A 121,896-nucleotide genomic window follows, 5' to 3' on the forward strand; every position below is an offset into this window, starting at 1 on the left:
TGCGGGGCGCAGCGCGGTGGGAGCGCGCTCAGGCCGGCCGGCGCGCAGACGTCTCCCACCGCAGCCGTGAGCTGCCTCTGGCCTCCGACCAGCCAGCGCAGCGTGCAGTCGCAGCGCAGAGGGTTCCGGCGCAGGTCCAGCCGCTGCACGGAGTCGGGCACGGCGGCCGGGTGCAGCGTCAGCAGACCGTTCCCGGAGAGATCCAGGTGGCGCAGTCGGGGCACCCGCCGGGCCATCTCCGGCTGGACAAAGTCGAGCCGCGGATTGTCGGAGAGCGTCAGTCGCTCCAGCAGTGGACAGTCGTCCACCGCGTGACGCGCCACGCGCCGCAGTGGGGCCGCCCGGCTGAGCTGCACCTGACGCGCGCTCACCTTGTGAAGAGCGCGGGTGCCGAGCCGCTCCACCGGGTTACCGCTCAGCTCCAGCACCCCGGCAAATTTCACCGCCTTCAGCGCCTCAGTCGGCAGATTCCGGAACATATTATCGGACAGATCCAGTGTCTGCACGTGCAGTCCACGGAGCGCAGCCACGTGCAGCCGACTCAGCCGGTTGGAGGACAGGTCCAGACGAGAGAAGTTGCGGGCGCCGGCGAACGCGCCGCCCGCCACCCTCAGCAGCAGGTTGTGTGAGAGATCCACCGACTGCAGCTCGGTGAGGTCGATCAGCGTGTACCGGGTGAGCGCCGTGAGCAGGTTGTGCGACAGATCGAGCTCGGTGAGCCGCGGCAGCACCAGGCCGGCGTCGGCCACGCTGCCGATCCGGTTCCGCGACAGGTCCAGCTGGCGCAGCGCCGTGAAACTGCGGAACGTGTTGGCCGAGACGGCGGAGAGCAGGTTCCCGCTGAGGTCGAGCCGCTGCAGACTGGGCAGGCCGGCGCCGCTGCCGCTGATGGCTCTCAGGCCGGACCCGCTGCAGTTGAGCAGCTCCAGCCGCTGCAGCAGGCCGAGCCGGCCAAAGTCGAGCCGCCCCAGCCGGTTGTGCTGCAGCAGCAGCTCGGTGGTGTTCTGGGACAGACCGGACGGAGGGGAGGTGAGGTTCCGAGCGGCGCAGTCGGCCACCGAGCCGCTGTACGGACACACGCCGCCCGACCGACCCACCCCGGAGACCAGAGATAGAGTCAGAGCAGGCAGCAGCACCGGCAGCAGCGCCGGCGACCGCATAATAGACGGCAACATTTCGAGCGCTCCTTTATCACAGCACGACACCTGTGCCGGCACGGTAACACTGCTCTGCTCCTCTCTTCCTCTTCTCCTCTCCTCCTCAACCTCTCCTCCTCGATCACTCCTCTTCTCCTTCTCGACTGGGCGTTTCTCCGATGTCGTAACGAACTGCTCGTCCTCTTGAAGTACAGCTGTTCTTTCTAGGCGATGTAACTGTGTGCTGCTCTCTCTCTCTACCAAAATCTCTCATCGCGACGAGCCATTACCTACTGCTGTCGCGGTATAACTGCTGCTCTCGTCGTGGCACAACTGCTCCTCTCGTCGCTCCTCCAGCCGCGGTGGAGCGCCCTCGGCTCGTCACGGTCAATCACCGCCTCCGGCCGGCCCTGCGGACACAAACAAGAGTCGATAGAGAGTCGGTAATGAAGCGGAAAGCCGTGGCCGCGCCGCTAACTCGCCGGGAAGCCCGCCACTGTTCGTCGGCGCATACAACGTCCAATGCGCCGGATAGGGGGATTCGGCAGCACATTGCACTGGTTACACTGATGATCTGGAAACATGTCAATAACTTGGTTTGTCAAAGGGTGCAGGCAAAATTGCTCAACCATGGCAAAATGAAATGTATTCTTGATCGAAGGTATCATGATTGTCATACAAGGATCAGGGATCGCATGGTACGCCTCACCGTGTAATTTTGTGTCAACATATGACTTTAATAGTCATACATAGTCCGCTGTTAAATTATGCGTCGGCTGGTCTGATTGGTCAGCGGTGCCTCTCCGCTGACTCTCATCATTACCATCGGCCGACACTCCGGTAATCTAATCCCGGGACGAGGCACGCAGCCACGCAGCGTCGATGAGGGCGGAAGCTCCTCAGACCAACGATAATCCCCTTATCGAGGGTCGGCAGAGATGCGGCCGACACGAAAATAAATGTGTTAGATGCTGATTTACGTTACAAAGGATCGCAAAAAGTGAAACTTGTCACCTCTTTTGTAAACAAATGCGTAGAAAGTTGATTATACGAACAGAGCAGATGTTGCTGCATTCTCTCAGCTTTGTTCAGTCTTCTCTTATTTATTTTATTTTACTCGTTGCCCAAATTAAGCATACGTATGTTTTGCTCGTTTGATTTAATTTACAGCGATGGATTTATCACATCCAGCGGCACCGATGCTTTGCGGTCTGAACTAAATGGAAACGCTCATCGAGAGTTCATTGGATCTGCAGGCAGCACCGGTTCGTGTCATTCGCCGGCAAATTTAGATAAGCGGAAAGTCTGGTCGGCACTCGTCACAGGCGGAGCCTATCGAGTGGTTTGATCGTCGCTGACAGATCGGCGTTCAGCGGCATTCGCTGATATCAGCCAGCCAGCCACCGGGCTGCGGTAGCGGCGCGATGTGAAACGGAGGCGTTTCAATTTGACCAGAACATTAGATTACAGAGCGCCACGCCGCTGCAGGCTGTATGGAAAGGCGGTGTTGTGGCTGACAGAATGGAACGCATCAGGTGCAGAAACGGGCCGAATTAGGCACATCAGAGAAATAATTTTGATTGAACCGTTACCGATGTTGATGACAACAATCATTTAGGTATTCTACAGTCGGCCATGCTGAAATTCTTTATCATCATTTCATTTGCCGCTGTTTCCATTACTCAAAAATGTTTGCTGGAAGTGTTTAGGAACTGGTGTGCAATATTATAAGTGTTTAATAGGTTTAACGGAGTTATAAGTGTCATAAGTGTTTTTAGGTTTCATGGAGGCAATTTATTGACATATTTCAGCATCATTCACGAATCGAAATTTGAAAAGTTTGAGTGGCGGGCTACCTTGCCCGGTTTATGACTCCAAGAGTTGCGTAGTAAAATATCACTTTGCACCGGATCCATTTACGAGAACACTTTGAAGGTCAGCCAAATATAAAATGGACTCGCACGCCATATGTCAGAAAGGTTGTGAATTATGTTTACGAACAGCTTCAAAATTTCAGGTTTACTCATAGTTACGCCACTTTGTATCTTCTTTTCGAATAATTGGAATATTTCGGCAATTATTTGCGACGATTCTTCTAAAGATATCTTTTAGGTATTTGTCTCTACTACCAGACAGAGCTCCCAGCCCTGACTGACGGAACTTCGCCCCTCATTTAGACCCAGCCTCACACCTGACAGAGCTCCCGCCCCGGAGGTGCCAGGCGCTGCCCCGGCTGTAAACACGCCTCTACATCGCAGTGGCCGCAGGCGTTTAATCTCGCGCCCATTATAATTAGTTGGCCGGATTGGGAGCGTTTGGAGCGTTGCTACGATACACGGGTATGATACCCACACACAGAAAAATATTGACACCGTTAGCGGTGTAATTGCACAGTACATATCTGAGCACTTGAGGAAAGTTAATTTAGTCCCTTCCCCGCTTAACCCTCGCCGGACCTATTGGTTTTCTACATACGCGCCGGCCGAGGGGGGGGGGGGCGGGTACGACCCCCCCCTCGCCGTTTCGCCCCTTGTGGAGCTAGCGCGTCGCGGAAAAAACGAGCGTGTGCGCCGTTACGAGACGCAGAGATTGGTACCCGATTTTAAGGTCCTAGGTCAACCGGTGACCTCTGAGGTCAGGTCAAGTGCCCCAGGGTACGGTTCAGTTTTTGGTGAATAACTTCGTAAAAAACGGCCGCAGAGCGCCGATTTTGGCAGCATCGTGTTCGCCTCGCTCAGGCGCGTCGAATGATATACTTTTTGTCCGGGTCAGGTCAACTTGGGGTGTTGACCTCAGGTCAAGGTCAGGTCAGCACCCCCAGGTCACGAAGTTGGTCGAAAGAGGTCATGTCGCATATCATTCGATTCGGCAGACCTTCCTGAGTCCATTGGTGCCTTTTCCGACTCGCTAGCTCAATTTGATCAAGAGTTATTGACGAAAAACTAATTTGACCTTGATGACGTCATAAATGACGTCACGCAAGGTCAACATTGCAAAAGTGACGCATCTAACCTTGCAAGGAGTGCATCAAATCACGATTCTGTGTGCTTGAGATAGTTGGAGATCGTTCCCGGCGCCAGAATCGCAGTTTGAATTTTTCCCCATTGACTTATAATGGTGAGGTCACGAAAATGACCTGACCTCATATGACCTTTAGGAAAAATCCGAGATATACAAGTTGTGGGACTCATAATGGATACTAGATCCTGCAAGTTTCATTTCCCTGTGACATCTCCTCTGGCAGTGAGGGCGTTGCGAAGTTGCGACATCTGAAGACCGTGCAGAGGTTCACTTATGACGTCATAGGTCAGTGACCTGACCTGACCCAAAAATGCGGTTGGTGTCAAAAGATGCGGCTTGGATCAAAGGTCAGGTATGCCAAGTTTCAGCTCTCTATCGCTAGCGTGTTCGGAGCTATCGCGAAAAAACCCTATGGGGGGGCGGCACCCGCCCCCCCCCCCTCGGCCGGCGAGGGTTAAATTACTCGCGCTTCTAAATGAACACCAGGAAGAAGGTAATAGAACACTGTTAGGAGGGTTGGGTGTTTTACTACATGTAGCAAAACACCCAACCCTCCTAACAGTGTTCTATTACCTTCTTCCTGGTGTTCATTTAGAAGCGCGAGTAATTTAAGCGGGGAAGGGACTAAATTAACTTTCCTCAAGTGCTCAGATATGCACTGTGCAATTACACCGCTAACGGTGTTAATATTTTTCTGTGTGCAGCTGCTCGAATCGGCCTCGTTATGCATAAATACATAAACGGCTGTGGTAATAGGCCATAATGCTTCGCTACACGGCTGCTGATGCGCCGCACGGCTGTGCTATACCGCTGCACTGTGCGGCCAGTCGCCCGTTCCCGACCGGCAGACTCCCCGATACGGCCGCCTCTCCCTGTGTGCTCCGGTAATATCCCCCGAGACCGGGCTCCCATCGCGGCAGACACCGGCGCTCCGTTAGCCGGTCGCTCCGTTACCTGCAAATGAGCTCACCGCCGTGTATCCCGTCTAATTTTATCAAACAGCCCGGCCGACGAGCCGTTACCGAAGCCCATAGCTAGGTAATGGAGAGCTAACGCTATTCCTTCCGGCTTCCCCGTCCGAACAGCCTAAATTTGTCATGACATAAGGAGCATTGATTTAATGTGCGCTGCAGCGTCGCATCCGTGAAAATTAACATAGTTACCTAAACATATTTATGAAATATCCCTTCGGATGCGTTATTGCTCCATTTAATTTTTCTATTTCAGAAAAATATACACTAAACCGCTTATAGTCAAGCATATTAGTTACTAGCATAGAGTCAAATAGAGTAGCTCCGTCATTCCGAGTTAATATTCTATGACGACAGATATGCCTACATACTGATGACCTGTCAACATCAGCATAAGGATGCCTCCCTTGAAACAGGAGCACGTAAATGCGTATTACAGTCGGACCATATATCGACCGTCGACTGCCTGTCTGATTGTTCTCTGATGCTGTCAGTTTTATAGTCTGCCAGCCGCGGAGCCGGGGGCCGCCTGTTATACCGGCCGCGCTGTCTGTCGCTGTTAACGCTCTGTCTGCCAGTGTATCGTCCGTCATCGCTCATTAGTATCTCCGCCGTGGTGCCGTTTCTCTGTACGTGACAGAAGTCGGTGGACGGCGCTATTGTATTCTTGTCTTGGGAAATGCCTCTGTGGCGCACAGAGCCTCATATGTCTATCTTATTTTCATCTGCATGTCTGTAATGTCTTCGCCGTGGGAAATTTATCTGTCATGAACCCGTCTCTCTGCAATAATCCCTTGTCTCTGTCATGCATCTGCTACGTCTTTGTTGTATTTCTGCCATGTATCTGTCATGTTTCTTTCATGTCTCTGCCATCTCTGACGTGTCTCTGTCATGAGCAGTGTCTCTGTCATAATGTCGTAGCTCTTTCATAACATCGTCTCTTTTCCGTTTCTATGTCATGTCTCTGTCGTCTCTCTGACGCTGTCTCTGTCGTGGACAGTGTCTCAGCTACTACACCTTTTTTCATTGCGAGTCGGCATCTGTGCAGGTCATATAGACTTCTTTCATTTAAGCCGGCAACAGGCGTGGTCTTTCGACATTTGCGCGCCTCTCATCGACACAACGCGCCTTCACGATAAGGGGCATTGAAAATAGGCAGTGTACACAACTTCGACACTGTTCAGTGGATTTAGACATAGCGCACTGAATATGACAACGTCCATCTGATATAGACCGGCGTGAATCATGTGGTGTCGTGATACCGCCCCCCCCCCCCCCGGAAGCGGAGCTGAGCGCGCCCTTGCGGCGGCCAGCCGCCGCCGATCAGCCAGCTGGCCTTGAAAGGCAGTCGCCGGCCGCCGGCCGCGGAAGCAGGTGTGCGTGTACGACCGCGCGTTGATAGAATACAGACTGCCCGTTGAGTCCCTAGTGTCGCACCGGGTTCGCGAGCGGACGACCGAGGCCGCCACTGAAACGAAGGGGCGGCGCTAGAACAAACTTGGCGACGAGGATGAGATGGGAGGCTGGAAGCGAAGTGTGGATTTCAAGACCGGAAAATGGCGGCGGCTCGGGGAGTTCTACGGGCCGGAGTTCGCGGTGAGTCGGCAGCGCTCGGGTAAACGAGTGGCGGTGATCCGGCAAGCGAACTGGACAGTCAGTGACGGAGCCGAGGCGTGTGGTGTAAGCACGGGGATGCCGGCGGTCACGGTGATTGATGGGCGCCGGGCTGGTCGGCGGCGGCCATGTTGTAACGTTATGTACGTCGCGGGGGCGTGCTAACGGAGCCGGAGGGAAGTGTTTTGTAACGGAGTGCTTAGTGCTTAGTGTAGTAGCTAGTACTTTTTGTTTCTGCCTGCATTGCATTTCGCTCGCCAGTAGGGCCGTTATTTTTATTTCTCCCGATTTTGTGCGGCGCATTCGGCGCGGAAGTGAGCCTGGCGATAGCGGCTGACACTGAAGCCTCTGATTGGTCGACCGGATCAGCTGGCTGTGTCGGGCCCGCTGATTGGCTCAGGTGAGCGGAAGTAAGCCGTCCGGAGGTGCTGGCTGCGACGAGTCCGCTGGTTGGCCGGGGAAGCGCGCGGTAACCGCTCAGGCTCGGTTCGTTGGGCCTGGTCCGGCGGCCGCGGCGGACGATCAGCTGTTCGGCACCCGGCAGCGGGATGGAGCTGCTGGGAATGCAGCCGATGGCGGCGGCACCGTACCAGCCGGGCAGCGATTTTGAAAAATGGTTGCGAGGGCTGGAACGTTACATGGTGGCTGTCAACGTACAAGGAACGGCACGACAATGCGCAATGTTGCTGCATCTGGTTGGCCCAGATATAGCGGACATAAGCGAGTCCCTGCCCGACGAGACGGAGGATGGTCAGGTCGACGAGTTCGTCCGTCTGAAAGGGAAACTGACTCGATACCTGGTTCCGGTAAGAAATGTTGTGGCAGAGCGGGGAAAATTTGAGAAAATGACAATGGAGGCTGATGAGAACCTGGAGGGTTTCCTGGGCAGGCTGCGCACTCAGGTGATGCGTTGTGGATATACGACAGCGGAAATCGACCAGCAGCTGCGAGACCGCTGCGTTCTGGGCAGCAGTGGCGAGCTGCAGCGGAGGCTGGTCCGGGAGGCAGCTCTGAAGGGAACCGACCTGACCCTTCAGGACATCAGGAAGACGGCTCGCGCGCATCAGGACGTGCTGGATTTGACGGCTCAGCTGGGGGGAGTGCCAGCGCCGGCAGCGATGGCCGCGGACACAGTTCAGGCGCTGCGGCTGTCGCAGCGACCGGAGACCGGCCGGCCGGCTGGGCACCCAGGCGCCTGTTTCCGGTGCGGGTCGACCGGACATTGGCAGCGCGACTGTCCAGCGGCCGGAGCCGTGCCGCGTGCACGCGACAGCCACCGTGCGCGCGACAGCCACCGTCCAGCTGGCCAAGCGGTCAGCGGCGGGCGCGTGGGAACGACCGGCGCACGAGGTCAGGCTGGCGCGCCGGACAGGACGAGCAGTGACGGCCCGGTCAGGCAGCGGCGGTGCTTTAAGTGTGGCTCCACCGGGCACCTGAAGGCGGCATGTCCGCAGCGGCGGGTGCGGCTGGTGGCTGCGGAGGAGGAGCAGACGGACGGCGACGGCGACGCGTGGCTGGTGAACACAGTCGAAGCCAGCGCCGCGGAGCCGGAAATGAAGACGGTGACGGTGAACGGCCAGCAGCTGGCCATGGTCGTGGACACGGGGAGCCCGGTGTCGCTGGTGAGCGCGGAGACAGCGCGGCAGCGGGGGCTTCTGCAGCTGCTGGACCCGTGTGACCTACGCCTGACCTCGTTCACAGGTCAGGTCATTCCCTTGAGAGGGGAGGCGCTGGTCAGTGTCACGGCGTCGGACAGATCCGCGACCCGTCTGCGGCTGGTGGTGACCGGTTTTGGACCCCACCGCCCGCTGATGGGACGCGAGTGGCTGCAGGCGCTTGATCTAATGACGTCACCGGCTCGGGTATGCCGCGTGCAGCCGGCGCGGACGCTCGAAGGCGTGCTGGAGAGGCACTCGGCGGTCTTCAACGAGGAGCTGGGACGCATCCCGATCAAGGTGGGACTGCGGCTGAAGTCGGACGCCAAGCCGGTGTACCGACGGGCGCGTCCGGTGCCGTTCGCCCTGCAGGAGGCGGTGGACCGCGAACTGGACCGGTGGGAGGAGCAGGGCGTGGCAGAGAAGGTGCCACCAGGGAGCGGCTGGGGGACACCGCTGGTGGTCATCCCGACGCAGAATGGCGTCCGCATCTGCGCAGACTACAGGCTGACTGTCAACCCTCAGCTGGAGCAGACCAAGTACCCGATGCGGACGGCCGATGAGCTGTTCTCCGGCGTCCGGGGGAAACGGTTTGCAAAGCTGGACTGCAGGAGCGCCTATCTGCAGGTGGAATTGGACGAGAACAGCAAGAATGCGACCACGGTGACGACACACAGAGGTGATTACAGGATGAACAGACTGCCGTATGGCATCTCTGTCTGTGGGGCACTGTACCAGTCCGTGATGGATCAGATCACGGCGGGACTGCCCGGCACTGTCAGCTACATGGACGATGTGCTGGTGTGGGCTGACACGGAGGAGGAGCTGCTGGAACGGCTGGACGCGACCCTGACTAGGATGGAGGAGAACGGCATCCGCCTGAGGCGAGAGAAGTGCAGCTTCAATGTGCCGGAGGTGACCTACCTCGGGTGGCGTCTGTCGGCGGACGCGCTCCGTCCGCTGGCAGGGAAGACGGAGTCGATCCTGCAGGCGCCAGACCCGGTGAACCAGCAGGCGCTGAAGTCGCTGATCGGCACGGTGAGCTACTATCAGCGGATCCTGCCGGGACTGGCTACCGTACTAACACCTTTGTATGCGCTGCTAAAGAAAGGAGTGAAGTGGCAGTGGACGGAGCAGTGCGCGGCGGCAGTGAAGAAGGTGAAGACAATGCTGTCATCAGCCCCAGTGCTGGTGCGGTTCGATCCTGACCGACCGGTGCGGCTGGTGACGGACGCCAGTGAGACGGGACTCGGCGCGGTACTGATGCAGGTGACGGCTGATGGACTGGAGAAGCCGGTACAGTACGCGTCTCGTACTCTAACGCAGACTGAGCGGAAGTACGCGCAGGTAGAGAAGGAAGCTGCGGCCGTGTCATTCGGAATACGGCGCTTCCACCAGTACCTGATGGGCAGGCGGTTCACCCTGGTAGTGGACAACCGCACGCTGTCGCGGATCGTCAGCCCGGACAGGGATCTGCCCACCCTCGCGGCAGCTCGTATGCAGCGGTACGCGCTTCAACTGGCGGCGTATCAGTATGAAGTGGAGCTGCGGCGCTCCGGAGACATGAGAGCGGCGGACACGCTGTCCCGTCTGCCGGTGAGCAGTCCGGCGGAGGAGCGGGAGGCGGCGGAGGAAGAGGCTGAGTACGGCGGAGGAGGCGTCATGTTCGTCGTGCAGGAGCAGGGACCATGCCTCTCGGCCAGGGCTATCGCAGCGGCCACGCGCACGGATCCGGTGCTGGGTCGCGTACTGGCTGCGGTGCGGTCCGGCTGGCCGGGGATGATGGACGCCGAGCTGACGCCGTACAAGCATCGAGCGGACGAGCTGTCGACGGACGCAGACTGCGTGCTCTGGGGCGGCCGTGTGGTGGTGCCGAGGGCTTTGCAAGATCGTGTGAAGCAGCAGCTACACGAGGGACACAGCGGCTGCACGAAGATGAAGCAACTTGCTCGTCGGTTTGTCTGGTGGCCGGGGCTGGACGCTGAACTGGAGGCGCTCGCTCGGGGCTGTCCAGCCTGCGAGTCGAAGCGAGCGGCGCCGCCGCACGCGGAGCGGCACCCCTGGGAACCCGCTCAGGGACCCTGGCAGCGGGTGCATGCCGATTTTGCCGGACCTCTGAAGGGCACCTGGTTCCTGGTGATGGTGGATAGTTTCTCCAAGTGGGCTGAAATGATCCCAATGAAGACGACCACGTCCGAGCGGACCGTAGCGGTGATGAGGACGGTTTTTGCTCGTCTCGGACTACCGCTGGTGCTGGTAACGGACAATGGCCCACAGTTCACGAGCCAGGAATTCGCCCAGTTCGCCAGCTCTAACGGGATCCGACATGTCAGAGTGGCGCCCCATCACCCATCGTCTAATGGGATGGCGGAGCGAGCGGTCGGCTCGCTAAAAAACTCACTGAAGGCGACTCTGGCAGCAGACGACAGCGGAGGCATGGAACTGGCGCTCGCCCGAGTTCTGATGGCGTACAGGGCCACACCGCATGCCAGCACGGGACGGACCCCAGCGGAGGTGCTGTTGGGCCGCAACATCCGCACGCGGCTGAATCTGCTCGTTCCGACCGCCGAGGACGCGCTGCGGGACAGCGCGGAGCGACAGCAGACGGCAGCCGGCGGACGCGCCAGAGCGTTTGCGGTCGGCGCCGACGTCTGGGTTCGCTGCTACTCCGGGCCACAGAAGTGGGTGCGCGGTCGGATCGTCACACGCACTGGGCCCGTTTCCTACGAAGTCGACGTCGGTAGAGGCGGGTCGTGGTCACGGCACTGTGATCAGCTGTTGTCGGCCGCCGCTGACAGCACGGCGCCTGCCGAGGACCGCGGCAGAGCGGACGCGGCAGCACTCGCGTCCGATCGCTACTGGCCGCCCTCCGTCGGTCGAGACGGAGGGGAGGGCAGCGGCGTCAGCAGCAGCGGCGCGATCAGCCGGAGCAACGGTGCTTCTCAGCCGGAGCGGGCTCGCGTGATCGGCGCTGGAGCGGAGCGGCCTTCCGGCACAGCAGCCGAGAGGCCGGCGGGAGCCGCAGCGTCGGACTCACCTGAGGCCAGAGCTGCAGCGGGCACGGACGGCGCCGCAGCCGGGAGGTCAGCCGGCGCCGGGGCGGCACACTGGACCGGTGCTGCGCCCGCAGCGGACAGCGCCGGTGGGTCCCGGGACGGAACGGCGGCAGAGGAGCCCAGCCGCGGACCGACCCGAGATGGGACGACAGCAGAGCGCGCGGCGCTGAACGAGTCGGCCGCGGCGCGGCCTGGAGTGACGGCGGGACCAGCGGGTCGAGCGGATCGCCACGCTGAGTTAACTGTGCCGCGTCACTCGACGCGCCGAGCGGCTCCTCCGAGGCGCTACATTGAAGAACTATAGCGTGTGTTCGATTCGATTCGATTCGATTCTCGATTGTTCGATTCGCGTCTTTGTTCGATTCGCGTCTTTCTGTCCTGTCCTGTTAGACTGGAGATCGCCGGAGATCACGCGTTCATTGTGTTTATGTTTCACATCTTTGGCGGTTAGATCGGTGTTTGTGATCTAGTGACGGGGGGTGAGGTGTGGTGTCGTGATACCGCCCCCCCCCCCGGAAGCGGAGCTGAGCGCGCCCTTGCGGCGGCCAGCCGCCGCCGATCAGCCAGCTGGCCTTGAAAGGCAGTCGCCGGCCGCCGGCCGCGGAAGCAGGTGTGCGTGTACGACCGCGCGTTGATAGAATACAGACTGCCCGTTGAGTCCCTAGTGTCGCACCGGGTTCGCGAGCGGACGACCGAGGCCGCCACTGAAACGAAGGGGCGGCGCTAGAACAAATCAATTTTGACAAAGGTCTTTTAATTTCGTTTACGATTATATCAAACTTCATCGTATACATATAATCAATATGTATGAGTTGAGCGTTCATAATCGACATACCCATAACTGAATTTGGTTTGATTGTCCTCGCGGCCTGTCTCTACGAATATACGCAGATAATGGATTGTTATCACGTTCATAAAACACCATAGAATTGCTTTTTAGTCTCATTGCACGATACAACACAATTTGGTTTCAATACAAGTAGAACTTTATTTATGTGTGTGTACTTCAACATTTTAAAACAAATAAATACAAGCAGTTAACGAATCAATTTAATCCACAGTAATGGGTCATCAGCTTGAAATGCCTCTGGTAAAAAAGCAACATGATAAACAAACTTTCATTTGTGTATGGCCAATGGCCATGCCACATAAAAAACATTACGTGACACTGCAATAACAATGAACACAAGCAGCACAATCAGTGCACATAACCGACCACTCCGCCGCCGCCAGTTGTCGCCGCGCCGGTGCGGTCACTCGGCCCAGGTGTCCTCTCTGGCCAGACAGGCGCCGATGAACGCGCTGGCGTGTTGATAACCAGCTGCCACCTTCTCCTGGGTGATGGCAGCCATCGCTTGATCCGCCAGCTCCTCCAGGATGGCGCTCCTCCACGTTCCGATGCCACGGTGTCCTGCCGCCAGAGCCGTGCCGCGATCGTCCAGCGTATACCCTGCACCTGTCCAAGACGCTGCTTCAGGTCTGCTTTGTAGACAGAGAAACAGTTATCAATGGGGTTCAAGAACGGCGAATACGCATCCACTTTGCCACGATGGACCAGGCGGTCGTCCTCTTTACGCTCAACTGGCGGGCCACAGCGACGTAATCGTTGCCATCACGGTACGCTTGGATGATTCGCTCGCGGTCCGCGGCACAAACGGAATGGCGGCGTCTCGGCATCTTGATACCGAATGAAGCAAGCACACTGACCTGGCTTGAGGTCACCTAGCCTACCGGGAACCAGTAGAGGTTCAAGTGTAAATGATATAGATACGCCACGTGGTCAGTTTGCTACTTCAGCATAGTTTATCAACAAAACAAAACATGTTTCATATTTTCATTGTCCTACAAAAAAATCAAATGCAAATAAAAATCAAATTATCCATTAACGAAATCCATTTTGTATTGCCTAATTCAATCGAGAAGCGACTAAATTGAGTGAACTAAGACTAAATCTATTGTCAGTGTCGATATCAAATGCCCTTGTCGATATATACTGTGACACCGTTCGAAAATAAACAGCGGATAAACTAACGAAATGAAAACTGTCGTACAGTCCAAAGTAAGTCTAACACAATGCTCATTTACCGAACTGGGCCGCCTATAGTTACGGTCAATTGAATCTATGCCGACTCGCAATGAAAAAAGGTGTAGTAGTGTCTCTGTCGTGGACAGTGTCTCAGCTATTAGCAGGGTCTCTGTCGTGGACAGTCTCTCCGTCCGCGCCGGTGCTCAGTATTGACCGCCGCTGCCGCCCACCGGGGGCAGATGATATCGTAACTGTCGACACGGCCGCGGGACCGCCTCCATCTCTGTCACGATAACACGGAGCCAATGGACGCCGACCCGACTGACCCTCTGTCAGCCCACCCTCCCGTATATAACTACAGCCAGCCGCGCAGGACCCGAGCTCCGCTGAGAGACCACAGCCTGTTAGTACCGAAAACCTCGCCACCAACAGCCAATCAGTGCCGAAACTGGGCACCGAACCTCCCTATTAGCAGCAAATGGCCAGACTGGAGACCCCTATCAGACGGTTACACCAGACGTTTGGGAAGCTCAACGGTATTGAAAGGTCATGTTCCCGATCCAGTGTCAGATCCCGAAATACAGCCATTCAAAATCCTTTGATCAATAAAAATAAGAACAGGTCACATGCTGACATTTAATTGTCACCACGGTTCAGAGACTGTGACATTTGTCAGTCATTTGCAAATGTCAGGGCAAACGTCACAGGACACCATTGTGACCTTAGTTAATGACAACCATGTCAATTAGGCATATAATCACAAAAACGTCACTCTAACGGGTGCCGTTTAACATACAGTGATTAGTCTGCGTGTCCACGACTCGTTAATCTTAAAACACATTACCTGTTCTTCACCGTCGGCGGTTGGAAGATATCAGCAGTCCTCCTCCGACCGGCCGAGGCGCCACGCGGTCTGTCCTGCAGCTTCAGTCGCACCGCCACTGGAAACCTCAGTCCCAGCACGCATCCCGCCTGTCTCTGTCCTCTCACGCTCTCCCTGTCTCTGTCCTCTCACGGTCCCGTCTGCCCCTGGGTGGTGCTCCGTCCCCCAGAGTTGTCCGTGCTCTCCGGCGCGGCAGCGTTCGGACTGCTCCAGGCGGCGGCCCTGACCCCCTGCACAGGCAGCAGCGCTCTCCGACGCGCCGGACGGGCTCTGCGCGGCCGGCCGGCGGCGGTTCCGGCCAGCGAGTGAGGCCGCTTCCTGCGCGCCGGCCGACGGCACCGGTCCGACTGTCTCACCCCTGCCGGAGACACAGGGGGTGCCGGTCCGACTGTCTCACCCCTGCCGGAGACACAGGGGGTACCGGTCCGACTGTCTCCCCCCTGCTGGAGACACAGGGGGTGCCGGTCCGACTGTCTCCCCCCTGCTGGAGACACAGGGGGTGCCGGCACGACTGTCTCACCCCTGCCGGCGGAGACACAGGGGGTGCCGGTCCGGTCCGACTGTCTCACCCCTGCCGGAGACACAGGGGGTGCCGGTCCGACTGTCTCACCCCTGCCGGAGACACAGGGGGTGCCGGTCCGACTGTTTCACCCCTGCCGGAGACACAGGGGGTGCCGGCACGACTGTCTCACCCCTGCCGGCGGAGACACAGGGGGTGCCGGTCCGACTGTCTCACCCCTGCGGGAAGGACAGGGGTGCGACTACATAGTCGGGGGGGGGGGGTACCGGTACGGACTGTCTCACTCCTCCTATCAGTACAGACACAGGAGGTGCGACTATAAGCACATGGGTCCAGTCGTCAATCTATTCCCAGACTCAGGGGGTAACGGTAAATACCTACAGGCTGCCCTTATTCTTCCACAAACACACAAGGTACAGTGTACGGACCAAATACGCTACAATTGTCTAACACCTTACCCAGTCATTAGGACATTGTCTTGTCGATGTCGAATAAGAAATGTGCCCATAACTTATTGTGCACTTTTATGCAAATTATCTTAAGCGTTTTACAGCGGCTGCATCAAATAAATTTGAATACGGAAATTTGTTTGCCGAAGGAAACTTTTCAATGCAGCAGCTTTGTCACCAAAATGGCTTTGTTCGGTGACAAAGGCGATGAATAAACGCCATCACCCGCCCGAGAGCATCAACATTCAGCATTCTCCGAATCTAATTCAGTATTCGCTGGATCCAATTCACGGAACGTTTTTGCCAGACATCAGCTTGTTGGGCCGAGGCTTTGATCCGGTAAGTCTTCATTGGCAAGTCAATTTCGGAACGACAGCTATGCCTGGCACGTTTCCACCCAATCGAATGAGAAAGCCCAGCCGACGCGTGACAGTGTCGCCGCTGAACGGTTAGATACGCTTGCTGGCCGCTGCTGAGTGGTTAGCTGCAGCCGCTGTCAGATATATCAGCACACGCCGACTGGACCGTTTAATGGAGGGAGGATACAACATGACACAACAGCAGGCTGCGACTCAATAGCACACAACGACTGGAGACTGAACAGGCTGAAACATATGAGGCTGAAAACAGGAACATCGGAGACACAGTGGACTGGTGGCTGGAAGGAAAGGGCAAATGATGCAAGCAGGTAAAATTACTGCCATTCGCAATGCTAAAATGAATAAGATATAGCACGTTGTGTCTGTAATCCAAACGTCGCGAAGGGAATGTTCCGTATAATTACATCGGCAACTCAAACACCGAAAGCTTGAATCTTCCCTCCTGTGCTAAGATAATACAATAAGCCTGAGTAAGAAGGCGTTTGAGGTTAATCGTTTGGGTATTGGTGCTTGGGTATCGACCATTAATTGTGTCGAATTGCCTACACAAATATGACACGCAAGACCAGACAGTCGAGAGCAGAATATAATGGTTCATTCAAACCACTGAACCGCCACCCAGCCCATTGGCGCCTATCCAGCGGATATTTGATCTCAGAGAATCAAATACCGGCGATTCCATTCAGTCGTCTGGTATGAGCTGCATTTCGATGAGCCTCTCGCCACCGAAGCCGCTTTTCCTGCCGCCTGAAAGAGTGCAGCTGTCGGCGACTGCGACCTCCGCCTCTATCTGGGCCAGTCTATGGACCGTCTCTCCGGCCAAATCTGCGGGCCGTGCATAATCCAGCACTCCCCTGGGAGGAAAGGCAGCCGGCCGGGCCCTCAGATGACGCAAGATGGCGTCCTCTGATGATGTCATCATGGCCGATTATGAATCCATCACGTCGATCATCTGGACATTACCATAAATTTCTCGGGCGGCCGAACAAGGCTAATTTGGAGCCGATAGCCCGTGCCAAATCGATTTGGCGATCCCATCAGGGCAAATATTGTCGCTATGGACGGCTATTTTTGGAGTTTTGGCATGCATGCAAGACATGAATGAACGACGAGAGAGAGAGAGAGAGAGAGAGAGAGAGAGAGAGAGAGAGAGAGAGAGAGAGAGAGAGAGAGAGAGAGAGAGAGAGAGAGAGAGAGAGAGAGAGAGAGAGAGAGAGAGAGAGAGAGAGAGAGAGAGAGAGAGAGAGAGAGAGGAATGAGAAAGAGAGAGAAAGAGGAAAAGAGAAAGATGTGGAGATGCAGTATCTTACTGTACTGTACTTCCAGTATCTACTGCATCCTACTCTCTCGATTCAAAATAACCGCTTAACTTCTTTTCTTCATTCCCCTGCAGATGGTTTAGAACAGTTTGCGCCCGCGGACAGAGAAAAGCTTTGCCGCTCACCACCGTTGGTCGCGCGCAGCAAATACATTTCTTCATTCTCCTGCAGATGGTTTAGAACATTTTGTTTCCCTTGCACACAACTTATAACTCTCCTGAGAGCCCCAGAAAGTGACATGTGTACTAAATGTCTCACCACAAACGCAGCTGTTGCCCGGAGCGATGAATTAAGCGGCCGCAGATTGATTCCATAAGGCCGACTATCTACTGCAGGCCGCCTGCGGCTGTGACAATGAGCCGTTTGTCCGTTCTATTGGCCGCTCAGATATCTCTGTCCCGGCAGTCGGCGCGCCTCTGTTCTCTAATACACGCGGAATGGACGCGCGGCCGGCGGTGCGGACGCAGATATTCCGCGCGTCGCGGCCGATACTGGCCCTCTATGCGGAACAGAGCGCCATCAGGGCCAAATTGGCCCGTCGGCGCGGCTCATAAATCATACCGCATTAGACGGACCGGCCGGCGACTAGATTGAATCGCCGCCGCGGCCGGTGGCCCGAACAGGTCCCCGGCCGTGTAGGTAGTAGACGCTCTTTGGGTATTGGAGATGGCTAGGGAAGGAGAGAGGGAGATTGAGAGAGGGGACACTGAGAGGGGTGAGAGCAACATCAATCAGCCGACGAACTGTTGGGGATGAACTAAAAAGATACCAGAGGCAACAGATGGCACTCACTTAGGCCATGCGTAGGCCATATTCACATACGTTTTCAATTTGTATTATGAAATGAACGAATAGCGCTTAGGAACAGTGAACACCATCCACCCTGCGTCATTCGTCAATCGTCTCCGCCGCGCCGGTGCAGTTATATATTTCCTTATCGTCGAACATCAGTGGGATTGTCTGTTGGAGAACGCTCTCCTCCCTTCTCCTTCTCCGATAATGGCGGGTCGCGGCGACAGATCGAGTCTCACATCAGGTATATCGACTCCCGCAATGGATGTCGTCTGCCCGCTCGGCGACACTCCCCCCCCCCGGTCTGCACTTTATAGACGTAATACATTAGACCGGGGACCCAATCGATGAAAAGATTAATGTTTGCGGCAGCGGTCTGGCGGGGTGAACGCTGGACGCCGGCGGCGGTCGCGGCCGGTTTCTCTCCCCGTGCCGAGCCATTTCGGCGCTCTCCGTCGCCTCTCGACCGGCGCGGAGATGGCCCTCGGGTGGCACTGCTGTGTCGTCTCTAACGACCGCCGCCAGCGTCAGGTATACCTGTGGAGCGTGCTGCCGACCGCCGCCGACCACTCAGAAATCCCACCCAGTGCCGCGCGAACCGGTCACGTCCCCCACCACGGCCCACGCGGCAGACGGAGAATGGAGGGCCGATACGGGTCGGCGGTGGACCCAGAGGAAGGATAATGGGGATGATCAGGGTCGGCAACCGTCCCAGAGGACAGATAATGGGGAATGGTCAGCGGGGAGGGCCGGTGTCTGGAGCGGTATCTATGACATTTTCGACGCGTTGCGCCAGGCCTGAGGAAAACGTGTGATGCGGTACAGCATATGCTCCAGGCGCGACGTGTGCTGCCATCTGTTGAGCGGAGCTGACGAATATGTAATGCGGTACAGCATACATTCCAGGCGTAGCGTGTGCTGCCATCTATTGAGCGGAACTGAAAGCTATGTATTGCGGTACAGTCTATGTTCCAGGCGTGACATGTGCTGCCATCTGTTGAGCGGAGATGGAAGGCTATGTGATGCACTACAGCCTTCGTTCCAGGCGCGACATTGCGGTGCAGCATGCATCACAGCCGTAGCGTATGCTGGCATCTGTTGAGCTGAATCGCAGCAATGCGGTGCGGCACAGCCTACATCACAGGCGTAACTTGTGCTTGTGCTGCCAATGCCTAGCTTGTGCTGCCAATAATAGTAAATGCCAATAATAAGCGCACATGAATATCATAAATGCTAGCGGATTCATTTCATATGTTATCAAATTCAATGGGTAGTCAATAGCCAGCGCCTAACCATCAAAAGCATAGGTATTAGGTAAGCCTGGCCAACGGATCGAAAGCTGTACGTACGTACAACTGAGAAGTCAATGACTCAAGACCATTATTTTCCAACAGAACAGAACAATTAATTTTACATAAATATACATCAACTCTATCGGCAAACAGATAAATCACTTTTGTTTACCGTAAATCAAATATGGATAATGCCGGTGATAAAACTTCTCAATCGGCTACTCGGCTGTTTGGCTCGAGCCTTTATCGTCCACATGAATGAAACGGTTTTATAGAATCGGGTGGTTTCAATTAAGAAAGTGTTGAGATAAACTCTCTAGATTTCAAGCGTACGCTGGATTAATTCTATCAACAAAGTTTTCTCAGCAAAGTAAGCTTTTACCTTCCAGCTAGGTAAATCAATTACCTCTTTGAAAAATTAGCTGTTGGATAAGGAAGCAGTTTCTTTTCTCCCTTTATCTGGCAAGAACGCTTTTTAATCAAAACCACTGAGTCACAAAAGCCATAACACTCAATATCGGCAAATGCGTTCATCGCTACAGTAAGATGCGATGCGGCTACATCGTCACTTGTCACCGTATTGAGGTCTGTGCGATCGCTGGTCAGTGCCGGAGCGAACACAGCGCCATCTGATCCATCTCCGTCCGTTCGCTCCACCTACACATGTCGCCAGAAGGGAGAGCTCGGGCGGCTCGGTCTGTCAAACGGACGGCGAGACGTGCAGTGATTTAAAATGGAGCGCAATTCGAAACATCGCAATGTCACAAAAATGAGATTTTGAGACATGTTCTGGAGCAGACCACAGACTCAACATAAAAATGGTGCTGTGGAACGATGCGATAAAAACAGATGCAAGCAGACCCAAAAATCCAGACTTTGAAGTTTGACTTTGTCGTCAAAAGTCTTAGTCTTCTTTCAACAATCAACAGCCAAGTATTTGCTGCAGTAGACATGGCGTCCATTTGTGAAATGAAGCGGCTATCTCACTATGCAGATATGCAATGCTGCAGTGGCAGTGACTGTCAAGCCGCCAGTTTACTCGATAATGCTTATGGGGGACCGCCTCTTTGTCATGCGACTCGCCTGAGATGGGTATGACCTCACAGCACCGTCCCGCCCCTTTGCCGCTCATGGGTCAGACCGGTCAGTAAACCGTCCCCCTTGTCCCTGGGCCAGACCGGTAAACTGTCCCCTTTGTCGCGGTCCCAGACTGGTCGGTTAACTGTGTTGTGTTATGGTCCAACCCCCGCACGGCTGCTGGCCGCGCCTGCGCGCGCCCCTGCCGCCGCCACCGCTGGCCGCCCCGGCTACATGCCTGTGAGCGCCTCTGCCGCCGCCAGCTGACTGCGCGCCGAGCGGCAGAGCTGGCGCGGGCGACTAGGCGCGGCGCTCGCCATACTTGTTATCTTCTCGGACATTTTTTCGGCCTGAACGTATCGCAGTAAATAAATCGCGTTTCCCATTAATTGTGTGCTCTTTCACTTGAAACGAACCAAAACATAACATGGCGCGGTCGGTTTTGTAATTACGTGACTGAGCAGCTTACAGCGCGATGAAGAAAATTTTGATTCAAGAACTGACGGCGCTGCTGGAGAGGCAGACGGAGAGAGCCGCCGAGGCCGACAAGCGCCTGGAGCGTTTGGAGAGGCTGCTGTACAGAGAGCCCTCCGCCGGGACCGGGACGGGCACGACGGCCGGAGTGTCAGAGTCGGGGGCTGAGCGAGGCGCTGATGGATCCGTTGGACCAGCTGCCGCCGCCCGCCGGACTGTCTGCCTGCCGGCGTCGGCGACTCCGGCCCCGCAAGCGAAGTCGGCCTCGACGTGCAAGGCCCGTGCCGAGTGCAGTGTGCGCGACAGTGAGACAGGAGCGGTGAGCAGGCTGGAGGACTCTGAGTCGACGCTCAGACACGCCGTGACAGTGGGGGCAACGTGGGGTGCCCGTGTCACGTGCCCAGACCTCTGCGGCACCAAGGGACATTTCGTGGCCCACCTGTCGGCCTACAAGAGGGACCGCAGTCGGCCGAGTGTCGCCCATGCCGCCGCCGCCACCAATCGTCAGTTTCTTGAGCGTTGCCCTACCTGTGGCCGTCGCCAGCACGCCGGCGGAGACACGTGTCGCGCCGCTGGCGCCATCTGTCGTGCGTGTGGCGAACCAGGACATTTTGAGGTAGTGTGCCACGAGAGGGCCACCGCCGCGGCCGATCGTCCAGTGGCGACCTCTGCAGTGACGAGAGTACGCGACTCGCCGGTGGTGGCGCCAGTAACGGTAGCCGCCGGCACCGCCGTGTTGCCGCCGCAGGCGGACACGGGCCGCACCGGGAGTACTGCAGCGCAGCCCACAGAGCCGGACGGAGCTACGGACGCCTACGGAGCCTCGCCGCCGCCGGCGGGAGGCATCCCAACTTGGAGCACGGACCGAGTGCACGGAGCCTCGCCGCCGCCGGCGGGAGGCCCATCGGTAGCCACCGGCGCCGCCGTGTCGGTGCCGCCGGCAGACACGGGCCGAGGAGCCGGCCGTACCGCGGCGCAGCCCACCGAGCCGGCTGGCGCGCGCGGAGCCTGCCCGCCGCCGGCGGGAGGCTGGCCGGCGCAGACCATGGAGGCAGCCCCCGGCGTGTCACCGCCGCAGGCGGACACGGACCGCACCGGCCGTACCGCGGCGCAGCCCACCGAGCCGGCTGGCGCGCGCGGAGCCTGCCCGCCGCCGGCGGGAGGCTGGCCGGCACAGACCATGGAGGCAGCCCCCGGCGTGTCACCGCCGCAGGCGGACACGGACCGAGCTGGATGTACCGCGGCGCAGCCTACAGAGCCGGCTGACGCCCACGGAGCTTCGCCGTCGCCGACGGGAAGCCTTCCAACGCGGACCAGCCACGGAAACGAAGCCGCTGGTGACGCCGTGTTGCCGCCGCCGGCGGACACGGGCCAACCCGGGGCCACTGCGGTGCAGCCTGCAGGCCCGGATGCAGCGGCTGTAGCTTACGGAGCCTCGCCGCCGCCGGCGGGAGGCCTACAAACGCTGAGCACGGGCCGAGGCGTAGCTGCCGGCACCGCTGTGTCGTCGCCGCCGGCGGACACCGTCCGGACCGGGTGTACCGCGGCGCAGCCTACCAGGCCGGCTGCAGCTTACGGAGCCTCGCCGCCGCCGGCGGGAGGCCTACCCATGCGGACCAGGGACGGAGGTACAGCCGCCGGCTACGCCGTGTCGCCGCTGCCGGGGGACACCAGCCAAGCCGACTGTTGTGCGGCACAGCCCATCGAGCTGAGTGAGACTACTGATGTCTACGGAGCCTCGCCGCCGCCGGCGGGAGGCATGCCAACTCGAAACACGGATGGAGGCCCAGCCGCCAGCACCGCCGAGTCGCCGCCGCCGGCGGGCACCGGCCAAGCCGGCTGTAGTCATGCGGCGCAGCCTACCGAGCTGGCTGACGCCTACGGAGCCTCGCCGCCGCCGGCGGGAGGCCTGCCAGTACGGAGTGGGGACGGAGACCCGCCCGCACAAATGGTGGCGGCTCACGCCGCCGCGCTCCTCCGTACGCCGCAGGGATGCGTGTCCGCCGGTGACAAGTCCGATCGGCGCGGTGACACGAACCTCGGTGACACCACCCTCCACTCGGTCGAGGTGGTGGATGAGGACCCGCTTCACGCAGCTGCCGTCGCAGCTATGCTCGCTGAGCGGGATACGGAGTGCGACTCGCGTCTGCCGCCGCTCGTGGCCCCGAGTCCAGGGGTGACCAGAGCCGCCGCTGACCGCGACCCGTGGCCGCCACCGACACCGGAGCGACGCCTGCCGCGGACCTCCCCGCGCGACGGCGGGCGCGTCCGCTGCAAGAAGCGCCCGAGACGCCGCGGAAGAGAGCGCAGGCGCCGCCGTTTGCACCGCGCTGCGGTGGCCTTGTGCGCCCGGACCCCGGAGGGTCCGCTGTGGCGCTTTGAAGTGAAGACGATGTGATCGTCTTGGGGGGGAGGTGTTGTGTTATGGTCCAACCCCCGCACGGCTGCTGGCCGCGCCTGCGCGCGCCCCTGCCGCCGCCACCGCTGGCCGCCCCGGCTACATGCCTGTGAGCGCCTCTGCCGCCGCCAGCTGACTGCGCGCCGAGCGGCAGAGCTGGCGCGGGCGACTAGGCGCGGCGCTCGCCATACTTGTTATCTTCTCGGACATTTTTTCGGCCTGAACGTATCGCAGTAAATAAATCGCCATTAATTGTGTGCTCTTTCACTTGAAACGAACCAAAACATAACAAACTGTCCCTTGGTCGTCGGTCGGTCAGTAAACCGTCCCCTTTATTGCGGTCCCAAACCGGTCAGTAATCTGTCCCCTTGGTTCTTGGGTCAGACCGGTAAACTGTCTCCTCTGTCGCCGGGTCAGACTGGTCAGTAAACTGTCCCCTTTGTCGCGGTCCCAGTCTGCGACTGACCGCCGCCCGGGTCGGAGCGCTGCCGCGGCCCCGCGCGAGGTCACGACCCCGACCGCTCAGTGCTGTGCTCCGCGCGGTGATAGTGGTCTGGCGAGAGCTGCCAGCCGTGGATAGCGAGTGATTGGTGGCGGGTGGTCAGTCGCATAGCTCGCTTATAGCTATGCATCAGGACGATATTAAAAACTCTGTCGCCCAGTGCTTTGAAGATGAGGGCTTTATTGCTCGTCTCCGCGAGAAGCTGCTGGCGCCGATCATCAGCCAGTGTGTGGCGGAGGCCCTCCAGACTCGTGACCGGGAGATCGAGCAGCTCCGAGCCCAGCTGTCTGCCGCTCAGAACGACGTCGACAGCCTCGAGCAGTATTCCCGGCGGAATTCGCTCATGATCACCGGCCTGCCCGAGTCTGCGCGGGAGAGCACCGACGATCTGGTGATTGACCTAGCCAAGGCCGCCGGGGTCACCGTGACAGTGGCGGATCTGGACCGCTCGCACAGGGTCGGTCCGCCGAGACAAGACAGACCGCGACAGATAATCGCCAAGTTTGTGGCGTTCAACAAGCGCCAGGAGCTGCTGGAGGCCAGGACGAACCTGAGGGCCGGGAGAGTGCAGCAGCACCCGATCCTGACGCAGCAAGTCCTGGCGAACACATACATCGCCGAGAACCTGACGAAGAGGAACCAGCTCATCCTCTTCGTAGCTCGTCAGCTGCGCAGAAAAGGCAAGCTGCACTCGGCTTGGACAAACAACTGTGTGATAAAGGTACGCACGAGGGAAGGTGGACCGACGACGAAGATCAACTCACTCACCGGCCTCCGAGATGTCGTCGGAGACGACCCAGACATCCGGAGCGCTCTTCAACAGACCGGAGTCGCCGCCGCACCTGCACCGGGAGCGGGGCGTGCCCCCATCGCGCGGGTGCCTGAACCCGCCGCTGCGCGCCGGCCGGCGGAGGGTGACGCGGCCGTGACCGGGTCAGTCAGCCCCGCGCCGGTGCCGGTGAGCGCGGCCGCTCGCTCGCCCGTGGCTGCAGCCGTCCGGCCGGACGTGCCAGTAGCCGGGGCTGGAGCCGCGACTGCCCCGGCCGCGAGTGAAATGATCGAGACGAGCGCGCAACCATCAGTGTCTGAGGTGTCTGCTGAGGCTGCACCGGCGACGGTAGGTGAGCCAGGAGCCGCGACTGACGCGGTCGAATCGAGTGAGGAGACGTCGACCGAGTCGCCCGAGCTGGAGGCATCACCTGCTTCGCCCGCTCCGGAGTCCATGGGGACGCCGTCGACTTCGCTGAGCGATGCCGCTGAGCCGTCCCAGCCGGTAACGGACGACGGTGAGACTGCCGCCGCTGGAGGTAAGCACGGGAAGCGGGTCGGTAAAACCCGCAAAACCCGAGCAGACAAAGTAAAGAAAAAGTAAACAATGAATGTTGTGAAGTGCCGCGGTACTTGAACTTGACTGTTGATGTCCACTGCTTTCACTGAGCGTCAGGTCGCCCGCTCAGGGCGCTTCTATATCAATATACTTACCCGGATGATATGTAGTTAGTAAGTTATTCCGAGTGCTGCGGCAAGTAACTCGCTTCGTGTCTGTTTTTCGGTCAGTTTGACCCAGTTAATTTCAGTTAACTCAGATGGTAGGTTGAAGAGTGTGTTTTTCCCTCTTATTTTGTGTCGAGGTGTCTGGTTTCGATGACAGGTCGATTGATTGGTTTAGTCATTGATTGATAACGACTGTGTCCGTTCGATGATTTTGATGTCCGTGATTGATAACGAGTGCGTTAAGTCCTCGACCGCTGTATTTTTGTTCCCCGTATATTTATTTATGATTTGGTTGTATCTGCATACTAGTTTATCATATATCTATTCCAACTACTTGCGAGCTTCGCGATTGGCCGCCCGCCCAACGACCCGGGCGCTCGGCCCGCCCCACCTGTGACTTTTGTCCCTGCGCCGGGCCACCGTCCGACTGCGGAACATCCCTCATCCCGGTCCTATTTTCCCTTTCTTTCTCTGAAACGTTGTTATACTACTTTGTTCTCCGTCAGCTTCATTGATCCCCTGACCCAATTGCATAGTGTATCTCTGTACGTTTGCTCCTCCTCTCTTTCGTCCGGACCGCGGTGGACGCCCCGCCGCCCTCTAGCACACGCTCAGGCCGCCTCTCCCCTCCTCTCCTCTCCCCCAACGCTTCCCAAAACCCGCTTCAACCTTACCCAATTCTCTCCCGATTCTGTGTCAAATCATGCATCATTTAAACTATTTAATTATCCTCCAGACATGCGTATTCTTTTGATTATCGGAGGAATTGAATCGAACCCTGGGCCAATAAATAACAAGAAATTATCGAATAATATTACGATAGCCCATGTAAATATAAACAGTATAACGGCCACTGGCAAGGTCCAAGAGCTAACAAATTTTGTCGACGTTAATAAAATCACAATTCTCGCACTCACTGAAACTAAATTGGACGACTCAATTAACCCGAACCTTTATACTATTGACAATTTTCATCCACCCATTACAAGACACAGAGACAGACACGGAGGAGGCACGGCAGTATACATTCACAGCTCACTTACATTTTCCAGGATTTCCTCACTCGAATTGCCTGGTGAAGAGTAGATTTGGATAAAAATAAAAACAAAAGACTCTACATTTTTACTGTGCTCAATCTATCTCCCACCCAATATTACAGCACATCGACAAGAAGAGTTTATAGACAGACTAACCGACAGTGTGACTCGTGCACATCTCTACTCCCAAAATGTATTATTGACAGGCGACTTAAATGTTGGCAACCTATTCCTCCCTCCAGATACCTATCAACATAGTGGACTGACAGCTTTCGACCGAAAATTAAGAGACGCAACTGACACCATTGGACTAACGCAACTCATCGACCAACCTACGCGCATTGAAAATGACACATACAACCTACGAGACCTCTTTTTTACATCCAATACTAAATTTATCATTGATAGCGGACTTCTCTCTTCATTTTCAACACTTGACCACTTTCCTGTATTTGTGACGCTATCAATCCAGGGAGAAAGGAATGATGACAAATATGTAACCGAGTACTGGGACTATGCAAATACAGACGCCGATAAATTAACACACATTTTACAACAAACAGACTGGACAACAATTCTTAACAAGGACACTGATGACGCAGCGACTGATTTTACTAACCGTATAATTGACGCAGCCAAAGAGTGCATACCGATAAAACAAAGCAAACGAAGACATGACAAACCTTGGGTGACACCAGAACTTTTGAAGGAAATTAGGAAACGTGAACGTTTATTTAATGCTGCCCGAAAACGAAAAACCGACAAACAAGCGTGGGTAAAATGGAAAACCCAACGCAACTTCGTGACAAATTTGAATAGACAACTTTACGACGAACATGTAAAAAATAAAGTATCACTTCTACTTCAGAACAAACACGACCCTCACAAATATCATAAAATTTTAAGAGACATAACAGGTCATAAACAAAACCATTCCATACCGACACTCATACAACACGATGGCACAACAGCGACAACTGACACTGACAAAGCCACCATGCTGAATACATACTTTGCCTCACAAACACAACTTGACATCACAAACGCACACATTGCACAGCTTCAAACATACACAGCAAGAAACACTGAACCAGTACCCACTCTCAGCAGCATTGACATCACCCCTGGTGAAGTCCTTCGAACCCTGAACAGCTTAGACGCTAATAAAGCTTGTGGTTCAGACAGATTGCCTACGAAAATTTTAAAAATGACAGCATTACTGATTTACGAACCTTTGACACAACTTTTTAACAAATCTCTCACCACCGGAATATACCCCACATCTTGGAAAAAGGCTAAAGTTCGACCAATATTTAAGCGAAAGGGAACTCCGTCTGAATTAAATAATTATCGCCCAATCAGTTTACTTCCGTGCATATCAAAAGTTTTTGAGAAAAATTATATTCGCTCATATATATCAACACATTACTGAATTTTCGCTTCTAACCGACAGACAAAGTGGATACCGACCAGGACACAACACTCAACTGCAACTTACATACATGACAGACTTACTGTACAAATCTCTCGACAACGGACGCGACTTCACCACAATATACTTAGACATTTCTCGATATTTTGAAAAGATTTGGCACAAGGGTCTTCTTATTAAGTGTAAAAAGGAGTTTGGAATAACGGACAACTTACTGACGTGGCTTGAATCTTATCTGACGGACCGACAGCAGACAGTTGACATTAATAATATTACATCACAGACACTGACACTTGACGCTGGGGTACCGCAAGGATCGGTTTTAGGGCCACTTCTGGCGATTTTATATTTAAACGGACTATGTGACAAAACCACAAACAAAATGCTTTTTTATGCCGATGACTGTTCTTTATACTCGTCTTACTCTCCAACTGACAACTTTCAGGACGCACAAACGACACTACAGAAAGACCTAGACATCATACACAACTACGGACAAACATGGGCTATAACATTCAATGCAACGAAAACCACACAACAAACTTTCTCACATCGACAACAAACTAATCGACCAACCCTTACTTTCGGCGGTAACCCCATTCCAATAGTAAATGACCATAAACATCTCGGCCTCACACTATCCACAGATCTACGCTTTCACACACACATTAATGACGTCCTTCTAAAATTTAATCGTTCTATGGGCCCTTTATACCCAATAGCAAAACACATACCTAAAGGAATGCTTCTATCTCTCTATATTACTTACGTTCAACCTTTCCTCGACTATTGTGACATCACTTACGACGGACACATCACAACGACTGACGGCATGCGACTAGAAAAAGCACAAAACAGAGCAGCACGACTGATCACTGGGACTGGACTTCGGACATCGACTAACGGACTGCGACGAGAACTAGGATGGACTTCTTTGACCGACAGACGGAAAATCCACAAACTTCAGTTTTATCACAAATTAATATTCAATCCTATAGTTCCCGAATTTATTAAGACCATTATTCCTAACACAAGACAGCAAAACACAACACGAACTTTACGAAATATTTCAGCTCAAACAATACCATTGGCCAGAACCACATCCTATCACCGATCCTTCGTCCCATCCTCTACATGCCTCTGGAACACATTGCCCGAACATCTACGCACAAACAATAACTACTTTACCTTTAAAAAAACACCTAAAAGAACTGATTACACAACCCCGTCCACCTCTGTATTATTTCCTAGGCACAAAAACAGGCAACATTTTACACACAAAACTACGACTGAATACTTCAAAACTTAATGCTCATCTTTTCTCCACACAACAAGCTAATTCACCCTCTTGCACTTGCGGCTATAATTCTGAGAACACAAAACATTTCCTACTTTCCTGTCCACTTTATCATACTCAGCGAAACATTCTTTACAACACCGTGTCGCCCGTCATCCGCACTGACTTTTCCACTCTCCCTTCCTCCAAACAACTCGACATCCTTATCCACGGTACAGACCTGAGTCGTGAGGAGAGCCGTGTGGTTGCCACCGCTGTCCAATCCTTCATCATCCATACCCATCGCTTATAAAATACAACATCCCAGTCCCAATCCTCACCACTACCGTGGTCGGACGAGTGGGCGCGGTGCGGGGCAGCCTTGCAGTGCCGCCGGGGTCGTGGAGCGTTACCGGGCTTGGGCGGTCCGGTCGATCGACGATCACTTTGACATGTTTTGCAACATAAATGTTTTTATTCCGTTCTTCTTGTTTCATTGTGTTTCATCATTATTATTGTTGCTAAATACGTTAAGTACTTCTCGTTTAGCAAGCGGCGCCATGATTTAAGTGCGTAGCACTTTTGCGCCAATTGCATACTTTATTTGTTATATTCATATGTTTGTTATTGAATAAATGGTCTCTCTCTCTCTCTCTCCCAGACTGGTCAGTAAACTGTCCCCTTTGTCGCCGGTCGGCCAGCCCAGCCGATGACCGAGCCATGACAGTGGCCGGCCGCTGCCGCCGGAGGGCTATTTTCGGGGTCGGGTGGGTCGGAGCGGCCGGGCGCGGTGCGGGCGGCGCCCTGTCAGACGCCGAGTGGCCGGGGCAGGGGCGAGCGGGCTCGGGACCGGGACTCACCTGAGGGGACAGAGAGCTGACAGAGGGTCACCCGCGCACCACCATGGGCGATACAGAGACCATCGTCTGCGGCAACTGGTGAGTGACTGTGGGCAGTGGAACGGCAGTGGATGCAGCTATACTTGGTCAATTTGCTCTAGCTTACGCTTATATTCATCAAAACCCTTTACTTTACATGTTTCCTGACTTAAGGACTTTGGAGCCACCATGCATTAGCAAGAATGTCACAAAATGTTGCCAAGAACCAAAAGGACGTAGCGAATAAAATTCATAAATGAATAACAAATCTTACAAGATTTATTCTGGTTTGTCAACGTTTATTGTGTCTTTCATACTTACTTATACTTATACTTATAAAATGCGGAATTTAGGAAGGCCTTTTGGCCTCTTGGATCCGGACGTGACGAGCTTTGTGTCAGTGTGTCACTGCATCAGTCGTTGGAATGTATGGTGTACTTGGCGTGAGCCCAGTGTTCGTCTTTCATCCAGTAAATGGCGTGCAGTTTTAAATGTTCTTCATTATACGCGCTTGTTATTCGAAACATTCATATGCGTTATCTGGACGGATCCCAAACAACCAGGAGCGCACCTGTTCCGTAACACCAGACCCGGAAGTGCATGTGTGTCTGTGTGTGTGCGTGTGCGTGCGTCAGTCGGACCGCTCTCATTGGCCGGCTGATGGGCCGCCGGTGGCTCTATGCGTGTGCCAAGTCTGAAGATAGCCGCGCCGGGTGCCGGAACTGTGCAGGTGGCTCACACAGCCCACCGAGGAGCGACCAGGGCAGCCGCCGCGCCAGGCCGGCAGTGCGGGTAAACGGATAGGGCTGGCTGGTGTAACGGACACTGGACAGGGACTGGCTGTGAGTACTGGCAGATACTTATTGTTATACGGGCAAGGGTGACTGTTGCGGGGTATGGGTGTCAAGCGAATGTGTTTGTGGCTATATTGAAGCATATGAGATGTAGTTAACTGAAGCATAGCAAATTGCTTCTCTTGGCTTATGCGTGCACAATCGAGGAAGCTTAGTAGTCGGACTTAACCAGAACCGGGCCATCCACTAAACCCTGGAGGTGTGCCAGCCAGCGACACCGTCCCGCCCGTCCACTGAGGCGCTGTTTAACACAAATTACTGTAATTATCACGCTACCAGATAGTCCAGAGCGCCCACGAGCCGGTAATTTAGAGGAACATGTTATAAGCCCTGAGAAAAATGTTAGCATTTTTAGCCAATTTTGGCTTATTGAATCGAATATAAATGTTCTTAAGGTGATTTAGCTTATTCTTATTTTTCTCACACTATCGTAATGGGCAATTAAGGCCAAAACAGTGTTGTCTATATTATCATCAGCTTGAGTTTGATTAAGAAACAGGTCAGTTGGTTAAATATTAGCACTAATCGCTGTGGTAACAGTGCTGTATATTATTGGTAACAGTCGCGGCTAGTAACAGTTTGGTAAATTATCGATGGTCGCCGCGGTAGCAACGGTGTCAGATGATGCAACACCCAGACGGGGAAGGGGGCGGGGTCCGGCGCCGGGTACGGGGGAGGGGCGGGGGTGGCTGTTCCTTCTCCCTGACAGGCGGGCGGCCGAGCCAACCGGGCGCCGACCGCCGCGCCTGTCTGTCGCCGAGTCTCCGGGACCGGACCGGCCGACCCGCCGCTCAGTAACAGCTGTTCGGTCTGCCTGTGTAGATTATGGGGCCCGTTGCTGTTTCTCCACTCGTACATACGTAGATGATTGAATAAAGTTTGGCACGTTTGACAAATAAGTCGGTTATATGTCCAGGGAAGCACGCGTTTCGTCCAGCATACTATTGATATAAAAGATATCATTGACAGATATAAATGGTGGATACCTATAAAAAAAAATGTTGTCTCTAAGCGTTGAGCCAAAGCTTACGAATTTGATTACCAAATGAGAGACAATAAAGCATAAATAGATAATTTGTTTAACATAACTAACTGTCACAGCCCAAGTCTACACAGTACACACACATTTACCGGCTCGCATGCAACACAAAATGGCTGCCGTGGGGGACTCACAAACTGTAGGTCAAGTCGGAGGTCTCCCAAATATACCCTGAGTCTGAAAGCCCTGACGCTGATCATGGGACCAGCACGCGTCCGATCTAGTCAGCGGAACTACCCGGTGCGTCGCATTTGTCGCCCGGTGGGTCACATTCGGCGCCGTCGCTGCGCTGACGTCACTGCAGGGGGCGTCACACATGTATACCGGTATGTGACGCCTGTGGATATGGTGTCGCCGTGACGTCACTGGCCCTGACCCAGCGCTGTTTGCGATGATAAACTGAGGAGGTCATGGTTTGAGATTTGCCGAATTTATTGTTTTTCCTTTCTTAGAAGAAATGCTAAAGAATGTATAAATTGATGTTTTGTGGCAAGAGTAGCGTAAAAACGTCTTTGCTAAAAAAGAAATAAAGCAATAACAAGCCACTCTCGAGTAAAACTGCAAATGTTGACAAGACGACGAAAGGATGACTTATACAGAATCAGACAAGCACGTCGCAGCACGTTCCTTACCTGTATAGCCTTGTGTCGGTGTAATTAGGAGCACCAGTGTCCGGTCAGCTGGTGACACTGGCACCGTGCCCGCTGTGGGAGGGGGGACTCTGGGGGACAGCCGAGTGGGCCAGCCCGTCCGCCTGCGCACCCCTCCAAGGCTGTCCTGTCAAGGCCGCCCCGACCTGCCGACGGCTGGATGGGCGCGTTCCGGGTCAGCGAGCCGTGTCAACTCACGTGTCGGAATGTATATCACTGGGTCAGCGGAGCAGCGCGCAATTAATTCCATCCGGGCCATCATAGCTCCATTTAATCAAATGCAGCTTCATTCTTCATAATCATATTCTGTTCTATCTGAAACAAAATAAATCATCTTCTTTGGAACGCACAGCCGTTATTCTTTGGGATAAACCGATGTAAGAATGAAACCGGAAGGTAAAAATGTTTTACATTTCAGTGCACCGATGTGCAGATTTGTAAAAATAATCCTTCTTCAAAAGACGAGTCTGTGTGTAGGCGGGCCTGCTCAACAGACGCATACATCGGACGGATGATAAATTAACCCCTCCAGCTGCGCAGAAGGTCCGTTTGTTCCGGATTTTAGGAGCACTTTGGCGTGTGTCCAGAGCGGCACTGGTCCTCGCGGCCCGTGCCGCCATCTGGTCTATACGGGCCAGGTCGGAGACATCCCTCCGGCCTCGACCTGAGCCGACCGAGACGCCGAGGCGGTCCCATTTAACCGTCTGTGACGTCACCGGGCAGCGGCGTCGGCTGTCGGTGACGTCATGTGAGGGTCTCTGTCTCGTGCGGCTGTCAGATTCTGCGAACTCGGCGCCGTGCCGGACCTAGGGTCGCCAATGTTTATCGACAGATCATTTACCGGCCAACAAAGAACAGTGAGACACACAAATGCCGCACAGAACTGGTAGTTATAATTACTCTGGCAAAAGCAATTGGTTTCCAGAAACGGTATCGTGTTGATTATCTAAGTAAACAGTTAAGAAGAAACCGACTTGTAAGGCCTAAGCATATGCTATACCTACAATTCTTTGGTGACTTTCGCGCACCTGAACTTCATTGCCCTCATCGAAAAAATAAGATCGTCGGACGATGTCGTAGATGGGGCCAGCCGACGGTTCCAGTACACTCTGCCAGCGGCTGCACCAGTCGGCCCCCGGAGCGGCCCGACAGGTGCGTCACTGCAGCGCTGGCCGCCCGGCCGACCGGTCTGTCCCTCAGCACCTCTAACCGTGTCCCGTCTATCCCTCAGCCAGCGGGCGATATCAGCCGCTAACCACACCGTGCACGTGAGCCACTGCCGGCGCCACCTCAGCGTGTGTGCCGAGTGCGGTGAGGCCGTGCCGCGGGACCGGCTGGAGGAGCACCGTGCCGCCGAGCACCGGCCCGTGCCGTGCCGCCTCTGCGGGCTGCAAGTGCCCGCCGGGCAGATGGAAACGCACCAGGTGAGGGACTGGGGGATAGAGACCGGGCGAGGGACATTCAACGGGTGGACGGATCTGGGGAAATTTGCAACATGTAGCTTTGCAAAGCTTGTTATTTATCCATGGATATATAACAAAAGGTACGTACATGGCCAGTGACTTTCTTTACGAAGATTTCCATATGCCCTCTCATGGACGATTCCCGGAAATCGGTCGTATGTCTGCGCTAGTGATAGGAGGAGATGACCATTCACTTTGTACACGGCTGTACGATAAGGGTACAGAATCAGGAGCATGAGCAGTTGCCTTTGGAACCTCATCAAACATCGGTTTCTACAGCACCTATACGGACCGACTCCTTCTATCATCACCTCGGGTCAGTCACGTGCTCCCGTCCCTTCCTGCCCCCACAGCATGGGCTCGGTCTTTGTCTGCCGCTGAGGCGCAGATGTCCGTCCCAGTTCCGACGCCACAGAGTCTGGCACGCTGGATGGGACACGTAGGCAGAGTTACAGAGCTACGACCCATGACCTGTCCGGGAAAAGGGCCACAGCTGAGGCGCCGCTCTGTGATTGCGGCACGCTGCACCGGGCGCTTTGTTTGCTCAACTATTCGTGGAAATAGTTGCTCTGTCTCGCTCCTGAGTAAACACCTTTCAAAGCATTCGGAACTATTATGAGATGTTTAGATGTAGGCCTCGAATTCGTATTTTAAATGTTTGCTCTTTTCCAATACTGCCGGTCGTATAATTATTCAAACTCCAAATAAATGCCATTTGAATCTTTTTACGTTTAAAAGAATGCCCGAACAGCGGACAAAACATCGACATTTTTTGCGCTGTGTGCCGTCAGGAGGAGCGGTGTTCGGGCCGCGCCGTCACCTGCCCCTACTGCGAGCTGAGTATGCCACACTCGTCTCTGGAGGAGCACGAGAGCTACTGCGGCTCGCGCACTGAGCTGTGTCCCACGTGTCAGGTGCGCGTCATGTACCGGCACTGGCCGCTGCACGTGGAGTCGGGCCACAGGCTGACCCGACCCGAGACGGACCCTGGACACACGCCCAAAGGTAAATACATTAGCCTTCCTCAATCCTCTCTGATGTTGGTTGACAGCTGCATGTAATGTAACCAGACAGGGACGACAGTGTTGTAAAACTTCGCGAGTGACGCAGATTGCTTACGAGCTGTTTCTTCCTTTCGTCTATCGCTATTGCAAAGTGTGTTGAATGCTAAGGCAGGGCATTTATTCCTGTAATCGCTCGCCTATTCAATACAACTGAAATTACGGTTGGACTACAACCCAACCCCCCACCCGGGAAGGTACGAATGTATTTAAAAAGACTGCTGCTTTGGCTTCCGACCGTTCGAGTTATATGTTGCACTTGGCTGCGCCTCAGTTTTGCAGACTGCTCTGAGAGATGAACTATTTTACGAGTGCGGGAAGTGGCTGGGACAGGTGCACGGCTCTGCTGTGGCCCATTAATGACACGACACGCGCCCTGTGGCAGCGCGCGGAGGTCGGCGCCCCGCCGCTCCCCTCGATGACGCGCTGGACGACGGCGGCGCGCTCGACGATAAAATCGCCTCCTATGTGCGCAAACCTGTGGACGAAATTGTGGAGGACACCATGGAACAGTGGCGCCGGCGCAAGGACCTGCGCCGGTTCGAGGGTGGGCGCCGAGTGGCATGTCCGTGCCCGTGCCCGTGTCCGTGTCCGTGTCTGTGTCCGTGTCCGTGTCACTCACAGTGCCCGGGAAGGGCGTTCCGAGCGCGTTTGGTAGTAGCTGCTCGTCTCGGAATCGGAACCGGAACCGTCTAACTCCAGCACATTTTTGGGACAATGGCGGCTCTGAGACACCGCGCAGGTCCCACCAGTGCAGTGTTCCGAGTGTCCCACCTTTGCCCAGTCGTTCCCAGTGCACGGTCTATATTATGACCTGGGACTCAGTCATGCCAGCCTGCGCACGTTTGATCAACGAGACTGATAATTACCTATTACCTAACTCATCGTTCGATATTTGTCTTGTTGATGTACCCGGCACCCTTGGTTCAGTTGATGGACGTTTATACGACAGGACTGATCGTTCAGCACTGTTCTGTCCCTAAAACAGTCACATATCTTGTTTTACTGGTATCCAACGACGCTATCTTTTAGGCCAAACCACATTAAATGGCTTACCGGTCGGTTCCTTCTGGATCTGACGGCATGGACAGCCGATATAACTACGTTTTCTTTCTTATTTCCTTCACATTTCAATGGGTATACTAAAGTAACTGCTATAAGCCGTTTATGTATGGTGAACCTTTGTCTGATTTGTGTCTGCCATGCGTTTCAGACGACTGTTTTGAACAGGCCATGCTGATGGCTATTGAGCTCTCCAAGAAGACGGCCACAGAGAGTAACACGGTCGAGTGTGAGCACTGCCACCTCCGGTTCCCGGCAGACGAGCTGAGGAGACACCAGGTGAGCCATTAAAAGCAGTGACCTCACTGGCCCACAGCTGAATTATTACACCGTGAGTTGGACCGGGGCAGGTCAACTGGGGTTGTTAACGTCACTTGAATGATAAGCACGGCTGAACTGAAATCGCCACATGCTGAAGGCTGATGTCGTAAGCTAATCGGTGGACCTGGAGACTGAGTCTACAATCTAAAAGATGTGGTCTGCTGTTTTCCATCGATAATTAGTGCTAAAAAGACCCCAGGGCCGCACGGATTAGAGACGGCGTGGGTTGTGCCAAGATGTCGGCCGACTGAGGACAGGAGACGCGGCCTTGATCCGCGGCCAAACGGCCGGTGTGTGCGGCTGGATCCGAGCTGGTGGTCCCCCTGACAGTGGCTGGACTAAAAACCTCGGCAGTATATCGCTCAGTTTTGGAACACACGGCAGCTCATCACCCGCACTAAAACCGATCACCGATCACGTGATCAGCTGCCAGTGACGTCATGAGCGCAGCATGGGTGTCGTTTTTATAGGCCTGGCAGGGCCCTGGCTTATTAGTAGGGTCCGAGCTATGCAAATAGTTTGGCCATTTTAACATGGGCCCCTTGGTAAGGGTAGCTTTGGTACCCTAAAATTAACCATTAGAGCCATAACAATACAATTTGGAAAGTAACGTCTGTGTGTTGCACTACACGGTTACGTTGCATGTCACGGGTATCTGCTCTAATTGGTAATTTGTTGCGTGTCATTTAAATCGTAAAAAAGCGTGACATCAGTCTATGCTTGGTGTCCCATATGCATTGCTTCAGTGCGTCCCAACTGTAGCATAATTGTACGTGATTAAAGGGCACCATAATGCAGATAAATGTGACCCTTTACATGGTTTGCTGACATGAACATTTGCGTGGTGGACTGAAACATGACAGCTCCCGTACTTATAACATGTATACCTGCGAACTCATGACACGATTCCAAGCGTGTAAGCTGTGCATATGACCGAGCGACTTTGTAAAGCTAACCCATCCGTAGCCTGTCATGACCTGACAGAACTTTTCTACCTGTGACCTCCCACATGGCTCCTCCAGCTGTGACCTCTGACCTGTGACCTCTACATACAGAGCTCTGTTCTCTGACCTGTGTCATCCCACAGAGCTCTGACCTCTGACCGCTGATCTATGACTTCCCAAGATCCTGATCTCTGACCTCCACAGAGCTCTGACCTCTGACCTGTGACCTGTGACCTCCCACAGAGCTCCTGCAGCTGGGAGCAGCGCCGGCGACAGGAGTCGTCCCGCGGTCGCTCTCAGGGCTCGGCCGGCTCGGTGGGTCGTGATTCCTCCCCGCCGCGCTGGGCGGCCCACCCGGTGGCCGATGACCCCCCGGAGGACGCCATCACCCTGCCCTGCGAGTTCTGCGAGCAGGCCTTCCTGGACGCCGACCTGCTGCGGCACCAGGTCAGTCAGAGGTCACGGCAGGGTCAGAGGTCAGAGACTGTGACCTGTGTGTCAGGCGGAGCGGAGGATCACTCAACGGTCACAAGAGGAAAGGCTTTGGTCTCTTACCCCGTTTCTAGTAACCGGCTGTGCTATATGTCAACTTGCATACTTTTCTATTTTCTCAATTGCCAAAGATGTAAATCTCTATCGCAACTTTCTTCCCGATATATACCGATCGACCGAGAAACATGGGCGTGTGTGGGCGTGCCCGGGCCGTATCGCGGCGCTTTAATGATAGCGGAACCGGTGCCGAGACGTCAGCCAAGGCCGATGACGTCAAAGGATCCAAACACGGTCCCGGGCCGCGCGGGGTAAAATTAGCGTCTCGGCGCTGCACGGGCTGATCCGGGACCACACCCGCGGAGACGGGAAGCCGAACGATATATGCATGTGAACACTCACGTCAGGTTTAGGAATTCGTGAAGTTAGTCATAGCGTGTCGTCGAGTGATTGATGTTTACCAATCTGGGCTGAATCAGCTGTTTGAATTATCCCAGCCTGAACAGTCAACACAGATGGGGTGCGGCGGTGTGAAAGTTTTCATTTACCCGATGGTGGTTTTCTCAGCTGGGTAGGTAGTTTTACGGTAGATGGGCCTCATCTGACTGAACGGGTTACCATGGAAACGACCGCACAGAACAGTAACTTCCGGGATAGAAAGGACATAGCTACGTGCCTACTCCGGTTCCTGGAACTACAAATGATTCGCTGGCAACCAGGAACCGTCTGATCAGAAGACAAACATGTTTGTCTTCTGATGTTTGTCAAAAGAAAACATTCACGGAGACTAGTGCACTAGTCTCCGTGAATGTTTTCTTTTGAAACCCGAACTGCTGTTGTGTGAGGTTCGCTATTTTATCACACAAAACGCTACAGCTGCCGACCAACTTCGTTCGCCAATAGCAGGGCTGTGCTTACGTGGCTCGATAGTTTTTCTCTTCACACGCTAGTTGTGGAACGTTCATTACGGAGCATTTTAGTAGGGCCAATCGCAAGCTGAGTGATATTGGTATCGTATGTTATACTTCAATTTTGATTGCTTATTTACGTCACATATCTGCATTTCAACGGTTATAACAACGAAAATTGAAGTAAGTATTTAATGCTTTCACTTTGAGCTAAATATAACACACTTCAAAATGAAAACAACATAGGAAAATGACATGACGTTGATGTTGACTCCGTCCTCTCGCCCCATCAGCTGCGCTGTGAGAAGAACCCCCAGCGGCTAGACCTGCCGGCGCGGCGCGCTCCCGCCCCCCGGCCCGGCGGCCTGACCAAGTCCTGGAGCGCCTCGCAGGCCGACCGGGAGCCGCGCCAGGAGCCGGAGCCGGAGCCGGCCGGCAGTAGCCGCTGGCGGCAGCCGGAGGTCGGCTCCCGCCGGCAGGAGCCGGAGTCCGGCTGGCGGCAGCGTCTCAGCGGGGACCTGGACGGAGCCCTGGCGCGGCCGGCTATGGCCGGCGGCCGCCGCGGCTCCCGGTCCAGCGACGACCTCTTCTCGATGGACCGGCACAGTCCGCCGCGCCGCTGGAGCGTGCTGACCGACCCGGAGCTCACGGCGCCGCCCGCCGTGCCGCAGCGCACCACCAAACACAAGAAGAAGGTCAACTTCCTCGGGGAGGACGAGTTCATTCATCCTGTGCCAGGTGGGCCGGCGCCGAATGTCGCTGGGCTATAGTAGTTACGAGCGAGCGAGCGCAGCGAGCGAAGTGAGTCTTTTCAATATAACGGAAAAATCTCAGTATGAGCGGCCCGGCCCGGCCCGGCCCGGCCCGGCCCGGCCTGTAACGCTTTTGAGAGGCTTATATCTCAGCAACCGCTGGACCGATTGGCCTGCGGTCTTTTTTGTTGGGTAGCCCAATCCCTTCTACCCCGTAATTGACTAATTTTGATACATCTCAGTGACCGTCGTGGCACGTGCCACGTGAAAAGTCAAGGGTGTTCAAGCTGTTTTGCAAAAGTAGTGATTTTGAGAGGCTCATATCTCAGCAGCCGCTTGGGCGATTGACTTCCGGTAATTTTTGTAGGGTAGCAGCATCCCTTCTACCCAAAATAGGATACTCTCGAAGCATGTGGGTCACCCCCAGTGCACGTGCAAAATACAACAATAAGAGGTGCCAAATTTGTTCCCATTTCAGTAACTCGGTAATTACTGGGGCGATTTCGCTGAAACTTGGCATACAGGTAGGCACCCACCAGGCAATGCATTCCCATGTGTTGCGGTTAGGGTGCTACTGCACGTGCGCACGTGCAGGGGGCGTTTCCAGATCTCGAGAACGGCTGGGCCGATTGCGCTCAAATTCGGTACACGGTTGGGGACCAGTTAGTAGGGTGCCGTGCAAAAGTCATTTTGGACCCCGTTTGCACGTGCGCACGTGCAGAATGCCGCTTCCAGATCTCAGGAACGGCTGGGCCGATTGCGTTCAAATTTGGCACACCGCTAGCGACCGGTTAGAAGGGTGCTTTGCACAAGCCTGTTGGAAGTACCCTCTCGCCCTTCCGCACGTGCAGGGCTCACTATCTCGCTCGCTCGTTCTTCGCCCAAAAGGCGTTTTACTGGTGTTATCCAGTTTTATCATCCAGGGGACGCTTACGCATTCTAAGCTACAAAAAACTGTCTTAGCTGCAGTTTATCTTAATGTTCTGTTTACCACATGATCGGTATCTTTATAGTACCTAATTAAGCTTTAATCATTTCACAGAACATCCTGCCGAGGTGGCCGACGGCGATAAAAAGAAGAAACGTAGCAAAGAAGAAAAGAAACAAAGGAAGGAGGAGAAAAAGCTCAAGGTATGTCCGCACGAACCGAGTGGCCAAATTACGCGATTAATCCAGCAGCTTTCTTCTGACACAGTTTATGTATTTTGAACAACAGCACAACTCCCAAAGCACATCCGTAATGGTCTGAGCCTGGCAGAAAGTCGGGCATAATACAGCAGCATAATTGATCATAATTTTGGCTAATACCGGAAGCTTGAAGTTTGTTTTCGCAAAATGCACACTTGAACTAGTACCCCACTACAAAGTCGATGATTGCTGTGATTCTTACCAGCGAAGTTATAAATGTCACAACTCATAAGTAGGTACATATCTTATGGCTGCTTTGATTTTAAACGGTGCGTTTTGTTTCAGAAACGTTCGTCTAAGAAGCACCGGGCACCGGAGCCTCCTGGCGAGCCTGTGATCACCTGTGACTACTGAGGATTGGGTGTGCCTGTCGTTGTTTGGAGTAACGTCACGTTTCGTCACGGACCTTAGTGACCTGCGAGCGGTAACCGTGTGCCGAGGGCTCGAAACCATCGGCCTGTTATTAATTTGGCCGCTGCTGAAGCATGACATGCCAATAAGTGGCCTAGAGCCATGGGCTAGAACTGATTTTGATTTGTCGGAACTTACGACAGTGCTGACGGACTTGTGACCAAAGAAGTCTCGGCTGACCGTTTCTGTATACTTTGTTATAGCGCCGTGCTTGTGGTGCCGAGGCTGACGGTTTTATTGCGCTCCTTAGGCACTTGGCGACCAGAGACCGTGGTGAGCCGGCTTATGCAATATTTATGCATGGTCGTACGAATATCGACGGCCGCCGTGTAACGCACTACGACTCGTTCGTATTGCTAGAGATCTAACAATCGTTTTTTTCAAGTATTGGTATCACATACTTTGCATATCCCTCTCTCGTTGCCTACTTTTACTTTAGTTTATTTTTAGCTCTTTTACCCTCACCCTTTTTCTAAATGATGTTCTGTATTTCATACGTTATATCCTAATTAACTTTGTTTTTCAGCTAAATAGTACCTAACCTTTAACATATGAAGGGTAAAAAAGTGTTGCACCCATGGGACTTTGGCACATACCGTGTGATTGTGAAGCTGGCGGTAAGGCTATCATCGCCTTTTGTGTTTGGTGTGCTGATCCAAATCGCAATCGAGATAATTATCTGCAATTTGGTTTGCTCGCAGTCGGCAGTATATGGGTTATAACTTTAGAGCCTTGGTTATAACCACGGGCGGCTATCTATGCGTCTGTGGTTATACGATATTGTCTAATGTAAACTGCCTTTTGTTATTTTGTATCTCACATTCATATCGTGGATATCAAATGTTCAGTCTGACTCTGATGAATCTGCCCCTTACAACAGGAGTATTGACAACCCGATTGTTACGATATTTGTCTAAGATATTAATGACCATGAAGTGCCGACATGTTCTAGGAATATGACAGCTTCCAGCAGTGCTAATGAAGACATGAGTGGACATAAATGTTCGTACTTAGATGAACATGATACGTGATTGCATAATGCTTATCTCACCTAGGTATATTAGGGGGTAGAATGAGCGCCACTGAGTGATATACGACAGTGCAGTTGCGGCTTGGTGGATGAATGTTACGGCTTGGTAGGTGAATGAGTACTTGAAAGTTCGACTTGTTTGTCAATAAATAAAGTGATTAGAAATGTCAGAAGTCTTTTAGAACATTTGCGTGTAATATAAAGAGACACTTTTGTCTAACAAGGTAAATGAGACAATTTACGTAATAATTGGCGTATCTGGGCGCCGCAGTTATATGTATTATTCATTCATAAGTCACGATCATTAAGATATATCGATTCCACTATACTATACCACAAATGCGGGTGCACCCGGGCCGCAGCGCGATTGGTTGCCACTGGATGGACACTTTCGGATGCGAATAAAGTCACAGTTTTCGGGCACCGTTTTACAATATACATTTCGGCTGCTCTTTCTGGTCTGATCATCCTTATCGTTTGTCTGCCGCGCATCTAAACCCTGGTGGACCAGCCCAGCCCTACCCTTGCAGCGCCTCCAGTCGCTGGTGAAGCCGGTCTATGACCGCACCCAGTCGCCCAAACTCGGTTTGTCGTACATCTTCCTCTCTCACGTCCAGCTGCAGCAGTCGCTCAATCTGCCTCAGCTTCTGCTCGTCCTGGCCGTCGTCCGGTGGGTTCTCTGAAAGATGATCGTATGGCTGACCGTGCAGCCAGTCTAGCTTCTGTAGCTGCTGCTGTGGCTGTAGCTGCTGTTGGTGTTCCTCTCCAGACACCATCTCCGCACTTAGATGAGTGCCACCCTGCTCTTGAGGTACCGCTGGAAGAGCGTCCTCTTGATCCTGAGACGCCGCCGGAAGAACAGCCTCCTGATTGGAGAAGGTCGTTGATGGATCGACCTCCTGTCCTAAGGCTTCTCCTGAGGGAGCTTCCTCCTGCTTCGGGTGTGCTGCTGAGAAGGAATTTTCCTGAGACAAATCTGACAGAGCACCCTCCTGCTCCAGAGCCACCGCTGTGGAGGCACCTTCCTGTTCCAAAGTAACTGCTGAGGTGATGTTCTGCTTCTGGGACATTTCTGATGGACCATATTCATCCCATGACGTTTCTGATATAGCGGCCTCCTGCTGCACTGTCTCCGCTGAGAATCTGCCTTCCCTCTCCCACCAGTCCTCTGTGAGGACCTCCTCCGTGTCTAGGTGCGCGCCCTGTGGCGTGTAGAGGCCGTGCTGGTGCGGATGGAGCGCGTACCTCTCCACAAAGCGCTCCGGGTCCCTGCCGAGGCTGACTGCGTGCCAGTGGGCGCGGATCAGGTCGGCCGCCTTCTCCCCGATCATGATGGTCGGTGCCATCGTGTTGCCGGACGTGATGCGCGGCATCACGGAGGCATCCACCACGCGCAGACCAGAGATCCCGTACACCCTGTGGACAGACAGGGCAAGGTTACGAGCACAGCACTCCAGAAAATCTGCCTCATCGATCTGGTGGAACATAACTCGCTGAACATCTGCAGTACGAGTATAGCAGCTAGCTGATGGGAAGTCCGGGCTTTCCCAGCGGATCGGTGTCCTCACCTCAGCTGGTTGTCCACCACGGCGGCCAGGTCGGAGGCCGGCCCCATGGCGCACGTGCTCGTCTCGTGCCAGATGGTCTCTGCGAACACGCGGATGGAGCAGTCCCACCAGTCGGGCCCGCCGCGCGGGTGCAGGTGGCAGTAGGGGTTGGGGGCCGGCTGCAGGCGGCCGCCCACCCGGCGGAACGGAGCAGAGAGGCCGAGCCGCTCGGCCAGCCGACCGCCCTCGCGCAGCACGGCCAGGTCGCGCGGGTCGTCGAACAGGTTCAGGAAGATGTCCGGGTGCTGCCAGGGGTTCCGCGAGCGCAGCACCACCCGGCCGCGGCTCCGCGGGTGCAGCATCACCGGAACAATCCGGTATCCCGGCTTGAACTTGGCTGGCTTGAACCGCTTTATCCATAACTAAAGGGATAACGTAAATAATGTTCACTGACGCTGACATTTATAAAGCTCGCCTTCACACATCTCGTTTTTTTTTTCCTAAAAAATGTCACTTGAAAGAAAACAATCGATGGCGACGTAGCTATTGGCAAGTAATGTTAGGCAAAACATCTCAATACTGTCTAAGCCATGAAAAATTAAATGGCACATTCGCTTTCACGTGGGCTTTGCAGGCTAGACCGAAGTGTCTCCAGCACCTTTTCCGACATGCCGAGGATGATCCTGAACAGAAGGCCGCCGTCGGTGGCCAGGTGGAGCGGGTAGAACAGGAACTGCAGGTCCGGCCAGTCTGAGCTGACGGACGTGTTGTCCACACCCGAGTGCGCGAACCCGGTGCCCTCCAGCAGCAGGTACGATGCCAGAGGACCTGCAGAAGTGGCGGCGGGTGGTCTAGGCTGAGATGTGTTTTAAACGGTTGACGAAACATGCACTTGTGTCGATTTGATCATGCTCATGGAGGTAAATAGATACCCGAGGTTCAGACTTATCATGTGTTATTTCTATTTGACCTGATTCAATATCTACGCGCGTACGATTATAACATCCTCTGCACTTACCGGTTCTGTGCTTCACATAATTGTGCAGCGATTTCAGGTTGATGAAATGTGCCAGCGTCAGGCCAGGCTTTTTCTTTGTTAGGAAGTCGATTCCTCCGATGCCGAAGTGGCTCTGCATGTTCTCACCGACTCCGGGCAGATCGTGAATGCAAGGGATCTGTCAGCAGTTCGTCAGCGTTGTCTAGCAGCTCCATAGAAAACAAAAGGAGCAGCTCAATAGGATTTCCATTCACAACTACGAACAATCACCTTGCATTCACCCAGCTCCATGGTCGCCGCCACCTACCCCGTGTTTCCGCAGCTCCGCGCAGGGCCCGACGCCTGACAGTTTGAGCAGCTGCGGCGACGCGAACGCGCCGGCGCTGAGGATGACCTCTTTGCGCGCCCAGACCACGTGACGCCGCCGGTTCTTGTAGAAGACGACACCGCGCGCCCGCCGGCTGACCGGGTCGATGATAACGCGTGTCACGTGGCTGTGGATCAGGATGTTGAGGTTGGGCCGGTGCGAGGCCGCCCGCAGAAAGGCTCGGGCCGCCGACCACCGCTCGCCGAGCTTGGTGGTCGACTGGCTGTTCATAAACCCTGCGGAGGGTGCAGATGAGGTCAGAGGAATGCCAGATGGGCTGTACGACCGTTTATTATTTATTTGTAAAGGCGACATTAATATCGAGATGCATGATATAAAAAGCCATCTCCTCGTTCAAAAGTGACTGAGGTGAAAAGTGAAAAAACATATTGAATCTGAATGATTAAACAAAGTGGTAGACGATCAATACGTTAAACCTCTCTGATTTCACGAGACTGTGTGTCGGAACTAGACTGGTAGATCCCCTAAAATAGTACCCTCACAACTCCGATTACATCTAACGCGTGCACAGTCGATCCAATATTGTCTACACCTACCACTGCAGAGCAGCTCCTGCACGCCACACTCACTGATCTGCCGGTCGCCGTTGATGTCGCCGATCTCGAAGCCCAGGTGCCGGGCGGCCTGTATCCAGATTCCGGCGAGGCCGGACAGGTAGCGGGCGGAGGAGACGGGCAGGTAGCCGCCCACGCCGTGGTAGGCTGGGGAAGCATATATAGGCCGGTCTCACCGTCCGAACAGCGTGAAAATACGAGACAAACGTATAGCAAGGCCAGTCAGTGGTTATACCTAATGCTATGCCAAAAAATGTTATTTTAAATTTGTGTGTTTTTAAAAACAGCTGTTTTCCGGTCTTCTCCCGGGGGCGGATCCAGGGGAGCGGCTTTGGGTGTTAAAGCCCCGCCGAAAAAAAAATATGCCGAAGAAATTTATGGGTCCGTTCCTACTTTCTCTCACGACTCTGGCGGAGGTACGGGTCCTGGTTGTCCCACTCACGGCTCTGGCGGAGGGATGGGTCCTGGCGTCCACTCACGGCTCTGGCGGAGGTACGGGTCCCAGTGTCCCAGTGTCCACTCACGGCTGTGGCGGAGGAACGGGTCCCGGTGTCCACTCACGGCTCTGGCGGAGGTACGGGTCCTGGTTGTCCTCGGAGCGTATGAAGTAGGGCAGGACGTCGCGGAAGCCCCAGCCGGGGTTCCCCAGCCGCTCCCACTGGTCGTAGTCGTTCTTGTTGCCTCGGACGTACATCATGCCGTTGATGCCCGTGCTGCCGCCCAGCATCTTACCGCGGTTCAGCGTGCATTGCTGGCGAGAGGCATGGACGTGGCTTATGTAGTGTTTCGAAGAACTATTGCAGGGTAATGTTCAAGTCATTAAAAATGAATTATTTAATACAAATTGTGCGTTTACACACATACAACATATCAACAAAAATGAGATAATTATAAGCGTGCAACCGTGTTCAAATAAGTGTGCTGATTATGTAAGGGCATATTTGCGGTATGATGTTATCGTTGGAGCCACTAAATAGCTTTACGTGTGTTTGCCCGTTAGAATATGCCTAATTGTTAACGTTTTTTTTTAGATAAGATACAAAAAATCATTGTCAAAAGTTGCAGCTTCTCGGGGCTCCTACGTTATTCACCTGTTTCTTGTACCCGATGCAGTAGCCCTCGTCTCGGACGTTGTGGAAGGTCCAGTCGTACTTCCTAACGTTATAGATGAGTGTGGTGAAGAGGGGCCAGTCGGCGAATCCGGAGCCGGCGCCCCCGGCCTCCAGCAGCAGCACGGAGTGGTGGGGATCCTCCGAGAGGCGGGAGGCCAGCGGCGAGCCGCCGGCGCCGCTGCCCACTGGGGACAGGGCGCGGGGATCAGGTCGCGGGGGTGAGGTCACACCTGACAGGTCACAGGTGACAGGTCACAGGTGACAGGTCACAGGTGACAGGTCACAGGTGACAGGTCACAGGTGACAGGTGACAGGTGACAGGTGACAGGTCGCGGGGGTCAGGTCACAGCCCACGTAGCGGCACGTGCCGGATGACATCTGACGGGCGACACTCGCTGCGATAAGTTATCTTGTCATATGCATATGGTATCGTAGAATAAAGCTTGGAAACATGAAAGCTGCTACTGTATTAGGTTGAAATATTTAGTGTTCAGCACATCCCCTCCTACCTGCTCCTTCCCCAGTGAAGGCCGTTCTTACCTACGATAAAGTCGTACTCCTCCAGCAGTGGCTTGTCGTAGACGATGTGGTTTGGATTCTCGACCGGCACAAACAAAGCGATCACCAGTAACTTCTTCACGATCCATTTTGCTATTCTGATGATAATTTTGACGAAGTAGCTTCCCATACTTCAGCTGAAGTGATCTGGGACTCGCTAGTAGCTTTTTCGTAAGACGATATTCAGCACTGCAGAAACTAAACCCATTATCGTGCGCAATATTAAACGATGCCCAGACATTATCTTGTCTTTGAGCTGGTCTGGTGGTGTCTTTGAAAATTAAAATCACAACGACACTGATTGGGCACGGTCTTGACGCAAGCTAGCCACTATCTAGTCACTATCCACTATCCTCAGTCCACACATATCGTCACTGCCTCAAACCGTTTCGACACTCTCTTCTGTTCTGTCTCGTTACTATCTCGTTGCTACCTTATCCATCTCATGGCTAGCGCTGACGCCCTCAATCCACTCCTGTCCACGCGTAAAATCTCTGAACGTCGCTGAACGACACCAACAGTCTCTGAAAGTCTATCCGACAGTCTCTTATCCCACACTCCAGACGTTTCACTAAGCTCGTTTGCCCTTCACTTCACTCGGCCAACGGGCAGCAACTGACCTGCGGGGCTGACCTGCCGACCAGTCGGTGAGCCGACAGCCGGAGTTGGCCAATCACACTGGAACGCAGTCGCGACGGAACGAGACGGTAGGCTAAAGGGCGTGAAGAAGGGAAGGGACGTGCGGTGGAGGCAATAGCGACCGACACTGCCATAAGTAAGTGGTCATGGGTCGTGGAGGAAACGAAGAAGACAGGCGATTCGATACGTTCGGAAAGGCTTCAATCAAGCACTACCGACTGCAGTGCCAGACCAGAACCAATGTCAACTGACATGTTAATCGTAACGTGCTCGTTTAACATGTTCTTTTCTATTGTGAAATGTAGATTTGAGCGTCTTCCTCTGAATGGATAAAAACTGCATCCGTTGCTTCATCCACCAATGAATTCAGCATGAACAGGCTGCGATGGAGCTCATACCGCGCTCACGGTCGCCATTGGCTTAGTGTAGTGACCAGCTGGGCGGCCGGCGCGGTCGCTCCGTTTCACCATACATGACCCACGTAAAACCACCTTGGTGCGGTATACGGTCTGGCGGGTTTTTACTGACGGCCAGTGGCTACGCACTGACGAGCGCTCGATCGGCGCTCGGTCACCGTATGCGACTGGGAATGAAAGGGAAACGCCGACACCGGCCCTCTGCGCTGTGCAGTGAAACGATTATCGATCAAATCTTCGAATCTTTGATCAAATCGAAACACTCTTTTGCCGTTAACGGGCATAAGAATAGTAAACTTGAAACAATATGCGACATTACTTAGCTTTTATGTTCAGCAAATTATGAATAGGTTGTTTTACGTAGGCTTTGCAAAGCAGCTTGTGATTAGTATAAGTTCTACATATATTGTCGGTAACACAATCAGTCAGTGAGCAAACTCTTGAACTTCGAGCTCACACTTCTTCCAAGAACATAGTCGGGACACAATTCCCTGGTGATCCATTGTCAATGCACAAGAAACGACATTACATTATTACATATTGTCATAACACTAGCGAAACAGATTCGCATAACAGCGTGATAGCCTGCAATCTACATAGCATGATACGGCACGTGTACTGCGGGTGTGCTTCTTCGCCTCACATGTTTTTGTGTGTCTGGGCAGAGCCATCATTAGCATCGAAGGCGAGCTCGTCTTCCAAAAGCTCAGCCATGCACTGTCACACGTTTTCATATCTACTCGCACTCCTCACACTCCAGACACTTAGACCGACACTCGGTCACATGCACTTTGCTCCTGTCTCCCCCTCGCACACAAAGTCCCGGATGTTGAAGAAGCGCACGCTGCCGGTGCCAAGTGCAGCCTCCTGGAAGCCGTGCCAATCTGCCGGGTACAGACGCACCATCCCGTAGATCCGGCGCGCCTGCGACACAAACACCTTGGTCGGCTTGCGCGCGAACTGCGCCGCGCAGTAGAAGTAGCTGATGCTCGAGTCCGGGTCGAAGATCTCCACGTGGAAGAGCCGGCAGCCGCTGACGAACCAGACGCGGCGCAGCTCCGTGTCGGGCTTCCTGGACAGGGTGACGGCGATGGCCGCGCGCGTACAGGCCAGCGAGTCGGGCACCTCCGTCTTCCAGACGCAGGAGATGGCCGCCTCGCGCTGCGTCATCATGCTCTGGAAGGTGACGACGCGGTTGAAGTGCGGGTCGCCGGCCACCACGTGCTGGTTGCACTCGGCCGGCTTCGGCTGCGACTCGCTGCACGCCTTCAGAGGACAGCCGTACTCGCGGTTGACGAGCGCCGCGTCGCTGTCGGAGGGCGTGCTCCAGTCGGTGCCGAGGATGGACGACAGCACCAGGCCGTCCTCGTCCGTGCCGTTCTGTGTCTTGCCCAGGAACACGCTCTCGCCGTTGTAGCTGAGCCCGTAGGCGTCGAACTGCATGACGGAACCGTAGTCGTAGGGGCAGTCGTCGTAGCCGCGGTAGTTGAAGTAGAACACGTCCTCCAGTGCCGTGTTGTGGTACTGCACGGACACGAACTGCTCGCGGTCGGGCCGCGAGTGCTGGTGCACCAGGCCGATCACGTGGCCGAGCAGATGCACCACGGTGCCCCTGTCGCACACCTCTGACACAGACATCACCAGGCGAGTGGAGTGGTACCCCACGTGCGTGTAGCACCCCTCGCCCTGGATGATGTTGAGCACGTTCCCGATGCCCTCAGCAAACTTGATGCACGTTTTCGTGGACCACGCCTCCATGGCGTCGAGCACCATCTGTTTGTCGGGCGATGGGTCGCCGAACTGGTAGCCGATTGTGTTCGCCGGCCACTTCTCCTCGATGAGCGGCCACGTATTGTTGCTGCGGTACCCGGTCTTGGACCAGCGGGCCTGCTGCGACACTGTCAGCACCATATCTGCCTCAAACAGAGTCGCTCGGACAGAGGCGATCTTTCTGTTCAGCATAACCCTGTCCGTCGGCGTCAAGAACTCCCGGCGTGCATCCTCGCAGTCTTGCCTGTCTTCGTCACTGAACAAACTGACGTTGCGGGCTTCGCTTCGATAGACGCAGATGCAGCCAATTATTATCATTCTAGCTATCATGTTTTTATATCTTGACAATAGATTGCGAACGAATCATGCGACTAACTCGCTTGTGGAATGATGATGAATATATAAAAACTGAATTATTCATGTGCTGAGGTCTACGACCAAAGCTATACAAAACGATACAGTTGCGTGGAGTCGGCATTGCGACATTATGAAGTGATGTGATAATGCCAACACTTGACATAGAAACAAAACAACAATTATGGTAGAAATTGAGATTGTGTTCTGACCTTTTGTATGAATTTTTGATGTGGTTCCCTAACTGATTTTATGAAAAAGTTTTACGAACTCGTTACGGACTACGCTGTTTGGACATCCTATTCAGCTTTATACAAACGAAATTAAAGCGACAAAAACTCGGATGCGCCTCTGGTCACGCGCAATAGATTGTACATTTTTCCCTTCAGCAATAATTCAGTCGGGTACAGGTAAATGTTTACTTATTTGATGCCTGTGGTGCTAAGCGGTGGAAGATAAAAGCAATTCCTGGCCCAATTTAGCTAATGGTCGAAATTTGATCTCACTCCATCCTCCACTCTTCATAAGAAAGAGCACTCTCTGGGACTCCCGGTGTCGTGTGTGTAAACGAGGGACAGTCCCGTTACTGCTGGACGTTTGTCAGGCAGTGTCCCTGATAACTGACCCATTTACTGCTGGACGTTTGTTGGGCCATGTCGCTGAGGGACAGCCCGTTTACTGCTGGACGTTTGTCAGGCAGTGTCCCTGAAAACCGACCCGTTTACTGCTGGACGTTCGTTGGGCAATGTCGCTGAGGGACATCCCGTTTACTGCTGGATATTTGTCGGGCAGTGTCCATGAGGGACAGTCCCGTTTACTGGTGGATATTTGTCGGGCAGTGTCCCTGAGGGACAGTCCCGTTTACTGGTGGACGTTTGTCGGGCAGTGTCCCTGGGGGACCAGTCCCTTTACTGCTGGACATTTGTCGGGCAGTGTCCCTGAGGGACCGGTCCGTTTACTGCTGGACATTTGTCGGGTGCAGTGTCCCTGAGGGACCGATCCGTTTACTGCTGGACATTTGTCGGGCAGTGTCCCTGAGGGACCGGTCCGTTTACTGCTGGACGTTTGTCGGGCAGTGTTCCTGAGGGATAATCCCGTTTACTGCTGGACGTTTGTCGAGTGATGTCCCTGAGAGACTGGCACTGGACGTTTGTCGGGCAGTGTCCCTGAGGGACCGGTAAATTTACTGCTGGACATTTGTCGGGCAGTGTCCCTGAGTCCGTTTATTGCTGGACGTTTGTCGGTCAGCATGGGCGCGGCTGCGGTAAGCGGCGATGGCGGTCACACCCCGTCACACACGGCTGGTCTGCTCCGTCAGCTCTCTGGGCCGCGGAGTCAGCAGATCTCGGACATGACAGGTGCACTCTGACAGTAACAGACATGACAACCCGGCCCGCCGCCCGACAATGGCAGCTGGAAGGGACTCAACGTGATAAGTGCCCGGACACCATGGTCATTGGTCATGTAACCGAGGGACAGTGGCTCGGCACGTGCAGTAAACCCCTGTCTGCACCTTATCAGCCGTTTTGTACGAAACTCTGCTTTGTCGGGCAGCCTTCTGAATCATTCCCTCAGTGAACAACAATCAGTTCAACTCATTGTTCTCACAGATATTTCGTTACACGGGCACGGCTACCGCATGCTTGTGCACAAGTTGAAAGCTTCTCTCGAAAGCACTAGTTTACCCCGGGTGTTTTTTAATGTGATCAAAAATAGAGCTGCATTGAATGAGCCCATGGTTATTGGTGCAATTGAAAAGTGACAAGGGATTGCATTTAGTGCCCGTTAGAAAGTAAAAGTAATATTTTGTATGAGTCATGCACTACAAGCTGCTGCCTATCTACATAGGCATAATGATCCAGCGACCAACTTTTGGTGAAACATCTAAATACGATGCCTAATTCTCTCCCTTTATATTTATAGCGGGCATATGTTTTTAACAGTTTAGCTGCAGCCATCGCATTTAGTGTCCTTGCTGTCGCTAAGTTATTACCCATCCATAATGTCAGGGCCCACTTCGCTTCCTGCTGCCGCCCCTGGACTATCACGCGGTCTATTTATCCCGCTGTCGAATTTGTCAAATCAGCCGTCTGGCGCCGCTGCAAGGTCAGCCCCTGGGCCGCTCCGCTGTCCGGCCTTGGCAGCCGGCAGGCACTAATTGCTACACGCTGACGGCACCCGACCCGACGGCCCAGTGGCACGTGCGCGTAACGCTCTCAGGGTCACGTCACGACCGTGACGGGCAGCGAGCTGCGTCGTGACGGTCCGGTCCGTGACTCCGGGGAGGAGGGGACGCCATGGCAGCTGCAGGGTCCGGCGGCCGGCCGGCGCCGCGGCTGGGCCGGGCCGCAGTTGGTGAGACCGCGGCGCGCCGACCGCACTGGACAGGGGGACACGCTGTGGACGCCGGGTGGACCAGGTGTGGACGCCGAGTGGACCAGGTGTGGACGCGGCTGGATACTCCTGGTCGTCTGTGATTTAGTGTGATACGAGGCTCATATACCTTATACGGAAAGCATCTTTGATTGTGTGGTAGTTACGAGAAAAACGCCCTGCCGAGAGCAGTGCATTGATCAGTGACGGTGGATGACACTCAGTGACAGTGTGTATTTCATGCTGGCAGCAACCAGCGCAATCTTTCGCTGCGATATGTGATTGAACCTCTTTCTGACATCCACATCAATGGGAGAGACGCGTGACTCTTCATCGCTTCCCCGAATGTATGGCCCGATATTTTCGCCGGTTGTGATACCCAGTAAACGTCGCCGACATGCGCGGTGTGATCGACACATCATTAAACGGCGTGAGTGATCGCTGATTGAAACTGAACATCCCAGGAACTGAGCTGTATACGAGAAGGAAATTCTCCCATCAGCAGTCCCCAGCCGGGCCGTTCTGAGCAGCCACCTCTACCGAGCAGCGTCAGCTTTACGAGGCGTTCCCTCGAGTGATTATCGAGCCGTTCCACCTGCGTGGGGCCAGGTGCGTCCACCGTCCCTCCCGAGTGACGTCATACTACTCCAGCTGTCCCTACCACGTGACGTCACACCTTGACCAGCCGTCCGGATGCCGGCGCCGCTGGGTCGCCCGGTCGGCGGCCGCTGGCCGGCCTCCTGCTGTGGCTGCCTGGACCTGCGCACCGGCTGCCTGGTCATCGCCTCGGCCATCATCGTGCTGGAGATCGTGGGCAGCGTGGGCGCCGTGGTCGGCCTGCACCTGATGGGCGGCGGCCTGACACTGGCAGAGGAGCTGGACGGAGAGCTGGAGCAGCCGGCCGGCGGCGGCGGCACCGGGACGGCCTGGGTGCCGCTGCTGCCCGACGAGCCCGCCTGGGTGCCGCAGCAGCCGCCGCCGGACACCGAACTCCTGCAGGAGCTGGAGCTGGAGCTGGAGTCGGAGCTGAAGTCGGAGCTGGAGCTGGAGCTGGAGTCTGTAGCCACAGCCGGCGGCTCGCCGCTCCAGTGGGCCGCGCAGGACAGCACCGTGCTCCGTCTTCAGCAGCCCATTGACGTGTTACTGCATCCCGGCCATCCGGGGGAAGTCGAGGGTGGGGAGCGGAACCGTCACAAAGCCGCACTGGAGGGCGGAGAGCTAGGAGGCAGGAGAGGAGAGACCGACAGAGGCGATCCGCCGACCTTAGCTGATCGGCCGATAAAGTCCAACGACAGCAGGGCCGAAACGGGAGAGAGTAAAGACAATATCGTGCATCTAAAGGGATCAGACAAAAGTGGTCTACACACAAATGTGTCAAATGTCAGGGGTGACGCAGAAAGGCCAGAAGTCAGCAAGGCGCAGTCGGGGAAGCCAGACGCTATCTTACCTGAACAGAAGCCAGACAAGAATAAAACTCAGTCAGACTCTGATGAGATAGACGTCAGTGGAGGTGAACCAGAGAAACCCGACAGCAAGCCTCAGCGTGGTGCCTCATCTCAGTCCACAGACTCGTCTGAGAGCAGCCCTCAGCTGGAGCCGTCACAGAACACCACCGTCTCCTCCTCAGAAGGCCCCCGGGCACCGGAGCACGGCTGGAGCCGTGACCAGGTCACTGGAGGGCCGGCGACTCCGACCGACGAGGGCGCAGCCGCGGGGGTCTCCGGCGGACAGCAGGGTGGCTTGTCAGGACACGGGGACGATGTTGGAGGCACTGGCAGTAACGACAAGGTTCAGCCGTCCTCCGCCACCTCACAGCGGCCTGGTAACATCTCTCAGTCAGGGAGCAATGTAACTCGGCCTTTTAACCATGTATCAAAGACGCTTCAAGGCATAATGCAATCTGTTGCTACGGGCGGAAAGCCGTCTCTGAATTCTTCAAACGTAACATCAATTAAAGGAAATCAATCGGTTTCGCCAAAAGAACCACCTATGAAGGGAAAAGACGTTTCCGAAAACTGGAACTCCACTCGTGATAAAACTAAACACAAAAACGTTACAGACAGCGCCGAGTCGGCTGATAGCGACTCTCCTCTCAGCTTCTCCAGTGAAGACGCCATTCCATTTTCATCTGTTCTGTCTCAACATCAGCCCTCAGCCCAGCAGACTCGGCCCCAGCTGAGACCAACAGACCGAGAGGAAAAGGGACCGGGTGACGAGAGCTCTGTGATCACAGAACGAACTGAGGCAGCTACAATCGACCGAACTACGGAGCGAGCCGTAACGACGAGACGTGTCGGGACGGCAGTTGGTGACTGGGAAGATGACACTGCTGGTAGACAGCGTGGCACCACAGACAGAGCCCTGTTCAACTCCGACCCTCTGCGTCCTGGTCCTCTCACTCCACTGAATAGCCTCTCTCAGGGCCCGGTCCTTCCCAGTGCGCCGCTCGGTGTCCCCCGTGAGCCGCAGCTGACTCCAGCTAGGCCGTCTCTCGGTCGGCTCCCTCCCTCTCGGTCTTCGTTACCCGGCCCGGACGACTTCCAATTCCCCATCGACTTCACCTCTCCACTGGCGGTCGGTCGGGACCGGCTGCCCCCGAGTCTGACGGTAACCCGGGGCCGCCCGTCGGCCGGCGGCGGCGGTCTGCAGGTTACTGCGGTTCGTCGGCGGCCCTGGCTGAGCCGACAGACCGGCTGGGACGGCAGCTGGCGGTCCCGGCCGCCGTGGCCGCAGGATATCGTGTTTACGGTGGAGGAGGCGCCGCGGCGGCCCCGGTCGGTCGGCCTGGAGGAGGAGTGGGAGCTGCATGAGAAGGAGAGGCAGGAGCCGGAGCCGGGTCCGTCCCGGGAGCTGGCCGCGCTGGCGCGCTACCAGCGGCGCGCGCTGCTGGTCGCCTCCTGCGCGCTGGTGGCGGTGACGCTGGCCTGTAACGTGTCGCTGGCGGTGGGCGCACTGCGTCGGCGGCCCGCCGCCGTGCTCGTCTGGCTCGTCTGGCACGGCGCCGTGTTCCTGGCCAGCACGGTCGGCGCCGTGCTCTCGGCGTGGCAGCGCGCCGCCGCGCCCCAGCCGGCCCAGAGCGAGCCGCGCCACCGCGCGCTCAGCGGCCTCCTCACGGCCGCCTCCTTCTTCGTGGTGGTCTTCTACTGGTACTGCTTCGTGGTGGTGCTATCGTTCCACATGCAGCTGAGGAGCGAGCGGCCCGCAAAGGCGGCTGCTGAGTCCGCTGCGTGAGACAGCTCGTGAGCTGCCGTGAGACGGTGTGAGAGACGCGTGAGAGGTCGTGATGTGATCGTGAGCGAATTTCAACTACGTGGAGAGGCGTGAGAATGTTTCGAAGTGTTGAAGAAACGAAAGCTGCAAACCGTCCATGAGACTGAGATTAATTAGAACGGCGTGTGTTTAGTCTGCTGGACTCAACGTACTACCGGAAGGTTCCAGTGACTTCATGGAGGTACCTGATAATGTGATGAATATTTAATGTTCTCTTAATTGTAGCATCGCCAGCATATTAGCGGCATGATGGACACTGGACAGTGACAATAATGAGCTCTACCATGTGTATTTTAATGTGATTTTCGTTAGAAGGTGGTGGCAGAGCCGGACGTAACGTTAGATGTGACTTATTGGTGTAACTACTCTGGCTGTGTAATAACGGTCACGATGATAATAAAAATCGATCATTGTTTTGATTGTCGTTTCCATAGCAAATCGGCCGTACGACAGAGTAAAGAGAATGTTCGTGAAAAAGATGGAAAGATCGAATCGAACGACCTGCCTCGGAGCCACTCATGAAACGTCGTCCTCACATGGGCAAGAGCCTTTCATTCGCTTGGTTAGTTGATGTGTGAGCCATCAGAAGTCAACCCTCCTATTCTCTTATTTTCCTATCTTATCAGAGTGGGCGGTTGCCAGTGCCAGCCCCAGCGTAGCTGCAGTAGCGCCACCAGACCCCCGGTCTCGAACACCAGAGAAAGCGGCCACTCTAGGTAGCGCCACGATCGGCGAGGCTGGTTCGCCGTCATCCGCAGCATGATGCTGACGCATTTAGGTCTCCCGCAAGGCCGTAAAAATAATAAGTTAATTGAAATCGTTCCAATCAGTGATAAGCGTTACTTCTTTTATGACACTAGCTAGGCATCTGCGGTCATTAGGGGAAGGTGGGGCACTTGGTGGGGCAAGTCGGCTCACCGGGGCAAGACGGACCACCAGCCTTCCCGGTTGAACCGCTAGGCGCTGCTGTTATTTGCTGCTTTATACACTCACTACCTTTGTTTTCCTTCGTACCAATGGCTGCCTTGGGATCATGGGGCCAGGCCCGGGACGCATGGATTGTGAGCATGTAATGGCCAATGGATGCTGTAAAAACATTTAATGTAATGGATGGTGTTTTTTCCCGACTCAAAAATATGATGATGCCTTAGCGGCGAAAGCTCATTCTGTGTTTTGGTCTTTTCAATTGCTAAAATAATACATTTGCTCATAATTTGTGCTATGTTAATGATCAGTTTCTTTCCCATTTTATTGAGGAAAAGGTTGTTTTCCGTTGCGCCGATCTAATGATAGAGGCCTAAGGATGAGTTATGCGCCTTTTTTGCACTTTTTTTTCGTTGTACTTCGCCTGTGAATAACAATGCTATAGTCGCATGCAAGTTGCAACGTTTCGCAAAGTTTTAGTTTCATTGACTCGCCCATCGACAAAAAAGGTTTATTTATCATAACTGCTGCACGTTTTGCAGTTTGAAACTTCAACTATTTCAGCTATGGTAGCACCAGTTCATGACTCGTGAAGATAGCTAAAATAAACTTAGTGAAAAACTTGCATTTAACTCGTTATTTTTGCTTCGTGACGCTGAAAATATTAAAAGTTATGGGCTGCACACAAGCTAAGCCAATACTCAACGTGTAACAACTAATAGCACAGATCAAGTTTAAAACCATCGATTATTATATCAGCCTGTTTTTATTTACGGCGCTGAGAAAACAGCCGATGAGTTCGTTGTCGTGGCTGAGCTCTGAGCCCATCTCGTGACGGGGCTGTCCCGGTGGGTTGAAAGCTAAAGCCCATCTGGACAGAGCTTATGTGCTCTATCCTTGGAAGTTGGAGGAAACGGACATACAGTTACCACGGGAGGAGTATATACGCCCCCTTCAGACCGCCCTCCGCGGCTGTGACTGGTGCTGTGACCGTGTCGGGCCGGAACAGAGCAGTGTGCTCAGGGATACGGATGGGCTGGTCCCGGCGATACAGAGGGCGGATGGTATCTCATTTGTTTGCACGCTGCCCATGAGCACCGGACGCTCCCCTTTCTAACGGTATGACAGCCCTGGAACCCATCCAGCAGCCCGGGCGGGGACGACCCATCAGCACATTGACGGCTCCCCAATGTGCAGAGGCCGCGGCTGGCGCTCCAAGAAGCGCGGCGCCATCCGGTCCTTCCGCGCCCTTTGATAGTCACCGCCTTCCGTTCCGGGCTGAGATCGGGCCAGTGACGTCATTTGGTGTGACGTCAGAGCGGCGGCGGCGGAGCGGAGGCGGCGGAGGCTGGTTCCGACGGCAGTGAGTGCCGAGATCGCTGCAGGAGGAGGGTGTGCCGTGTAGCTGTGCCGTCTGAGCCGGGTCAGCGCGCGATACAGAGGTACCGGGTGGGGCGGCGGACGCAGTGTCGGCTGCCGATGGTCGAGGTCAGGTCACGTCACCGGGTCAGGGCTGCGGCAGCACGGTGGCGACTCGGGCCGCCGCGCCTGCTCAACTCCGATGTGAAGGCAGAGATCCAGACCAGCCCCACGCCGGCCAGGATGGCAAGGAAGGTGGGTGAACGAGCCTCATCCTACTCCTCACTCCACTGGGGAACGGACAGACGCGCTGGAGTCCGCTGACGACGACCCGCTTCGAGACACTGCCGCTTATCTATCTTACTGTGTTCCGCGGCGTGGCCATAGACGGACACGAGCGCACCATATGGCCAGCATGTCGGGATAATAGCCGTCTTTACCTGCTATATTGGGATAAAAATACGATTTTTATCCACCCACCGTCAGTTCTTCTCAACTCAATGGGTCAATCTTCTTTAATAACATCAGACCTTTATTATTTTTATGATTTCCAAAACTTTTGAGATAATTATGCCCATTTCTGAAATTGATTTAGATATGTTCGAGGGAAGGAGCCGTCATAATGATCCTTAACCTAGGGTTTTAGGATTATTTTGCAGCTATCGTCCTTCGAATACCTGTAATCCATGTTTGACGTTTCATACTGAATATTGATCGCTACAATCCCTGTGTTAACTACACAGCACCAGCTTTCTCATGGCGTATTGAAATACGGAATTCCATGGTTCCATCCTGGATGGATGCTCGGCGAGTCTTTCCATCAGTTAACTTACAGTTGTTTGATATCGATCTATTGAGCAAAGCCGAGAGCGTTTAAACGTTTAAGTCAAGTGATATTTACCGTGTGGATAACTGGGTAGGTACCCGAGCGCACCTCGTTTGATTTTGTCCGTCAGGCTATGCACACTAAACACCAAATTAGGTACCTGATAATGAAGCTAAAATATGTAAAGGCCACCTGTTTTGAGACTGTTATGTTATGATAAAGTGCCATCGATTAGTTTGGTAAGAAGTAACACGCTTACTTTTTTGGACGAAATGAGTCATGCATTTTGTTGTTAAAGGGACGCTCCCATCTTTAAAAAAGTTAATGAATTGACATAGAAGTGACCCGTGGTTCAGAAGGATCAAAAATGAATATATGCCAAATGTCACCGAAAAAATATTCACTGGTTTTCAAGATATTATACTTTTAGTTTCGTTTCCTTTTTGGGACCTCCGCTGTTCCTACGACGTCAATTGGAAGCAATAATTTGGCATCCTAAAAGTACGACAGATGTTGATCGCAATGTAGTGTATACCTACCACCACGTTTTACCGGTGGTTTTAGAATAAGATTTAAAAATCCTTAGATCTCCGCTGAGGTCACAAATTCTAAGGGGGCATTCGAGTGCATTAGCCCCCTAGAATCTGAAAACTGCATCTTTGAAATTATATGTCTCCGAAGTAATGCAATTCTCGATGTTGTGAGTCCCAAAACCGGTAAGTGCAAGCCAGGGACCCCATTTTGGCTCTCTCAACTCAAAACTAATGGTAGGAATGGTCACTTTAAATATGGCTATGTTGGTGTATGGTCGACTACAGAATGATGTTCCACTATTCAGAAGCTATCAGTTGACCGGAGCGCTAAGTTGTGCCGTTTATCACGCAATAAAGCGTGTCGATTGTGAGATTGGGACAAAGTTATAACTTGTGAACTCAGCCCGTGTGATGCGGCACAGCCTACCACTCCAGGCAAATAATTCCCTGTGAAAAGTGGAACATCATTCTGTTGTCGACAATACTTACCTCTTTGTGCACTTCTCCGTCTACTTAACTTGAAAACTGGAAGTTATAAAAAGAATAATTGGTCATAGTCTCATAGACTACTGGCAATTTAAGGCATTACTACTACGGACAACTATTGGTAGGGTTTCTCTAACCCCTACATACGGAGAAAACGTTCTATGGCGCTGTGACATTCGCTGCAAGCAAGCAGCATTTGAAATGAATAAAAAAAAACGGATATTCATTCCTGAAATAGCTTCCGGATTGCTGCAATGCATACAATATACCTAAAAGATAAATTGCGTCGGTAGCTGAAAAACAATAACTTTTTTGGAGAGCGAGGACGGTGACTGTGTTGGTTTCTATAACGAACTACTGCTTCTGAAGGACTGCCATGGGACGACCTATGTTAACCCGCGACCTGGTGGGGGGGCTATTTTTTGCCCCCCTCCAGACTTTTCGATATATCTCCAGAACCGCTGCGCCGATCGTCACCAAACTTTCAGTACTCTCCCGGACATCAATTTTACACATTGTGACCAATTTTTTTCCAAATCTATGATAGGTTGGCCGGAAATGACGTCAGAGTGACGTCATGTTCTGCCGTTTTCGACCCCAAAAAAGGGTTTCGCGAGAAGAGCTGTCAGGCCTATAGCTTTGCAAATACAGAAAAATGATAAAGACATAAAAGCTGTAGAATGAACAGGGCTACAAAACAACCATCTCGGATTTTTGAAATTTTTGGAATTTGACCCCCAAAAATCAAAAAAATAATTTTTTTGGATATAATAATCGAAAAATCCAAAAAGTTTTTTGAATTTCGCAAAAACCGGAGTATATGTGATAGTCCTTACCGCCTTCCATCCACATACCAAATTTGAGATTGATACCTCTTTTTTTTGGCGAAGTTATAGCGAAAAAAACTGTTCAAAATTGATGACGTCAAATTTTCAAACTCAATTTTTAGCAATTCTAGACCCCGTAGCGCAAAACAAAGACTACCATTAGACTCCCCGTGACGAGCTGCATCGAATCAATACCCATTTTATGCAAAACTATCAACTTTAAAATTTGACCTTTTTGGCCTGACCTTGACCTGACCTTGACCTGAAATTCACCAGAAAGTGACCTAAGCCGTACCTGATAGTCTTATAACCAACACCATTGAGTTGGAAATGAAAAATTGGCCATAAAACATGCATCACACAACCTTAGCCCGCGCCCCACTGGGGTCTGTGTATAACACGCCCTACTGGGGGGGGGGGGGGCTATTCATAGCCCCCCTCCTAACTCCGAAACTACTGGGCCGATCGTCAAAATTCAAACGGCGTCTGATAGCCCCGGAAAAACTGTCGCGCGAAACCTAATTTCATTGACCTCAAGGTCACCGATGACGTCACAGGTCAGGTCAAAGTAAAAATTATTAGCACTTTGGCTTGTTCACATTTTGGGCTCTGGCCGCCGTCTTACAAGTAAGATCAGGCTCATTTTTGGTTTCCACACTCGTGAACAAATGCTCTAGATACCTTGAGGGTACCAAACTTGTACCTTGATTTTCAGGTCAGGGTCAGGTCATCAAAGGTCACGAAAATATTATATCATGCGTCGGTCACGTGACACATGTTTTATTGTCCATTTAGGCCATAGATTTCGAATTTGATGTCGTCTGTGTCATTCGAGGTCATTTTGAGTCGAATTTAGCTTAGATCAGGTCACTTTCAGGTCAAAAAAGGTCAAATTTTGAAGTTAAAATTTTTCAACAAAAAAGGTGTCAATGGATGCAGTTTGAGCTCAGGAACACGATGGTGCCATTTATATTGGTGTACGATGTCAAATACGTACTGAAAAATTGATTTGAAAAATTAATAATTGTAAATTTTTTGCAATAATGCGTATAACTTGGCCATTTTTGAAGATATTTAGCTAAAACTGGCTAGAGTTAGTCATAATCATGCGTTCTGTCACATATATTCCGGTTTTTTTCGAAAAGTCAAAAACTTTTTGAAAAAAATATAAAAATATAAATTTTGAATATTATTATATAAAATTTTCGTAATTTTCAAAATTTTGAAAATCCGAGATAGCAGTTTGATAGCGCGGTCAATTCTGAGTCCTTTCATGCAAAGAAATTGGATCTAGCTTAAAAACTGAGCTCTTGGGAGCGATTGCCGTGGTTCAATGTTTTGCGTCGAAATCGGACGAACATGACGTCACTCTGACGTCATTTCCGGCCGACCTGTGGTAGCTACGAAGTTCAAATTTTGACACAAGGTGTCAAATTAATGCAGCCGAAGGTACTGAAAGTTTGGCGTCGATCCGCCAAGCGGTTTGGAAGTTATTGCAGAAAAACGGGAGGGGGGGCTATAAATAGCCCCCCCCCCCAGTGGGGCGCGGGTTAGTAAAGTTGGGCTCATGTGACCTGACCCGTGACCCTTGGTGACCTGACCCGTGACCCTTGGTGACCTGACCTGTGACCTGACCTGGTATTGTCAGTGACCTGTAATAGCAACATATCTACTAGGCAACTGACGCCCTATCGCTGATTCTCGACAAAATGCGTTTTCCTCGGTGTTATAGCGCATTCCCTAGAAGACCCGTGAACGGTGAAACATTTCATCTTTGACCTGACCTGTGACGTCATCGGTGACCCCGAGGTCAATGAAATTTGGTTTCGTTCGACAAATTTGACAGGCCTTTCGAACGCCGTTTGAATTTTGCGGATCCGTCCAGTAGTTTCGGAGATACGAGGGGGGGGGGGGCAAAAAACAGCCCCCCACCAGGTCGCGTTATAAACAGACCCCACCGGCGCGGGTTAAGACAGGACTGCATTCAGGGACAGATGGATTAGGTGATTAGAGAAAGATGCGCTCAGTCCTGTCTATCATTATATCGCCTATGATCCCAGTTGTCTGTTCTATACCGACTGCGACTGTGACGCTGTGGGGCCTGCTGGAGCGGCCATGATGCGGAGATTAGTGGGAAGCCGTGGGGCGACTGACGTCGGTCCAGTCATCCCTCGGATCCGGCCGGTCAGCACGTCATCAGTGGTGAAACCACCGATAGGCCGCACAGCGGCGCTCTCAGTCGACTGAGACGCTGTTTGGGCGATCGGCGACGCTATCGGGGGCGGCGACAGAACGGCGGCGGGGGACGGAGGGGGACGGCGACACGGCGGCGGGGGATGGAGGGGGACGGCGACACGGCGGCGGGGGACTGCGGGGGACGGCGGCGGGGGACGGCGGGGGACGGAGGGGGACGGCGACACGGCGGCGGGGGATGGAGGGGACGGCGACACGGCGGCGGGGGACTGCGGGGGACGGCGACAGGGAGGCGACCGGAAAGGAGACTGAGGACGTCGTCTGTGAAGCGACTGAAGACGGAGCTGGGAGGCGACTGGATCAGATGGTGCGGGGCGAACTAAATTGCCAGGTGGAGAGCGATTGGCGAATGGTGACGGCGAAATTACAAGGAAAGGAAATCTAAAACCCAGGTAGCTCCATGGAAAACAAAGCGAAGTTTGACTTGACAGACATGCTCTTCTAGTACCTATTGGAATTGCACAAGCTTCATGGTACAATACAGCTGGAGCTTCAGGAAATGTTAATCATTACTGTCAGAACATAAGGGGACGATTCAGTTGGGACGAAGAAGAAAGGACGGAGTCTGACGTAAAAGGGGAGGCGTTCATAGCATAAGTCACTAACATTTTGCGTCAGACATCACCATAACTCGCGTCGCCTGCGTCGCAGTCTGTAAGGAGCCCTGCCGTTCTCTGTCCGCTGCGGCGGCGGCTGTTCGCCGAGCCTCTGTGGTGCACCCCGCTCCGACGGACTGCACGGCCGCGCTGCACCGCTCCTCCCTGTTATCGGGGACACAGCGGCAGCCATAGGACACCGCCCGCCGCTCGGATGGTATGTCATGTGGCTACAAGGCTCCGCAGGCCATTCCTCGCCGCTCGCCATACACTCGTGTTTATTTATCTAATCTAATTCAAATAAGCCGTGCGATGCCGGTCTGCGGTCATTTTTACGGCCCGTCTGACCGGCCCGGAGGGGTCTGCTGCAGCCGGCCGACAGATCCTCAGCCCGGTCTGCGGTGGCTCCTCCCGGGCCGGAGGGGTCTGCTGCAGCCGACAGGTCCTCAGCCCGGTCTGCGGCGGCTCCTCCCGGACCGGAGGGGTCTGCTGCAGCCGGCCGACAGGTCCTCAGTCCGGTCTGCGCTGGCTCCTCCCGGGCCGGCCCTGGGCTCGGCCGTCCGCCGCCGCCGACTGCACGTCTGCTGCCTCAGGGCCTTCCCACCAGAGCTTCAGAGCAGAGTCTGAGGATAGCGACGGCATCGCTTTCCTCTACAATTTCAGACTGACCTGAGTTGAGTTGACCTGAGTTGATGATCTGAGTTGGATCTTCGGGTGGCTGTCTTTAAAGGTAGTGTGCCACCTTTGAAAGATTTCCCATTTTATTTTTCCTAGGATAAGAAGCTTCTGTTTTTACCTAATATCGCAAAAAAAAAATCAAAAATGGGCCTGGAATAGTGCCTTTTTCGCGTAAAAGTTTTTCGGTTTTTAGATATGTATAACAACTGTAGTGGGCTCACCTGCAAACAGGCGTCGGGCAACAATCGCGAATGCGGCGCACTTGTGACAATAAGCAAAGGTCATTATAGTGTTACGACCATACGACGTACGGGAATGAGTTATCAGCTGTCTAATCGTAGACAACACAATGTCGAGCCTTAAACTGTAAGCCCGTATTGGTATTGTTTCTTTTATTTGGCTGTCGAACATTATTTATGGTTTGAAATATGATTTTATGTAAAATAATTGATATGAAAAAGCCGTCTTATAAGTTATGACCCCATTTCACCACACGCAAGTGGCAGAAATGACAATGATCAGCTGACGCATTTTTCTTGGCCGAAGTCAGAGCGCGCGGCCCGACGCACCACGCGTATTTGGAAATTCCGACCTCGACGAGCATCAGAAGCCACCTAACAGGCGTGTTCGAAACCGCAGGAGATGATGATGAACGGGTTTATCGAAACTTGATTGGATGAGCATATCGGTAATAGCGATTTCAGTGTGTGCATTTATTGTTCATAGTGGTGTGAAATGTGGTTGGGGTACGACCGACAACCCGTCGGGGCGAATTTCGCACTGGGGTACTCAAAATTTGAAGAATTTAAGACGTTTCCATGAGTTTTGAAGGTATGGATAAGTTCTAAAAATCCGGTTCTCCTTATCTGGGCCATTAACTCCATACGGTCCAAGAAAGCTGGCACACTACCTTTAACCGAACTCGTCAGCTCCATGGATAGTGACCGTTTGTCTCTTGTCAATGACATGACAGTTAGCCTTTGAATAGTGGCCAGTGGCTGTCTCTAACTGCAGTGACTGTCTCCGACCACTGATCTGACCCGTTACAGTGGCTGATCCCTCCCACCCTCCGCCGGGCGCCCCACTGCGCTGGCCTGTCAGCCCGGCGCCGGTCCGCCGCACGCTGCTTATTGACGCTAGCGAGCCGCCTCTCTCTGTCCCATGCCTGTCATCGAGCCCCGGCCGAGCCGCCCGGCCGCTCATCGAGCCGCTAAACAATGACATAACGGCAGTGGCCACTGACTGACACGGCGCAACTCTCCGAGCTGTGAGGCCCGACGGCGCAGTATGGATGGGTCAACATGAACATTAAACGTGACATTCGAGACGACTTACTGGGTCAGAGCAAACAATCCTAACTCGCCAGTTCCGCAGTGAGTGACGTTTAACAATTAAATTAATGATCCCTAGACGTTGTCAATAAAGAAACAACGGCAGCTGTCTGCCAATGTATGACCATCCTCAAGGATTGGCCGAACCTCCAAATTCTCTGACATTTTTATATAGGTCATGGAACTCCGTACGGTGTCCCATGACTTACGTCATTGTCCGCGGCCACACACTACACAGACACTACAGAGCCCGTTATAACGGCTGTCCTTGTGTCTGCACAACCCACAGCTCACAGACAGGACGCCGTGACTCGTCCAAACGACCTCCTCTCCGTCCATACAAATTACAATGTCAAAGAACGCTGGCCCAAAAAAAGGCAGCGACGTCATCAGCAAATATACCACAAGTGAATATAATACGGATAGAAGTAGCGATGGCACAGCAGCAGCAGCGGCAGCAGTAGCAGCGGCAGTGAAGCGACTCTTGCTGCGACTCGGTGTCCGTTGCGCAATGGCGCGGCGCCATTCTCGTCTCCACGGAGCAGAGACGCGGCCACGGGCGCCGCCGCCGGCTGGAAAAGCTGATTGCGCGTGATTAGCTGCGGAGATTAGGGCGGCGACCGGTGGCCGCCGGCGGCAGCGGCAGGTGTCCGACGGGCCGGCGTCGGAATGTAGGCAGCGCCCCGCTGGCGGCCCATAGGCAGCGCCCCGCTGGCCGCCCATAGGCAGCGCCCTGCTGGCGGACCATAGGCAGCGCCCCGCTGGCGGACCATAGGCAGCCGGGCCGAGACGTCTCAGGTCGACTCCGCCACCGGGCAAATGATCGAGTCTCTCTCTCTCCCTCTCTCTCTCTCTCTCTCTCTCTCTCTCTCTCTCTCTCTCTCTCTCTCTCTCTCTCTATCTATCTCTCTCTCTTTCTCCCTCCCTCTCTCTTACTTTCGCATGATCATTAGATTGAATAGTAACGACAGCAGCAGTTCAAGTTTCAGATTATGAGAAGGTTGTCTGTAATGCCGAACTCAATGTAAAAACCATGATCCCAAATGGCAGTGATGCTAAGCATGATCTTTTACATCGTGTACCTATAAATAATGGCTGAATTCGTTTAATATCATAAGATTATTTGTAACTGCGGGAGCTTTTCGATTTGGTCATCACGGCCCCGTTGGCCTAGATAGACAGACAGTACATACATAGTTAAATGTGGACCTAGATTTAAACCCATTTCGCTTAGGTCTTTAATCTATTCACCGAACTGATAAACATATTTCGTAAACACCATACAGTTTAAAGAAGTTTTGAAGATAACCGAGCCCTGAATTGATAAGATAGCTAAAACTGTTGAACTAAATTTAGAACACGTTAAATGTTCTAGCAAGAGAAATATGGATTCGAAAACTTTTGATCACATGGTGTATAATGTATATTGCGATCGGCTTTTTAACGAAAATCATCGTCTAATGCAAAACAAAAAAGCTGCAGAAACCACCAGAAGAACATCATATAGATACAACTGATACAGATAGATACAAAATGTATCTCACTTCGAATAGCTGTCTTTGGCGCTATTAGCTGTCTTAGCTGTCATGGCTAAAGACGTGCACGATTTATCTGATGGTAGGTATAAAATCACCAATCAGGAGTGTGACCTGAGAGGTGTAATTGGTCAATTGTGACTGCCGGGACCAGTAAAGTAGGGTTCCTATGGAGGGGCGTGGTGGGGTCCAGTGGAGTGTGACCGACCAGGGGTGACCTGCAGGGTGTAATCAGTGCCTCTAACTGCTGGTGCAGTGAAGTGCGCCGTCCGTGAGGCGCCAATCCCCGCCCCGGTCCGTCGCCCCGATATACTGACCCGCCGCGCCGTCCGAGGTCGAAATAAACAGCGCCCCCGCGCCGCCGGCGGACCGCAGCATCTAACGGCGCCGTCAGTCACTGGTCACTGCGGCTGGCCGCCAATGGGCTCCGCTGATACCCGTACAGGGGAGCAAGGTATGTCGCAGCAGCGTACGACGATTATGGGGAGACCAAACAGCGTCTTTCCCTGCAGTATGGATGGCCATTGGCCAACATATTCCGACACTCAGAGCAAATTCAGAGATCGTTGGATGAAGTCCCAAAGTCCTTGGATGCCTGGGTATGTATGAGCATCCGGTCATGCAGGGTTTGTCGTTACCTAAGCATGATTGAATAGGTGCGGTGATCAGGGTTTATCGATTTTAGCCTGCAATTGCATATAAATCAATTAGGTCACAGTGGAGGCAGACCGGTGGGTCCGTCAATACCCATAGGTCAATACGGTGAGAGTCTGTACACATATATCAGTGAACGTTTACTGTATGACCAGTCAATGTCCTTCTCAGACCAATGCGAAGGCACTGGGAAGCCACACAGACAGTGGGCGATGGAGCCTCAATCATTGTCGATGTCAACGTCAGTTTATTGATATAAGCTTGCATTGTTTTTAGAGGGCAGGCTACGCTGCAAACAGTGTATATTTTTATCCGGGTCCCGTCTCCTCATGTCCGTTCTAACATTGACAAGCGCAGCCGGAGCACTGTGATCATCTGTCAATCATGGTCAGCATTCAAATTAAATAATATTTCTATGGAGCTAGCCTCTGATCAATCAAGTACCCACCCTCTGATCAATCAAGTAGTTACGGGACATAAAACTTATGTCCCGTCTTTTTTCAATTTGTTGCTTAGTGTTTAAGGAATGGCCCATGCCCATTTTTCGAAATAGACCTCCCTCTAACCACGCGCTGAAATCCCACTCAGTGGCAAAGACAGTCTAGTCCGCGGTATAGGGCCTTATATATCCAATACCTATCACTACAGAACGAACTAGGTGACCACCAGACCCTGTGTCCATCACGCTGCAGTTCTGTTCTGATGGTCGCCGAGCGCTAGCCACAGCGGGGACGGCGCCACCCGTCTGGTTCCGCTCTGACCAGGATCATGTCCTGGGCACTGACGCCGTGTGTCTGTCGACACGGCTGCTGACAGCCGCTCTCCTGAACAGGCGTCTGAACAGGAACCAGCAGCAGCCGAGCGTACCACTGGTCGAGGCTTACCTCACTGCACCACTCGGCCGGCAAGGAAGAACATCTGTAAACGCGTTTGAAGTGGCTCAAACTCCAAATGTTGTTTTTTGTTTCGTCGATCTAGCGTGACCGGCAACTGGCAGGAGGATAAACAGTTGGACTGATTGCTGTCATGATCATGTTAGGGATCTATGAGACAAAGATTTGCTTATCCATATACGGCTGTAGACACTTCTGTGCAGTAACCGTCTATGTTATGTCCCTCGTCCTGGATTGGGCGAGACAAAGATTGTCTTAGCTGCAGCCGCAGGCGCGGCTTTTGAACCGAAACACGACCGGGCTTTACCTACAGGCACTAACAAAATGATGCAATGTCGGGCAACCTGTACGAACGGTTTACATCGTGATTCATCCAAATCGATAATTAGAACCAGAGCTGATAAAACTGGCGCCAGTTTTAATCGGACAAATCGGCGCGGTGCCGGTGCCACTCTGGCGATACTATTTACGCTACACGTTATCGGTGATCTGTCAATGATCTCAGATCGGAACTGGCGGCGGCCGGCGGGCGCCCAGACGCGTCACGGTCGGCCTACACCTCTCCGTCCGAGGGGTCGCGTTTCCCCGGCCTGCTGTTTTGTGTGACAGATTGGTCTGGATGGGTGACGTGGCAGACTGATTTGGCTGGCTGACCGGCAGACAGACGACAGAGTGGTCTGGACGGGGCGAGGGACAGACAGACGCAGGCCCGTCTGTTTGGCACTGTTATCGTACGTGCAGCGGCTCGGGCGTGGTCAAATCCACCTCCGCCGGCAGATTTACCGTAACGGACACAGACGGAGACTTTCAGCCTCTCGGAGATCAGAGACAGGGACCGCCTACCTTTACAGAGCACACAGACAGAGACTAGAGCTGTACTGCGATCAGAGACTTTCAGGCCGTGCACCTCCACAGAGCATTGTGCACAGAGACCGCCCAGGAACAAAGACCATTCTCTATATGCTGCCTAAGCAGAGAGCATCGCCCTGTTCCTGGACGCTGCCCATTCTTTAGTCCTGAAGACAAAAGGTGGAACATCCGCTAGATAGAACACAACAACTCACTTTTATCGGAATCGGAACTGTTGCAACAAGCATTGTGCACATTCTCTCAGAAGGCCGCCGTGCATTGCGCAAAGCAGCCTTTCTATGTAAATTGGATTCCACGGAGAAATGTGAGACCGCATTCAGATCTTCCAGTCTGTGGAACGGCTACTTGGCCTCATCTCAGCGTGCCTCTGCTCGTTGTCTGTCCTCTGTCCAGCTGTTGTCCAGAGTTTGTGCCTCTGACCTATCCCTGTATTTATTCTCTGTCTTTAGTTACACGGACTGGGTGTCTCTGCTCCGTGTCGCTGTTCCGGCGACCCGCCGTCTCCGGAGCAGTTGTTTGTCGACGTCCGGCCGCGTCTGGTCGGTCTGGGACCTGCGGGTTGCCAGCCGCCGCACTGTCGGAACGTCGCCGTCTTCTCCCCGGCACGCAGCTGCCGGGAGAGGGCTGGGGCTCTGACAGCTTGGAGCTCCGCTGGCGATTAGAGGGACAACTGTCGATACTGTATTCGACTGTCGGCTTCAATCTTAGAGTGGCTCAGAGAGACAGCGCCGATTACGACAGCTCTGACACATGCTGACAGCAATTCGGGTGGTATTTGTTCAATGTCCAGAGCCGGTTTGTGATTAAGCTGCCTAACTCGTTGTCATATTGCTGCTGAGAGAGGACCTCTCTGTCTCCCAGCCACAAGTGACGGTCGTGTTTTCCGTGGGGTTGATTCAATGTGGATCTAGCGAGACTGCTGAAGGCTGAACTGAGGCTGTAGGTCGCCGCTCATCTGCCAAAGGCCGGCGGGATGGGAGAGGTTTTAGCACAGTTTCCAGCAACTCTCCAGGCGCCAAAGGCCTATCGCTGTGAAATATGCCATCCCGCTGATCTTAATTCATGAAGCTGAAAGCAGGCATTGTATAAGTGCTCTACTTTCACGAATTGTTCGAATCACAGCACTGTCAGTCTTTTCCATAGAACCGCGCCGGAGGGCCGCTTTTTTGTGGCTAGTGGTGCCATAATTACAGCATTTCCCGTCGGCCGCTGACCCAGTGGGCTGAAGGCTGGCAATCATGGAGCTGACCCCGGGCGCCACTCGGCGCCGCGCCGAGTCTCGGCGGCGGCTCGGCGTGACTCGACCGTTGTATGGCGCCTGCCTGTGCCGCCGCACGCTGGGCCGGCGGACCGGAAAAGCGCTAGAAATACCCCCAAGAGTGACTTTTCACAATATGAACAAAATATGTATCATTCGATCCCAAATTGATCAAAGCATACGATTCTGATGCCATTTTTGCCCTGAGGTCGAAATTGAGGTGGTCAGTTGTCACCAAACACAAGACTATTTAGACCCGCTAGTGGCCACCACATTTGCCGATTTTAATGCTAATCTTTAGTTGATATTTATTAGTTGACCAGTTGTCGTTTTGAACGCAATTTTCTGTCAGACTAGTTCAGGGCACTGTTGTTCGCTGTACCAACAACATTCTTACATATTGCATCGCTTTTCTGCAAGATAAGCTAGCTTTTTGCAAGCAGCTGCAAGACCATAATAAAAATCATATCTAAATTTTTAAATAGACTTTTATAAAAACGTTATTTCGAGCAGCTAAAAATGAACATCTTATACTAGCCTCTGATTACTCATCTTTCGTTCCATATAGGTGCTTTGCTGCTTTTCCCTGCTACTTTTCGAGATATGCGCCAGTCAACCACATGATGTAGGGGCAATTGTCACCTCGCCGCTCTACTGACGGCCCGGCGCTCTTTAAAGCGCTGAAATTTATGAAAAACGAATGCTTATAATCTGAATAGAATATATGTCCCTGAGCTCAGAATTTATCAACGCACACAATGCTGTCAAAATTTTTGGGCCAAAGTCAATAATTAAGTCATTATGAACCCCCAAACACAAGTCAGTGATAATCAACAACAACTTGCTCTTTAGTTAGACTTTTTGAAAAATGTTATTTTGAGCCGCTAAAGATGAGCATGTCATCCAAACAACTAGTCAATTGTCTGCCATGCCATATTGACGATTATTGCCTATTACTGCTACTTTTCGAGATATCGTCTGCTTAGTCACCTGAAATAGCTGCTATGCCACCCTACCGCGGTAGGGTGGCATAGCAGCTATTTCAGGTGACTAAGCAGACGATATCTCGAAAAGTAGCAGTAATAGGCAATAATCGGCAATAGGGCATGGCAGACAATCGACTAGTTGTTTGCATGACATGCTCATATTTAGCGGCTCGAAATGACATTTCTCAAAAAGTCTAACTAAAGAGAAAGTTGTTGTTGATTATCACTGACTTGTGTTTGGGGGTTCATAATGACTTAATTATTGACTTTGGCCCAAAAATTTTGACAGCATTGTGTACGTTGATAAATTCTGAGCTCAGGGACATATATTCTATTCAGATTATAAGCATTCGTTTTTCATAAATTTCAGCGCTTTAAAGAGCGCCGGGCCGTCAGTAGAGCGGCGAGGTGACAATTGCCCCTACATCATGTGGTTGACTGGCGCATATCTCGAAAAGTAGCAGGGAAAAGCAGCAAAGCACCTATATGGAACGAAAGATGAGTAATCAGAGGCTAGTATAAGATGTTCATTTTTAGCTGCTCGAAATAACGTTTTTATAAAAGTCTATTTAAAAATTTAGATATGATTTTTATTATGGTCTTGCAGCTGCTTGCAAAAAGCTAGCTTATCTTGCAGAAAAGCGATGCAATATGTAAGAATGTTGTTGGTACAGCGAACAACAGTGCCCTGAACTAGTCTGACAGAAAATTGCGTTCAAAACGACAACTGGTCAACTAATAAATATCAAGATTCTAGCGCTTTTCCGGTCCGCCGGCCCAGCGTGCGCCGGTCGGCCGGCCGGGTGCAGTGCTGCGGCGGCCGGCCGGCCGTCCCACGCGCCGCCCGCGGCCAGTCGCCCGGCGCTGCCGCTGACCCGCCGCGGCCACGCGCCCCGCTCAGAACGGCCTTGGCCGTCTCTCTCTCTCTCTCTCTCGCTCGGTCTCTGTGCGTCGTAGATTCACTGCGCCGCCCGCTGCGTGCGGCCCGCAGCGCTGCCGCCCCCGACAGCGATTCGAAACTCCTGGCTCGTTCTCCGCACCGGACCTGCACGTCACAGCCACCGGAGGCCGGACTACCAGACCGCGATCCCTTATTATTAATTTACGGCTCATGATTTTTGACGTAACGTTGAACTATGAGACCTCAATCGTGTATAAGACTAAAACGTCAACCCGGGACTCTATTCAAGATTTTGGTCCAATGCGCTGATACAAACTTCCTGCCTCAGTGCTACTGCACTGTCCTGGCAACAAGACGTCCTTATCTTCGCCTGTCCTCTTGCTACCATAGCTACAGCTGCTTAGAACTGCACCAAGATATGCTGTCTTATTCACCCAATACAAAATGTTTCATGTACTCATGATAACAATTCATGATTGCTTTATTATGTCTTTTTGCATTTAATAAGACATTTCGGCGACCGTGCTTTTGCAGCTACGATTCGTTTCACGCTTAGATATCGCGGTTTAGCGCTGTGAGGGCCCGTGTCAGCCGTGTCAGCTCCGTGTCAGCTCCGTGTCAGCTCCGTCACGTGTCGGCCGGCGCCGTCACGGCCCGGCCCTCGCCGCCGCCGCAGCCCGCTCCATCCGCATTCTTTGTGCGCCGGCGCCGGCGCGGCCTTGTGCTGCCGACATTTACAAACCAAATGGCTGGCCCAGCTCGATTGTCGGGTGGGCGGCGCCGATCGGTGGCTCATGGCGAGCTGTCCCAGGGCTGCGGGAGAGGGAGAGGGACGAGAGAGAGAGAGAGAGAGAGAGAGAGGGGGTAGAGGGAGGAGGGAGGGAGAGGCGTGTGCCGGGCAGGACAGCGTGTGGGAGTGACCGTCATCTAATACTGCCATTGGGTCAGTGACCTCGAGGCCAATGAGTCTGACGGCAAAGCATTGGTCTACTATAGTAAAGATCTGGTGACAAGATAGTCGGTAGGGTAGTGCTCTGTGTCAGCTCGGTATCAGTGCTCCGAAAGTTGCAAAACATATGCTATGGAATAGATGAATATATTATAATCCTTTCCTGAGCTTATCGACTCTCTTGAGCCATATGATCTGAGCTTATACGTAAATGTAAATGCATACCATACACAGTTAGGTTCCAATGTCCAATGTGACAAGAATCCGAATCAATGGCAGCCGTTTGGCTCTCAAGGGACCGCTGTGCTATGAAAGGCTGCTGACTAACTCGCTGGCATTTTGGGACATGTAACAGAACCCGTGACAGTCGAGTGTCGGTCGTCCTTGCTCGGGTCGGGCCGAGCGTACACGATAAACGGTACCAAGAACATGGTGTTGCGGTGTGAAGAAATGTTTCGTCAGATCGGAAGTACTGCAGCGGAGAACGAACGGTATTCCGCCAATGTGTGGTTTACAGAGGCGGCGAAGCTCAGGGCATTACATGTCCCTAGCGGGAGAGAGACTAGAAGCTGCTCCTTTCGAGTTCTCTCTTGCTGCTTGCTCTCTCCTCTCTCCTCTCCATTTTTATTGAGGTATTGCATAGCTCATTAAAGGTAGTGTGCCAGCTTTCTTGGACCGTATGGAGTTAATGGCCCAGATAAGGAGAACCGGATTTTTAGAACTTATCCATACCTTCAAAACTCACGGAAACGTCTTAAATTCTTCAAATTTTGAGTACCCCAGTGCGAAATTCGCCCCGACGGGTTGTCGGTCGTACCCCAACCACATTTCACACCACTATGAACAATAAATGCACACACTGAAATCGCTATTACCGATATGCTCATCCAATCAAGTTTCGATAAACCCGTTCATCATCATCTCCTGCGGTTTCGAACACGCCTGTTAGGTGGCTTCTGATGCTCGTCGAGGTCGGAATTTCCAAATACGCGTGGTGCGTCGGGCCGCGCGCTCTGACTTAGGCCAAGAAAAATGCGTCAGCTGATCATTGTCATTTCTGCCACTTGCGTGTGGTGAAATGGGGTCATAACTTATAAGACGGCTTTTTCATATCAATTATTTTACATAAAATCATATTTCAAACCATAAATAATGTTCGACAGCCAAATAAAAGAAACAATACCAATACGGGCTTACAGTTTAAGGCTCGACATTGTGTTGTCTACGATTAGACAGCTGATAACTCATTCCCGTACGTCGTATGGTCGTAACACTATAATGACCTTTGCTTATTGTCACAAGTGCGCCGCATTCGCGATTGTTGCCCGACGCCTGTTTGCAGGTGAGCCCACTACAGTTGTTATACATATCTAAAAACCGAAAAACTTTTAGGCGAAAAAGGCACTATTCCAGGCCCATTTTTGATTTTTTTTGCGATATTAGGTAAAAACAGAAGCTTCTTATCCTAGGAAAAATAAAATGGGAAATCTTTCAAAGGTGGCACACTACCTTTAATCTTTTAACGCTTTCGGCAGAAATGGGTCGTCTTTCTGGTAGGTAGAGGAGCAGTACGAATTACGAAACCAAGGACATCGGAGCAGACGCATAAGCTAAGCAATGCCCACAGAACACCTCGATTGAAAACTGAAATACGTCTGTGTCAGACCGCTTGTTGCTCGGGTCAGCAGGTTCTGCCCAGACCTGTGTAGGTAGATACCGCGTTTTCCTTCAGTAACTGACCGGCTATCGCTGTCGGCGGTTTCTCTCTCGAGGAGGTCTGTACCCTTGGGCCTGTCGCATCTGTCAGTGATGACTCCTTGACTCCTTGACCTCATTGACTCCCGCTGATCGACTGGCCAGGCAGCCTGTCTGCAGTGACTCCCTGACTCAGACTCCCGGCGACTGACTGGCCGGCCAGGCAGCCTGTCTCGACAATGACTCCCTGACTCAGACTCCCGCTGACCGGCCGGCCAGGCTGTCTGCGGACCGATGAGAGCGCCCTGTCCCCGCTCACCGCTCGGTAAACACTCGGCGGTCTGCACCGCTCGGAAGGCCTGGAGCGCAGGCGTATCTGGAGTAATCCGAGCCCGGACCTAGCCCGCCGCCTAATTTCGGCCATGTCAAAGTCCGACCGCCGCGCGCGGCCGGCGGTCTGCAGGGCCGGTCCGGGCCGGGTCGGGTCGGGGGCGGTGCAGCAGAGGGCGCACAGCCGCGCCCTTGGCGAACGCCGCCGGATGGTCACGGGCCATCGGAGGCTGGAGACGGGGCGGGTCGGGATGGGCTTACCGCCGCGCCATCATACCAAGAGAGAGGTCGGCGGAGACGGGCGTGGGTGGGCTGGAAGGGTGCAGATATCTCTAGCAGGAACGTTAAAAAGTGGCATCTCTCAAGGAAGCTCAGTAGGTCCCTTTATTTGTAATGCCTCTAGCCTGTCTGTTCTTGCCACTGACGTACACCGTTTGTTCACAGGTGGCTCCTGGGAGGCTGATATGTCTTCTGATTGTCATCGTTTGCTTATTCAGAAGTGCAATAGCCGGCGACTTGAAAGGTATGTTGACATACTATCTACTTTCAAAGTTATGATGCTGGTAGTAAGCATACGATTTTACGGTGTAAAGGATTATGTATCGTGAGACGTAAAGCGGAAATAGGTATGGAGTCATTCGAGACTAAGAGACATCACTATTCACCAGGAGTAGCAAATAACAATTCTAGTCAATTAGTTCCAGCATCGTAAATGTAGATCCATGCAAAAATAGAATGAAAGGAAGCATATATTGCATGCTGAGAGCCTAACGATTCGTTTACGGACCATAAAAGTCCACCGGGCTCGGCCCGCAGCGATACGATGCTCCATGCAGCCGCTGTTGCATGAGGCGACTGATTGTAGTGAAGTGTCTCCGGCGGTATCGCACAAATGGTCACTGGCGCACGATATAAGCAAACAGCGGGTATTCTGCACGCACTGGTGGACGTTACTGTACCGACCGTCAGCACTGTACGCCCGGACGGGCCCGCTCGGTCCGGTGACCGCCGTCCGCAGATTGGAGACTAGCGTACAGTGTTCACTAGCAGCGTGCATCCATCAATGTTCGTTATATCTTTGGTTGCTGATTGCGGGTAACTTTGATGCTCTTTGTTTGTAATGACAGTGGTAAATGACACGTGGAACAGCAGCTACTTTTTTAACACCAACAATCAACTGTTAGCGAGCTGTTTTTTTTAACATCAGACTTCTTGTAAACGTCATAGCAATAGGCAAATGTTTTTTTTTTGCATGTGCTATTTTAAAGAAATTTAAAGGCCCTTTAAAAAGTAGCAGTCCTAACATACCTACTTTCAATGTTTGTTTACCACTGGTCAGTTAAAGGGAGATTATGACCTTTTTCCACAAAATCTGAGTTAGGACCATTTTCTGACAAAACACAACAAATTATAATGTAAATTAAAACCATTTTGCTCAATTCGGTACCTTGCCGCAAATATCTCAACTTGAAGTCACGTTAGCGGGGAGCGCTGAAAATGACCGTTGAATAAGTACTTACATCACTTTTTGGTACTTGCATGTAATTTTGTAAAATGAGCGTATTCATTACATTTGATCTTCATCACATCTAGTTAGTTAATGGTCGTCTATAGTGCCTTCAAAAGATATTCATGGTTTGGGGGTGGTTTATGTCTAAATTTACGCAACTATTTTTCCTGTTCATCATCTGTCGCCATATGCTGCTATTTTAGTAGCAACGACTCAATTTTGAATCGGTCCCGCCGACTGCACAATAAAAGAAGATAGATACAACACTTTTGCGGCATCACTGAAAAACTTATGCAGTACTGTTATCAAAATTCTCATAACACCGTTCGACAAACCTGAAGTCTTTTTGAAATAAATATGCTTGTATTTTTCGCTTCAGGCTCTGAGGCCAAAATAATGAATTTCGTAGTCGCAATCGCAAGATTTGGCTGCGTTTCTGGCGCATGCCGTTCATTTGTGGCGCAAAATAATACTTGGAAACAAAGAAGAGTAGGCACTATGTACCCCCGAATTAGAATCTAATTAATTCTAGACCGAATTAACTCTAATTCAAATTAGAATCCTTACAACCGCAACGACAAGGCGATAACATAAACAAAAACCCAAGCGTCGCTGTTTGAAATAAAAGCGCCATATACTGTGACTTTTTTATAGAGAAGGACAACGCATTTCGGTGGGTGTTACAAGTACTGCAAGTACTGCTTCTTTTTTGCAAAAATAAAAATCTTTTTCACATACGAAAATGTGCTAGGAAATTTTCATATTTTATAGAAACTACAGTAGAAATAGTATAGATGTCGAGTAATTTTTATTTAAGAAAAAAGAAAGCTCATTATCTCCCTTTAAAATCGGCAGACGGGACAATACGCTTACGCCGTATTGAAGCATAAATTATAGCGTTGATGTATCCCTATTCCAATAAACTCGACCAATAGGTATGTGATATACATTTTATAAGTAGAATATATGTTAAATCAAACAATTATTAAGAGCCTTCATTTTTTTTCCCCAATTTAATCCAAGCTACGCGTATTACCAATACAACGCGACCGGCAGTATATTGTTTTAAAGAACTATATGTCATTGTACCGTGTCCTAGGTTCATTTTGCATTGTGCAATAAGCATCATTCCCGACTGACCGGTAAGTATGGTCCTGAAGCTCGACTACGAGTGTCAGCGTGTGTGGCGTATTTTTGCATTGTGACTAACACCTGCCTGCTCGGCTTGTCGGCAGGTCTGGATATCGACTGTTCAAACGAGGGCCAACTGATGGACATCCCGTCCGTCACAGACGACCCGTGCATCACGTGCAGGTGTATGGTGAGTGTGGCTAACCGTGACAAATACGACCAGTTATAACACACATAGTGATAATGTCCTGTATCCCATCTATGCTCGACGGCATTAGCCGGCGACTTCAATGCCGATGTGAAATATCACTGGCGTAAATGGCCGGACCGAGTTTCATAGCGATCCACATTATTTTCAGGTGACTGAACGTCGATACCTAAATTAGAGACAGACAGAAATCTCGGTAACTGGTGTCCAGTCCAGTCCAGTCCAGTCCAGTCCAGTCCAGTCCAGTCCAGTCCAGTCCAGTCCAGTCCAGTCCAGTCCAGTCCAGTCCAGTCCAGTCCAGTCCAGTCCAGTCCAGTCCAGTCCAGTCCAGTCCAGTCCAGTCCAGTCCAGTCCAGTCCAGTCCAGTCCAGTCCAGTCCAGTCCAGTCCAGTCCCGTCCAGTCCCGTCCAGTCCAGTCCAGTCCAGTCCAGTCCCGTCCCGTCCCGTCCAGCCTAGTCCACTGGCCAGGCCAGGCCATGGGCCAGCTTGAACACGCTCCAGTTGCACTGCGGTGTCCTAGTCATCCAGTTACCCGGCTGGTCAGCATTATCGAGAGGATGTTTGAAACGTTCTTAGTTATTTTCATAAACCAGCATGGAACCGCATTTAAGAAGTGACGCAAGGGAGAATGTTGGCTCCAGAAAGCTTCGTTCTACCTTCCGTCTTTTAGGTCTAACTCCGAGCTCGGTGATCCTAAGTCTAAGTAAGTCTAGTTAGCATCTAACTAGTCATCGGCTTTAGCGCACGAAATACCTACTTGACTATCTTCGCCTACTCGGATTTCAGCCGTAGCTGTTCTCGTACATGCACACCTATATATACAACTGTATAAAGGTCACAGGGTTATACCCTCGCTGACGTCTGACCGAACCTGTCCGCAGAACCGGTGGGTCAAGTGTGACCGGGAGGTGTGTCCCATGGCGGACACGTGCCACCTGGTGCTGGAGGGACAGAAACTGCGGCCAGACTCCTGCTGCGAAAAGTGCAAAGGTAACCGACCAAGTAGGCGTAGGCGACTAGCACTCTGCCTTAGGATTTGATGCAGCCATAGTTGAGTATGTTATGCCCACTGAAGCTAAACATTTATCAAATTAGCTGCCGATCATGTCGCTGACATTACAAGTTATTACAGAGTGCAGACCTTTTACCCCTATCGGCACATCAGCGCTCGCCGTCAGCGGCGAACAGGGACGACCCAGATAGTGCTGACAGCACGAACAGAACTACCCAGAACCCGCTGATGACATGCGCTCAGCACTCAAATAAACAGCATTGACGTGCTTCAAGATGCAATGCAACACTGGGGTCTGCCCTGCAGTATTCCTTGGAAAGGCTGCGGAAACCAGAGAAGCATGCAGTTTGTGTCGTGGTGCTGCGGAGCGTCCGGTCGCGCTATATCTGTAAACTGCAGGCTCTGAACAAGCAGTGTCCGGTCTCGCTGTATCTGTAAACTGCCGGCTCTGAGCAGGCAGCCGGAACCGGTCAGCGGGGCGGCTGTTCAAACAGATGTCCGGCCCCTCTGCGGTTTCAATGGCATCCACCCACCCATCTTACATACCGAGCTACAATTTGTCGGCATGCGCTTACAAACGAATGTGTAGTTCTGTCCTTTCACAAATTTATGACAAAACTATCGAATATCATTGTGCAATACGCACGTTTATTAGAGACTTCCCCATGAGTTTCCGTTCACCATTTGTTCTGTGTGTTTCGGGCAGGCTGTCAGACGGCGGCGGGCCGGTTTTCCGAGGGGGACGCGTGGACAGACCCCAGTGACCCGTGTCAGATAAACCACTGCTTCAGCGGCGTGGTCACCGTCTCCAAAATCCAGGTAACGACATTGCGTCCCGATGACGGCCTCGGTGTGTGCCGGTTTGCAGTTGAACGTTTCTAAATCCTCATCGAGATTGTCCGACTGATTCCGAGTTTTAGGTGTGATTAATGTGTTTTTGTACGACATATACATACCTAGATGTAGCATTGGTGCATATTCGTATGCATACTGGGTGCTTGTCACCAATTTCAATATTTGTTTTATCAGCTTACATCACAAACGTGCGTAAAGATGTCCATAAAGTTAGCGTCGTATTCGTATTCGGATTCAAATTCGAGTAATGATTTCGCTCAAAATTGGCATACAGATAGCCCATGGCACGCTGAGTTCGAAAATGGTGACCTTTTTTTCCTAGGTCAAACCGTTTGACCTTGAGAGGTCAAAATACTGCGTACCCTGTAGAATCTTTGTTTATGGTCCGATTTGAAAAATTCGACCACCAGTGTGTTCGTCTCATCGAGAAGCAGTAGCACATCCAAAAAAATCCGAGGTCAAGGTCATAGGTCAAGGTCAAGGTCACTTTAAAAATCACCGTACCCTATAAAATCTTCATTTTTGGAGCTATCGGAAAATTTCGGCCACCACTGTGTTCGCCTCATCAAGAAGCAGTAGCACATTCGAAAAAATCCGAGGTCAAGGTCATAGGTCAAGGTCAAGGTCACTTTAAACGTTAATTTTAGTCCCCGTACCCTGTAGAATCTTTGTTTATGGTCCGATTTGAAAATTTCGGCCACCACTATTTTCGTCTCATCGAGAAGCAGTAGCACATTCGAAAAAAATCCGAGGTCAAGGTCATAGGTCAAGGTCACTTTAAACGTTAATTTTAGTCCCCGTACCCTGTAGAATCTTTGTTTATGGTCCGATTTGAAAATTTCGGCCACCACTGTGTTCGTCTTATCGAGAAGCAGTAGCACATTCGAAAAAATCCGAGGTCAAGGTCATAGGTCAAGGTCAAGGTCACTTTAAACGTTAATTTTAGTCCCCATACCCTGTAGAATCTTTGTTTATGGTCCGATTTGAAAATTTCGGCCACCACTGTGTTCGTCTCATCGAGAAGCAGTAGCACATTCGAAAAAATCCGAGGTCAAGGTCATAGGTCAAGGTCAAGGTCACTTTAAACGTTAATTTTAGACCCCGTACCCTGTAGAATCTTTGTTTATGGTCCGATTTGAAAATTTCGGCCACCACTGTGTTCGTCTCATCGAAAAGCAGTAGCACATTTGAAAAAATCCGAGGTCAAGGTCATAGGTCAAGGTCAAGGTCACTTTAAACGTTAATTTTAGTTCCCGTACCCTGTAGAATCTTTGTTTATGGTCCGATTTGAAAATTTCGGCCACCACTGTGTTCGTCTCATCGAGAAGCAGTAGCATATTCGAAAAAATCCGAGGTCAAGGTCATAGGTCAAGGTCAAGGTCACTTTAAACGTTAATTTTAGTCCCCGTACCCTGTAGAATCTTTGTTTATGGTCTGATTTGAAAATTTCGGCCACCACTGTGTTCGTCTCATCGAGAAGCAGTAGCACATTCGAAAAAATCCGAGGTCAAGGTCATAGGTCAAGGTCAAGGTCACTTAAAACGTTAAAATTCGGATTCAAATTCGAGTAATGATTTCGCTCAAAATTGGCATACAGATAGCCCATGGCACGCTGAGTTCGAAAATGGTGACCTTTTTTTCCTAGGTCAAACCGTTTGACCTTGAGAGGTCAAAATACTGCGTACCCTGTAGAATCTTTGTTTATGGTCCGATTTGAAAAATTCGACCACCAGTGTGTTCGTCTCATCGAGAAGCAGTAGCACATCCAAAAAAAATCCGAGGTCAAGGTCATAGGTCAAGGTCAAGGTCATTTTAAAAATCGCCGTACCCTATAAAATCTTCATTTTTTGAGCTATCGGAAAATTTCGGCCACCACTGTGTTCGCCTCATCGAGAAGCAGTAGCACATTCGAAAAAATCCGAGGTCAAGGTCATAGGTCAAGGTCAAGGTCACTTTAAACGTTAATTTTAGTCCCCATACCCTGTAGAATCTTTGTTTATGGTCCGATTTAAAAATTTCGGCCACCACTGTGTTCGTCTCATCGAGAAGCAGTAGCACATTCGAAAAAATCCGAGGTCAATGTCATAGGTCAAGGTCAAGGTCACTTTAAACGTTAATTTTAGACCCCGTACCCTGTAGAATCTTTGTTTATGGTCCGATTTGAAAATTTCGGCCACCACTGTGTTCGTCTCATCGAGAAGCAGTAGCACATTTGAAAAAATCCGAGGTTAAGGTCATAGGTCAAGGTCAAGGTCACTTTAAACGTTAATTTTAGTCCCCGTACCCTGCAGAATCTTTGTTTATGGTCCGATTTGAAAATTTCGGCCACCACTGTGTTCGTCTCATCGAGAAGCAGTAGCACATTCGAAAAAATCTGAGGTCAAGGTCATAGGTCAAGGTCAAGGTCACTTTAAACGTTAATTTGAGTCCCCATACCCTGTAGAATCTTTGTTTATGGTCCGATTTGAAAATTTCGGCCACCACTGTGTTCGTCTCATCGAGAAGCAGTAGCACATTCGAAAAAATCCGAGGTCAAGGTCATAGGTCAAGGTCAAGGTCACTTTAAACGTTAATTTTAGACCCCGTACCCTGTAGAATCTTTGTTTATGGTCCGATTTGAAAATTTCGGCCAGCACTGTGTTCGTCTCATCGAGAAGCAGTAGCACATTTGAAAAAATCCGAGGTTAAGGTCATAGGTCAAGGTCAAGGTCACTTTAAACGTTAATTTTAGTCCCCGTACCCTGTAGAATCTTTGTTTATGGTCCGATTTGAAAATTTCGGCCACCACTGTGTTCGTATCATCGAGAAGCAGTAGCACATTCGAAAAAATCCGAGGTCAAGGTCATAGGTCAAGGTCAAGGTCACTTTAAACGTTAATTTTAGTCCCCGTACCCTGTAGAATCTTTGTTTATGGTCCGATTTGAAAATTTCGGCCACCACTGTGTTCGTCTCATCGAGAAGCAGTAGCACATTCGAAAAAATCCGAGGTCAAGGTCATAGGTCAAGGTCAAGGTCACTTTAAACGTTAATTTTAGTCCCCGTACCCTGTAGAATCTTTGTTTATGGTCCGATTTGAAAATTTCGGCCACCACTGTGTTCGTCTCATCGAGAAGCAGTAGCACATTCGAAAAAATCCGAGGTCAAGGTCATAGGTCAAGGTCAAGGTCACTTTAAACGTTAAAATTCGGATTCAAATTCGAGTAATGATTTCGCTCAAAATTGGCATACAGATAGCCCATGGCACGCTGAGTTTGAAAATGGTGACCTTTTTTCCAAGGTCAAACCGTTTGACATTGAGAGGTCAAAATACTTCGTACCCTGTAGAATCTTTGTTTATGGTCTGATTTGAAAAATTCGACCACCAGTTTGTTCGTCTCATCGAGAAGCAGTAGCACATCCAACAAAATCCGAGGTCAATGTCATAGGTCAAGGTCAAGGTCACTTTAAATATCGCCGTACCCTATAAAATCTTCATTTTTGGAGATATCGGAAAATTTCGGCCACCACTGTGTTCGTCTCATCGAGAAGCCGTAGCACATGCAAAAAAATCTGAGGTCAAGGTCATAGGTCAAGGTCAAGGTCAATTAAAATGTCGCCTTACCCTATAAAATCTTTATTTTATTTTCAATTTAGTATAAATCAGTAAATTTTGTGCTTTTTTGAATGATTTTGCATTTTTTGTAAGGGAAATAGATTATTTCTTATTTTACGTTATAAATAGACATTTTCTTTTTTAAATATTGATGAAATTGATCTGGCCATATTTTTAGCATCAAATTAGTGTTGCTTTTTTTATTCAAATATTGCGCAGAGACGACTTAAAGGGACCCTCCCACCTTCAAAAAAGTTAATGAATTGGCACGAAAGTGATGTCGCTCGGTTCAGAAAGAGCGAAAACGAATATCTACCAAATTTCATCGAAAAATATTCACCGGTTTTCAAGATATTAGACTTTTACTTTTGTTTACTTTTTGGGATCTCCGCTGTTCCTAGCGACTTTATTTGAAAGTGCGGCATTTGTTGCGCGCAAAGCAGCATATACCACCGCGTGCTACCAAACGTTTTAGTGAAAGATTTAAAAATCGTTAGATCTCCGCTGACGTCACAAATTCTAAGGGGGCATACCAATGCACTAGCCCCTTAGAATCCGAAAACTGCAAGTTTGAAATTCCATATCTTCGAATTAAAGCATTTGTCGATGTTGTGAGTGCCCAAACCGGTATTTGCAGGCCATGGCCACCAATTTGGCTATCTCAACTCAAAACTAATGTTAAGGTGGGAGGGTCCCTTTAAAAACGTTGCAATGCGTCGGCGTAGCGTCGGCGGCGTGCGTCCTGTGTATTTGGAGCATTTGATTCTGATTCGCTTTAGAATTTAGAAGCGATTCTTCGCAGTAGAATCGCTTGATTCTACTGCTTCTCGATGAGACGAACACAGTGGTGGCCGAAATTTTCAAATCGGACCATAAACAAAGATTCTACAGGGTACGGGGACTAAAATTAACGTTTAAAGTGACCTTGACCTTGACCTATGACCTTGACCTCGGATTTTTTCGAATGTGCTACTGCTTCTCGATGAGAAGAACACAGTGGTGGCCGAAATTTTTAAATCGGACCATAAACAAAGATTCTACAGGGTACGGGGACTAAAATTAACGTTTAAAGTGACCTTGACCTTGACCTATGACCTTGACCTCGGATTTTTTCGAATGTGCTACTGCTTCTCCATGAGGCGAACACAGTGGTGGCCGAAATTTTCCGATAGCTCCAAAAATGAAGATTTTATAGGGTATGGCGATTTTTAAAGTGACCTTGACCTTGACCTATGACCTTGACCTCGGATTTTTTTGAATGTGCTACTGCTTCTCGATGAGACGAACACAGTGGTGGCCGAAATTTTCAAATCGGACCATAAACAAAGATTCTACAGGGTACGGGGACTAAAATTAACGTTTAAAGTGACCTTGACCTTGACCTATGACCTTGACCTCGGATTTTTTTGAATGTGCTACTGCTTCTCGATGAGACAAACACAGTGGTGGCCGAAATTTTCAAATCGGACCATAAACAAAGATTCTACAGGGTACGGGGACTAAAATTAACGTTTAAAGTGACCTTGACCTTGACCTATGACCTATGACCTTGACCTCGGATTTTTTCGAAAGTGCTACTGCTTCTCGATGAGACGAACACAGTGGTGGCCGAAATTTTTAAATCGGACCATAAAAAAAGATTCTACAGGGTACGGGGACTAAAATTAACGTTTAAAGTGACCTTGACCTTGACCTATGACCTTGACCTCGGATTTTTTCGAATGTGCTACTGCTTCTCGATGAGACGAACACAGTGGTGGCCGAAATTTTCAAATCGGACCATAAACAAAGATTCTACAGGGTACGGGGACTCAAATTAACGTTTAAAGTGACCTTGACCTTGACCTATGACCTTGACCTCGGATTTTTTCAAATGTGCTACTGCTTCTCGATGAGACGAACACAGTGGTGGCCGAAATTTTCAAATCGGACCATAAACAAAGATTCTACAGGGTACGGGGTCTAAAATTAACGTTTAAAGTGACCTTGACCTTGACCTATGACCTTGACCTCGGATTTTTTCGAATGTGCTACTGCTTCTCGATGAGACGAACACAGTGGTGGCCGAAATTTTCAAATCGGACCATAAACAAAGATTCTACAGGGTACGGGGACTAAAATTAACGTTTAAAGTGACCTTGACCTTGACCTATGACCTTGACCTCAGATTTTTCGAATGTGCTACTGCTTCTCGATGAGACGAACACAGTGGTGGCCGAAATTTTCAAATCGGACCATAAACAAAGATTCTACAGGGTACGGGGACTAAAATTAACGTTTAAAGTGACCTTGACCTTGACCTATGACCTTGACCTCGGATTTTTTCGAATGTGCTACTGCTTCTCGATGAGACGAACACATTGGTGGCCGAAATTTTCAAATCGGACCATAAACAAAGATTCTACAGGGTACGGGGACTAAAATTAACATTTAAAGTGACCTTGACCTTGACCTATGACCTTGACCTCGGATTTTTTCGAATGTGCTACTGCTTCTCGATGAGGCGAACACAGTGGTGGCCGAAATTTTCCGATAGCTCCAAAAATGAAGATTTTATAGGGTACGGCGGTTTTTAAAGTGACCTTGACCTTGACCTATGACCTTGACCTCGGATTTTTTTGAATGTGCTACTGCTTCTCGATGAGACGAACACACTGGTGGTCGAATTTTTCAAATCGGACCATAAACAAAGATTCTACAGGGTACGCAGTATTTTGACCTCTCAAGGTCAAACGGTTTGACCTAGGAAAAAAGGTCACCATTTTTGAACTCAGCGTGCCATGGGCTATCTGTATGCCAATTTTGAGCGAAATCATTACTCGAATTTCAATCCGAATTTTAACGTTTAAAGTGACCTTGACATTGACCTATGACCTTGACCTCGGATTTTTTCGAATGTGCTACTGCTTCTCGATGAGACGAACACAGTGGTGGCCGAAATTTTCAAATCGGACCATAAACAAAGATTCTACAGGGTACGGGGACTAAAATTAACGTTTAAAGTGACCTTGACCTTGACCTATGACCTTGACCTCGGATTTTTTCGAATGTGCTACTGTTTCTCGATGAGACGAACACAGTGGTGGCCGAAATTTTCAAATCGGACAATAAACAAAGATTCTACAGGGTACGGGGACTAAAATTAACGTTTAAGATGACCTTGACCTTGACCTATGACCTTGACCTCGGATTTTTTTGAATGTGCTACTGCTTCTCGATGAGACGAACACAGTGGTGGCCGAAATTTTCAAATCGGACCATAAACAAAGATTCTACAGGGTACGGGGACTAAAATTAACGTTTAAAGTGACCTTGACCTTGACCTATGACCTTGACCTCGGATTTTTTCAAATGTGCTACTGCTTCTCGATGAGACGAACACAGTGGTGGCCGAAATTTTCAAATCGGACCATAAACAAAGATTCTACAGGGTACGGGGACTAAAATTAACGTTTAAAGTGACCTTGACCTTGACCTATGACCTTGACCTCGGATTTTTTCGAATGTGCTACTGTTTCTCGATGAGACGAACACAGTGGTGGCCGAAATTTTCAAATCGGACAATAAACAAAGATTCTACAGGGTACGGGGACTAAAATTAACGTTTAAGATGACCTTGACCTTGACCTATGACCTTGACCTCGGATTTTTTTGAATGTGCTACTGCTTCTCGATGAGACGAACACAGTGGTGGCCGAAATTTTCAAATCGGACCATAAACAAAGATTCTACAGGGTACGGGGACTAAAATTAACGTTTAAAGTGACCTTGACCTTGACCTATGACCTTGACCTCGGATTTTTTCAAATGTGCTACTGCTTCTCGATGAGACGAACACAGTGGTGGCCGAAATTTTCAAATCGGACCATAAACAAAGATTCTACAGGGTACGGGGACTAAAATTAACGTTTAAAGTGACCTTGACCTTGACCTATGACCTTGACCTCGGATTTTTTCGAATGTGCTACTGCTTCTCGATGAGACAAACACAGTGGTGGCCGAAATTTTCAAATCGGACCATAAACAAAGATTCTACAGGGTACGGGGACTAAAATTAACGTTTAAAGTGACCTTGACCTTGACCTATGACCTTGACCTCGGATTTTTTCGAATGTGCTACTGCTTCTTGATGAGGCGAACACAGTGGTGGCCGAAATTTTCCGATAGCTCCAAAAATGAAGATTTTATAGGGTACGGCGATTTTTAAAGTGACCTTGACCTTGACCTATGACCTTGACCCCGGATTTTTTTGGATGTGCTACTGCTTCTCGATGAGACGAACACACTGGTGGTCGAATTTTTCAAATCGGACCATAAACAAAGATTCTACAGGGTACGCAGTATTTTGACCTCTCAAGGTCAAACGGTTTGACCTAGGAAAAAAAGGTCACCATTTTTGAACTCAGCGTGCCATGGGCTATCTGTATGCCAATTTTGAGCGAAATCATTACTCGAATTTGAATCCGAATTTTAACGTTTAAAGTGACCTTGACCTTGACCTATGACCTTGACCTCGGATTTTTTCGAATGTGCTACTGCTTCTCGATGAGACGAACACAGTGGTGGCCGAAATTTTCAAATCGGACCATAAACAAAGATTCTACAGGGTACGGGGACTAAAATTAACGTTTAAAGTGACCTTGACCTTGACCTATGACCTTGACCTCGGACTTTTTCAAATGTGCTACTGCTTCTCGATGAGACGAACACAGTGGTGGCCGAAATTTTCAAATCGGACCATAAACAAAGATTCTACAGGGTACGGGGTCTAAAATTAACGTTTAAAGTGACCTTGACCTTGACCTATGACCTTGACCTCGGATTTTTTCGAATGTGCTACTGCTTCTCGATGAGACGAATACAGTGGTTGCCGAAATTTTCAAATCAGACCATAAACAAAGATACTACAGGGTACGGGGACTAAAATTAACGTTTAAAGTGACCTTGACCTTGACCTATGACCTTGACCTCGGATTTTTTCGAATGTGCTACTGCTTCTCGATGAGGCGAACACAATGGTGGCCGAAATTTTCCGATAGCTCCAAAAATGAAGATTTTATAGGGTACGGCGATTTTTAAAGTGACCTTGACCTTGACCTATGACCTTGACCCCGGATTTTTTGGATGTGCTACTGCTTCTCGATGAGACGAACACACTGGGTGTCGAATTTTTCAAATCGGACCATAAACAAAGATTCTACAGGGTACGCAGTATTTTGACCTCTCAAGGTCAAACGGTTTGACCTAGGAAAAAAGGTCACCATTTTTGAACTCAGCGTGCCATGGGCTATCTGTATGCCAATTTTGAGCGAAATCATTACTCGAATTTGAATCCGAATTTTAACGTTTAAAGTGACCTTGACCTTGACCTATGACCTTGACCTCGGATTTTTTCGAATGTGCTACTGCTTCTCGATGAGACGAACACAGTGGTGGCCGAAATTTTCAAATCGGACCATAAACAAAGATTCTACAGGGTACGGGGACTAAAATTAACGTTTAAAGTGACCTTGACCTTGACCTATGACCTTGACCTCGGACTTTTTCGAATGTGCTACTGCTTCTCGATGAGACGAACACAGTGGTGGCCGAAATTTTCAAATCGGACCATAAAAAAAGATTCTACAGGGTACGTGGTCTAAAATTAACGTTTAAAGTGACCTTGACCTTGACCTATGACCTTGACCTCGGATTTTTTCGAATGTGCTACTGCTTCTCGATGAGACGAATACAGTGGTGGCCGAAATTTTCAAATCGGACCATAAACAAAGATTCTACAGGGTACGGGGACTAAAATTAACGTTTAAAGTGACCTTGACCTTGACCTATGACCTTGACCTCGGATGTTTTCGAATGTGCTACTGCTTCTCGATGGGACGAACACAGTGGTGGCCGAAATTTTCAAATCGGACCATAAACAAAGATTCTACAGGGTACGGGGACTAAAATTAACGTTTAAAGTGACCTTGACCTTGACCTATGACCTTGACCTCGGATTTTTTCGAATGTGCTACTGCTTCTCGATGAGACGAACACAGTGGTGGCCGAAATTTTCAAATCGGACCATAAACAAAGATTCTACAGGGTACGGGGACTAAAATTAACGTTTAAAGTGACCTTGACCTTGACCTATGACCTTGACCTCGGATTTTTTCGAATGTGCTACTGCTTCTCGATGAGACGAACACATTGGTGGCCGAAATTTTCAAATCGGACCATAAACAAAGATTCTACAGGGTACGGGGACTAAAATTAACATTTAAAGTGACCTTGACCTTGACCTATGACCTTGACCTCGGATTTTTTCGAATGTGCTACTGCTTCTCGATGAGGCGAACACAGTGGTGGCCGAAATTTTCCGATAGCTCCAAAAATGAAGATTTTATAGGGTACGGCAGTTTTTAAAGTGACCTTGACCTTGACCTATGACCTTGACCTCGGATTTTTTTGAATGTGCTACTGCTTCTCGATGAGACGAACACACTGGTGGTCGAATTTTTCAAATCGGACCATAAACAAAGATTCTACAGGGTACGCAGTATTTTGACCTCTCAAGGTCAAACGGTTTGACCTAGGAAAAAAAGGTCACCATTTTCGAACTCAGCGTGCCATGGGCTATCTGTATGCCAATTTTGAGCGAAATCATTACTCGAATTTGAATCCGAATACGAATACGACGCTAACTTTATGGACATCGCATAAAGCATAACCTTTTGCTTCCGTTAACGCACTCACGGCTCGACATCTGTCACACTTGTCACCATAATGCACGGCGTAATACACTTATTATCTTGATAGAGACAAGTAGAAACACGGAATGCACACATGCACTGTTTGCTCCGTGTTTTTTTTTTACACTTATTATCGTTATTCTCCGGCGTGCTGACGCGTCCCGTCCCCTCTGTCGGCAGTGCCACACGCCGTGCGCCAGTCCGCTGCCGGCGGCGCCCGGACAGTGCTGTCCGCGTTGTCCGGGCTGTCTGCTGGCCGGTCAGCTGCTGGCGCCCGGTCAGAACCTGACCCTGCCCAGTGACCCGTGCGTGACCTGCCAGTGTGGCCGGGACGGCACGCACCACTGCCACCGGCAGGTGTGCCCGGCGCTCTCCTGTCCGTACTCGGAGAGCAAGCGGGAGCCGGGCCAGTGCTGCGACAGCTGCACAGGTCAGTATACATACAGCGGAAACCGTCTGTCTGTTAACGGCACGACCATTACACAGGTCAGTTCATAGAAAGTACCACGGCAGCGTGTAGCGCCTGCGCTGCCGGCGCCGCCGCTAACTATCCGCGATCCTTCCACCCACCCTGTCAGCTCCCAGTCTCTGCAGATCGGGACGGGGCCGCGCCGGCCGGCCGGTCGGTCGCGTGCACCTCCCGGACCGGTCGCTCGGACGATCGGGCGGGGCGCGGCGCCCTCATCACGCCTCTGTGTCTAGACAGCCAATTGAGCGCGCCGTTGAACCAATAAACAGGCTGGTCAGCCGAGCAGGACACAGAGAGGAGCGCCGCGTCCCTGGCCGGCAGACTTCCGCCGGAGAGCCCAGCTGCACCGTCGGACCGCTGCTCGGTCCCCCTCCCCAGTCTCCTTCCGCCCTCCGGCGCCCTATGACGCGCTGCAACACCCGCCCTTCCGGCCGGCAGGCACGCGACGGATCAAGCCCAGCGACGGCTGTGTGATGGGCAAGCGGCGCTTCTCAGATGGCCAGAACTTCACGTTGGACCCGTGCACGCAGTGTTCGTGTCAGGGCTCGACGAGCGTGTGCGCGCGCCAGAGCTGCCCGGAGCTGGCGTGTCCGCTGGTGCACCAGGTGTACAGTCCGGACCGCTGCTGCCCCGTCTGCCGGCGGCCAGAGCGCGTCCGGCGCGTCTGCCGGTACCTCGGCAAAACCTACGAGGTGAGCAGACTGCAGAGACGAGCGCTGGAGAGCAGGCAGAGGTCGAGCAATAGAGAAACCCAACTCAATGTTATGCTATAAGGACAATAAGTGCAGATCAGAACCGTATAGTCGACTACAGAATGATGTTCCACTTTTCACAGGCAATTATTTGCCTGGAGTGGTAGGCTGTGCCGCATCACAAGGGCTGAGTTTACAAATTATAGCTTTGTCCCAATGTTCACAATCGACACTTAATTGCGTGATAAACGGCACAACTTAGCGCTCCGGTCAACTGATAGCAACTGAGGAGTGGAACATCATTCTGTAGTCGACTATACATACGTGCTCGGCAGAGATGTGTAGACTTGAATAGGCTCGGAAGATAAAATTGTTGACGTTCTTAGATCGGTGACTGTGATTTGTGAAGAATCGTTTTGCAGTTGCGGTGATGGTCTGATGGTCTGACATCATGATGGTCTGACATCCCTCCTCACCGTCAGGACGGCGAGTCGTGGCCGATGCGGAACCCGTGCGCCTCGTGCACCTGTTCGGGGGGCCAGCCGCGCTGTGAGTTCCAGATGTGTCCTCCGGAGGGCCCCGACTGTCCGCCCGGCCACCATGCCGCCCGACTGGCCGGACAGTGCTGCGAACAGTGTGTCGAGGATGACGCCGTCTGCACGGTAAGAATCGAGACTGAGACGGGAGGAGTGTTCCAGCGGCTATTACTGAGCCAATGGAAACTGCAACGTCTTAGCTGCTGCTCATATTAAATGCTTTAGTGAATTTGTCATCCTATCTTTTCCAATGACATTTTTTATTCGTATTTCATAAAACAAGCATGCATTGTGTTAATACCCAGCTCCAGCTAAAGCCCTTGCCGATATATTTGTGCACATACCCCAGGGGGGTACGCTCCGGCTGTTTAGCATTACGAAAAGTGGTGACAGACGTTTGTGGAGGATTGTCGACGAACTCTTGTTCCGCGAGCAGCACTCACGCGCTAGCGGAAAATCCACCAATCAGCGCTCGGCAGTGCTCGACGCTGATTGGCCCGACGCTCGTGACGAAATTGCGGGGGACCGCAGTTATTCTCTATGGACCCGAATAGGCTTTTGGATTTCAGAGGGGTTTCTTTAAGATTATATGCTGTTTCGAGCTGTTTTCGAGTTGAAATATATTTCTTATGACTGTTAGCTATATAATGGCACCATAAAATCATGATTTTAATTAATATTACCGATGTAATATCGGCCGAAAAGACATGCTGTCTTGGCACGGACTGCCCTGCGGCTGATGTGGGGCCTTTAGTGCCAGCGTATGGTAATAATGGGCTGAAGAAGGGTTATTGGAGACTCTTAGAGCCCCACCAGGATTCAGTATAGGGTCATCAGAGGCCGGGAACGTCCATCAGGGGTCTGAGTAGGCCTGCCATAGGGGCATACATGACACATCATGGAACATGGGTCAATCTAGATCCATTAGGGGCCGTTGAAGGGCCATCATTGTTCAGTGTGGGCCCGCAATTACCTCTAATGGGCATGCCGTGCCCCGATGGACTAACGCTGGCCTCCGATAAACCATCACCAGCCCCTGATAGGTCTACAAAGCCCCCTGCTGGGTCTAAATTGGTCACTGATATGCCCAAATGGGTCACTGAGAAACCCGTACAACATCCCCTGACTGCACCTGATGGACCAATGCCGTCCCCTCATGGGCCCACCACGGCTCTTGAATGGCCTCTTCAAGTCCCTGAAGCGCCTTTATTGGCCTAAATGGACCCCTGATTGGCTTATGTTGTCCCTAATGGTCCTATATGGCCCCCATGAGCCCTCAATTCGTCCCGAGACAGCCTTACATTATATGCCACCGGCCCCTGGTAGGCCTGCACTGGACCCACTGGGCCTATACCGACCCATAAAGGGCCCATGTCGAGCCCTCATGGGCCTCCGATGACCACACGCCGACATGTGTGGCCCCATCAGCAGTGGTCCGTCTATCCCATGTACTTACGGTCTTTTTGGCCGATGTGACACCGGTAGTATATAGAAATGTCATAATTAAATGTCGTTATTATATAGTCAAAGGTCACGGAAAGAATATCCAAGCTCAAAAATGGCCTCAAACCCAACAAAAACTGATACAAATCCCCTTCAAAAGTCATAAGTCAATGAAACGCCATAGGGGAGTAGCTGCAGTCCCCCGCAATTTCGTCACGAGCATCGGGCCAATCAGCGTTGAGTATTGCCGAACGCCGATTGGTCGATTTCCGCTAGCTTGTAAATGCTGCTTGCGGATATAGTCTTGAACAAGTGAGGGTCGCGGCAACTAAATATTGCTTGTCACCACTTTTTCTTCGGGAGCGTTCTACCTGGTTTATATAGCATTGACATACCCTGAGAGTGGTAGTACGATTACAGGTATTCGGCGATCCGCATTACAACACGTTCGACGGCAAAATGTACAACTACCAGGGTACGTGCAAATACCAGCTGGCCAAGGACTGCGTGGACAAATCGTTCTCGATCCGGGTCAACAACAGCCCCCGGCGGAGTCGCTTCTTCAGCTGGACACAGTCGGCCACCATAAAGGTGGGTGTTTAGCCACCAATCATGAAACAACTCATCTAAGATTAAATTGATCGCTCCGAGTTGTGACCAATATTGTATGCCTCTGTCATAAAACAATAACAACAATATTGCCTGATTATGTGCTGGAATTCACTCCAAAACTGCAGTGTTGTCACGCATGTGCATGAGCTCAAAGACGGCGATGCTGCAGGCGGGAGACCTGAGGATAGCGTTGCGACAGAAGAAGCGGGTCAAGGTGAACAACCGGAGGGCCGATCTGCCCTACTTCGAGCTCGGAAAGGTGTCCATCAGCCAGGACCCGGACGACAACTACAACGTGGTCGTCAAGCTCAGCGACCTGGGTGAGGCACACGTAAAGCAGACCGAATGTTTTAGTTGATAACAAAATAAAATAATTCTTCCGTCTTATTCGCCTTCCTCCTGATAAGCTAAAGTTGCTTTGCTGCGTTGTTGCTAAAGTTGCGGGGACTAGCTGCTTTTTTGCTTTGATCTGAGTTGCGTGCCTTGCCTCTTTATGAAGGTTTCATGTCTGTGTGAAATAAATGTTTTGAAAAAGATAAGCTAAAGTTTAGTCACCGTCTCATGGTTTACAGTAAGCCACGCTGGAAATGACACAAGCAATCAGCCCTCTACAGTCGTTTCGTTAACAACAAATGTTATTCCTCCAGGCGTCAGTGTTCTTTGGGACGGCGACAGTTTTCTGCAGGTCAAGGTGCCGCCCTCCTACAAGAACAAGATGTGTGGCCTGTGTGGAAACTACAACGGCAACAAGACGGACGACTTCACCACGAGAAGAGGTCGTCAGGTCAAGCTGACCAGGCGGTTCGCCCGCTCCTGGCTGGTGGGAGGTGAGACCGGTTCAGCGACAGGTGGCTGGCGCTATGAGATGAAACTGTTTTAGAAAGTTATTTATTTATTTAGCTAGTATTTATTGATGTATTCGTGTGCTGCTTGTTGAGAGAAATGCAGAGAGCTCTTTTTGCAACAGGTTTATATTTATCTGATGTAGACAGATAATCGATCTTCTTCACTTTGTTGTTTTCTTCTCGCTATTTATTTTTTTCCTCCCCCTCTCCCCGCAGCCCGCTCTCCTTACCTGGTCCCCAGACCTCCTCTGACCGCCCCCCTCTCTCTCCCTCAGCTCGCACCCTCTGTATGGCTCAGTCCCGACGTCAGACCCGCCGCCACCGTAAACGGAAGCCCAAGTCGTGTGGCGGCGACCGGGCCGCGCGAGCCACCGCAGTCCGACAGTGTAACCGGCTGAAATCGGCCCGGTTCGCCGACTGTCACCCAGAGGTCCACCCGGCGCCCTTCTTCAAGTAAGGACGAGTGTTTTTGGAGACACTGACGGTTTTACGCAATGTCCCCGGCTCAATAAGCGAGCCCGTGATTAAATTAGTAGCGTCAATATGTAGGCATTGCCGCTTCAAATAATTAGTTAAATGTCACTTGTCACTTATTACATCACCCTTGCGCAATAAATTTTGTTCTCATGGTAAACAAGATGCGAGTTAAATATGAGTCATATCTTTTGCAGGTCGTGTGTCCAAGACATGTGCGAGTGCGGAAAGCGCAAGACATGCTACTGCGAGGCGCTGACTGCCTACTCACACGCCTGCCAGCGGAAGGGTATCGCCGTCGACTGGCTGGAGGGGACAGATTGTGCAGGTGAGGGAGGACATGTGAACTTCAGGAAGAATTCAGGGTACGGGGGGGGGGGGTTGAAGACGTTAGAGTCACGCTGACCTCAGCAAGACACTGTGCCGTTTAATCATGTTCAACGCGTAGCATAATCAATGCAGTCTTCTCACACTGACTGTCCCTGTGTTTCAGCTCCCGTGCAGTGCCCGAAGAGCTCCCGCCCGGTGGACTGTGTGCCCGACTGTCAGCCCTCTTGCGAGGCCCCCTCGCCGGCCGGTGAGCAGTGCGCTCCTCCGGCGGCCGGCGGCGCCCCCTGCCGGCCCGGCTGCGTCTGCCAGGAGGGCCTGCTGCTCCACGAGGGCGCCTGTGTGCCGCCCGAGCGCTGCCCGGTCCGGTAACAGCGGTACCAGCGGGACGGCGGCATCAGGCGGACTGATGGAGCTGTGTGTGAACTGATACTGACGTCAGGTGAACTGACGGAGGCGTTATGTGGACTGACGGTGCGTCAGACGAGCTGAGAGCGGCGCCAGGTGAACCGAGAGCGGCGCCAGGTGAACCGAGAACAGCGCCAGTTGTGCTGCAGTGAGACGTGAGTGGATGGTGAGCTATGCAATGATGCCTGTGCCACGGGACCCTGACGCTGCCCGCAGAGCGAGCATACGGACGTACAGACGGACTGTGGTCTGACGTCACGTCACAGCCGTGACGGAGTGGTGAAAACGGTCACGTGACGAGTGCCCGACCGGTGTGTGTCGTCGCATTGCGCACCAAAGCCATTGAAGCCAGTATTCTGAGAGACCAGCCAGTCAGCTGCTCCACTGATGAGTGGTATCGATGATAGCCAAATGTGCAGCAGACCCATCCTTTCAACAGATTGCCAGCCTTCAACGTCATCGCCTCACGTCTTTAACAGAGTGCTATCGACTACAATATTTTTTTTTCAATGCCCAACCGATGCTGGGTTACCAGCGAGCACCTTCGGTCCAGGCCTCTAATGAGTGCCTTGTTTCATACCTGAAGCGGTGCGGTATCACAGCAGTCTCCTAATGCTGTGCGCTCGACACACTCTACCCGTAGTAACGGAACCCGAACGTTTTAGGCCTTCCGAATTGACATACGCCTTTCTCGGAGGCCCTCGGTCGCAGTCGAAGGACTCGAGAGTGCTGGTGCATTGCAGATCTGATGGACTATGTCTCGTCTTGTGTCACGTTCATTGTGTCCCGGGATGAGTGCGTTTCGGTGTCACTGTGAGTCAGTGGACGACTGGTGCATGTGGTGTCTGCGGAGCGAGTGTTTGACGCCTATCGGTGGTTTACGCGCAGAGTATTAACCTTCTTTCAGTCAGTCGCCGTCGGAAGCCTAATTGATTCTATGACTCGTTTCTAGTCAGCCATGCGTTAATGACCATGCAATAAGTGATAGTATTACTGCGCGCTGGTGGCGAGCCGTGCCGACTGCCCACTGTGCCTTCCCAAAGGAGCCACTGTCCGGGGCTGTGAGACCACGCGCCTGTCGTGTGCCATTTGTTGTAATTTTTACTGATATATGAATAAGGACGTGAAACTAACTGGTTTGTTGTCATACGATTCACCCGAGAAGCGGTAAGGTAAAAAATTAAGCCTTCTTACAACAAGAAAATATGTATTATGCAAGAGCATGGGCTCCCTCACATGATTTCGTCCTTTGCAAACACGTTTCTGGAACAACTAAAAAGAGACATTTGACCTGGTTCACTGGCCCTATTCTACATAAGCACAAAGCCGCGTTGACTTGTTTCCAGCTGCCCTGAAGAAGTTATTCATCAGCTGGCACGATAAAGAAGGACGAGAGTTAAGTGCGCCACGCCGCGTCACCAGACGACAAGTAAAGCTTATTGACTCTGTCCAGAGTTCAGGGAGTGCTCACTGGTGAGCCATCAGCGCCGATCCTGCTGGCTGGGGGAGCCGCTCCGTCCCGCCGGCGAGCTCCTAGACCTCGAACCGCCACCGGCCGCTGGCGCCCTGTCGGCTGCGGTAGCCGTAATGGGTGACCTGCAGCGAACAGGAGCGGGACGCCGGTCAGCGACACTGGCGGCGAGCAGAGGTACAGCCCACCGCTAAAGTAATGTAGGGTTTTACCAATCTCAACGGTTGGCTTTGACTGGCGATTGTTTAATGCGGATTGCGGGGTGATCGAAAAGAAGATGTCATTAGCTAAAGGTGCAGCTGCAAGGGTGACAATACATATAAGCTACATTCAAAGTTTCATTGTAGTCTGGCTAATCGTTCCTAAGCTTCAGGAGCAGAACATACCCATGACTGAAACCACACATTACTTCTGCTGTGGACTGTACACAGTCGCATACGGGGTACGTGATAGAGATGCTCTCTTTATTGTTGCTGGTTGGAGAATAAGGGTGCACCGACCTCTGGTATTCTATGTCGTCAGAACGTCCACTTTAGGAGAGCGACAGCTCGGATTGTCACGGCAGGCTCCTCGCGACGTTACTGTGATAGACGGACATAAATAGTTTTTCCTGCGATGGTGACGAGTGACGACTCTGCTCACCGTGATGGGGTTGGGATCCTTCCAGGACATGAACGGCGTGCTCTCCCCCTTCACGAACACCTGGATGAGGCCGTTGGTCCAGGAGATGGTGAACGATCTCATCTCGTCGCCGGAGACAATGTCTGGCGTTTCCTCCATACACATGTCCTCGCTGACGTAGTCGTCAAACACGATCGCTGCAAGGGGAGGGGGTAGAGAACGAGTGTAAAAGAGAGAGCTAGGTGAAACCTGTAAAATCAGCATCAACAGCTCTTCAGCAAAGGTTATTACATGGCCGATGACTGAACTTTGGACGTGAGATGACCCCGTGTCTTGTAAGGTCTCGGATGTTATTAGTGCGTGGCCTGACCTGACTGTGTGTGACCCAGTCTCTGACCCGACACACTACTCCACTCACCACTGGTGTACCGGATGGCCGACTTGGTGTTGTTCCAGCCGCCGATGAAGATCTCGTACATGGGCGCCGCCTCGGCCGGCCCGGAGGTCAGCGCCAGGTGGGCGTCGTTGGGGATCTGCACGCTGAATGTCACCGCCGTGCCGTGCGCCTCGCGGAAGTGGTAGTGGCAGTCGCACGCCGTCTCAAACAGCGCCTCGTCTGCAAGGGAGACCACACGGGAAGAGCGTTGCTTTGGCTGCGTTCTACGTAGTTCATAGCACATGCGTCGTTAAAGGTACAGGCTGCAGACGCTACAGCTCGAGCCAGATCCTTGAGCCTGTTCCTCGGAGTCATACACGAGTCTTCTTTAGGTCAGGCAGGAGGATCCCACATCTATCATACTCGTACTTACGTGTATGTGCGTTACATTGCCGCTGGCTTACCGTGGGATTTTCCACTGGCCGCAGCTGCTCCAGCCCAGGTAAAGAACCCTACTCACCGTGGAACTTCCACTGGCCATAGCACCCCCAGCCGGTGCGGTGGCAACCCATGGGTAGCCCAATTTACCGTGGAACTTCCACTGGCCGCAGCTGCCCCAGCCGGTCCGGTAGCCCAGTTAACCCAACTTACCGTGGAACTTCCACTGGCCGCAGCTTCCCCAGCCGGTCCGGTAGCCCAGGTAGGAGGCGGTGATTAGCTGCGGGCTCCTCCACTCCATAAACGGCGTGGTGTCGCCGCAGTGGCCCACCTGACGAATGGACGAATGGACGGCACGCGGTGAAACGTTAGTCGGAACGGACGAGTGCAATGCATGCACATTAAGGACTGAGAAGTTAACGCGGCGCCTATTGGATGAGCTAAGCCTCAAATATTTTAGTGTCGATAATATAATGTCTCACTCAATGCACCGTATTTACCAGTTAATAGATCACAGTGTTTAAACATTAAATTGTTACATAACCCGCGCGGGGCTGGGGGGGGGGGTAAATTTTACCCCCCCCCCCTCGCGAATTTTTGCGATATCTCAAAAACGGCGGCGCGCAGCGCCACCAAACTTTTTGTACCTTTTCTTACATCAATTTGACACGTTCCCTGAAAATTTGAGCGAAATCCGTCGGAAAATTTTTGAGAAATTGACGTTTTAGTGACGTCATGTTCGCCATTTTCGCCTCAAAAACGGCAAAAGTTCAAACGCCGCTAACATCTTCATTTTTAAAGGAATCAAGACGTAACAAAAAAGGTTATACGTAATTTTACTTTGTCTATCAAATGGCTATCTCGGTTTTTTGAAAATTTTGGATTTTGGCCTAAATTTTTTCAAAAAACTGACTTTTTTGGGAAAATCATTATAAAATCCAAAACTTTGAGTCTATCGAAAAAAAACCGGAATATATGTAAGAGAAGTGGTCTATGTGCACCACCATACCAAATTTTAGAAGAATCGGTTCAAAAATGTGGGAGTTATTCAAAATTTTATGACGTCACGACACACAAATTTTTTGAAAAATGACTTTTTTTGGAAGTTCTAGACCTCGTACGAAAATAAAAATAGCACCATTCGATTCGCCGTGAAAAACTGCATCAGATAGACACCTTTTTAGGCCTTAACAACCAACTTCAAAATTTGACCTCACTTGACCTGACCTTGACCTGACCTCGACCTGAAATTCATCCAAAGGTGGTCCATATCACATATTGAGTGTGCCTATTGAATTCTCTGAGTAAAATGACCCATAAAACATGTGTCGCACATGCCCTTTTCTATATTTTGTTTTTTGGTGACCTGACCTGACCTGACCTGACCTTGACCTTGACCTCTGAATGATATTGTATGCAACGAATATTGTCTTGGTAGCCTAAGAACACGTTTTGGGCGATCAGTCTCAGTCCATGACTCCATTCTTCGGCAACTACGGTGCAAGGCCGATACTGTAGAAACTTGCAATTTGTACCCTTGACCTGACCTTGACCTTGACCTCAAACTTTAAATTAAGTACATGTTTTTAGTAGTTCGTGATGAGAGCTTTCGATTGGCGTTTGAATTTTCCAAATCGGACCATTAGTTCGGGAGATAACAGGGGGGGGGGGTAAAATTTACCCCCCACCCCCAGCCCCGCGCGTTCGGCTGGAGACCCCAGCCCCGCGCGGGATAAACGACCGTTTAGATAGCATTAACACTTATATCTAAACATGTGATTTGAAACCAATTAAATAGCCCGAGTTTAATTTATCCTATGGGAAAAACATGATCCTTATCATCGGTATAAGAAGCCTTTAATCATACCTTAACGTGGCCATCGTCCCAGCTGATCCAGAATTTTCGGAACTCCTCCTCCGACACAATGCCAGGAGTGTCTACCCGGGCCACGTCCTGCTTGTTCTCTGAAAGCCGAAACGGCAATGTGAATCTATCCGGCATGGTAATGGTTGCAAACCTGTACGTTGTTCTTATTTGTTACAGGTCGAAGTTAAACTTAAAAAGTGTGACTGACTCTAGTACCGCCCCCGAGTATGACCTGAACGATGGAATCATGTCGGTCTGCATGGCACTCGCTACTGTTCCCTAGCCGTATATCCGGTTGGAACATTTACTGTTTCCAAGCCGTATATCCGGTAGGGACACTCACTGTTCCCTAGCAGGATGTCCGGTTGGGACACTCACTGTTTCCGGATGTCCGGTTGGGACACTCACTGTTCCCTAGCCGTATATCCGGTTGGGACACTCACTGTTTCCAAACCTTACATCCGGTTGGGACACTCAAAATTTCCTAGCCGGATGTCCGGTTGGGACACTCACTGTTTCCTAGCCGGAGTCCGGTTGGGACACTCACTGTTTCCTAGCCGGATGCCGGACTGGCCGTTCTTCCAGGCGCCGATGAAGACCTGCAGCATGTCCTCCGAGTCGTGGTCGTGCGGGCTGAGGCACAGGTGCGCGTCGTTGGCGCACTGCACGCTGAAGCTGACCGATGTGCCGCTGATGGGCCGGTAGTGGTAATTCAGGTCATCGGCCGTCTCGTGGCAGCAGCAGTCCTCCAGACAGCACTCGTCTGAGGGGAAAGGGAGATGGTGTCGAGACTCGATTGTAGGGATATGTGCACCGTGTCTGAAGGGTCACCATGTCTAATTCTTGTTTCCCTTCCAGATTCATTTATGCGAGGGCATTCGCTGCACCGAATAAACGTCACCTACGAATGTCTCTTTGGTCATGCCCTCGCATAAATGAATACTTTACAATACGTGTCGACACAAAATGACGCTTTGGAAGGTACAAAATGACGATTAAAATAAAAGACGTTTTGATAGACCTCTTCCCGATCAATGGATCTGTGAGCGATCATTTGTTTAACTTTTAGTTAAAGCAATTTATCAAGCCATTCATTTATCTGCAGAAGCCCTGCAGAGGCTGCTGTCGTCACCATTCGAACTCGCCTGGCCTGTCCACTGAGTCGGCCAGCCATTCCGGGGGGGGGGGGGGGTTAGGTGGGAGCCATGCCGGGCGGGTCGGCGTGCTGATGTCATGGCCCAGGCAGCCTGTCACTGGGCCGGGCCGGGCCGGGCCGGTGGCTGCTCCGCTCCAGCCCAGTGCACCAGGGGGAGGGGTAGGGGAGGGAGCCAGCCGTCCCCTCCCACACGGAGTGAGGTCATCATGTAGCAGGTGACGTCATCAACGAACTCAGTTCAGGTGGGACCCGTCCATCGACGGAGGACCGAGTGAAAGACGCTCTGACCGAAACTGAGCGGAGCTGCAGTCGCCGCTGCTGGGAGGTCAGCTGCACTTCTTTTCTGCTGGGCCCACTGACAACAAGACTGATGAAGCTGTTTACTCCTATGAGAATGTTCAGCCCTCGTTTTTGCTAGAGCTGTAGCTGCCGCTGCCCTTTGCCCTTGGTAGCCGCTTACATCTCGCCCCGTTGGGTGATGGTGCTCCACTGCCGTCCCACGCCCGAGGAAGCTCCCAGCCGTACTGTGACGACACAGCCCCTCAGTCGCCGGCCGCCGCCCTCCCGACCTTGGCTGGAGCTCTGGAGCTGCGCTGCGCTAGTGCAGAGTCGCGGTACATAGGAGGGAGTCAGACGGCGGGCACCGGGGGTCCCCGCTCGGAGTGACAGGGTGGCAGACGACAGTGACAGCGCGACGGGGTCATTGTGGTGAATGTCACTGGCGGGTGACCGGTGAAGTCATCCGCAGATAGGTCATGGTAAAGCTGACGAACAGACTGCAGATGTGGCGCCTGGCAAATGGTAATACTGCAGACTTCCCAAAAATCCGACAGACTGCCGTGATACCAACGCCCAGACTTCCGAGTTCTCGACCGATTGTCTAGCACAGACTGGGGATAAGCAGACTGTCGAATTCTAACAGACTGCCGGGCGGCCCCGCCCAGCCAGCCGGCGCGCTGGCCGCCGGCCAACTCCGAAATACACCGGCGCTGCCGGCCCGACCGACGGCCGACGGTCCGGTCTGGTGCCGACCAGACCGGGACAGGAAGGTCACTGTCGGGAACCGAGACGAGCAGCACGGAACGAGATAAACACGGGACAAACATCACAGACCGTGACAAACACCAGAAGGAGACAAACACCGAAAAAGGACATACCGGAATTAACATTAAACGTACGTAAATCTGACAGACACAGAACATCTGGAGCTCAATGGAAGCATAAGTCAATTTGGGCTGAGGTCAGATACATACCTAAATCGTTTTAAATCAGTCTACAGAAACCGATACGATCGTGACGAACAAAGGCAACGCAGATCTATGAGCGAAGGTGTTAAAAATAATAAAAGATATCATAGTTGGATCGACATCAGACAGGTCAATCCAGCGCAAGGGCATCTCACTCCTATAACCGAAACACAAACTGAAGCGCGGAACAATTAACTGAGATCCTTCCCGGCCAAACCTGCGCTCCGACGCCTTTTCGGCGCACATCCAGCAGTCGCAGGTCCCCTTCAGGCTGTCAGACAGGCAGGCACTCACCGTCAGCCATGGTTAGACCCGAAGAGGCACTCGGAGGCGAGGCTGTATACCGTCCCGGCCGACACTGAGGGAGGTGTGTGCCAGCCGGCCCGGCCCGCCGACCCCGCCAGCGCCGCCGCCGCCCCGACAGCTCAGAGGTGACGTCAGACAGTGACGTCATCACTGCAGATACGGATGCGGCACCTAAGCTCTCTCTCTCTCTGCATGACGGGCGATGCAACGGAAGTTAGCAGGGGTACAGCAAGGGTTCAGCAGGGATCGACGGCCCCTTCGCTGAAATCATGTGCGATTGCAACGTGATCCCCTCATATAGAAAACCTTGGTGCCAAAAATCAAAATGCGGGGAACCGCGTAAGAGGGCCTTAAATAAAAGAAAAATCTCTCAGGAGTCAGGGCGCAATTCAAAAACGCTGGTAAACCTATTTCCAAGAATCAAAAGCCTCAAAATGCACGTCATTAACCCGTGCCGTGCTGGTGGTCTGAGTTTTCCCGTGCTGTCCGGGGTTGGGGGGGGGGGCGTTTTCACGCCCCCGTCTAGCTCGGCTCCGGGGCCACTTAGCGACTGACGGTAAGCGGCATTCGAAAGAGCGTCAAGAATAATGAAGAAAACACTTCAATAATTTCTTAGGTCAGGCTAAAGGTCAGGTCGCCTGAGGTCATCAAATTACAAACTTTGCTTATTTCAACAATTTAAAAAAGTGGCGCATAACTCGGGAACCAATAGAGCTATAGCGCCTTGGAAAAGCACATTCGATAAACATTTGAATGCTCTTTCTGAATTGTACCCTCAGATTTGACCTGAAGTCAATGGTTTAGCCTCCAGAAGGGAAAACTCTAAAAATAACCCTTTTTCGTAAAATGTTTTTTATGACTTGACTCAAGAGAGGCAAGAATTGGCTTTTGCCAGAATTGTGCTCCTCTCGTCGAGACGCGTCGAATTAAAGGCTGAAACAGACTCTTTCCGCGTTCAGGAAATCGCATGCGAGAGCCTATTCAAATGCATTGTAATTTTCCTCGCATCAATCGCTTGCGGGAGGTGCGTGCGGTTGATGCGAGCGTGCTTCCATGTATTTGAATATAGGCTCTCGCATGCGATTTCCTGACTGCGGAAAGAGTCTGTTTCAGGCTTAACTTAATCAACTTAACTCTGTTTTATTTCACCTCAGGTCACGGTCATGACCTGGCCGGAAAAAGTCATGTTGCAAATCAGTCGACCTCTATCGTCGAGCTGAACACATCTGAGGTGTTTTCACCGCTCTAGAATGTCTCTATCAAAAATTATTGTCAAAAGACTGCAGAATAGCTTTCACGACCTGAGATGACCTCAGGGGCACAAAGAAGGGTCACAACATTTTCCGATTCAATGTGTCATGTCTGTCTAGTAACCGATGTCTCAGTATTTAGAACGATGTTCATTAAAAAAGAGGCATTTCAGTTTTCTCTTATTGACATAATGGAGAGGCCGCAAAATTGACCTGGCCTAAGGTCACAGATATAGAAAAATACGAGATATACATTACTTTACTGTAAGTAACTCTTACCAATCACTGAACGTTCCATAGCGAACGTTCAGTCGGTTTAGCTATAGCGAGCGTTGGAACTTTTCCAAAGGCTGGGTCACTCTAGGCTAGTTTTTTTTTAGCTGGTTTTGAATTTAGCAACCATTTGAACATTTACGAAGTGGTTTTGGTGCCTTCGTAACATGTAACGAAGCTATCAGAGGCGGTTGACACATACTATGAATACCCGGCAGGACCCCAACTGGTTGACCTGACCTGACCCGACCTGGCCAAAATGCAGGAAGACACCATCTGTGATCAAAACTAACATTAAATTCATGATCAGCATTCAATACCCCGAAAAAAAAACATAACAACCTCACCTCACTAAGTTCTGACGTGTCACGATTTTCCCGAATTTTGGGTCATTGACCAGGCCTGGAAGTTCACCCAATGACCCACGACCTTATGATTGGGTCAAATTGGGTAAAATTGTTATGTTGCGAACTATTATCGCGATTTTGGCGTCCTCTGGTCAAATACAGGTTTGACCATCTGTCAGCAGGTGTCGCGCCAGTACGGCCTCTGCCGGGCCACGGCCGGCCGGCCGGGGAGGTCGTGTGCATGTATGCGTCGTGCGTGCGGCTGCAGACGAGCTGTTGTATCAAGGGCTTCTGAGAAGTAGTGTGCCAACCACGCAAGATGAAATACCTCCTACAGGTGACGCATTGCTGCATTTATTTCCGACTGAAATACGATACAGAACAACCAACAATCTGAGCAATAATCGCCACGCTATTTGGAATGTGGACCGCTCTAAATGTAGTACAATACAATACAATAGGTACAATCGGTTTCCTCTCATCACCGGCAATAGGTACGAGCGTTTTTTCCGCGAAGCTCTAGCTCAATCAGGGGCCGAACGGCAAGGAGGGGGGGATCCAAAGGACCCCTCACCGTATAGGTACGTTTGTTATACGGAAGAAATATATGTCAAAGTGGTTTAGGCATAGCGTGTTTTGTTCTACTGCATATATGTGTTGTCAGAACAAAAGTTTCTCATTCGATTTCCAAAGAATATGTAACGTTATTGCAAAGTTGTTTGCAACGTCATAACGTTTAACCCGCGCCCCAGTGGCGGTCTCAGCCAACTTCGCCCGTGGGGGGGGGGGGGCATATGTTACCACCCACCTCTAACTCAAAAACTAAGAGGGCTAGAAAGACGCGGTAAAAAACAGTCGATAGCTCTCAATCCGTACGTTTGAAAGCATTTCAGTCATTTTTCACCTTAGAGCAATATCGGGGTCACCAGAGGTCATCAAAGGTCAAAATTTGCCAATTGTCATTATCTTTTTCAGAAATATGCCACTATCTCAGGAACTATGGTAGCTACAAAAACGCATTGAAAAGCAATCGATAGCTTTTGAACTCTTCTTTTGAAAAGATCATTATCAATGTTGACCTCAGGTCAACGGTTTAGCCTCCAGAGGGCAAAAACTCCAAAAATAGCTGTTTTTACGAAAAGTGTTTTTCGACAATAACTTTCAACTACAAAAAGCCACGACATTTCTATTGCCAGAATCGTGTTCCCCTCGCCGAGACGCGTCTATGAACTATCTACTATACTATTTGTAGAATGAAACTCTGTATGTGTTTCTGTGTGTTTGCACCATGCAGAGGGGTGCTTTGACGCCGTGCACAGGTCAAACGGTGCGGTCGATTGGGCTGAAATTTTCGCACGGTGTTGATGACGTCACGGGCACGTGCAGTGGCGTGTTTCGAGTCTCGGGGGGTGGATGGTTCGCACGTGGCACGCCCTGGAAAAGTGCGTATTTCCTCACAAATTTGCTCGGTCTTCAAGGCATCGGCAGCCGGGTTTGATGGACTTTGCAACTAAAATGCATGACGATCGGCGGCGGGTGCCTCTCATTTGCGGATTGCAGCTTATTTATTTTGATAAACAGATGCGAATGAAGGCGTTGATTTTCGTTGAATAGGGACAGTTGTCAATGCGCTAACACAAATGCACCGGGCTTGCCGTAATGCGCCACATTTGTCGAAAGGCGCCATTTTTGCCGGAAATTGCACAACTTTGCCAAATATGGTCCGATAAAGGTGCAAATCGGTGAAAGGATGCATGACAAAAGGACAGGCACAAATGCACCACTTTTGTCGCAATGCGCCACATTTGTCTCAAGGCGCCATTTTTACCAAATACGATAAAGAATAATGGAGTGACACGTGTAGGGGCAGTTTTAAGAACTCTTTTTTTAGTTTATCAGTTTATCTGATAGTCTGTGACCTCACTTGGTCCAGTGGTAGTAGTATTGGTACGAGTAGCGGTAGGGGTAGTGGTAGTATTAGGGGTAGTGGTAGGGGTAGTGTTAGGGGTAGTGGTAGGGGTAGGGGTAGGGGTAGGGGTAGGGGTAGGGGTAGTAGTAGGGGTAGTGGTAGGGGTAGTAGTAGGGGCAGTGGTAGTGGTAGGGGTAGTGGTAGGGGTAGTGGTAGGGGTAGTGGTAGGAGTAGGGGTAGGGGTAGTGGTAGGGGTAGTGGTAGGAGTAGTTGTATGGGTAGAAGTAGTAGAAGTGTGGTACAGGCCGATCCAATGTGACGTGGTGACCTATACGACCTGGCCTGACCGAAGGTGACCTGGCCTGACCCAGTGTGACCGGGGATGGCCAACTTGACCTGACTTGACCCCGCATGACCCAAATTTCATCCAAATAAGCCCACAGATTAGGTATGTTCAAAATTTTCCTCTTCGCGTTTCCGTCCATGTCTCTGCTTCCAGACGACAGATCAGTTTAAATCAAACACCATTCGAAAGCAAATTGGCTGGTGCCGCATTTTCTGGCTACGCCGCGAAGCAAGTGGCGCAGCCGCTTGTCTACTATACTATTTGTGAAATGAAACTCTGTATGTGTTTCTGTGTGTTTGCACCGTGCAGAGGGGTGCTTTGACGCCGTGCACAGGTCAAACGGTGCGGTCGATGGGGCTGAAATTTTCGCAGGGTGTCGATGACGTCACGGGCACGTGCAGTGTCGTGTTTCGAGTCCCGGGGGGTGGATGGTTCGCACGTGGCACGCGCTGGAAAAACGTGCTTTTTCTTCAAATTTTGCTCGGCTCTCAAGCTTGCTTCAAGGCATCGGCAGACGGGTTCAATCGCCTTTGACAATAAAATGCATGACGATCGGCGGCGGGTGCCTCTCATTTGCAGATTGACAGCTTATTTATTTTGATAAACAGAGGCGAATGAAGATGTTGATTTTCGGTAAATAAGGACAGTTTTCAATGCGCTTACACAAATGCACCGCGTTTGACGCAATGCGCCACATTTGTCACGAGGCGCCATTTTTGTCGCAAAACGCACAACTTTTTCAAATATGGTCCGATAAAGGTGTCATTCGGTAGAAGGATGCATGAGAAAACGACAGGCTCAAATGCGCCACATCTGTCACAAGGCGCCAAATTTGCCATTTAAAAAATCAAAACCTTCGGATCTGCATCGCTTCTATCGAAATGACGAAAAGCGGGCGGCGCGGGTCACTTCCCGGACCAATAAAACGGGAACGCAGCGCCCGGTCGACATTGGGCAACCGCTGACGTATAGAGCATTTGGTGAGGCTATCTTACAGCATGTGGATCGGAGAGCGGCACAACGATTTTACTTGACGTGCACGAAGCACGAAGGGTGTCTCTATAAGTTGGGAAATGTTAATTTTAACGTTTTCCACGATTTTTCTTCCTGCTCAATGACCGATAACTGACGACAACTTTCAATCGGTTACGGATACTTCGACGCAGCTTTTCGAATTTTCAATCATGCCCGTCGAAATTCGCCGCAACATTGACACGGGTGCGGTTTGGACCCAGTATCTCACCAGCCAGGCAACCGATCGGGAGAGGACCTACATCTGCATGTCAACAATTTGGCCACTGGATGTAACAAATGATCCACACGCAGGTAAGGGCCACGGATGCGTGTTAACATGCATGGTGATACTGCGCCGCACAATCACTGTTTTTATCTATCATCACTAGAATGGCAGGACAGAAGAGCGCCTGCAGTTATACCCCTTTCGCGTTTATGGAACAAGTCTTTCAGCGAACAAATCTTTCGCCAATAGATGGCAGGACAGAAGAGCGCCTGCAGTTATACTGTGCCGCAGCACCTCTTTCACGTTTATGGAGCAAGTCGTCACGATTGCGGTTCCGGTCTAATATTCTCAGCTATCTGACGCACTCGCATGTCGAGAATTTGGTCACTGGTAGTACAAGCAGTGGAAGTAAATAATGCACACGTAGGTAAAAGACAGACGCAAGTACATGCAGTGAATAGTGATACTCTGCCGCTATGACCACCGTTTACATCTTTCGCCAATAGATGGCAGGAAGCAGAGCGCCTGTAGTTATACTGCGCCGCAGGACCCCTTTCGCGTGTACAGTGAGATGTAGTGAGATGCCACTTATGATGTTGGACATAAACATCATATCACCTACGCAGTCCGAAGTTTTGAATCTCGAGCAAGCAAAGAGTACCGGTAAGGTAAAGAGCAGAGAGGCGAGTACCGGCCCTTTCAAAGCACAACAAAGAAAAATTAAAGAGTGTACTCTTCCTAAATCTGTCATAAGAAACTATAAGAAAGTCTTATAATAACAGTTTACATGTAGAACCTCGAAACATGAAAGCTCAAGTCTCTTATACCGACGATTTCCTGCCGGCTATTGCGAGGCAGTTTTGTTTTTTATCACGCGCTGTGCAGAAAAATCTACTGTAGAGAAAAAAGAATAATCGGAGGCCGACGTCGGTACCGATGGTACATAACCATGTTGATGTATCGTCGTGATTTCCTTTCTTCACACATTGTATAAACAATCATTATTGACGCGGCACATCGTTTTCTATTCAATACGTGTATGTATACTGTACATACCTACTGTGTATCGCGCGGGTGATGCCATGCCTTCGTCCGCAAGAACCCTCAAGCGCAAGAGGCAAGAGCGCTACCAACGGCAGGTGCAGGCAAGGTAAGCACTGCAAGCTTACTTTATAACCCAGAAATTAGAAAATGGTGGTTCATTTTCGCGGTGATAGCCATGTATAATTTAGAAATATTAGCGCATAAGTATATTGACTTATATCGGCCGCTACATCGGCAGCTGGCTGCATTTCATCGGCCTCATTACAATGAAGTGAAACAAATGTAGTCCTAACAAATATACACATCATTCCAACTTCACACATAGGCACCCATGTCTTGCTTAGTAATAATATGTCGTAAAAGAGAGAGTCTTATGTTTTGTATCGTGTCCGAGTGCTAAACTATAGATTTTATTAATAAATGCAATAAATGTTAAACCAAATTGCACTATTACACTCAGACACCGTCCCTTGCACACAATCACGGACGAAACGTGACGCTGTTTATATCGCACTCCTGTTCCCTACATAGAGGTCATGTGAAATGAGATTTTCTCGCTGTACGTACGTGTTTTATTTGTTTCTTTATTTAGGCACTATAGCATCGTTTGCTATATTGATGGTTCACCTCGACAACGATACATCTTTTTTCAAGCCTGTGTTTTCAGAATGACTTTTACCATAACAATGCTTCAATTTTAACTCCACTTCCGCTTTTAATTATCATATTTTTTTTTTTCACTACAGGCTGGCTAACGCTCGACCGGGCTCCGACGTTGAGTCAGACACCAGCGTAACCCAGCCGGTCACTTCCGATGGGCGACAGAGGACCAATGCTTTGCACCTGGCAAGAACAAACGCGGTAAGTATTTTTGGAAAGGTGAATTACTTTATTGCGATCAAGTATCGTCGTACCGTACTTAGCATTAAAAAACTATCTTCAGTTACATCAACGCTTATCAATTGTAACGCTCCCATGTTCCATTTCTTTCCGCCAGGGACCTAGCGGCACAGCCGCTGCCACCGAGCAGCCGCCCACCGCTTTGGCGCCGGCCATCCCGATCGCGGTAAGTGTTTGGACGGAAAGCTGTCTTTTTGATACGTCCACAATTATCGCATATTCGGTAAAACGACGACCTTGCAACATTGCATGATGCATATTCAATCGCTATAAATATATACGCCCATTTCTAAAGACGTATTCTGGTTGTCAATGCATAATCATCATCATCCTTCACCAATCGTAACGCTCCCATGTCCCATTTGTTTCCGCCAGGGACCTAGCGGCACGGCCGCTGCCATCGAGCAGCCGCCCACCGCTTTGGCGCCGGCCATCCCGATCGCGGTAAGTGTTTGGACGGAAAGCTGTCTTTTTGATACGTCCACAATTATCGCATATTCGGTAAAACGACGACCTTGCAACATTGCATGATGCATATTCAATCGCTATAAATATATACGCCCATTTCTAAAGACGTATTTCGGTTGTCAATGCATCATCATCATCATCCTTCACCAATTGTAACGCTCCCATGTCCCATTTCTTTCCACCAGGGACCTAGCGGCACAGCCGCTGCCACCGAGCAGCCGCCCACCGCTTTGGCGCCGGCCATCCCGATCGCGGTAAGTGTTTAGACGGAAAGCTGTCTTTTTGATACGTCCACAATTATCGCATATTCGGTAAAACGACGACCTTACAACATTGCATGATGCATATTCAATCGCTATTAATATAAACGCCCATTTCTAAACACGTATTCCGGTTGTCAATGCATCATCATCATCATCCTTCACCAATTGTAACGCTCCCATGTCCCATTTCTTTCCGCCAGGGACCTAGCGGCACAGCCGCTGCCACCGAGCAGCCGCCCACCGCTTTGGCGCTGGCCATCCCGATCGCGGTAAGTGTTTGGACGGAAAGCTGTCTTTTTGATACGTCCACAATTATCGCATATTCGGTAAAACGACGACCTTACAACATTGCATGATGCATATTCAATCGCTATTAATATAAACGCCCATTTCTAAACACGTATTCCGGTTGTCAATGCATCATCATCATCATCCTTCACCAATTGTAACGCTCCCATGTCCCATTTCTTTCCGCCAGGGACCTAGCGGCACGGCCGCTGCCACCGAGCAGCCGCCCACCGCTTTGGCGCCGGCCATCCCGATCGCGGTAAGTGTTTGAAAGGAAAGCAGTCTTTTTGATACATCCACAATTATCGCATATTTGGTAAAACGACGACTTCGCAACATTGCATGATGCATTAATCGCTATAAATATATGCGCCCATTTCTAAAGACGTATTCCGGTTATCAATGCATCATCATCATCATCCTTCACCAATTGTAACGCTCCCATGTCCCATTTCTTTCCGCCAGGGACCTAGCGGCACGGCCGCTGCCATCGAGCAGCCGCCCACCGCTTTGGCGCCGGCCATCCCGATCGCGGTAAGTGTTTGAAAGGAAAGCAGTCTTTTTGATACGTCCACAATTATCGCATATTCGGTAAAACGACGACCTTGCAACATTGCATGATGCATATTCAATCGCTATAAATATATACGCCCATTTCTAAAGACGTATTCCGGTTGTCAATGCATCATCATCATCATCCTTCACCAATTGTAACGCTCCCATGTCCCATTTCTTTCCGCCAGGGACCTAGCGGCACAGCCGCTGCCACCGAGCAGCCGCCCACCGCTTTGGCGCCGGCCATCCCGATCGCGGTAAGTGTTTAGACGGAAAGCTGTCTTTTTGATACGTCCACAATTATCGCATATTCGGTAAAACGACGACCTTACAACATTGCATGATGCATATTCAATCGCTATTAATATAAACGCCCATTTCTAAACACGTATTCCGGTTGTCAATGCATCATCATCATCATTCTTCACCAATTGTAACGCTCCCATGTCCCATTTCTTTCCGCCAGGGACCTAGCGGCACAGCCGCTGCCACCGAGCAGCCGCCCACCGCTTTGGCGCCGGCCATCCCGATCGCGGTAAGTGTTTGGACGGAAAGCTGTCTTTTTGATACGTCCACAATTATCGCATATTCGGTAAAACGACGACCTTGCAACATTGCATGATGCATATTCAATCGCTATTAATATAAACGCCCATTTCTAAACACGTATTCCGGTTGTCAATGCATCATCATCATCATCCTTCACCAATTGTAACGCTCCCATGTCCCATTTCTTTCCGCCAGGGACCTAGCGGCACAGCCGCTGCCACCGAGCAGCCGCCCACCGCTTTGGCGCCGGCCATCCCGATCGCGGTAAGTGTTTGGACGGAAAGCTGTCTTTTTGATACGTCCACAATTATCGCATATTCGGTAAAACGACGACCTTACAACATTGCATGATGCATATTCAATCGCTATTAATATAAACGCCCATTTCTAAACACGTATTCCGGTTGTCAATGCATCATCATCATCATCCTTCACCAATTGTAACGCTCCCATGTTCCATTTCTTTCCGCCAGGGACCTAGCGGCACAGCCGCTGCCACCGAGCAGCCGCCCACCGCTTTGGCGCCGGCCATCCCGATCGCGGTAAGTGTTTGGACGGAAAGCTGTCTTTTTGATACGTCCACAATTATCGCATATTCGGTAAAACGACGACCTTGCAACATTGCATGATGCATATTCAATCGCTATTAATATAAACGCCCATTTCTAAACACGTATTCCGGTTGTCAATGCATCATCATCATCATCCTTCACCAATTGTAACGCTCCCATGTCCCATTTCTTTCCGCCAGGGACCTAGCGGCACAGCCGCTGCCACCGAGCAGCCGCCCACCGCTTTGGCGCCGGCCATCCCGATCGCGGTAAGTGTTTGGACGGAAAGCTGTCTTTTTGATACGTCCACAATTATCGCATATTCGGTAAAACGACGACCTTACAACATTGCATGATGCATATTCAATCGCTATTAATATAAACGCCCATTTCTAAACACGTATTCCGGTTGTCAATGCATCATCATCATCATCCTTCACCAATTGTAACGCTCCCATGTCCCATTTCTTTCCGCCAGAGACCTAGCGGCACAGCCGCTGCCACCGAGCAGCCGCCCACCGCTTTGGCGCCGGCCATCCCGATCGCGGTAAGTGTTTGAAAGGAAAGCAGTCTTTTTGATACGTCCACAATTATCGCATATTCGGTAAAACGACGACTTCGCAACATTGCATGATGCATATTTAATCGCTATAAATATGCGCTCATTTCTCAAGACGTAGTCCGTTTGTCATTGCATCATCGGCATCATCCTTTACCAATTGTAACGCTCCCATGTCCCATTTCTTTCCGCCAGGGAACTAGCGGCACGGCCACTGCCACCGAGCGACCACCGGCCACCCCCACTGAGACGCCACAATCGTCCATGTCTGCGGCTCCGACCACCTTCCTCACCGAGATCGACGCTGGGGGTGTTGGCGACGCTGCCCAAGCCCATGTTAGCGCGTCACAAGCTGCAAGAGCTCGAAGACTGGAACTTCAGCGAGCCAGGACTGCAGCAAACCGGCTAGCTGAGACCGATGCTCAGCGCCAGGCTCGGCTCGCTGCCAATGCTGAGCGTCTCTCCCAGGCCAGGGAGGCAGAGACGCCTTCACAGCGCCAGGCTCGGCTCGCTGCTGACCTCGAACGGCACTCCCAGGCCAGGGAAGCTGAGACGCCTTCGCAGCGCCAGGCTCGGCTCGCTGCCAATGCTGAGCGTCTCTCCCAGGCCAGGGAGGTTGAGACCGCCGCTGAGCGGCAGGCTCGGCTCGCTGCCAATGCTGAGCGTCTCTCCCAGGCCAGGGAGGCAGAGACCGCTGCTGAGCGCCAGGCTCGGCTCGCTGCCGACGCCGAGCAGCACGCGCAGGCATGGCGCCAGCAAAATGCCGAGCAGCAGGCCGAGCGTGCCGCGTATTTACGCGACCGGCGCGCGGCACTCCGCCTCGCCCACCCGGAGCAACTTGGCCGCCACTACAGTCCAGAGACTTTCGCCATGCCGGCTGCGCTCAACATTGGTCGAATGGAGCACGTCTGCGGCTTTTGTGGCGCTCTGTGCTGGGCCAAGGAAGCACCCGGCTCCTGTTGTAGCAAGGGCAAGGTCGCGCCGCCCTTCCACCCGCCGCCTCCGCCCGAACTCGCCGAGCTTTTCACCACCAACTCGCCGCTGCACCGCGAGTTCATGACGAACATCCGACGCTACAACTGCGCGTTCCAGCTCGCCAGCATGGGCTGCAAGGAGGTGCGTCAGCCGGGATGGAATCCCAACTTTACTATCCAGGGCAACGTCTGTCACTTCATCGGCAGCCTCCTCCCGGCCGATGGAGCTGAAGCAAAATTCATGCAAATTTATTTCCTGGACGACCAGCTGGCGGCGCGGACCGGCCTTTTTGAAGGCCTCAACGAGGACGTCTTGCGACTGCTGGAACAGGTGCTGCAGCGCTGCAACGTCTACATCCAGTCGCTGCTGCCCGCCAAGCAGATGCTAGACGCCCTGCCCGACCAGCGCTGCCGCATCGTGATGACTGAGCAGCGCCGTCCGCTGTCGGAGCATGAGCGCCGTTTCAACCTGCCCGCCTGCAGAGAGGTGGCGGTGCTCATGCCCAATGAGCCAGTCGGCCGTCGCGACATTATCCTGCAGCACCGTGACGGAGCGGTGCGGCGGATCGACGAGTTCCACCGATCATACGATCCGCTACACTACGTGCTGCTGCACCCGCTCGGCACAGACGGCTGGTCGCTGGCGATGAAACAAGAGCTGGCCGTCACTGCCCGTCAATACTACGCGTTTCACCTGCGCTACAGACCCGGCCACTTTAACATCCTGCCACGCGGCCGTCGGCTGTTCCAGCAGCTGCTGGTGGACGCGGAGGTGAAGGTGGAAGCCGACCGGCTAAACTACATCCGTACCCACCAGGACGGACTCAACGGCTTCCGCGCGGAGTCCATCCGTGGCATCCGGGACGCCCTGGAGGCGGGCGAGCAGGCCGGCAGAACCGTGGGCCGTGTCGTGCTGCCAGCAAGTTTCACTGGAGGGCCACGGTATATGATGGCTAAACTCCAAGACTGCCTCACCTATGTGCGTGAGTTCGGCGGTGCCGACTTTTTTGTCACGGTAACCTGTGACCCGCACTGGCCAGAAATTGTCGACACCGTCCAACGGCAGTTCCCCGGGGACCAGGCCAGCGATCACCCGGACATCGTGTCGCAGGTGTTTCACCTGAAGATGCGAGGCCTGCTGCACCTGCTGCGCGGCGGCGTCCTCGGACGCGTGCGTGCCATCATGCACACCATCGAATGGCAGAAACGAGGTGAGTTCAGAAATACTGCTTATTGTCTCGCTCACACTCGGCAATCGTGATACTGCACCGCATAGCACTCGGACACGGCGGTGCAGCATTGTCATGATACTGCTATTATTGGCCACTTGAAATATTTCGCCAATGTGCTGTGTAGATTCGTTCGAACAGGGTCAAACATTTAATTGTTTATTCTATCCATTTCATATAAAATTATGTTTTTGATGTCATGAAACACATAACATTAGCCTTTATATTACTAGCTGACTTATAGAACAACTCATCACGTACAACATTTGTTGTACATACTTATCATTATCACAGTCAGAAATATACATAGGTCTCACGGTCTGGTATATCAGTTTTTACCCATGGCACAATCTGCTATTATCCATTCAATTCATTTACCAATTTCGTCTTTTTCAGGCCTGCCACACGCCCACATCGTCGTCTGGATGGTGCCGGACGACAAGCCGCGTCCCGACCAAATCGACGACTGTGTGGTGGCGGAGCTGCCGGACCCTGCCGAGGATCCTGAGCTGCACGACTTGGTCAGGTCCAAAATGGTGCACGGCCCGTGCGGCGGCCTCAACCCGAGGTCGGCGTGCATGGCAGACGGCGCCTGCACCAAAAAGTTCCCCCGGAACTTCCAGCGGGAGACGGTGGTGCCGGAGCGCGGCTACCCGCTGTACCGCCGCCGCGCCCCGGAGGACGGCGGTTTCACCACCGAGCCGCGCGGCCGTCCTGCCGACCGAGACCGCCCGCGGCTGGACAGCCGCTGGGTTGTCCCTTTCAACCCATTCCTGCTACGTGCCCTGAAGGCCCACGTCAACGTGGAGGTTATAAGCCATTCGACCTCCTGTGTCAAGTACGTGGTCAAGTACGTCCAGAAGGGCTCCGACCAGTCCACCTACACCGTGGTGACTGAGGAGGGTGAGCTGGACGAGGTGGCCACCTACCAGCACTGCAGGTACCTCGGCTCAATGGAGGCGTCCTGGCGGCTGCTAGATCTGCCGATCCACGAGCACCATCCGGCCGTTGAGCAGCTGGACCTCCACCTCAGCGACGACGATCGGCGGCTCCAGTTCCGCAACGACGCCAATCTGGAGGCTGTCCTTCAAAACCAGCGGGCCTCCAAGCTGACCGCCTTCTTCCAACTGTGCGCCGCTGATGAATTCGCCCGTACTCTACTGTACACAGAGGTGCCGAAGCATTATACGTGGAATACGGGTGCGACACGCTGGCAGCGACGGAAGCGCGGCGCGCCACACCCAACCGAGCCGGGGCTGTTCACCACGGACACCCTGGCACGCATCTTTACCACCACTCCGCGCGCAGGAGACCTGTTCTTCCTGCGTTTGCTGCTGATGCGCGTGCCAGGACCGACCAGCTTCCTGGACCTGAGGACGGTGGACGGCGAGGTGCTGCCCACCATGCAGCAGGCGTGCTCAGCCAGAGGCTTGCTGGAGGACGGCGAGCATTGGGACCGCGCGCTGGCCGAGGCCACCACCAGCGGTTATCCCAACCGGCTCCGGCTCCTGTTCGCCATCATCCTGACCGAGGGTGGCGCCACGTGTGATCCGGTGCGGCTCTGGGCGGCTCACCAGCCGGCCATGTCCGAGGACATAACGCACCGCCAGGAGCTGCTGCGCGCCGCCGGCAGACCCTGCATGTCGGCGGAGGAGATCCAGCTCGAGACGCTCCGGCGAGTCGGACTGTGCCTGCAGCGTCTCTGCGGCCGGACGGTCGGCAGCTTCGGTCTGCCGGAGCCCCCTGCCGGCCCTGTTGCAGCTGAAGCCGAGCCCGACTTCGCTCTCGACCAGCAGCAGGCGTATCTGGCAGAAAACGAGCACCTACTGACGGCGGACCAGCGCGTCGTCTACGACGAAGTCGTCAGGCGGCTGACAGACGGAACCGGTGGCGCCATTTTTCTTCAGGCTCCCGGAGGCTGCGGTAAAACGTTTTTGGAAAACGTTTTGCTCGCCAAGGTGCGCAGCCAGGGAGCGGTGGCCGTCGCAGTGGCCACGTCCGGCATTGCCGCCTGCCTGCTGGACGGCGGCACTACGGCGCACTACCGCTTCAGAATCCCGCTGCGCCTGCACGCAGATGAGAACGTGTGCGGCATCGCACAGAGGACGCCGGAGGCGGAGCTGCTCCAAGCCTGTCGCCTCATCGTATGGGATGAGGCGGCCATGGCCAACCGGCGCGCCTTAGAGGCAGTGGATCGCACCCTGCGCGATCTGCGAGACACCGACGAGGAGTTCGGCGGCATCGTGACGGTGCTGTCCGGCGACTGGCGGCAAATTCTGCCGGTTGTAAGGAACGGCTGCCGGGCCCAAGTGGTGGACGCCTGCCTGAAGTCGTCCCCGCTCTGGAACACTGTGACGGTGATGCAGCTGGAGACTAACATGCGCGTCCAGCTGCATCAAGACGCCAGAGCAGCCGAATTCTCGGACTTCCTGCTGAGAGTCGGCAACGGCGAGCTGCCCATCGTCCGGGAACTGGGAGAGGACGTCATTGACGTGCCGCCAGAAATCCGAAGCCCGGCCACCAGCGTCGCGGAGCTGGCTGTTCGGATTTTTCCGGACCTGGCGGCCAACTATGTGGACACCGAGTGGCTCCACCAGCGGGCCATTCTGACTCCAAGGAACTCAGATGTCGACAAGGTCAACCAGGTGCTGATGGAGATGCTGCCTGGCGCGACAGCGGAATACCGAAGCGTCGACAGCATGTCCGATCCGGAGGCTGTGCCAATGCCAACGGAAGTCCTCAACAGCCTGGAGCTTTCAGGACTGCCGTCTCATCGCCTGACTCTCAAGGTGAGCAATGAAGCCCATACAGATAAGTTTACAAACATTGTTAATGCAAGAATGTCAGCAATCGCCACGCATTTTTTTGTCGATCGTTTTTAAATGTAAATGTGAACATATAACTAAATTTTTCTTTTTAACCTACGCGCGAATGATTTAAACATTTGACACCCACTACTACATAAAAACAATGTTTATTGAAAAGGCTGTTCTGTTACTAGCATTATTGCAATCCCATCAACTCTCTGTCTCATTAATTGTGTTTGAGTTCATTGTGTTTGCGTTGTTTGCGTACATTACCCTCATAAAAGCTCAATTCATTCCGTGGTGAACCATGGCTAAAAAAAGACATTGGCTAATGCCAAACAACTGTAATTATATAATACCGATATTATTACATCTGAATGATTTCTGTTTCAGGTCGGTGCGCCTGTGATCCTGATGAGAAACATCGACGCCCCGAGGACTGTCAACGGCACGCTCTGCACCGTCTCCAGGCTCCACGCCAACGTGCTGGAGCTGCGCGTGGGTTCCGGACCGAGCCGCGGCGAGGCCCTGTTTCTGCCGCGTCTGCCCCTGGAGGTGGACGGCGCTGACTCGGGACTGGGGTTCAGCTTCCGGCGACTCCAGTTCCCGGTCAAAGCGGCCTTCTGCCTCACCATCAACCGGTGCCAGGGGCAAACCAAAAGGAAGATCGGCGTCTACCTGCCCAGTCCGGTTTTCACGCACGGGCAGCTCTACGTCGCCCTGTCGCGCGTTGGCGACTTCGACGCGGTGGAGGCGCTCACCACCGCGGCGACTACACGCAACGTCGTCTACAGAGAGGTTCTGTAGACCGCGCCCGACCATCCACAACACCGATCTCCACTCCAGCTCCACCTAGATCGGCTGCTGCTCCTCCCAGGTTGATCTAACCGGCTTGCATCGGCGCTAGCTTTCCGCTACCTGCCGGGGTCTCCTCCTGGGTTAACAAAAAATGGAGACGCGGTCTGATGTGGCCGTCTTCTCGCGACAGACCGTGTTTAATACTAAGAGCCACAGAAAGCTACTAGGTGAGTCGCCAATTGCTACACAAAGTTATGAACAATCAAAATTAATATGACGACCCATCAAATGATGCACAGTATGATAAGCAAAAAAAAAAAACCGAAGCTTAAAAGGCCGATTTAGATTACGGCTCTGGATGACGGTGGATTAAAGTACGTCAATTATCTGCACCAAGATGTGCTGGCAGAAAAAAGCGTTTGTTTTTTAATTGCCATTGGCCATCGCCGTTTGCCCATACACGTTTTCAGCCGGCCTGTGGTGATACTGTGCCGCAATGATCGCTATCTTCATCTTTCGCCCATAGATGGCAGCTTAAGAGCGCCTGCGGATATGCTGTGCCGCAATGCCTACACAAATAAGATGAGTGAGTATGTGGTACGAAAATAAGCCCCTTAGTAAAAAAAAAGATCAGTATGTGCTCAGCTTCAGCCCATTCGTAAGCAACTCCACCACCAATTGGAACAATATCAACACCCGCACGTTGATAATTTGGCGTACTGTACATATGTACAGTAATGCTGCCTCGCGACGCTAGGCAAGCGGGAACCGTAGGTAGACCTGAAGCCTACGGCAGAATGACAATCTGAACGACTTAAACCGCGCTTATCAATATGAACATTGAAGGTTAGGTTAGGTCAGGCTAGATCAGGTGAGATGAGGTCAGGTCAGGCTATGGCGGGCTAGGCTGGGTTACATTAGGATGGGTTTAATTTCATTTCACATACTTTTTACGAAGAAAATATGCCTCCAGGTATTCCCCGTGACCTGACACCTATGAGCAGAACCAGCGTGACACGGGTTAACTATTCAACTGAAGTGACCCAGGTGGGCCAGTGTGACCTCCGTGACTCAGTTTGACCCAATGTGACCTGGCCTGACCGAAAGTGACTTCACCTGACCCCTTGACCCCCTGACGTGACCCATTGTGACCTGAGGGAACAAATTTGACATGTCATGACCCAGTGTGTTCTAAGGTGACCTGAAATAACCCAGCGTGACCTTCGTGACACCTATGACCTGAGATGACCCATTTACCGGAAATTAAACCCATTCTGACCCCTTGATTCATCTTTTCGCGTACATCAAGACCTTTAGAAGTCATATCAACTCGAAATAACAATCACTCCAACTGAGTTATTCTGCGTAATGCTAACCAACGTCGCGAAGCAAGTGGCGCAGCCGCTTGTCTACTATACTATTTGTGAAATGAAACTCTGTCTGTCTGTGTTTCTGTTTGCACCGTGCAGAGGGGTGCTTTGACGCCGTGCGCAGGTCAAACGG

General features: G+C 51.9%; 8 protein-coding genes across 11 annotated transcripts in view; 4 read left to right on the forward strand and 4 right to left on the reverse strand.

Annotated features, from left to right (window-relative positions):
- Positions 1–1,160, reverse strand: part of LOC122387076 (leucine-rich repeat neuronal protein 2-like) — a 2,505-nt gene extending 1,345 nt beyond the window's left edge. Inside the window, exon 1 of the mRNA XM_043376908.1 lies at positions 1–1,160. This exon is cut by the window's left edge and continues 1,345 nt beyond it. Coding sequence (XP_043232843.1) covers positions 1–1,160 — 1,160 coding nt within the window.
- Positions 1,161–7,587: 6,427 nt separating this feature from the next.
- Positions 7,588–14,671, forward strand: LOC122387044 (uncharacterized protein K02A2.6-like). Its single transcript, XM_043376843.1, has 2 exons — positions 7,588–11,137; positions 14,532–14,671. Exons 1-2 carry the CDS (start codon positions 7,588–7,590, stop codon positions 14,669–14,671), a joined length of 3,690 nt encoding a protein of 1,229 aa, XP_043232778.1.
- A 14,939-nt stretch (positions 14,672–29,610) lies between these two features.
- On the forward strand, positions 29,611–42,024 carry LOC122387078 (TRAF-type zinc finger domain-containing protein 1-like). 3 transcript variants are annotated; one of them, XM_043376910.1, is made up of 9 exons: positions 29,614–29,742; positions 33,457–33,649; positions 34,480–34,693; positions 35,135–35,296; positions 35,963–36,090; positions 37,320–37,523; positions 38,767–39,211; positions 40,268–40,356; positions 40,699–42,024. In XM_043376910.1, exons 1-9 carry the CDS (start codon positions 29,708–29,710, stop codon positions 40,765–40,767), a joined length of 1,539 nt encoding a protein of 512 aa, XP_043232845.1. In that variant the 5' UTR covers positions 29,614–29,707; the 3' UTR covers positions 40,768–42,024. The 3 variants fall into 3 exon arrangements, with proteins under 3 accessions (XP_043232846.1, XP_043232845.1, XP_043232847.1); XM_043376912.1 differs by lacking the exon at positions 29,614–29,742 and adding an exon at positions 30,438–30,524; XM_043376911.1 differs by lacking the exon at positions 35,135–35,296 and having other exon boundaries at positions 29,611–29,742.
- A 91-nt stretch (positions 42,025–42,115) lies between these two features.
- LOC122387046 (glucose dehydrogenase [FAD, quinone]-like) lies at positions 42,116–47,140 on the reverse strand. Its single transcript, XM_043376844.1, has 9 exons — positions 46,993–47,140; positions 46,432–46,637; positions 45,902–46,091; positions 45,323–45,487; positions 44,706–45,001; positions 44,420–44,576; positions 44,060–44,229; positions 43,423–43,823; positions 42,116–43,270 (listed from the first exon to the last, which is right to left on the reverse strand). The coding sequence occupies exons 1-9, from the start codon at positions 47,138–47,140 to the stop codon at positions 42,373–42,375; spliced, it is 2,631 nt and encodes an 876-aa protein (XP_043232779.1). The 3' UTR covers positions 42,116–42,372.
- A 1,705-nt stretch (positions 47,141–48,845) lies between these two features.
- LOC122387047 (nematocyst expressed protein 6-like) lies at positions 48,846–49,976 on the reverse strand. The gene has a single exon (XM_043376845.1). It carries the CDS (start codon positions 49,974–49,976, stop codon positions 48,846–48,848), a length of 1,131 nt encoding a protein of 376 aa, XP_043232780.1.
- Positions 49,977–58,115: 8,139 nt separating this feature from the next.
- Positions 58,116–97,694, forward strand: LOC122387051 (BMP-binding endothelial regulator protein-like). 2 transcript variants are annotated; one of them, XM_043376851.1, is made up of 14 exons: positions 58,116–58,370; positions 76,161–76,239; positions 78,462–78,547; positions 79,447–79,555; positions 80,284–80,396; positions 90,936–91,185; positions 91,663–91,916; positions 92,399–92,578; positions 94,316–94,486; positions 94,677–94,827; positions 95,155–95,334; positions 95,628–95,805; positions 96,024–96,154; positions 96,320–97,694. In XM_043376851.1, exons 1-14 carry the CDS (start codon positions 58,236–58,238, stop codon positions 96,523–96,525), a joined length of 2,223 nt encoding a protein of 740 aa, XP_043232786.1. In that variant the 5' UTR covers positions 58,116–58,235; the 3' UTR covers positions 96,526–97,694. The 2 variants fall into 2 exon arrangements, with proteins under 2 accessions (XP_043232786.1, XP_043232785.1); XM_043376850.1 differs by having other exon boundaries at positions 58,125–58,370; positions 94,662–94,827.
- A 53-nt stretch (positions 97,695–97,747) lies between these two features.
- LOC122387052 lies at positions 97,748–104,322 on the reverse strand. Its single transcript, XM_043376852.1, has 7 exons — positions 104,032–104,322; positions 101,882–102,097; positions 101,335–101,432; positions 99,681–99,798; positions 99,072–99,269; positions 98,675–98,850; positions 97,748–98,157 (listed from the first exon to the last, which is right to left on the reverse strand). The coding sequence occupies exons 1-7, from the start codon at positions 104,189–104,191 to the stop codon at positions 98,095–98,097; spliced, it is 1,029 nt and encodes a 342-aa protein (XP_043232787.1). The 5' UTR covers positions 104,192–104,322; the 3' UTR covers positions 97,748–98,094.
- Positions 104,323–109,479: 5,157 nt separating this feature from the next.
- LOC122387048 lies at positions 109,480–120,402 on the forward strand. The gene is made up of 17 exons (XM_043376846.1): positions 109,480–109,494; positions 111,450–111,518; positions 111,728–111,796; positions 112,006–112,074; positions 112,284–112,352; positions 112,562–112,630; positions 112,837–112,905; positions 113,115–113,183; positions 113,393–113,461; positions 113,671–113,739; positions 113,949–114,017; positions 114,227–114,295; positions 114,505–114,573; positions 114,781–114,921; positions 115,192–116,770; positions 117,185–119,577; positions 119,989–120,402. Exons 1-17 carry the CDS (start codon positions 109,480–109,482, stop codon positions 120,400–120,402), a joined length of 5,370 nt encoding a protein of 1,789 aa, XP_043232781.1.
- The last annotated feature ends 1,494 nt before the right edge of the window (positions 120,403–121,896 follow it).

This window comes from Amphibalanus amphitrite, unplaced genomic scaffold (genome assembly GCF_019059575.1).
Source record: "Amphibalanus amphitrite isolate SeventyFive unplaced genomic scaffold, NRLGWU_Aamphi_draft 000272F_arrow, whole genome shotgun sequence".
NCBI classification, from domain to species: Eukaryota; Metazoa; Arthropoda; class Thecostraca; order Balanomorpha; family Balanidae; genus Amphibalanus; species Amphibalanus amphitrite.

Coding starts and splice junctions, on each gene's coding strand:
- LOC122387044 (XM_043376843.1), top strand. CDS start 7,588: ATGACAATGGAGGCTGATGAGAACCTGGAGGGTTTCCTGGGCAGGCTG. Junction 11,138..14,531: donor TTCCTACGAAGTCGACGTCG/GTAGAGGCGGGT, acceptor TCCGTCCCCCAG/AGTTGTCCGTGCTCTCCGGC.
- LOC122387078 (XM_043376910.1), top strand. CDS start 29,708: ATGGGCGATACAGAGACCATCGTCTGCGGCAACTG. Junction 29,743..33,456: donor ACCATCGTCTGCGGCAACTG/GTGAGTGACTGT, acceptor TCTATCCCTCAG/CCAGCGGGCGATATCAGCCG. Junction 33,650..34,479: donor GGCAGATGGAAACGCACCAG/GTGAGGGACTGG, acceptor GTGTGCCGTCAG/GAGGAGCGGTGTTCGGGCCG.
- LOC122387046 (XM_043376844.1), bottom strand. CDS start 47,140: ATGGGAAGCTACTTCGTCAAAATTATCATCAGAATAGCAAAATGGATC. Junction 45,002..45,322: donor GCAGGAGCTGCTCTGCAGTG/GTAGGTGTAGAC, acceptor CACCCTCCGCAG/GGTTTATGAACAGCCAGTCG. Junction 43,271..43,422: donor GTGGTGGACAACCAGCTGAG/GTGAGGACACCG, acceptor GTCTGTCCACAG/GGTGTACGGGATCTCTGGTC.
- LOC122387052 (XM_043376852.1), bottom strand. CDS start 104,191: ATGACGTCACTGTCTGACGTCACCTCTGAGCTGTCGGGGCGGCGGCGG. Junction 102,098..104,031: donor GGGTCTAACCATGGCTGACG/GTGAGTGCCTGC, acceptor CTTTCCCCTCAG/ACGAGTGCTGTCTGGAGGAC. Junction 99,799..101,334: donor GGGACGATGGCCACGTTAAG/GTATGATTAAAG, acceptor TCCATTCGTCAG/GTGGGCCACTGCGGCGACAC.
- LOC122387051 (XM_043376850.1), top strand. CDS start 58,236: ATGGTCGAGGTCAGGTCACGTCACCGGGTCAGGGCTGCGGCAGCACGG. Junction 80,397..90,935: donor TCACCGTCTCCAAAATCCAG/GTAACGACATTG, acceptor CTCTGTCGGCAG/TGCCACACGCCGTGCGCCAG. Junction 94,487..94,661: donor CACAGTCGGCCACCATAAAG/GTGGGTGTTTAG, acceptor ATGAGCTCAAAG/ACGGCGATGCTGCAGGCGGG.
- LOC122387047 (XM_043376845.1), bottom strand. CDS start 49,976: ATGGTGCTGACAGTGTCGCAGCAGGCCCGCTGGTCCAAGACCGGGTAC.
- LOC122387048 (XM_043376846.1), top strand. Junction 112,631..112,836: donor CGCCGGCCATCCCGATCGCG/GTAAGTGTTTGA, acceptor TCTTTCCGCCAG/GGACCTAGCGGCACGGCCGC. Junction 113,184..113,392: donor CGCCGGCCATCCCGATCGCG/GTAAGTGTTTAG, acceptor TCTTTCCGCCAG/GGACCTAGCGGCACAGCCGC.